This window comes from Tamandua tetradactyla, chromosome 12 (genome assembly GCF_023851605.1).
Source record: "Tamandua tetradactyla isolate mTamTet1 chromosome 12, mTamTet1.pri, whole genome shotgun sequence".
In the NCBI taxonomy this organism is placed as follows: domain Eukaryota; kingdom Metazoa; phylum Chordata; class Mammalia; order Pilosa; family Myrmecophagidae; genus Tamandua; species Tamandua tetradactyla.
The window spans coordinates 69428582-69572760 of NC_135338.1; the positions used below are offsets into that span (position 1 = coordinate 69428582).

Genomic DNA, 144179 nt, shown 5'->3' on the forward strand with positions numbered 1-144179 from the left:
TCTCTAGTTATTGTTCTTTCTTCCATTTCCCTTTCCATGTGTGGTTCTAGTTCTTCTTTCACTTCAGTTTTTTCTTCAGTATCACTTTCTTCACTTCTTATTCCCGCATCTGCTTCTTCACTACTGTCAGCAGAGGAACTGCCTATTGAATTTTCAGCATTTTCATCTTTTTCTTCAACACAGAGACTTTTAAAGACACAGTCAACCCCAGGCAACCTGCAGTGCTTCGTCTTTCTTCCTTTTCTTCTCAGGTGAGCTACAACTTTTCTTGCCAATTTATGCGGTTTTCACCTGTGTCAGGAAGTGCATGATTTTCAACTGCCCACCTGTCTGTTGCAACCATTAAAATGGATCCGATATTCTGGGATCTTTCTTCCTTTTTCATCTTTCCCAACAATAACATCTACAACCTGAAACCAGGAAAAAATTGCCCACAAATGATAGAGTGTATAGAATATCAGAAGCGAGATCAGGAAAACTAGCTCATAGTGCTTTTGTCCAAAAACAGGAAAGCATTCTCTCCTTTTTTAGACTGAGAGCTCGGTTGAAACATTTTCCCTTTTAATTCCATCTTCATGACTTTTTAATTTTGCATCTTTTTTGGAAATTAACTTTTAAAATATAACCTTGATTAAAGATATATAAACTTTTTGTATGAAAAATAAAATCTATTTGTTAGAATATTTCCACAGTGGTATACAATTTAATTTTTATTTAAAAAGTGATTCTTTATTGTTCTACACATTAAATAGTGCCAAAAAGTAAGAAAACATGTACTAAAGTTTCAACATCGGGACTGACTTTCTTAAAGAAATCTGTTTGTAATAAATTTTAACAAACTAATTCCCCTTAAAAGGAAGATTTATAAATAAATTATTAGAATTATTAATTTATTTTTTTAAATAAGCATCAGTGGGGACATAGGAAAAATGAATGGTCTGCTTCTTCTGGGAGCTGTGGAAAAAATACTTCCACTGGGACCTATAGGCCCTCCCACGCTGCTGAGAGCCAGTGACACCAGTGGCCAACCACATGAGGCATTAGCTGCCCCTGGCCTGGGCACTCTGGTTTGGGGCTGCAGTCTAAAGAAGAGGAGGCAAATGCCACCAGCTTCAGTCTGTTCTACTTCCTGCCTTAGAATTTGAAAACAAGAGAATGTGGGGAATCAGAGATTCAAATCATAGCCCCCTATGTCTCCACCACTAACACCACAAACTGTGTGATTTCCCCACACAGTTTTTCAGATATAAAATGGGGGAGAACATACCCATGTTATGTGGTTTCTGTAGGATTCATTATTTTATTATTCAACAATTATTTATAGAATGCCAGCCTTTATTCTAGGCACTGGCTCGTTCCGACCTTGGATTAGGCAATGGTTTCTTAAGCATGATGCAAAAACACCCAAACAACAGAAGAAAACAGATAAATTAGACCTCATCAAAATTAAGAACTTTTGTGCTGCAAAGGACACCATCAAGAAAATAAAAAGGCAGCCCATAGGATAGGAGAAAATATTTACAAATCATGTATCTGACAAGAGACTTGTACCCAAGATAGATAAAGAACTCTTTTACAGATAGACGACAAAGATTGAGATGGTATAATCTAGGAATGCCTAGAGTGTATAATGACAGTGACTAAATGTACAAATTTAAAAAATGTTTTTGCATGAGGAAGAACAAAAGAATGTCATTACTCCAGTGTGCTGAAAATAGATGATAATATTTTAAAATTTCAACTTATGTGTGAGACTAAAGCAAAAAATGTTTATTTGGTACAAATTTATATTTTGACTAGTTTGCATCTCCTAATATAACTTATGTAGATAGTTGGTTGAACACCTTAAGTACATGGAACTTTGTATAGGACATGATGAGATTTTGTTGTGTTTGTCCAGGTGATGCCCTGATGAATCCCAGAGTGATTTGATCAGTGAGTGGGAAAGTATTTGCAAAGTCCCCTTCAGGGAATGGTGAGAGTGGGGAAAACTCAACCTCCCCAAGTTGAATTCTTGATATTCTCACAAGCAGTGTGGGCAACCAAGGCTATGGGCTGAGCCCCAGTCTTGGGGTTTGATCATATGAAACTTAACCCCACAGGGGATAGGTCAAGCCTAAGAGTCACCCCCAAGAGAACCTCTTTTGTTGCTCAGCTGTGGCCTCTCTCTCCAGCCAACACAGCAAGCAAACTCACCACCCTCCCCCTGTCTACGTGGGACATGACTCTCAGGGGTGTAGATCTTCCTGGCAGCGTGGGACAGAAATTCCGGAATGAGCTGAGATTCAGCATCAAGGGATTGAGAAAAACTCTAGAATGAGCTGAGACCCAACATCAAGGGATTGAGAAAACCGTCTCGACCAAAAGGGGTAAGAGTGAAATGAGACAAAGTGTCAGTGGCTGAGAGATTCCAAACAGAGTCGAGAGGTTATCCGGGAGGTTATTCTTACGCATTAAGTAGATATCACCTTGTTATCCAAGATGTAGTGGAGAGGCTGGAGGGAACTGCCTGAAAATGTAGAGCTGTGTTCCAGTAGCCATGTTTCTTGATGATGATTGTATAATGACATAGCTTTCACAATGTGACTGTGTGATTGTGAAAACCTTGTGTCTGATGCTCCTTTTATCTACCTTGTCAACAGATGAGTAGAACATATGGAATAAAAATAAATAATAAGGGGAAGAAATGTTAAAATAAATTTAGTTTGAAATGCTAGTGATCAACGAAGGGGGGGGTAAGGTGTATGGTATGTAAAAATTTTTTTTCTGTTTTATTTTTCTGTTGTCTTTTTATTTCTTTTTCTGAATTGATGCAAATGTTCTGGGAAATGGTCATGATGATGAATATGCAACTATGTGATGATATTGAGAATTGCTGAGTGTATGTGTTGGGAATGTTTATGTTTTGTTCTTGTAATTTTTTTTTAACTAATAAAAAATTAAAAAAAGAACTCTTACAACTCAATAATTAAAAGACAACTGAATTTTTTAATGGACAAAATATTTCACATATATTCACAACCTTGTGAATATGCTAAAATCCATTTGAATTTATACTTAAATGAATTGTATGGTATGGGAATTATATCTTAATAAAACTGTTTTTCTTTGAAAAGTAACAAATAGATTGATAGTAAAAGGTGGGGAAAATATATACCATACTAATACTTAACCAAATAAAAGCTGAAGCTGCTATATTAATATCAGATTTCAGGATAAAGAATATGACCAGGAATAAAAAAAGGTCATTTCATAAAAATAAAGAGGTTACTTTATCAAAAGGACATAGCAATCCTAAAGATTATGCATCAAATAACAGAACTTTATAAAGTAAAAACTGATAGAACTGTGAGCAGAAATAGACAAGTCCACAAAAATAGTCTAAGATTTCAGTATATCTCAACAACTGAAAGAACAAGCAGAAAGAAAGTTGCTAAGAATATAGAATATTTGATAAACACTATCAACCAAATTGACCTAACTGATATATAGCATCCTTCACCCAGCAACAGCAGGAAATACATCCTGTTGAAATGCAAACAGAACATTTACCAAAATAAACCATACACTGAGCCATAAAATACTTCCAAAGAAATTTAAAGGATTCATGTAAAATATGTTCTCTGGCCACAGTGAAATTAAAGTAAAAGTCAATAAGAGAAAGATCTCTGGAAAATCCCCAAATATTTGAAAACTAAGTGAAACACTTCTGAATTACCAATAAATCAAAAAAGAAATAAAAAGGAAATTATACAGCATTTTTAACCATATGAAAATGAGAACACAACATATTGAATTTGTGGGATACCACTAAAACAGTACAAATTTATAGCACTAAAATGGCAATATTAGAAAGGCAAAAATGTCTCCAGTCTCAGCTTCCTCCTAAGAAGTTAGAAAAAGAAAAACAAATTAAACCCCAGGAAAGTATAAGATAATAATAAAGATCAAAGCTGGAAAATATAGAGAAAATCAATTAAATGAAATATGGTTCTATGACAAGATCAATAAAATTTATTAAAAAGCCAGAATTATCAGGGAAAAAAGAAGACTCAAATTGCCAATATCAGGAATTAGAGAAGTAACATCACTACAAATTCTGTAGATATTCAAATTATAATAAAGAAATATTATATTATAAACTGTGTACAAAAATTCAAAACTTAGATGAAATGGACAAATTACTCTAAAGACACAAACTATGAAAGCTCATTTGAGAAGAAATAGTTAGCCTGGTCAACATATATTAAAGAAATTGAATTTGTGGTTAAAAACTTAAGACCCAAAAGGTTTTACTGGTAAATTCCACCAACCATTTAAAGAGGAAAAAACAAAAATTCTATACAAGCTTGTCCATAAAACTGAACATGGTGGAACATTTCCCAACTCATTCTATGAGGCCAGCATTATCCTGCTGAATACAGATGAAGTTGTTATAAGAAGAAAATACAGATGAAACATAAATGAAGTACTTTTTTTTGGGGGGGGGGGTGCATGGTCCAGGAATTGAACCTGGGTCTCCTGCATAGAAGGCAGGCATTCTAACCACTGAACTACCTGTGCACCCTAATGACATACTTTTAAACAAAACTTTATCAAGTTGAACCCAACAATGTACAAAAAGGACAATATATCATAAACAAGTGGAGTTTATCTCAGGAATGTAGGATTGGTTTAACATTTGAAAATCATCACTGTAATTCACCATATTAACAAATTGAAAAAAACAAACAAATATGTCATTATATCAATAGATCAGTAGAACAAAAAAGAAATAAAGGCATCCAGACTGGAAAGGCAGAATTAAAACTGTCTTTATCACTGACAACAATATCATCAATGTAGAAAATCCCATTTAATCTATGAAATAGCTACTAGAACCAACAAGTGAGTTTAGTAAGTTTGCAGGATATGAGATAAATGTACTAAAATTAATTGTACTTTTGTATATTACATTGAACAATCAAAAATAAAATTTAAAAATATATCATTTACAATAGCATAAAAATAGAAAATTCTTAGGGATAAATCTGACAAGAGGTGTGAATGGCCAGTAGACTGAAATTTGCAAACCATTCCTGCAAGAAGATAGGGAAAACTTAAATATTTGAAGAGAAATACCCTATTGAAGAGAAAGGCAAAATATTGTTAAAATATCAACTCTCACCCCAACTGGTCCATAGATTCAATGCAATTCCAATCAACGCCAGTAGGCCTTATTGTAGAAAAATAATGAACTGATTCAGAAATCTCACAGATATGCCAAGGACTGAGAATATTCAAAACAACTTTGAAAAAGAAGAACAAAGCTGGATGACTAAAACTACGTGTTTTGAAGATATATGATAGGTAACAATAATCAAGACAGTATAATATTGGCATAAAGATAGACAAATAGATCCATGGAACCCAACAAAGATCATCACATACACGGACAACTGCTTTTCAACAAAGAAACAAGAGCAATTCAATAAAGAATGGACGGTTTTTAAAACAATGACGGTGGAAGTATTGGCTATCCATATGTGAAATAAACTTTGATCTATGCTTTCCAATATATGTACAAATAACTCAAAGTAGATCATATTTGTAATGTAAAACCTAAAACTATAAAAATTCTAGAAGAAACATAAGGGGAAAAACTTTGTGACCCTGAACTGACCAAAAGATGATCCATTAAAAACAATTGAAGGTGCTCTGGAGCAGTAGAAGGAAAAATCTGAGATAATGGTATAGTAGCCCACGACAAACTCTGGGATCTGTTCTGTCACTACTTGTTGAAGAGTGCTTTGAAAATTATTGTGTTTTTTTTTTTTGCTTTATATATATGTTATATTATACAATAAAAAAAGTTCAAGCAAACAAACAACTGAAGGGTGCACAGGTGGCTCAGTGGTAGGATGCTTGTCTGCCATGCAGAAGATCCAGGTTCAATTCCTGGCCCATGCACAACAACCAACCCCCCCAAAAAAAATACACACACACAATTGAAAAATAAATTTTTGGTGTTGTTATTCAATGGGATATTATATAGATGATGAGCAACAAAAAAACAAACAAACAAACAAAAAACCCAGAAGGCCACAACACGATGAACTATGCAGAGATGCCTGTCCTCTTTATAATGAGAGACTAGCAGGACTGAGAAGAGAAATATGGCTTCAGGAACCAACTGTAGCAGTGGTAGGCAGTTTTTTGAATTTCAAAATGTGCCAGGCACTGTACTAGACTTTACATGTATAGCTGTATCTCCCACAAGCATTCTGCAAAGTAGGAATTACTGTTCCCATTTTGTAGGTAAAGTAACAAAGGTACAGAAAAGTAAATAACTCACTTGTGGCCACTGAGATAGTAGGTGGCAGAAGTGGCTACTGGAAGCTGGGCATCAAATCCCACATTCTTGGATTTAGGCCCATGCCCCAATCAAGATAGTGACGTGAGATGCTTCAGGGCTCTATTCTCCTACAGAAGCTTTGAATAACCAGAAAAACTGGCAGAGACATCTCAAAGCTTCAGAAAATAGGTAAAGGACTGCAGTTACAAGACAGCACTGAATAAAAGTAAAGGCTACTTAAAACTGGTAGGATTTCATAGCTTTTTGGCCCTTCCCTCATCCCACCCCCAACCCCCACCCCACCCCCTCCCCCACCCATGGAGGCAGCCAGGCTCCCAGTGCAGATCCCTGGTCCAGGTTCTGGAGAGAGCAGAGTAACCCTCATGCACATACTCAGAACATGCATGACTGGCCCAGTCTGGTGGTAGCCTGAGGGACGCACCATCCCAGAATTTGACCTGCATGTACAAGGCAGGTCATGCATGGAACTCTCCTATAGCATGCTTTGGATAGCCAGTCAAGTTATGTTGCCTGGGACAAGGGATTGCTATCTGTAGGACATAGAGTGCAGTACCCATGGCCATGAGAAAGCTGTTTCCTAGGGAAGGGAGGACATTTGGAACCCTGTAAATGAGGAAACTCCTAGGGCCACATACACATGCCCAAGACAAAATGCGTGTGCAAAAAGGATGAGGGGATGCACAGCAAAATGCATAGCAAAAAAAGATGCTACGGCCTGGGGCTATTCTTTAAACTAATAATGTGGATAAGCCCTGAAGGAGAGTAAAGGAGAGCACTTGCCCAAGTCAATCTGCAAAGACTGGGAAAGATGTTTTCCTTCTTCTTCATCTTTTGCTTTTGTTGTTGTTGTTAGCGCCTGGCATTCAAGGAAATCTCTGTCATAACACTAGCTGGGTTCAAGCTTACGGAATAATGCCTCAGAGTCTAAATTCCAGCAATAAAATATTAAAATACCAAACATGCAAAGACACTGGAAGCTATGACTCAGGCAAAGGAGAAAATTAAAGCATTAGAGGGTGTGCAAGGAGAACCTGCCATGCGGGAGACCTGGGTTTGATTGCCAGTCCATGTACTTCCCAAATAAACAAGCAAAACAAACCAACAAAACAAACAAAAATTCAACAAATAGTGCTGCAGTTACGGGATACTCACAGGAAAAATAATGATATGTGACCCTGCCATACTGCATATAAAAAAAAAAAATTAAACCATTACAAACCATCAATCAGGAGGACCAGACGTGAGATATATCAGACAAAGACTTTTTAAAAATGGTCCTAACCTCCCAGGGGTGTAAATCTCCTTGGCAACCTGAGACAGAGCTCCCGGGATGTGCCAGCACCCAGCATCATGAGATTGAGAAATCTTTCTTGACCAAAAGAGGGAAGAGAGAAATGAGACAAAATAAAGTTTCAGTGGCTGAGAGATTTCAAACAGAGTTGAGAGGTTATCCTGGAGGTTATTCTTATGCATTATGTAGATAGCCTTTTTTAGTTCATGGTGTATTAGAGTGGCTGGAGGGAAGTTACCTGAAACTGTTGAGATATGTTCTAGTAGCCTTGACTCTCAAAGATGAATGATAATGATATAACTTTTACAATGTGACTGTATGTGCTGGTTTGAAAAGATTATGTACCCTAGAAAAGCCATGTTTTAATCCTGATCCATCTTGTAGAGGATGGATTTTATTTTAATCCCTATTTAGTACTGTAGGTTGGAAACTTGATTAGATTATCTAACATGGTGATGTGGCACACCCAACTGTGGGTATTAACCGTTGACTAGAGGGAGTTGTGACCCCACCCATTCCCAGTAGGTCTTGATTAATTTACTGGAATCCTTTAAAAGAGGAAATATTTTGGAGAGAGAGCCAAGGGAGAGCCACAAGAACCACGAGAGCCCATGCAGCGAGAGACCTTTGGAGGTAAAGAAGGAAAACGCTCCTGGGGGAGTTTCATGAAACAGAAAGTCTGGAGAGAAAGCTATCTGAGGTTACCATGGCCTTAGATTGGACATTTCTATATCCTTGCTTTAATTTGGACATTTTCGCAGCTTTAGAACTATAAACTTGAAACTTAATAAATTCCCCCTTTTAAAAGCCATTCTGTTTCTGGTATGTCGCATTCTGGCAGCTAGCAAACTAGAACATTGTGTGATCGTGAAAACCTGTGCCTGATGCTCCTTTTATCCAGGGTATGGACAGATGAGTTTAAAAATATGGATAAAAAAATTTTAAAATAATAGGGAGAATAAGGGGTAAAATAAATTGGCTAGATTGAAATACTGGTGGTCATTGAGAGGAAGGGGTATGGGATGTATGAGCTTTGGCGGGGGGGCGGGAGTGCATGGTCTGGGACTCCAACCTGGATCTCCCACATGGAAGGAGCATTCTACTACTGACCCACCTGTGCACCCTGAGTTTTTTCTTTTTATTTCTTTTTCTGGGGTGATGCAAATGTTCTAAAAATTATCACGGTGATGAATACACGATCACGTGATGATGTTGTGAGCCATTGATTGTATACCATGTATGGACTGTGTGTGTCTGAAGATTTGTCAGTAAAAATGTTTTTTTTAAAAATGGTCCTAACTATCCTCAAAGAGCTAAAGAAAACATGGACAAAGAGCTAAAAGAAATCAAGAAAACAACAGATGAACACAAAGAAAATATCAATAGAGAGATGGAAATTATGAAAAGGATCAAACAGAACTGAAGATCACAGTAATGGAAATTAAAAACTCTCTAGAGTCGTTCATCAGCAAATTGCAGCTGACAAAAGAAAGAACCAGAGCACTTGAAGATAAGACAATTAAAATCATCCAGGCTGAGGAGAAGAAAGAAAGGAAAGAAGAGTATCAGAGCCTGGGGGATACCATCAAGCATAACAATATATGCATTGTGGGAGTGCCAGGAGAAGAAAGAGAGAAAAAGGCAGAGGGAATATTCCAATAAATTCAAAGAAATAATGTTTAAAAACTTCCCAAATTTGACATAAGACATAAATACACACATCAAGTTGCTCAACAGACTCCAAACAGGATAAATGCAAACAGACCCATGCTTTGCATATTATCAGACCGCTGAATGCCAATGATAAAGAGAGAATTCTGAAATCCACAGGGAGAAGCAACATGTCACATACAAGGGAGCCTCAATAAGATTTAAGTGCCAATTTCTCATCAGAAACCATGGAGGGAAACAGGCAATGGGGTGACATATTTAAAGTGCTAAAAGCAAAAAAAAATTGCCAATCAATAATTCTATATCCATCAAAACTGTCTTTCAGAGGGTGAGGTTAAGGCATTCCCAGATAAACGCTGAGGGAGCTCATCACCATTAAACCAGCCCTAAAAGAGATGCTAAAGAGTGTTCTGCAGACCTTCTGAAAAGAAAGGATGATAGACAATAGATCAAAGCCACATAAAGAAATAAAGATCTCTAGTGAGAGTAATGACATGGTAGATATTAATTCCAGTACTATTGTATTTTTGGTTTGAAATTCCACTTTTCACTTCCTACAGGATCTAAAAGACAAATGCATAAAATTCAATGATAAATCAGTGGTTTTGGTTTCATAATGTATGAACAAGTGATTTGTGACAAGAACCACATTAAGGTAGGGGGATAAAGAAGTTTAGAAACATAGTTTGTGCATATTATTAAATTTAAGTTAGCATCAAAGCAAACAAAGATTGTTCTATCAATTAAGAATGTTATATTTAAGCCCCATGGTAACTACAAAGAAAATATCAGAACATATGCATAGAGACAGAATTAGAATATAGGGTGCCAGGGGCAGGGGGAGCAGAGAGAACGCATAGTTAATGCATAATGGTTATAGGGTTTTATTTGGGTAGCTGGGAAAGTTTAAGTAGTGGACATTGATAAAGGTACCGCAATACTGTTGATGTAATTAATCCCATTGAATGCTATTCTTGGGAGGAGTTGAGATGAGAAAGTTTCTGTTGTGTATGTGTTCCCATAATTTTAAAAAATGCCACTAAAGAGACAATGATAATTAAAAGCAATGTATACATGATCCTGGGATAGGACATAGCAAGGGAGGAGAAAAGTTACAAAGGGACGTTATTGGAACAGATGAAAAAATTGGAATATTGACTATAAGTTTTATATCAATGTTCAATTTCCTGAACTTGATAACTGTACTTACAGGGATTACATGAGTAAATATCCTTGTTCCTAGGAAATGCATATGGCAACAGAATGTGTTCAAAGAGCATGATATCTATAACCTACACTCAAGTGTTAAAAAAATAAAACAATATGACAAATGTGGCAAAGTTGCTTAAATTATGGGTTCTGGATATCTGGGATGTAGGGATATGCTGGAGTTCTCTTTACGGGGATTGCATTATTTTTGTAACTGTCCTGTAAGTCTGAAAGTATTTCCAAATAAAAAGTTTTTAAAATCCCACATTCTTTCCATCAAAGTGCAAATTGTTGATTGCCTTGTAACAACCATTCACCACCTCACCTTTCTTCAGAACACTGATTTTGTTAAGATATACCCCTTTCTCTATCTTCTGCCCTCTTCTGTGCTGCTGCCCTATGGAGGCAGAGCAAAAGACAAAAGAAGCCTGGGCCCCTTAGGACTCTAGAGCAGAGCTCCATGCCATACTGGCTGAACATTTTTTTTTTTTGCTTCCTTTTTTTTATTCTCCTTACTTTGTTTTGCAACTACGAGTTGTTTGCTAAGTGTTTCTAGAACTTTGGTGTTCTTGAATCAAGAAGGAAATGCAGTTAAAAGTAAACTTTCCATTTCCTCCTTAACATATATTGTTAATATTACAGAAACACAAATCAGATGACCAGGACATATACTACCTGTTCTACAAGGAGGCTAGTTTACACAGCATACCAAGGGGAGCCCAGAAAGGGGGTCCGTGAGTGTGGGAGGGCTGCAGAAGGCAGTCTGATAGCAGTAATCCAAGAAAAGCACAGGAGAAGGGGGAGACCCATACTTTGCCCTGCCCCCTCACTCGTTTGTCCTATTAAGCTCTTTAACCCTAGCCAGATGGAAGTCCAGGCAGCAGTGTCTCTCCCACTTTTCCAGGCTGAGCATTTCCTCCTGTTCCAAGGCAGTTAATCACAAAGTAGAAACCCAGGGCCTCCACAGGCTTTCAAACACAAGCAGCTCCCAGCATTTCACACTCTTACATCCCCACCAACCAGGGTGTCCCTGCCTAGAATCTCTATAGGAAGTCCTGCACTACTTTGCTGTGGAACTTTCAGTCACTTGATTCCTGTGCCTTCAGTATCCCTGCTTCCCATTCAGCAATCCTTCCTTTGAGCTCTTCTAGTGTATTCCCCATGTCAGGATAGGGAGAAATATGTCTGATTACCCAGGGTTGCACTCAGACACAAATATTTCTCTTTTTGGGTCCTGGGGTCCTTTATTCCTTCTCTTTTGTCAAAGTGGAGCTCTTGACTCTAGCCTTTGGGTCGGGACTGTGGTGAGCTGCATCCACTGGCATCAGCAAAGGCTTAATACAATGTAGCCTTCAGAGAGAAGCTTGGATGAAACCCCAGAGGCCTGGAGCTGTGGGGGAAAGTGGATTAGTCCAGCTTTCTCAAGGACTGTTTGGTCTTGATTTAGTTTCTGCTCCAAGGTGAGAACAATCTTGCTCTTTAAAACCCTTCACATCACATAGGTGGTGTTAATTGCTGTTTACTGTCAAAGCCAAACCATTAGGCTAATTTGGGAACTGAACAGGACTCTACTAATTCCTTGTGTAAATGTGAGATTTGTTCCCTGGCCTTTCATATCACTGTCCTGCAGTCTTCATTTGCCTCTGAATTTTCTGGAACCTGAAAGCTTCTTTCTCTCATTTCAAGGTCCTGGAAGAACCGATAGGAAAGGCCATGTCTGGAAGCAATTTGGGAGGTAGAGGGAGCCTTGAGGCATGCCCAGAACTTTTCTCCTTCTTCAGCTCAGGCAGGGAGTTACAGCTGCCAGTTCAGGCCTGTTCCCTATTACTGCCTCCTAGAAATCTAACTTCTACAAAAAGAAGTGGACTCTAAGTATTCAACTTGCTAAACAGATTATCAGAATCTGAAATTACTATTTTTCAACAAGGAAATATTTCAGGAGGGAATGTAATATCAAGAGAGCTGCATGCCTGCCCCTGTGCCCCTAATGAGGAGTGAGAAGTGAAAGGTTTAGGAGGCGAAAGGGTGAGAATGAAGGAAGGTAGACCAGGAAATTTAAAGCGGGCAGGTTTATTTCTCCACTCCCGAGCACAGCCCACCAAATCCAAGATGGAAAGAGGCAAGTCTGTGCCTGGGTGATGGCATGGGCAGTCTTTAAGCAAGTGGGTCAGGTGATGTCGGGAAGGGGCGGTTCTCCGGAAGTCAGGTGTCCAGAAGGGGTGGTCCATCAGTTCCCGAAGTCAGGTGTCTGGAAGGGGTGGTTCCAGAAGTTATGTAGGGAGGGGTGACACACCCTCCGCAGCTCCAGTTGCAGTGCCCTTCCCCGTTCCCCCTACCTAACAAGAAGGAATTAAGGACACTTGTGATTATAGATGTGCCTGAAAGCCACTCCAGGCAACACCATGTTGGAGGCTGTTGCTGGTGTTCTTCATCTCTTGCAGTTCCTACTCCTTCAATTCCCAGTTAGAATCAGGGTCCGCTCATGGCACCTTGTGTAGCTCACCACCACCATCGATGCAAACCCCCAAGTGACCATCAGGAGCCCCAGAGCTGCTGCAGCCAACGATATGACAGCGCCCTGTGTGGACTTTCACATGAGAAATAAACTTCCACTTGTTTTTACTCTGTGACTAAATCAAGATTTCTGGAGGGCCTAGAAGGAAGTAGAGGACACCTGAAAGCTCTGGAAGTTGAGCTGTGTTTCCCAGAAGTGGGAACGCCTGAGGTGGGTTTTCCTCAACATTGCTATTGGCTCCTCTTGACCTGTCAACTTCACAGCTTTCCTACAGTTTAGCTTGCTCCTCTAAAATTTCACCTTGGAAACAAATTCTCTGTGACCTTCAACCCTAGGAGAACTTGGGGGTCCACAAACAAACCAAATAGCTAAGGTCTTAGGACTTTTGGTTCAAAATTCTCAATAGATCAATAGAGAGAAGTGGTCTCTGGCCAATCAATGGATTTGCTCTTTTGAGTTAGGTGGTTTGCTTTCCTCTGGATAGTAGAGAAATCTGCCCACCAACTCCCAGCAGAGGCCTTAAGAGGGAGCACTTTTTCTGAGAACTGATTGACATGCGTATTAGTTAGGGTTCTCTAGAGAAACAGAATCAACAGGTAACACTTGCAAATATAAAATTTATGAAAGTGTCTCACGTGACTGTAGGAACGCAGAGTCCAAAATCCACAGGGCAGGCTGCGAAGCCGATGACTCCGATGGATGGCCTGGATGAACTCCACAGGAGAGGCTCACCAGCCAAAGCAGGAATGGAACCTGTCTCCTCTAAGTCCTCCTTAAAAGGCTTCCCATGATTGCATTTAGCATCACTAATTGCAGAAGACACTCCCCCTTGGCTGATTACAAATGGAATCAGCTGTGGATGTAGCTGATGTGATCATGACCAAGTCCTATGAAATGTCCTCATTGCAACAGACAGGCCAGCGCTTGCCCAATCAGATGAACAGGTACCACAACTTGGCCAAGTTGACACCTGTCCCTAACCATGACAGTCCACCCCTTGTCAACTTGGCACATATATATATATATATATATATATCACCTTAGACCATATATATATATATCACATATATATCACATATATATATATATATCACCTTAGACCATACTCAATCTCCAAATGAAAACAAATAAGCACACATTTTTTCTTTTACCTGACAATACTCAACCATCCCGCATACAACTGGAAACACATTAAATCTCTCCAGAATAGGGTGAAAATCCTTGGGCAACATTCATTCTTACACTTGATATCTTACAACTTAAATAGTATAACACGAACAAAACAGCATTACAGTCCTCGTTTCTGTAACTGATCACGTGGTCGAAGTTCATATTTATCACTACCTGCTTCCACTACCCATTCCATGTTCCCTTTCCCCTCAGCAAGCACTTCAGCTGGCCATGGTTCTTTGCCTGGTGGGGTGACCCAAACCTTCATTCCTGAAGTCTCAGAGCCATTAGTGGTCCTGCCTGGATTGTGTTGTTGCAGTTTTCCATTGATTTTAATCACAGGGCATGGTAGTACTAATAGACGCCCCAGGGGATCTCTTATATTCCAAGAAAATTCTTCTTTACCTCCATTATGTAGTTGCAGTCCTACTTCCTTCTGATAGTCAGGGTCAATTACCCCAGACAATAATGTAATCCTCTTCTTGGTGTGTTGATCCAGAGGCATAAGTAGCCCAAAGTGACCAGGTGGCAATCTTAACTTCCAGTTCAGTGGTATCACTGTTGTTTCTCCTGGAGAAAGCACACCCCGTTTTAGAACTAAAACCTGTAGACCAGCAGAACTCAGGGTAGCAGGGACAGGAAGCAAAAGTTCTCCTAGTGGATCACTAGGAGTAATAGTGAGTGGCACCACACCCATTTCCACCCCTTGGTTCCTGGACCCATGGATCCTGGCTATGGGAGAAACAGCACCATACAGCGGACGCTGATTCAGAGCATACGCAGCTTCTTGGAGAACATTACCCCAGCCTTTCAAGTTTTTGCCACCGAGTTGGCACCGTAATTGAGTTTTCAAAAGGCCATTCCACCGTTCTATCAATCCAGCTGCTTCTGGATGTTGGGGAACATGGTAAAACCAGAGAATTCCATGAGTATGTGCCCATTCCCGCACTTCATTTGCTGTGAAGTGTGTTCCTTGAACCGAAGCAATGCTATGTGGAATACCATGACGATGGATAAGGCATTCTGTAAGTCCACGGATAGTAGTTTTGGCAGAAGCATTGCATGCAGGGAAAGCAAACCCATATCCAGAGTATGTGTCTATTCCAGTTAGAACAAATCGCTGCCCCTTCCATGAAGGGAGTGGTCCAATGTAATCAACCTGCCACCATGTAGCTGGCTGGTCACCTCGGGGAATGGTGCCATATCGGGGGCTGAGTGTTGGTCTCTGCTGCTGGCAGATTGAGCACTCAGCAGTGGCTGTAGCCAGGTCAGCCTTGGTGAGTGGAAGTCCATGTTGCTGAGCCCATGCATAACCTCCATCCCTACCACCATGACCACTTTGTTCATGAGCCCATTGGGCAATAACAGGAGTTGCTGGGGAAAGAGGCTGACTGTATCCATAGAACAGGTCATCTTATCCACTTGATTATTAAAATCTTCCTCTGATGAAGTCACCCTCTGGTGTGCATTCACATGGGACACAAATATCTTCATGTTTTTGGCCCACTCAGAAAGGTCTATCCACATACTTCTTCCCCAGACCTCTTGGTCACCAATTTTCCAATTATGGTCTTTCCAAGTCCCTGACCATCCAGCCAAATCATTAGCAACAGCCCATGAGTCAGTATACAAATGCACCTCTGGCCAGTTTTCCTTCCAAGCAAAATGAACAACCAGGTGCACTGCTCGAAGTTCTGCCCACTTGGAGGATTTCTCCTCACCACTGTCCTTCAAGGACACCCCAGAAAGGGGTTGTAGTGCTGTAGCTGTCCACTTTTGGGTGGTACCTGCATATTGTGCTGAACCATCTGTAAACCAGGCCCGAGTTTTCTCTTCCTCAGTCAATTCACAATAAACAATTATTGTGAATTTCCCCAAGAGGCCATAGCTCTGGTCTGGGAAAGAGAAGGTAATGTGGCAGCAGGAGTGGAAACCATGGGCATTTGTGCCACTTCTTCATGTAACTTACTTGTGCCTTCAGGACCTGCTCTGGCTCTATCTCGTATACACCATTTCCACTTTACAATAGAGTGCTGCTGTGCACGCCCAACTTTATGGCTTGGTGGGTCAGACAACACCCAACTCATGATAGGCAACTCAGGTCTCATGGTAACTTGGTGGCCCATGTTTAAGCGTTCAGTCTCTACTAAGGCCCAGTAGCAGGCCAAAAGCTGTTTCTCAAAAGGAGAGTAGTTACCTGCAGCAGATGGTAAGGCTTTGCTCCAAAATCCTAAGGGTCTGCGTTGTGATTCTCCTTTAGGGGCCTGCCAAAGGCTCCAGACAGCATCTCTATTTGCCACTGACACTCCCAGCACCATTGGATCTGCTGGATCATACGGCCCAAGTGGCAGAGCAGCTTGCACAGCAGCCTGGACCTGTCGCAGAGCCTCCTCTTGTTCAGGTCCCCACTCAAAATTAGCAGCTTTTCTGCTCACTCGATAAATGGGCTGGAGTAGCACACCCAAATGAGGAATATGTTGTCGCCAAAATCTAAAAAGACCAACTAGGCGTTGTGCCTCTTTTTTGGTTGTGGGAGGGGCCAGATGCAGCAGTTTATCCTTCACCTTAGAAGGGATATCTCGACATGTCCCACACCACTGGACACCTAGAAATTTCACTGAGGTGGAAGGCCCCTGTATTTTTGTTGGATTTATCTCCCATCCTCTGACACGCAAATGCCTTACCTGCAAATCTAGAGTAGTTGCTACTTCTTGCTCACTAGGTCCAATAACATGATATCATCAATATAATGGACCAGTGTGATGTCTTGTGGGAGGGAGAAACGATCAAGGTCTCTGCGAACAAGATTATGACATAGGGCTGGAGAGTTGATATACCCCTGAGGTAGGACAGTGAAAGTATATTGCTGACCTTGCCAGCTGAAAGCAAACTGTTTCTGGTGGTCCTTACTAATAGCTATTGAGAAAAAAGCATTTGCCAGATCAATAGCTGCATACCAGGTACCAGGGGATGTATTGATTTGCTCAAGCAATGATACTACATCTGGAACAGCAGCTGCAATTGGAGTTACCACCTGGTTGAGTTTACGATAATCCACTGTCATTCTCCAAGACCTATCTGTTTTCTGCACAGGCCAAATAGGAGAGTTGAATGGGAATGTGGTGGGAATCACCACCCCTGCATCTTTCAAGTCCTTAAGAGTGGCAGTAATCTCTGCAATCCCTCCAGGAATACGGTATTGCTTTTGATTTACTATTTTGCTTGGTAGGGGCAGTTCTAGTGGCTTCCACTTGGCCTTTCCCACCATAATAGCCCTCACTGCAGGAGTTAGAGAACCAACGTGGGGATTCTGCCAGTTGCTCAGTATGTCTATGCCAATTATACATTTTGGAACTGGGGAAATAACTAAAGGATGGGTCCGGGGGCCCACTGGATCCACTGTGAGATGGACCTGAGCTAAAACTCCATTGATCACCTGGCCTCCATAAGCCCCCACTCTGACTGGTGGTCCAGAGTGACGTTTTGGGTCCCCTGGAATTAATGTCACTTCTGAACCAGTGTCTAATAATCCCCGAAATATCTGATCATTTCCTTTTCCCCAATGCACAGTTACCCTGGTAAAAGGCCCTCGGTCTCCTTGGGGAAGACTTAGAGGAAGGTTAACGGTATAAATTTGTGGCAGTGTAACAGGTTTCTCCCCCATAGGGACCTGGCCTCCCCTTCATTCAAGGGGCTCAGGGTCTGTAAACTGTTTCAAGTCTGGAAATTGATTAAGGGGCCGTGACTCTGTGTTTTTGTAATTCAGGTTAGACTTCTGTTCCCTTGACCTAGAACTCTTTTGTTTATACAGCTCCAACAAGAATTTAGTAGACTGCCCTTCTATTGTATTTCTAGGCACCTCATGATTTACTAGCCAATGCCACAAATCTCTGCGTGTCATATAATTTTGATGCCTCCTTTGAGTTTGTTGTCTATTATAATACCCGCGTCTACCCTGTCTTTGGTGATTAAGTGCTGCCACCTGGTTTCTGCCAACTCAGGATCCTGTCATCCCCATTGTGTTTAAGGATTCCAGCTCAGTGACAGCAGTTCCTACAGTAATATCTGACCTACAGAGAAGTGCAACCACAGAGCTCTTGAGGGATGATGGTGCTAGTCTCACAAATTTATTTCTCACTGTTCTGGTAAAAGGTGCATCCTCTGGACATTCCTGGGGTGTAAGAGCAGGCTTTGCATGATAAATCCACTCTAACATCCCAATCTCTCTAAGCCTCTGGATCCCCTCATCTACATTATACCAGGGCAGTTCTGGCATTTCAACCTCAGGTAATGTTGGCCACCTTTTGATCCATGTTTCAACCAACCACCCAAACAAGCTGTTAACACCTTTTCTAACTGCTCGAGCTATAACACTGAATGCAGAATCTCTGCTTAGTGGGCCCATATCAATAAATTCAGCCTGATCCAGCCTTATATTCCTCCCACCATTATCCCACACTCTTAAAATCCATTGCCACACATATTCCCCTGATTTCTGTCTATATAAATTGGAAAACTCACACAGTTCTTTTGGAGTATAACGTACCTCCTCATGTGTGATACTTTGTACCTCACCTTTAGGGGCCTGTTGGGACTTTAGTCTAGTTATAGGTCTGGATGAAATGAGGGGTGGTGGGGGTGGGTCATGAAAAGAATTAGAAATATCTTCCAAGCCATTTGCTTCAGGGCTTTCATTTGCAGTTTCATCTGGTGAAACAGGATTAATAACTCTAGGGCTAATCCCTTCAGGAGGAGGTTGGGTGGCCAATTCCTCAAGGCAGGCTGGAGGTGGGGCGGCTATGTTCTCAGGGCAGACTATTACAAGGTTATCTAAAGAAGACTCAGCATGGTCTAGGGTTTCAACCTCACCCCCCCAGCATCATTATCAATCCATATGTCACCATCCCATTTTTCAGGGTCCCACTCCTTTCCAATCAATGCCCTCACTTTAACAGCAGACACCATGCAAGACTGAGATTTCAGATTACGTTGTAAAGTTGCTACTCTAACAATAAGATTCTGAGTCTGATTTTCAGAGATCTCAAGTCTACGGCTACAGGAAATAAGATTTTCCTTCAGGATACTCATAGAAACCTCTACATCTTTCAGACGGCGCTTAAGCTTCTCGTTTGAAGCCTTAAGCCCATCCCTTTCACCCTTTAATGTAGACAGTGTATCTAACAACAACCAACCAACATCTCTATAACTCTTATTTCTACAAAACTCTGTAAAGGTGTCAAAAACATTATCCCCCAGAGTCTGGCTTCGTACAAGCGAAGCATTAGGAGAATCGAATGATGATATTTTGACTATCTCCTTTGCCAACTCAGTCCATGGATTGGGAGTGTCATTCTGATTATGGGAATCAGAGTCCTTAGTGTCTCTGAGTCCAGTCAGAGTAGAAAACCATTCATAAAAACCCATTTTTAAGATTCTGTTCCTTAAGAACCACTCCTGGTACCAAGATGTATTAGTTAGGGTTCTCTAGAGAAACAGAATCAACAGGGAACACCTGCAAATATAAAATTTATGAAAGTGTCTCACGTGACCATAGGAACGCAGAGTCCAAAATCCACAGGGCAGGCTGCGAAGCCGATGACTCCGATGGATGGCCTGGATGAACTCCACAGGAGAGGCTCACCAGCCAAAGCAGGAATGGAACCTGTCTCCTCTGAGTCCTCCTTGAAAGGCTTCCCATGATTACAAATGGAATCAGCTGTGGATGTAGCTGATGTGATCATGACCTAGTCCTATGAAATGTCCTCATTGCAACAGACAGGCCAGCGCTTGCCCAATCAGATGAACAGGTACCACAACTTGGCCAAGTTGACACCTGTCCCTAACCATGACAACATGTATTGCCAGGAGAGAGAAGGAACTGGCAATTCCAGGGAACAGGGTTTTATGACTCTGCATAGATCTCACTGACATCTTGGCTTCTCCATTTTTGTGGTAGCCCAAATCTCTTCCTGTGTGAATATCTTTGAAAGACAGGAAGTTAAGGGGCCCAGCTGTGATATAGTCAGGTGGGCTAGGGAGGGGCTTGCTAGGGAAGGGTAGGTCACCAGTGTGGGAAATGAGCCTAATGCTCAGGATCAAAGCTAGGGAAATAAAGTTTCACTGCCAAGTTCAAAAGACAGGAGCAGAATGGAAAACTCTACTCAGAGCAAGGTCAGGAATCAGCAGACCTGGAAAAATGGAATCAGGCCAGGGACAAGACCAGGCTGTGTGTGGGGACTGTTAAGATTGAGCAGCTTCACTGGCCCTCAACCCACAAGCTCACACACAGAGGGGTTACAAGGAAGCCAGCACTTGGGCTTAAATAATCACTAAGGGAGAATGGGAGAAACCAGGGTTTCTTTTCTTTTTTTAACTTAATTTAAATTTTTTATTTTATTTTATTTAAGAAAACAAACAATACACTTAAACCACCAAAAAATAAATGGATATCTTAGTTAGCTTAACCATAGGCACATTTAAATAAAGTATCCAAATAATCACTGTAAAGCCTGTTTTTGTGCAGTACATTTCATAAACCAATTTAAAATTAAGGCAACAAGGACAAAAATCTACAAGTTCAGATAGCAAAGTTCTTAAATTCTAAGTATTAAATACTAATTTAGGTACCATTTGATCAGCTGTCAAAACTGTGAATGTTCTCAAAACATCAAGTAGAAAGTTCTTACAAATATCTGCACTGCTATAGTAATAGCTGTGTTACTAAATATTTTCCTGATTTCAGTAAAATATGAAGATGCAAATATTTTTACAATTAATGTAAGGAAGTCTTAACCACCTAAAATGGATATCTTAGCTTATCCATACACATATTAAACAAAAATCTAAGTAATCGTTGTATAGCCGAAACCAGGGTTTCTTAATCCAGATCCATAATCTCCCTATATTATACATGAGATTGTAAGCATTTGTTCATTTTTCTGAGTTTGGTGAGGGGAAACGGTGTCCAAAAAAAGATTTTTTTTTTTAAGGTACTGAATGTAGAATATGGTCATCCGGTGGGGATGATCGCTGTGGGCTCTTCTCAGTTTGGGCCTAGGCCCTGAATGACTGAGGCATCTCCTCCACCCTTCAAAGGGGAAGAATGCCTCTGCCTCACTGTACGGTTGCTGCCTTTAGAGTCATTTCTTCCCGTGGTTGAGGAATGTCCAGCATCGGGCCTGAAAGAGGACAAGTTTAATAAACGATGGAAAATGGAAGACGGGCAGAGAGACATATCAAAACAGGCAAGTGTGAGTTGTACCCCTCGAGGACCTGCGGGTGCCGCTCAAATGGGGTCACCGACCAGCTCATATTAAGATTTGTCGGCGTCTTCATTTTCCCTCCGTTTCTTTTTACTGGAAAAACAAACGTATCCCTGCTCCTCTATCTGGGGGTGCAGTTGCAGTTCCGGGAAAGCGTGCAGCAGTCGGACAGACACTACCGCCTTTCACCAACCTCCTTCAAAGCCGCACAACCCCGCCTCCAAGTAAGAGGATTTAAATTGAGAAAGACAAGTCCCATTCCCGTCGCCCCGCCTCTCGCCCCGCCCCCGGGGGAGCCGTGGCGCGCCGGCGTGACGTCGCGTGCGTACCGACGCAGGCAAACGTCAAGCCCGGAAGAGGCGCGTGCCGGGAAAGGAGCGGGATAGTGTGCTCCCGTGTCCGGGTCTTCATGGCTCTGTGGCGGGGCTCAGTGTATGCGGGCTTCCTGGCGCTAGCTGTTGGCTGCGTCTTTCTGCTGGAACCAGAGCTTCCGGGCTCGGCGCTGCGCTCGCTCTGGAGCTCTCTACGGTTGGGGCCAGCACCCGCGCCCCTGGGGCCGGGCTCTCCTGAAGGCCGGCTAGCGGCCGCCTGGGACGCGCTCATCGTGCGGCCAGCGAGGCGCTGGCGCCGCGTGGCCGTGGGGTGAGTGCCTACGGGGCGTGACTGTGTGGGCTTCCCCAGGCTGGTGCGAGAGGTCGGGGCATCTAAGGTCTGCCTTGGAGAAGGTCGGGCGGCTTGGGAGCTGGGAGGTAGAGCCGTGCGGGAACAGGAGTGCCCAGAGGTCCCGGTGAGGCCCTTCCATACACAGCGGTCCGCTCTGCGTCCGTGGCAAGAAGCGTCGGACGTCCGGGACGATCCCAGTTCGTCACAGCTTTAGGGACTCACCAGATGTTTTTCACTCGGCTGGACCCTGCGCCGTTCTCGGTAGGACCAATACTACGGTCCTGACACCTTGTTCGAGCCTTCTTTATCGTTCCGGCTTTCAGCCCGTCCTCTGCTGGCGACTGCCCTTTTGCGGTCGCAGATGTTTGGTCTTACCCACTTTTCGGTACTCTTCGTCTTGGCTTCTGAACTGCTTGATAACAAGTGATGTCTGCTTTAAGCTGCCGACTTTTAAATGCCTTGTTTTCCCTTCCTTAACGCCGTTCCGTCTGGAGACCACCACTCTACTGAAACCTCTCTCAATGCTCGCGGTGACTTATTTTCAAGTTCAACTGCCTGGGTTTTTTGTTTTTTGTTTTTTTAAGCCTTCATTTTCAGTTTCTGCAGCCTGCTATGCGTTGGACACGCCCTTCTTAAAACTGGGTGACGTTGCACATTTAATGTTCTTCCAAGTAACAGTGCCGCCTCCTTTCTTCTGTACTCCTCTCCAGGAATATGATTATTCCCTTCACACTAACTCCGTAGCCCGACTTGAATATCTTGCCATTACCTCAAAGGCGCTGTATTCAAAACCAGGTTTTTCTACCACATGCCCTACTCAGTGAGGGGATGGGGACGTCGAGGGAAGGAGGGGCGGTAAAGATGTGCAAAGTTTTCCTGAAGATTAAAGGAAATAATCCATGTAGTCTACCCTGCGTGGTGTCTGCTTTGTAAAAAGCGCTCAAATGTTAGCTGGTCTTTCTAATATTAGCACATTTATTGTTTTTTCAAATGTATCTCCCTTTACCTCTTCTTTCAAGTTCAGACCCTTTTCGTCCAGTTCTATGTCCACTTCATAACTGGCCTCCCTTTATTATGCTCATTCACTCAATAAATATTCATAGGTTCTGAGGTTAGGGAAGTGGGTATTGGAATCAAATATATGAAAATATGAAATATTTTCACTGTGGAAAGTACTTTGCTGAACTGGTGGTAAGAACAGGGCACCCTAGTGTCCCACAGAAGGATGGCTGATTCATCCTAGGATGTATCAGAAAAAGCTACATCTAAGTAAGTGATTTCCATGGCCTGTTGGTATATAACTAATCACTTCAAAACTTGGTCATTGGGTGCATGGGTGATTCTGTGGTAGAATGCTCACGTTCCATGTGGGAGACTGGGGTTTGGTTCCCGAACCATGCACCCTCCCTGAAAACAAAAAATAAAACTTGACCGCTAAAACAGCAGTCATTTATTATCTCCATAGACGTAGGGTTTGATTGGGCTCAAATAGGAAGTTCTTATGGTGTCAGGCAGTTGCAGGTGGCTGATGGCTGGGACAGGACTCATCTTGAAAGTTGATTTTAACTATCAGCTGGGACCTCAACTGGGATTTTCAGTTGGAGCACCTACCTGTACCTTCTCCATTTGTCTGCTTTAGCTTTCTCACAGGAAGGTGGCTGGGTTAGGAAAGGGAATGTCCTAAGAGAACTGAGGAGAAGCTTTAATAGCTTTTATGATCAAGCCCCCAAAGCACATAATGTCACATCTACCATAGTCAGAGATCCACATATTTTTAAGGGTATAGGACATCGAAAACATCTTGATGGGAGGAGTGTCAGTGTCACATTGTAAAATGAGCATATGGAATGGTAGATCTTAGTTGTGGCCGCCTTGGAAAATATATTCTCCTATAATGACTTGCCAAGGACAGGCCCTGGAAAAGAAAAAGGGTTTCTCCAGGCTAAGGGCCACCAAAAGGTGATAGAAGTTCACCTTGGCAGAGGGAACCAAATGTGAAAAAGTACATGGTTTATTTCAGGAATGATAAGTTGGCCCTGTGTTTAGGGCAAGGATCTTATAATAGAGAATGTCAAGACATGATTCTAAGAGGGAGGGTTGGTCCAGATTGTGAAGTGCCTTTTATATCAGGGTAAGTCAGGGAGAAGCTCTTCCATTACTTGTCCATAAACCTAAAGGTTTATAAGCAACTAAATGGTGCTAAGCTCTTTGCTGAGAATAACTGGTGGGAGTGTAAAGGGTGGGTATTTGAGCAATGGTTCTAACCCGTTTTACTGTTTCACATCATTTTTGTGGGTAACATACTTTCTTTAATAACATTTGTCATTACCCAAAGAGATTTTAAGCTTAAAAGATAGGAATGTGTGAGAAATAGGTACAGTGCATGTACCAATAGTTTCAGTTTGGGGGTGTGGGTTGTAGTTGGACTTCTCAGTAAACTATACACACATCAGTATTCTCTCTCTCTCTCTCTCTCTCACACACACATACATATGCAGAATTGAGTGTGATTCATAAGGAGGATAGTCTTGAGACCCTTGCAGTGGTGCGGACGAGGTCATTGTAGGATCTGGGTGAAGGGAGAAAAGAGACTGAACCATTTGTTGGCCATCGTGATAAAGTGAGATTTGAGAGGTATTTGGGTGACAGGTTGGATGTGGTAGAGTAAGGAAAGGCAGTCAGAAGTGACAGAGGTGTTTAGCATTGAATGATCTTGTAAAGGCTTCATGAGGTTGCAGACAAATGCTGTCATCCAGTTTTCACAGATGAGTAAACCAAGGCTTGGAAACATGAAGTGACTTGCCCAAGATCACACAGTTGTCAGGTGCCAGAGAAGCAATTTGAATTAGGTCCTTCTCATTCCTAGTACCATATTTGTGCTATATAATTATCATTTAGAAGTTAAGAAAGAGAGACAAGATTGTGAAGGAAAGTAACCAGTTTGATTTTAGGGGAGGAGAAGATAAATTCTTGTGTGATTTCAAATGAAGTTTGTCAATATGCTGCTAAAAATGAAAGGCTGGAATTTAGGAATGTGTTCAGGAGCAGCGTTGTAAATTTTAGAGACATTGGCACTTAGGTTGAAGCCAGAGATGGGATAGGATTGCCCAGGAAGAGAGCAAGAAGAGAAGATAAAAATGGCAAAGGTGGAACCCTAGTAGGCACCAGTATTTAAGGGGTTGGTAGAAAGGAATAAGAGAACTAAGTAAAGGATGAGAGGAATTTCAAGAAGATGGTCAGTGGTGAACCCATTATGTAGCCTTCTAAAACATTTTTGTGACATCTTCCCCTTCTTCAAAATCTGACCATAGTACCTACTGGATAAAAAGATAAATCTCCCATCCTAGCATTCATTCCCCTATCGCTGGCTTCACCCTCACCTTTGAAACCTAATCTCACTCTTCTCTGCTGTTCAGTTTCTCTCTTCTAGCTCAATCAGCATTCCTATTGTGTCCCAATACAAGGTTAATCCCTCCGTCCACATCTCTGCTCTGCGATGCTCCCCGTGTAGGCTTCAGGATCAGACAAATCTGGGTTTCAAGTTAGGCTCCTGCATTCGCTCATTCTTTGTCCTTTGGAGTGTTAAATCTCCAACTTTATTTTTCTCCATGAGAATCAGTGATGGATTCTTACCTGTCTCACAACTTTTTGCATATTTGTGTAGTCTGTCTGAAAATGTCCTCCTAGCATGTGGGGCTTCATAAATACCCACCTTTTATCTTGCTGTCCACATGCACCATCCAGGTCCTGCCCAAATTCCACTGCCCCTGTCTTTCCTGATTTTTCTTCTCTACAGTTTTGTATCACTTAGCACTTGTAGAATCTGAGGCTTATAATAGTAAGCTAGAAAAGACTTTAGAAAGCATTTTACAGATTATAAAACTGAAGAGAGGTCACAAGAAATCTCATTCTTTCCATTAAGAAGTTTATATAGTCTAGAATGGAGAGCTTCTGTCGCCACACCCACTCAACCCCACACCCACTTCCCACTCCCCCAGCAACTGATAGTAGGGCTGGAAGCCAGGGCCAGTGCTCTCTTTTTTTGGCCTCTATGGCATTGTGTTCTGGCACTCAGCACCTATTGCTTTGCTTTATTTCCCAGTTTAGGATTTTTATATATTTTACATTACATTGCATTATTTTATGTGTTTACATTGCAAAAGTAAGTATAAACAGGACTGACATTAGTTCAGCCAGTTTCAGTAATTTGAGGTATTAACTTTTTTAATGTAATTTTATTGAGATATATTCACACACCATAAAACCATCCAAAGTATACAACCACTGGTTCACAGTATCATCACATAGTTGTGCATACAACCCCATGATCAATTTTAGAAAATTTTCATTACTCCAGAAAAGAAATCAAAATGGAAAGAGAGGCCCATATCTTTCCATACCCCTTCTTCCCACCTGTTATTATTTTTTTGTTCATAATGCATATTTTATTTATTGATTATCTTTGACAATTTTTTTAGTGTTTTTATTGTACACAACAAATAAACATACAACATTCTTGACATACAAAATATTCTATACATGATAGACAATCAGTGGCTTACAATATCATCATACAGTTGTATATTCATCACCATATCATTTTTTTTAACAATTCCATCTCTCCAGCAAATGAAATAAAAAAGAAAAAATTCATACATGCCATATCCCTTACTCCTCCCTCTCATTGACCACTATTATTTCAATCTACTCAATTTATTTTAACCTTTGTTCCCCCATTATTTGTTTATTTTTTACTCATCTGTCTATACTGTAGATAAAATGAGCATCAGACACAGGGTTTTTAGAATGATGCAGTCACATTGCAAAAGCTGTATCATTATACAATCATCTTCAAGAAACATGGCTACTGGAACATAACCCTACAGTTTCAGGTACTTCCCTCTAGCCACTCTAATACACTACAAACTAAAAAGAGGATATCTGTATAACGTGTAAGACTCTCCACCTGTTATTGACCCATAGTATTGGTGTGATACATTTGTTACTATTGGTGAGAGAGTATTAAAATATTGCTGTTGATTATGGTCCATAGTTTTTAATAAGTACATTTTCCCTATATTTTCCTCTATTGTAATAGTGTCATACATTTACTTTAGTTCATGAAAGAACTTTTTAATATGTGTACAGTTAATCATAGGCATTGTCCACTCAGGTATTAACTTTTGGCTATTCCACAATATACTAGAATTTTAAAAATCTATATTTTAAAAAAGTTATCAAACAAATTTTCCTCATTAAGACTTTTTTTCCCTAATATTCATGACATGGTTAGGTAATGATTAGGATGGAAGATATCCCTGGTAAAGTTGCATTTTTTAAAAACTCAAAATTGGTGCTAGGTTCTGTCTTGTGATACAAAATGTGCTGAACACTTCCTTTTGCTTTTTTTTGCATGTGATAACTTTTACAAATTTAACCGCCACCATCCCCCATTTCTAACTTTTTAAACTTCAACAAAATGTTTGTTTGAACTCAAAGAATCAAAGTGTTTGAGAGCTCAGCAGAACTAGATATGGAGAAGTAGACAGGGTGCTTAGATTTTTTTGTTGTAGTTATTTCTAAATATGGGTATCCCTCAGTATTGAAACTTTTGCTATCCAAATCTAGGAACCAAATTGATTCGGATACAAGGGCTATTTGGAGGAAATAGTGTACCTTGCTATCCAAACTCTCACTTTCTGAAATTCATGAAGCTATCAGAGTCAAAGTAGTCAGGGATTCTGTTGAGATTCTACCCGTCAAACACTTAATGTAGTAGTAAAAATAAAGAGCACTCTGTATGAAGCATGGTTGAGACCAGTTTACAAGTTATGTGTGGTTTATTATGTAAGGCTGTGAAAGGAATGCATTTTAAAAACATCTTTAAGCACTTGCCACATAAGGTTTGATGTATTTTATGTACTGAAAGGCACAGTAGCTATGAGATTATGCCTTTCCTTTTGACCAGAGTAAAGAGGCAAAGTCTGTGGAATCAATGATAAAATGAAGATTCCTCGCATCCTTAAAGGGGACGATGGGGTTTACAGGGTGGTTTTTCACATTTCCTAAAAAGCCTATTGGAAATTATACCTTTTTCTACAGCAAGACCACAGAGGCTAACCAAAACATGACATTCTCTGCTTTTGGATGGAACTATATTTAATTCACATTCTGAATTTCATGCTGATTAGGTCTGATTTCTCAATTATATGTCTTTGATTTTAAAAGAATATGAAAATTAAAAACGAAAAAAAGAATATGAAAATTTGAATATTTAACTGCTGTTGGAAGACAGAAATCTTTCAAAACATGGGACCCATAGAGGGAAAATTAAGGGAGTTTGTGTCTCTTCTTTGCCCTTGTAAACCTTGCTTGAATGATGTAAACAATGTCAACCCTACATACCAACCTTTTTTTTATTATATTATTTTTTTAATTATGAAAGTAATACATCTTGTAAAAACTGAAAATATATCTGACAGAGGGCTGCGCATGTGCGGCTGGCTGGGTATTGCGTTGCAATGGTTCATGCAGAATAATTCCAGAAGACAGTTGTGGAACAGCGCTCAGGACTGATTCTTTCCTGGGCAGGGCTGGGTATGACCCCAGGGAGACCTTGAAAAGTGCTGGTGGCCCACTTTAAGAATTTGACTATCCATTACCAAGAAGAAATCTATTAGTTTTAGATTGGGCAATTCCTTTACATAAAAAATTAAAATGAAAGAAACTTTGGATGGTAAATGTGACAAAGCAATGTCACCACAGCCAAGAGCTTCTGGACAAAATTAAAGAACATCCTGACAGTGCTCAAGAGTATGGATGTGCCCAACAGCCAAAATCTCAAGAAAGTAAACTGAAAATTAGTGCTGTGTTTTCAGTCAGTGGCAATCCTCTTGCCCAACAATTGACCCTAGGCTTTCAGTTTTCTTTTGCATCCTCTGGCCCAAATATATTGCTTCCTTCAGTTCTAGCCATAGTTGTTCAGGTGTTTTGTTCTGAGACATTTTAAATCCAAAGGATGTGATCATAACCCAATTTGAAAATTCCTCTCCTAGCAAAGATTTCTGTATCCAGTCCTGCCTGTCTTATGAACTAAAGAAATTGTTACCATATATACTAGCAACATTTTGACTAAGTGCAGTATATGTCAGAAGAATGCTGATATTCGATTTGAAGTTAAATATCAAAATGTGTTACATGGTCTAGGTAGTGATGCCTGCTTTTCAAGACTTCAGTCTGCCAATAACCTTACCATGAACTGTTGTGGAAGCTATTGCTCTAGTAGCTCTGGTCCTTGCCAGTCTCATAAGGTTTTTAGTTCAACAAGCCTCATGGCATACAAGCAGAATTCAGCCCAAACTCCTTCATATGCACTAGGGAAATCATTGAAGCCCTTGGCTGAAATGATTGAGACTACAAATGACTCAAGAAGAACAGAGCTTTTTGCTCCATTAATTGCTTATCTGCTTACAGAATTCAGACAGTTACTTCTTCAGGTGCCCAAGTTTCCTGCCATAGTTGTAAAACTTCAGCGATCTCTCAGTATCACCTAGCTATGTCATATGAAACTGTATACAGCTTCTGCAGCTCCAGTTGTGTGGTAGCTATCCAGAATGTATTTAACAAGCCAAAAGGAACAGATTCTTCAGTGGTGCCCCTGTCTCAGAGCCTAGTCATTGTAAGCCCTCCCGGATTCCACCTCAGCATGGTCAGCAGGAGGAGGTAATACCTCTGCCACTTCCCCCAGCTCCATCAGTAGCCCTGCTGCCTCCAGTCTCCAGCCTCTTATTGAACAGTCCCAGCAAGTTGCTTTAACCCATAAAATTGCTAAACTCACGTGTCAGCAGTGTAACCATCTGTCTATCACAAAACCAGAACTTTTCTTCTACAAGGGTAAAATGTTTCTGTTTTGTGACAAGTCTTGCTCTGATGAATATAAAAAGAGAAATAAAGTGGCAATGTGTGAATACTGTAAACTTTAGAAAATTATAAAGGAGATGGCCATTCTCACGGGCTGACAAGCCATTTATAAAGAAGTTTGCAAAACCCTCTCTGCATGTGACTTTGGAGAATGGTGGGGAAACTACTGCAAAATGTAATTATTGTTCACAAGACATTCCCTAATTTGGTAGAAAATCTATTGGAGGGCAAGTTAGAAGAGTTTTGTTGTGAAGATTGCTTGACCAAATCTACAGTTCTGTTTTATCAGATGGCCAAGTGTGATGGTTGTAAACAACAAGGTAAGCAAAGTGAATCCATAAAATGGCAAGGCAGTATCAAACATTTCTGTAACATATTTTGTGTCTTGGAGTTTTGCAGTCAGCAAATTATGAATGAGTCTCTTTCACAAAATAAAGTACATATATCCAAGGCCCAAACTGCTTCAATGGAGCCCTCTTCTCCAAAGATAGATACAACACCAACCCCAAAGATAGTTATAACCAGTGCAGTGTCATTGGCAAAAGTACCAAGCTGCCAAGCCCACGTGAAACCCTACCAGTGTTTTAAAAGGTGTAGTTACTAAAGGGGCAGTGAACATCATTGAAGATGGAAGTACACAGACAGATGCCATGAAACTTCTATCTTACCAATCTTACCAACCTCCCAAGCTTTTAAAAAACAAAGCACGGGTTGGGGCCAAGATGGCAGCTTAGTAAGGTGCGCGTGTTTTAGTTCGTCCTCAGAGCAACTACTAAATAACCAGAAACAGTACAGAACAGCTCCTGGAGCCATGACAGAGACCAAACACACAGCGTACCCCAGTCTGGACCAGCTGGACCGGCTGCGAGTCTCCGGAACAGTGAGTTCCCCGAGCCGCACGCACTTCCCCAAGCCGTGGCGGCCAGCGCCCCTCCCTCACAGGCGACTTCCTGGACTGGCTGCAAGTCTCCGGAACAGTGAGTTCCTCAAGCCGCGGCGGCCAGCGCCCCTCCCCCACAGGCGGCTTCCCGGACCGGCAGCGAGTCTCCAGAACAGTGAGTTCCCCAAGCTGCAGTGGCCGGCAACTGGTGCCCCTCCCCAACAGGCGGCTTCCTGGAGGGAAAGGAAAGAGTCTCCAACAGTAGCAGGGACTGAGTCCAACCAAACACCAATAGTGGCATTAATTAATTCTGACTACTAAAAATAGGCCCCCAGCTCAGGCGAAACTGGTCAAGGCGGAAGTCACCTATTGGGCTAATTAAAAAAGAGGAAAGGGGACAAAACGGAGCCTTCTGCGGCTGTTTCTACGGAGGCTTGGTTGCCTCTGGACTCAGTGCCAGGATTACACAGGCTGCAACTGCACCAAATGCAGAAACAGACTGCTTTCAGGGCTGTCTCCCACCTGAACCTTCCCCATGGGAGGGGTGAAATGCAACTCAGGTGGAATCCCTCTCTCAAGGAATTCAGATCCCAGGGCTTCGCAATTTAAAGCCATTAAAACCAGCCTAAAACCTTTCCTCTGTCTCCACCACACCCCCAGCAGGGAAAGCCTTCCAAAGTTAAAGGAGCCACAACATATTTTACTGGTGGGACCCGCATACAGACAAGCGCCACATACTGGGCAGGATAAGAAAAACAGCCCAGAGACTTCACAGGAAAGTCTTTCAACCTGCTGGGTCTCACACTCAGGGAAAACTGACGCAGGTGATTCCTTCCCCCTGAAAGGAGGCCAGCTTAGTCCAGGAAAACCCGGCTGGAGTCTGTAATACCTATGTAGACCCTCCTAAGGGTAGGGAGGGAGAAGGCACCTTACAAGCAGGACAAGAAACAAGAAAATAAGAACTGAAAATTTACCCTCTGTTAAGCAAAACTTAAGCTAGAGGCCCAGAAAAAGCTGAACTGAAGGTCAGTGAACAGATAGACAACAAACTCATCTAGCAAGAAAACCGTAGGTAAGAAAAGTGAAAGCAATTGCCAGAATAAACTAATTAAGGTAATTAAATGTCCAGATGCCAGCAAAAAATAACAAATCACACCAGGAAAATTGAAGATATGGCCCAGTCAAAGGAACAAACCAATAGTTCAAATGATATACAGGAGCTGAGACAACTAATTCTGAATATACGAACAGAAATGGAAAACCTCTTCAAAAACCAAATCAATCAATTGAGGGAGGACATGAAGAAGGCAAGGAATGAACAAAAAGAAGAAATGGAAAGTCTGAAAAAACAAATCACAGAACTAATGGGAATGAAAGATACAGTAGAAGAGATGAAAAAAACAATGGAAACCTACAATGGTAGATTTCAAGAGACAGAGGTTAGAATTAGTGAACTGGAGGATGGAACATCTGAAATCCAAAAAGAAAGAGAAACTATAGGGAAAAGAATGGAAAAATTTGAGCAGGGGCTCAGGGAATTGAATGATAATGTGAAGCGCACAAATATACGTGTTGTAGGTGTCCCAGAAGGAGAAGATAAGGGAAAAGGAGGAGAAAAACTAATGGAAGAAATTATCACTGAAAATTTCCCAACTCTTATAAAAGACCTAAAATTACAGATCCAAGAAATGCAGCACACCCCAAAGAGAATAGATCCAAATAGGCGTTCTCCAAGACATTTACTAGTTAGAATGTCAGAGGTCAAAGAGAAAGAGAAGATCTTGAAAGCAACAAGAGAAAAGCAATCCATCACATACAAGGGAAACCCAATAAGACTATGTGTAGATTTCTCAGCAGAAACCATGGAGACAAGAAGAGAGTGGGATGATATATTTAAATTACTAAAAGAGAAAAACTGCCAACCAAGAATTCTATATCCAGCAAAATTGTCCTTCAAAAATGAGGGAGAAATTAAAACATTTTCAGACAAAAAGTCACTGAGAGGATTTGTGACCAAGAGACCAGCTCTGCAAGAAATACTAAAGAGAGCACTAGAGACAGATACGAAAAGACAGAAGAGAGAGGTGTGGAGAAGAGTGTAGAAAGAAGGAAAATCAGATATGATATATATAATACAAAAGGCAAAATGGTAGAGGAAAGTATTACCCAAACAGTAATAACACTAAATGTTAATGGACTGAATTCCCCAATCAAAAGACATAGACTGGCAGAATGGATTAAAAAACAGGATCCTTCTATATGCTATCTACAGGAAACACATCTTAGACCCAAAGATAAACATAGGTTGAAAGTGAAAGGTTGGGAAAAGATATTTCATGCAAATAACAACCAGAAAAGAGGAGGAGTAGCTATACTAATATCCAACAAATTAGACTTCAAATGTAAAACAGTTAAAAGAGACAAAGAAGGATATTATCTACTAATAAAAGGAACAATTCGACAGGAACACATAACAATCATAAATATTTATGCACCGAACCAGAATGTCCCAAAATATGTGAGGAATACACTGCAAATACTGAAAAGGGAAATAGACACATCTACCGTAATAGTTGGAGACTTCAATTCCCCACTCTCATCAATGGACAGAACATCTAGACAGAGGATCAATAAAGAAACAGAGAATTTAAATATTATAATAAATGAGCTAGACTTAACAGACATTTATAGGACATTACACCCCACAACAGCAGGATATACCTTTTTCTCAAGTGCTCATGGATCATTCTCAAAGATAGACCCTATACTGGGTCACAAAGCAAGTCTCAACAAATTTAAAAAGATTGAAATCATACACAACACTTTCTCAGATCATAAAGGAATGAATTTGGAAATCAATAATAGGCAGAGTGCCAGAAAATTCACAAATACGTGGAGGCTCAACAACACACTCTTAAATAACCAGTGGGTCAAGGAAGAAATTACAAGAGAAATTAAATACCTCAAGGCGAATGAAAATGAAAACACAACATATCAAAACCTATGGGACACAGCAAAGGCAGTGCTAAGAGGGAAATTTATTGCCCTAAATGCCTATATCAAAAAAGAAGAAAGGGCAAAGATTCGGGAATTAACTGTCCACTTGGAAGAACTGGAGAAAGAACAGCAAACTAACCTCAAAGCAAGCAAAAGGAAAGAAATAACAAAGATTAGAGCAGAAATAAATGAAATTGAGAACATGAAAACAGTAGAGAAAATCAATAAGACCAGAAGTTGGTTCTATGAGAAAATCAACAAGATTGATGGGCCCTTAGCAAGATTGACAAAAAGAAGAAGAGAGAGGACGCAAATAAATAAGATCAGAAATGGAAGAGGAGACATAATCACTGACCTCACAGAAATAAAGGAGGTAATAACAGGATACTATGAACAACTTTACGCTAATAAATACAACAATGTAGATGAAATGGACAAGTTCCTAGAAAGGCATGAACAACCAACTTTGACTCAAGAAGAAATAGACGACCTCAACAAACCAATCACGAGTAAAGAAATTGAATCAGTCATTCAAAAGCTTCTCAAAAAGAAAAGTCCAGGACCAGATGGCTTCACATGTGAATTCTGCTAAACATTCCAGAGAGAATTAGTACCAACACTGCTCAAACTCTTCAAAAAAATTAAAGTGGAAGAAGCTGCCTAATTCATTCTATGAAGCCAACATCACCCTCATATCAAAACCAGGCAAAGATATTACAAAAAAAGAAAATTACAGACCAATCCCTCTAATGAATATAGATGTAAAAATCCTCAACAAAATTATAGCAAATCGAATCCAGCAACACATGAAAAGAATTATACATCATGACCAAGTAGGATTCATCCCAGGCATGCAAGGATGGTTCAACATAAGAAAATCAATTAATGTGATACACCATATCAACAAATCAAAGCAGAAAAACCACATGATCATCTCAGTTGATGCAGAGAAAGCATTTGACAAGATTCAACATCCTTTCCTGTTGAAAACACTTCAAAGGATAGGAATACAAGGGAACTTCCTTAAAATGATAGAGGGAATATATGAAAAACCCACAGCTAATATCATCCTCAATGGGGAAAAACTGAAAACTTTCCCCCTAACATCAGGAACAAGACAAGGATGTCCACTATCACCACTGTTATTCAACATCGTGTTGGAAGTTCTAGCCAGGGCAATTAGACAAGAAAAAGAAATACAGGACATCAAAATTGGAAAGGAAGAAGTAAAACTATCACTGTTTGCAGATGATATGATACTATATGTCGAAAACCCCAAAAAATCCACAACAAAACTACTAGAGCTAATAAACGAGTACAGCAAAGTAGCAGGTTACAAGATCAACATTCAGAAATCTGTAGTGCTTCTATACACTAGCAATGAACAAGCTGAGGGGGAAATCAAGAAACGAATTCCATTTACAATTGCAACTAAAAGAATAAAATACTTAGGAATAAATTTAACTAAAGAGACAAAAGACCTATACAAAGAAAACTACCAGAAACTGTTAAAAGAAATCACAGAAGACCTAAATAGATGGAAGGGCATGCCATGTTCATGGATTGGAAGACTAAATATAGTTAAGATGTCAATTCTACCTAAATTGATTTACAGATTCAACGCAATACCAATCAAAATCCCAACAACTTATTTTTCAGAAATAGAAAAACAATAAGCAAATCTATCTGGAAGGGCAGGGTGCCCCGAATTGCTAAAAGTATCTTGAGGAAAAAAAACGAAACTGGAGGTCTCATGCTGCCTGACTTTAAGGCATATTATGAAGCCACAGTGGTCAAAACAGCATGGTGCTGGCATAAAGATAGATATATTGACCAATGGAATCGAATAGAGTGCTCAGATATAGAGCCTCTCATCTATATCAAATGTGTTATAGATCTTTGGTAAGGCAGTCAAGCCAACTCTCCTGGGACAGAAAAGTCTCTTCAATAAATGGTGCCTAGAGAACTGGATATCCATATGCAAAAGAATGAAAGAGGACCCGTATCTCACACCCTATACAAAAGTTATCTCAAAATGGATCAAAGATCTAAACATTAGGTCTAAGACCATAAAACAGAGGAAAATGCAGGGAGATATCTTATAAATCTTATAATTGGAGGCGGTTTTATAGACCTTACACCTAAAGCAAGAGCACTGAAGAAAGAAATAAATAATGGGAGCTCCTCATAATTAAACACTTTTTGTGCATCAAAGAACTTCATCAAGAAAGTAAAAAGACAGTCTACACAATGGGAGACAATATTTGGAAACGACATATCAGATAAAGTTCTAGTATACAGAATTTATAAAGAGATTGTTGAACTCAACAACAAAAAGACAGCCAATCCAATTACAAAATGGGAAAAAGACTTGAACAGACACTTCTCAGAAGAGGAAATACAAATGGCCAAAAGGCACATGAAGAGATGCTCAACGTCCCTGGCCATTAGAGAAATGCAACTCAAAACCACAATGAGATATCATCTCACACCCACCAGAATGGCCATTATCAACAAAACAGAAAATGACAAGTGCTGGAGAGGATGTCGAGAAAGAGGCACACTTATCCACTGTTGGTGGGAATGTCAAAGGGTGCAACCACTGTGGAAGGCAGTTTGGCGGTTCCTCAAAAAGCTGAATATAGAATTGCCATATGACCCAGCAATACCATTGCTAGGTATCTACTCAGAGGACTTAAGAGCAAAGACACAAATGGACATTTGCACACCAATGTTTATAGCAGCATTATTTACAATTGCAAGGAGATGGAAACAGCTAAAATGTCCATCAACAGACGAGTGGCTAAACAAACTGTAGTATATACATATGATGGAATATTATGCAGCTCTAAGACAGAATAAACTTATGAAGTATGTAATAACATGGATGGACCTAGAGAACATTATGCTGAGTGAGACTAGCCAAAAACTAAAGGACAAATACTGTATGGTCTCACTGATATGAACCGACATTAGTGAATAAACTTGGAATATTTTGTTCGTAACAGAGACCATCAGAAGATAGAAACAGGGTAGGATAATGGGTAATTGGAGCTGAAGGGATACGGACTGTGCAACAGGACTGGATACAAAAACTCAGAAATGGACAGCAGAGTACTACCTAATTGTAATATAATTATGTTAAAACAGTGAATGAAGCTGCATGTGAGAATGATAGAGGGAGGAGGGCTGGGGACATAAATGTAATCAGAAAGAAAGATAGATGTTAAAGATCGAGATGGTATAATCTAGGAATGCCTAGAGTGTATAATAATAGTGAAATGTACAATGTACAAATTTTTAAAATGTTTTTGCATGAGGAAGAACAAAATATTGTCATTATTGCAGGGTGCTGAAAATAGATGATATCTAATACTTTAAAATGTCACATTATGTGTGAGACTAAAGCAAAAAATGTTTATTTGTTACAAAATTTAGATTTTGACTAGAGCATTTCCTAATATAACTAATGTAGATAGTTTGATTGAATGTCATAAGTACTTGGGAATCTCAGGTAGCACATGAGTTTTTGTTGGTTTGTCCAGAGTGATCCCCCGATGAATCCCAGAATGATTTGATCAGTGACTGGAAAAGTATTTGCAAGCCCCCTTCAGGGAATGGTGAGAGTGGGGAGAAGTTCAACTTCCCCAAGTTGAATTCTTGATATTCTCACAAGCAGTGTGGACAACCAAAGCTATAGGCTGAGCCCCCAGTCTTGGGGTTTGTTCACATGAAACTTAAACCCACAAAAGCTAGGTCAAATCTATTTAAAATTTAGGCCTAAGAGTCACCCCCAAGAGAGCCTCTTTTGTTGCTCAGATATGGCCTCTCTCTCTAGCCAATATGATGAGCATTCTCACCACCCTCCCCCTCTCTGCGTGGGACATGACTCCCATGGGTATGGACCTTCCTGGCAACGTGGGACAAAGATCCTGGAATGAGCTGAGACTCAGCATCAAAGGACTGAGAAAAACCCTAGAATGAGCTGAGGATTAACATCAAGAGACTGAGAGAACCTTCTCGACCAAAAGGGGGAAGAGTAAAATGAGGCAAAGTGTCAATGGCTGAGAGATTCCAAACAGAGCCGAGAGGCTATCCTGGAGGTTATTCTTACGCATTAAGTAGATATCACCTTGTTGTTCAAGATGTAGTGTAGAGGCTGGAGGGAATTGCCTGAAAATGTAGTGCTGTGTTCCAGTAGCCATGTTTCCTGATGATGATTGAACAATGATATAGCTTTCACAATGAGACTCTGTGAATGTGAAAACCTTATGTCTGATGCTCCTTTTAGCTACTATATCAACAGAAGAGTAGAACATATGGAATAAAAATAAATAACAGGGGAAACAGATGTTAAAATAAATTCAGTTTGAAATAGTGGTAGGTGAAGGCGACGGGTAAGGGGTATGGTATGTATAGTTTTTTTCTTTCTATTATCGTTTTATTTCTTTTTCTAAATCGATGCAAATGTATTAAGAAATGATGAATATGCAACTATGTGATGATATTAAGAATTACTGATTGTATATGTAGAATGGAATGATTTCTAAATGTTTTGTTAGTTAATTTTTTTAAATTAATAATAATAAAATAAAACAAAGCATTATTGTGCAAGCCCATCACACAGACCAAAGCCACCTCTTGCAAACCACATACACAACCCAAAGAATGTCAGACAGATTTACCTATGCCTAATGAAAATGATAAAGAATTTGGCTCTCCAACTCAAAGAAAGAAAGAATAGGCCTTTTCCAGACTTATAATGCAGAATATTTAAAAGTTGATTTTATTAGTTGTCCTGGATCAAAAGAAAGTTCACCAAGGCCACGGTGTGTCATTTGTGGAAAAATCTTATCCAGTGAAAACATGAAGCCAACACATCTCCCTCAGCATTTGAAGACAAAACACTCAGAATTAGGAAATAAACCAGTAGATTTTTTTGAACAAAAATCTTTTGAAATGATTTTAAAAACCCTTTAAAAAACCCTTTAAAAAAGTTTACTAGTTGAAAAGTCACTTGTGAAGCCTTCTTATTTGATTGCTTTCCAAATCACTGCCAGCAAGAAGTCATTTTAGTTTGCAGAAGTATTAAGTAAACCATATTTAGTAGAAGTGTATTCGGAAGTTTTGGGTTCAAGTGCTGGAGATGAAATGAAAGCCATCTCTCTTTCTAATAATACAGTTGGACACAGGACTGATGAATTATCTGAAGTCATTGAAAATCAGCTGATTCAGAAAGTCAGAGAGTCAAAATGGTTTGCCCTTCAGATAGATGAATCATCAGAAATCTCAGATACCACTCTTCTTTTGTGCTATGTTTGATTGATTATAATTGTAGTGATATAGAAGAATTATTATGTTGCATTGAAATTTCTTCCCAAATAACTTGTTTTAAATATTTGAACTAATAAATAAATATATTGATAGTAAAATATATCAGACAAAAAATAAAGTCCTCTGACTTCCCCTCATTTCATTCCTTTTCTCAGAACTTGCCAACGCTATTGATTTGGTGTGTGGATTTCTAGACCAAGAACTTTTTGAAGGGAACTAAAAGGGAAACAACACAGCTGTATATTTACACCAAATCCATTAGGACTTCTTTACTGCTTAGTTAACTGTCTGATTTCAGCTCCTCTAAGAAATAGGCCAGTAAGCCCAGCAATCCTTAACACTAGCAGCTGACTCAGCCTGCTATGAACTCTGCTCTTTTCCAAGGCTGGGCGCTGCCTATGTGGTTATCTAGCCCCACTGGTGAAAATGACATCCCAGTAGAAGCAGAAATGAAGGTGACTGTGGCAGGGGCAGTATATTAGCTAGGGTTCTCCAGAGAAATAGACTCAGGAGGAGATATCTGTAAATATGAAATGTTTAAAAGGCTCTTATGCAACTGTGGGGATGTAAGTCCAAGAGTTGCAGGGTAGGCCGTGAGTTGGCAGTGCCAGTGAAGGTCCTTGATGAATTCTCAGGGAGAGGCTGGCTGGGCAACCGTGGGAGTGTAAGAGTCTCTGTAGGACAGGCTGCGAGCTGGCAGTTCCAATGAAGGTCCTCAGTGAACTCTTGGGAGAGGCTGGCTGGCACAATCAGGCAACCAACCAGGCACCGCCACCTGGCTAAGCTGACACATGAACCTGACCATGACAGGCAGGAAGACTTCATCTAGCTTCCTTAATTATTTAGTCCTTCTCTTTTAAGGGATGGCTTTTAGCAAAGAACATTGAAAATATAAACCAGAACTTTTCTGTGTGCACAGAGGAGAGGCCATACCGCACAACCTTAGTACTTTATAACTTCCTTAACATCGACCTGATGGTTAGCATCTCACCAGCTTTTCTAAGTTCATTTATCAACACAGTCAACACTTGTCAAGTGGTGAATTGTTACCAGGCCACAGGTTTGCCTCAGCCTTTAACACTAAGGCACCACTCAAATCTAAAATAAAGGGTTTCAATTCGGAATATTTAGGCCTTTAGTCATTTAGTGTATCTTACAACCATCCTAATTTGTCTTTGGAGGGAAGGTATGTGATATTTGGTTTTTAACCAAAATTATATTTTGTTTACTCTGCACCAAGCACTGTTCTAAGCTTATATTAGCTTATTTAATCTTCATATCAGCTCTGTGAGTTAAACACTCATCACCAATTTATAATTAGGATATTAAGACACAGAGAAATTAAAATGACTTGCCCAAATCACATAACCATTGTGAATCCAGGAATCCAGGTTGGCTCCATCAACATTTTCTTAGAAATGTTACATTTGTGTTATTGTTGATAGACTTGTTCTGAAATGCCAGCACCTGTCTTCTCTCTTTGTTCCTGATGTAAAAAGTTTGCCAAAGTATGGAAAAGACCCCTGTGTTCTCATCCTAAAACATACATCCAGATAAAGTAATTAATCTTCCTCTGCCATACAATAATCTTCCTCGTGCCATATGACATTTACCTCCAGTGCAGGCTTCACACCCATTTCATCTGTTTTTCTATTTAAATACAGTTCTCTGAAACCATTTTCCTGTGGTTGAATGCAAATTAGCTTCTGCTTCTTTCTTTCACACTATCTCTTTCCTTCTCCTTCCCAGGGTCAATGCATGTGTGGATGTGGTGCTCTCAGGGGTGAAGCTCTTGCAGGCGCTTGGTCTGAGTCCTGGGAATGGGAAAGATCACACCATTCTGCATTCAAGAAATGATCTAGAAGAAGCTTTTATTCACTTCATGGGGAAAGGAGCAGCTGCTGAGCGCTTCTTCAGCCATAAGGAAACTTTTCATGACATTGCACAGGTTGCATCTGAGTTCCCAGGAGCCCAGGTCTGTTCCATTCATAGATAGTAAATTAAGACAGAGTAGGAACAATTCAGTGGGCCAAGCCCTGAATCTTGAGGCTCACCCTTATGAAACTTAATCCTGCAAAGGAGAAGCTAAGCCTACTTGTAATTATGCATAAGAGTCACCCCCAGAGAACCTCTTTCGTTACTCAGATATGGCCTCTCTCTTGAAGCCAACTGCAGATGAATTCACTGCTCACCCCACCCTAGGTGGGACAGGATGCTGAGGGGTGTAAATCTCCCTGGCAATGTGACACAGAATTCCTGAGATGCGCTGGGACCCAGCATCATGAGATTGAGAAAGGCTTCTTGACCAAAAGGGGGAAGAGAGAAATGAGACAAAGTTTCAGTGGCTGAGAGATTTCAAACAGAGTCAAGAGGTTATCCTGGAGGTTATTCTTATGCACTATATAGGTATCCATTTTTAGTTTGTGATGTATTGGAGTGGCTAGAGGGAAGTATCTGAAATTGTTGGAACTATGTTCCAGTAACCTTGATTCTTGAAGACGATAGTGTAACTATATAGCTTTTACAATGTGACTGTGTGATTGTGAAAACCTTGTGTCTGATGCTCCTTTTATCCAGGGTGTGGTCAGATGAGTTAAAGAGAAAAAGAGATAAAAAAAATAAGTAATAGCAGGTGATAAGTAAAAAAAAAAATTGGATAGATTGAAATACTAGCAATCATTGAGAGGAAGGGCTAAGGGTATGGGATGGGGTTTTTCTTTATTTTTCTGGAGTGATGCAAATGTTTTAAAAATGATCATGGTGATGGATACACAACTCTGAGATGATAATTGTGAGCCACTGATTGTATACTTTGGATGGACTGCATGTGTGTGAAGATATCTCAATAAAAATATTTTTAAAAATTTTAAAACAAAAGCCAAAAAAAGATGAGATACCAATAAGCCATGTCAGTCTGCATTGTAGAATACCTGACCTTGAAAAGTGTGACGGAAAAGCGTGATTCAGTTTTTGTAATGGAAAATTAGAAGGGGCTGTGTCTGGGTGGATCCATTTTATGATTTTGACTTTTTGCCCCCTTGGCTTTTCTGTATTTTTCAGCTTTTCGCATTAGACCTGTGACCCCTTTGTAATTATCAAAGTAAAAATTATTATTTATTATCTCACCAATTGTAATAAAGGTACTATGCTAATGAAAATTAAAGATGGAGTAGGAAAATACGCCTTTTTCATATGGTTTTTAGAAGTAACCAAGTGATTCTGCAGTTTTTTTTTCCTTTTTATAACACTATACATGTGATATGTATCTCTGCTGTTTCTAGTCAATTCGATTCAACCAACCATTATGAAGCATATTTACAAAAATTGATTCTGGCTTTTCCATTAACTTATCCTTTTCAGGTAGCCAAACTTAAGGTAGGAAGCATATCTGCTTCTAATTGTTTGGGTTGTATTGCCTGTGGCTAAAAAATTGTAGTACTCGTAGTATGGCTGAGTCCTTCCTGGGCTAGAGAACAAGTCCAAACACACAGAAAACTAGTTCTACCCTTTGCATGGAAAAGGAGAAGCTGGATTCTTACCTCTGCTATATTGGTTCAGAGCAGGGTTTGTGTGGGTAATTCTGTTGCATAGGAGAATATCCTGTGTGTTACAGGATGTTGAGCAGCATTCCTGGCCTCTTCCCATTAGATACCAGTAGAAAACCTCTCCTCCCCTAGTTGTGACAACCAAAAATATCTTGACAATATTATTAGATGTTTCCAGGGGCAGGGGAGCGCAATCAAAATCATCCCTGCTTGAGAACCACCAATCTAGAAAAACTAAAATACAGATTGCTGGGCCCCACTTCTAGAGTTTCTGATTCAGCTGACGTGGGATAGTACCAAAGAATTTACCTTTTTAACAAGTTTCCTGACAGTGTTAATCTTAATGTTCTGAGAACCTTGTTTTGAGGACCACAGGTCCATGAGATAGAACATGTCAAAATGGGGAGAACCTTAGGGGTCCCCAAGCCCACCAGAGATTATAAACAAAGTACTGAAGCCTGCACGGTCCAGGCATTTCCTTGAGGTCCCACATAGTAAGAAGCAGCACTAGGCTGGGGATCATACTGGGGCGCTTCCCACCCTCCACCAGCACACCTGCTGCTGCACCTGCCCTCACATCTCTTGAGACTGTGCTTTGGTTGCTTGTGGAGGCATTTTCCCTGCCATTTGTCCTCTTCACTTAAAACCTTGTTTTGTCCAGTTACCCTAGTCTGAGTCTGTCGTAGTGCCATTTTTAATTGGTACCGATCACAGTAAAACCCTTGTGACTACTTTTATTTTGTTGACTTACAATATTTAAAATTTTCTTTTCCTTTGAGGCTGCCAATTTGAACATTAGAAATGGGCACACATTTGAACATTAGAAGTGCATTACCCAGCTGAACTTCTGAAGGAGAAAGTAAGCTGTTAAAACTTTAATTACCATTAATTTGACAATTGATCTCAGTAGTTCCTAGGGCAGGTAAGCCCTGAAACTTATCAATCTCTCCAAGAGCATCAACCAGTTGTATCCTCCTGCTCCATAATGTCGACACCCCTTTTCAACATGAACAAGTCAGAATGGCCATTACCCAAATATCCCTAAAGATTAGGAGAAGGATCAAAGGAGAAGGAGGAGTTAAAACAGAGAAGATAGAATTCACCAAATGGATATGACTCCTGAATCATTAGATAGATATTTCTTTTTAGTCGCCAGTGTTTTAGAGCAGCTAGAATGAAATACCTGAAATTGTGAAACTGTGACCCATATCATACTTTGAAATTTGCTCTGTAACTGCTTGTTAAGGTATACTTTGGAATTTATCACTTTTTTGTAAATGTTTATTTCACACTAAGATGTTAAAAAGAATAAATTTATTAAAAGTTCAATTTCAGCCTAAATTTCATGGAAAGTTTCTAATTTACTAAAAGGAAGCTATTACTATCCCACTGAAATCTAGAGTTTGAGCCACACAGTTAGGGATGAAAGTGATGTTTAGTCTCTAGAATTGTTTGATTGTGGACTAGAAAGGTGGGAAAGCATTTCCCCCAGGTAGAACTATTGATAAGACTTCTCAGCTTTTATATCTTACCTGTGGGGTTTCCAAAGTACAAGAAGGAGCCAGGCTTAGTCAGCAAGTGGAATAACAACCTTGAATTATCTGCTCTCCAGCTCCTAGCATGTCCTTACTTGAGATTTGCAGTGTTTAGGGGTAATAGAGACTATTCACACTGTAATTTTTGTCTTTGAGTTAATCTAAATCTCTGAAAAGTCTCATACATTTACTGTATTAGCTAAGCCCCTCAAAGAAACATCAAGTTCCAGATTAACATTATGAAATTAGCTAGTGTTTGCTGTAAACATATTGCGAACCTTGTCCTGTATCAAGGCCATTTTCTTCTAGGAAAGCCTTCCGAAAGAATCAGTGTATTTCTCCCTTCCTCAGAATTCAACAACATTTACTGAACACTGATTCTAAGAAAAATAAGACAGTCCCTATACTAAAGGAACTAGTTTTGTGCCCGGATAATAACTGACATGGACTGCATTCAAATATAGGGGTAGCAAGGGATGTGTAATCCTGTCTGGGGGAGGAGAGGTGTGGAGACAGAAATGGCAACGGGGAGAAGGGGAACAGAAGGCATTACATTAGAGGTGACACTGGAGTTGATTCTTGAAAAGTGAGTATGAGTTCATCAAGTGTATGAAAGGGGAAGAGGTTCCTTATCAAAGGAAACAGCGTGTGTTGAAGGCACATAGAAAAAGAGAGGAATACAGACTTAGAGAGCTGCAAGTAGGATGTAGAAGGGAAGGACAGGAGATGAAATTGGAAAGGTAAGCAGAGGTCAGAGATAACTCTTGCTTGCCTCACTTAAGAGTTGGATTTTAGTTCATTATAGTATCTGTTGAATGATTTTTTCAGAAGACTGAGAAAATCATGTATTCATTTGAGAAGCATTACTATGTAGAAAATAAATTTTAAAATTATTGAACTTTGATAGGTAACAACATTGTTCTAAAATACAATCTAATGACTTTGAACTATCTTACAGCACTATGTAGGAGGAAATGCGGCTTTAATTGGACAGAAGTTTGCATCCAACTCAGATTTGAAGGTAGGTCTAATTCCCAGATTTATACTAGCATTTTGCTAGTATTTCAGTAATCTAATGGGTAAGAATGCAGATTTTGTTTTCTTTGATTCAACATGTAGACCACTGCTATGTTTCAGGCACTGAGCCTCTTGTTAGGAGGTAGCATAATCATAGTAGGAGAGTAGCAGTAGTTCATACTTTCTGAGTGCTTATATGTGCTGAGGTTGTCTTTGGTGATTTGTGTAGATTATCTAATTTAATCCTTGCAATAACCCTATAAGACTACTAGATACCGTGGATGGTACTGTTACTTTCCTTGATTTCCACTCAAGGAAACTTGAGGCACAGAGAGGTTAAATAAATTGCCCAGGGTTCATAACTAATAAGAAATAGAACTAGAATTCTAACCTAGAAAGTCTGACCCTAGAGCCCATGTTCTTAAATACTTTATCATGTAATGGGTGAGAGCATGTGGGCTCTGGATACTGAGGATTATATAAGTGTTGAGAAAAAACATGGTTGTATTGGTGACCTTGGATCCAGAGTGTTGAAAATGTATGGCCATTAGATGATAGTCAGTAGTCAGGTGTCTTCAAGTCCGTTCAGGTAAGTAGAATAAAAATTATTGCTGCGTTCAAAATAATGTCTGAATAAAGTGTTTTGTTTGTATTTTTTTGCTGTGGGTGGATTAAGAAATGGGAAGACCAGCAAGGAGACTATTGCTGTTGTCCTGTTATAACTGTTTAAGGTTTGGATTAGAGTGGCCAGAAGAAGAGATACACATATATATACACATATATACATGGGGAACAAAGAGACATTTAATAAAGATGATTCCAAGATAAATAAATTTGAGAAGTGATGGATGGAAGTGACTGTTGGCAACAAAGGAGACCATGAGCAGTCTTCTGGTTTTGAGGGACCAGTCTGAAATTAGAAATATTAGTCAGACGGATGAACTCAAAAGTCCAAAAATTGACTGAGTAATACATAGAGGTGATTAGCAATTTGAGGGGAAAAAATTTGTACAGAGCCATACTGTACCCGTGGAGATGGATGTAGTTTTATTAAACCATATTATTTTTATTAGACCATATTAAAGTGTGAATATTTATTTACATTTTTTAAAAAACTAAAGTTCAGAGTGGTTCAGTAGTAGAATGCTTGCCTTCTATGCGGGAGACTCGGGTTCGATTTCCAGACCATGCACCATCACCACTACCACCCCCCCCAAAAAGGAAACAAACTAAATGTGGATTTTTGCAGTCATCGTCCTTATAGATAATAATTAACTCCCAAAAGGAGAAGATAGGAAATTCCATGGCTGACCTTTATAAGCTCTTGGTTCTGCTATATTATCCTTTTTATATATAGATGGATTCAATTGGCTAAATTTTTGTTTCAGATTTGTGTCAGTGTTCATGGGGGGTACTGCTCTTAATTCTTTTTTTGTAGTGTCTTTGGTTTTGGCATCAGATAATACTGGCTTCACAGAATGAATTGGGAAGTCTTTCCTTCTCTTTGATCTTTTTTTTTTAAAAGATTTTGTGTAGAATTGGTCTTATGCTTCTTTAACTGTTTTTAGAATTCACTGGTGAAACTATCTGGGCCTGAAGTGGTAAGTAAGGTTTTTAAAAACAATTTTGATTTTCTTTAATTGATATAAGAAAATTCAGATTTTCTATTTCATGAGTGAGCTTTAGTAGTTGTGTCTTCCAAGGAATTTGTCCATTTCATCTAAATTGTTAAATTTATCAGCATAAAGTTGATCATAATATTCCCTTATCCCTTGAAGAGCTGTAAAATCTGTAGGACTGTTTTCTCTCTCATTCTTATTTGTGTCTTTTCTTATTTTTTCTGGCAACAGAGAAAGAATATTTCTTTCTTCAAATAAGAAGAAAGAAGAAGAAATAATTCTTCAAAGAATTTATTTCACTGTGGCTAGAGGACTCTCAATTTTATTAATATTTTCAATAAATATTGAGCTTTTTGTTTCATATTGTTCTCAATTGTTTTGTATTTTCAGTTTCATTGATTTCTTATTTTGCGTTTCACTTGCTCTTCTTTCTCCAGTTTCTTAAGGTAGAGAAGCTGAAGATACTTATGTGAGACCTTTCATGTTTTCTGTTCTAACTTTATCCCGCAGATTTTGATATGTTAGGTACTTATTTTCATTCAGTTCAAAATATTTCTAGTTTCCCTTTGATTCCCTTCTCTAGCCCATGGGCTATTTAGACATGTGTTATTTAGTTTACAAATTTTTGAGCATTTTTTAGGTACACTTCTGTTATTGATTTCTGTTTTAATTCCATTGTGGTCAGAGAACATACATTGCATGACTTCATTCCTCTTAAATTTGTTGAGACTTGTTTTATGGCCTAGAGTATGGTCTGTTCTGATGAAGTTCCATGTGTACGTGAAAGATTTTGTGCTCTACTGTTGTTGGATGGAATGTTCTACAAATGTTAATTACATCAAGCTGGTTGATAGGTTTACTCATGTCTTCTGTATTCTTACTGATTTCCTATCTACTTATTCAATCAATTATTGAGAGAGGGATATTGACAGAGGCAACTATAGTTGTGGACTTTTATCTATAGCCCTTGGAGTTCTTTTACTTTTTTTCTTCCTAACAGTTTTATTCACACACCAAACATTCCATCCAAAGCTTGCGGTCAGTGCCTCATGGTATAATCACATAGGTATACGTTCACCACCACAATCAATTGGTGAACATTCTCATTGCTGGAAAAAAAAAGCCCATGTCCCTGAAACCTCCCTATTATTGAGGTTTAGCTTTGGTAAAATACTTTTGTTACTTTTGATGAGAGACTATTACAGTGTTACTGTTAACTGTATTCCCTAATTTGCATTAATTGTATTTTTTCAAATACACCACTCTATTGTTAACAACTTGTATTAGTGAGGTACATTTGCTTAGTTCGTGTAAGAACTTTCTTATATTTGTACAAATAACAACAGTCATCATCCACAGTAAGTTTTGCTGTTATATAGTCCTATGTTTTATCCTCTAGTGATACACATGGCTTTAGACTTCCCTTTCAACCATGTTCACTCTCAGCATTGTTAATTACATTTATAGCATTCTATTACCATCACTTCTATATATTTCTAAACATTTACAATCAACCTTATTAAATAGTCTGTACGGATTAAGCATCGTCTGTCCATTCTCTACCCTCTTTCTATCTCCTGATAACCTATACCCTAGATTTAACTCCCAGAGTTTGTCCTTCTGTATCTGTCTTATTCCTCTCAACATAGTGTCTTCAAGGTTCAACCATGTTGTCGCATCTTTCAGGACTTCATTCCTTCTTACAGCTGCATAATATTCTATTGTGTGTATATACCACATTTTGTTTATCCACCATCAGTCGAACACTTGGATTGGTTTCATCTTTTGTCAATCATGAATAATGCCTCTATAAACATTGGTGTGAAAATGTCTGTTTACATCTCTGCTTTCAGTTCTGCTGAGTATATTTCTAATAATGGGATTGTCTATTCTTATGGCAGTTCTATATTTAGCTTCCTGAGGAACCCCCAAACTGCCTTCCAAAATGGCTGCATTATTCTATATTCCCACCAGCAGTGAATGAATGTTCCTATTTCTCTGCATCCTATATAGCACTTGTAGATTCCTGGGTTTTTTTGTTTTTTGTTTTTTTTTTCATAATGACCATTTGTATTACTCAAAGTTCTTTAGAGAACAGAACCAACAGGAGATATTTGTAAGTGGTAGAATTTATAAAGGTATTTCACACAGCCGTGGTAATGGAAGAGTCCAAAATCCATAGGGCAGCTGTGAATGAAGCTGACAGCTCCAGTGAAGGGTCTGGATGAACTCCTCAGGAGAGGCTGAAGAAGCAGTGAAAAAAGTCTCTCTTCTCCCTTAAGAGTCTTCATCTGATTGGTTTATCTCATTGGTGGGAGGCACGCTTTAGTTTATTGCAAACGTAATCAGCCACAGATGCAATTAGCTGACCTATGATTTAATACACCAGCCTTCTGGTTTATCAACCAGCCATAAAATATCCTTGCAGCAATGATCAGGCCGGTACTTGCCTGACCAAACAACTGGGTATCATCATTGGCCAAGTTGACACCAGAACCTAGCTATCACATCGTTCTAGTAGATGTGAAATATCTCATTGTAGTTTTAGTTTACTTTTCCCTATAACTGGTGATGTTGAGCATCTTTTCATGTGCTTTAGAGCCATTTGCATTTCCTCTTTGGAAAAATGTCTATTCATATCTTTTCCTCATTTTTAAATGTCTTTTTGTCTTTTTATCATTGAATAGTAAAATTTCTTTATATATTCTGAATATTAGACCCTTATCAGATATGTGGTTTCCAAATATTTTTTCCCATTTCATAGGCTACCTTATCACTTTCTTGAGAAAGTCCTTTGAAGCACAAAGGTATTCAGTTTTGAGGAGCTCCCATTTATCTACTTTTTTGTTGCTTATGCTTTTGATGTAAGGTCTGAGAAACTACCTCCTACCACAAGATCTTTAAAATGCTTCCCTACACTTAGAGATACATAGAAGCTAGAGATGGGTGGACAGTTAGCTAACGAGGTTGAATTGCAATATAAGGAAATAGATAGAAGTGAGGGTGGTTCTCTAGTGGGTCTATAAGTAATATTACCATATTGGAGATGAGCAAGATTGAATGGGGTTGTATAGACCTACATGACCCACTGGATAACAATAGAAATATGAATTAGTTCTTGCAAGACATTCTTCCAAGATATGATTCATGTACAGAGAGTGTTTAAATCCAGAGGGAAAACTGCTATTGCATTCTTTGGGCTATGTTCAAAATGGGGGGAGGGCCAAGAGTTAAGAGAAGGTTTAGAGATAAGAATAAAGCCAGTCAGGTTGGGTTTAAAGTAATTGAAAACACAGGGGTAAGGAAGGCAGTCTCTATATTTTAGAACCACATATACTCTTTGAGACCAAAGGAAGAAAGGTTTATTTGGTCTGGAAGTGAAATTTTCTGTAGCACATAATCTAACTCAATCTACCTGTATAACTCATTTGAACATTTGAAACACAGGGAGTCCAGAATAAGAAAAAGGTCCTTTAATCCAGTATAGATTATTATAATGCCTGGATACATCCTAGGGTATATTAAGCAGGTAATCAAAAAGTATTGGCAAAGTCCCTTGAAGGATGGGAGAAAGAATATGAAACTATTAAACCTTACCATCAGGGAATTCCCTGATACTGTGTCAAACTTTAGGGACACCCAAATCAATAGGCCATGCCTTCGATCATAAGGCTTACTGTTGTTATGCTTATGTAGGTAGTAGAGAAGCTTAGACTACCTATAGGCATGCCTAAGAGTTATTTTTGGAGGACCTCTTTTGTTGAGCAGATGTGGCCTGTCTCTCTGAGTCTAATTCTGCAAGTGAAATCATTGCCCTCCCCCCTACGTGGGACATGGCATCCAGGGGTGTAAGTCGCCCTGGCAGTGTGGGAGATGACTTCCAGAAATGAATCCAGCCCTTGCACTGTGGTATCAACAATTCCATCCTGACCAAAAGGGGGGAAAGAAGTGGCAGAGTTCAAATAGAGTTGAGAGAGAATCTTCAGTTAGACCTTGCTGTCTATCATAACCTGCCAACCCCCAACCAGGACTATTCCAGCCAATCATAAAGAACACTTAGGGCAACATGTAAAGTTCCAGAAGGATTCCATGCATTAGACCAACTTTCCAGAACCCTACAACCTCCAGATAAGTCCTGAAACCTAGAGGACCCAGTCTGTCTAGAACATCAGATAGTTCCATCTCCCTACCCCATACCAGAGACAGACCCTTCCAATATGAAAAGTTTAGAATGGCCATAACCCAAACACCCCTAGAGGGAGGAATGGAAAGATCAAAGATGATGATGGAGTTATACAGTGAAGATAGGATTCAACAAATGAATATGGATGCTAAAGCATTAAATTGGTACTTCTTTTAGTCCCCAGTATCTTAGAGTAGCTAGAAGTAAAAACTTAAAATTGTGGAATTATAACCCATGTCAAACTTTGAAATATATTCTACAAACTAAACGTGCTGCTGTGCTTTGAAATTTATTGCTTTTTTTTTTTGTATATATGTTATTTTTCACACACAAAAAAAAGAAAATGGTTGATTGTGATGATAAAAAAATATTTAAACCTTCTAGCCTCCTATATTCTGGGGCAGCTAGAAGGAAAAATCTGAGAGGATCGTATAGTAGCCTGTGACAAACTCTGGGATCTGTCCTGTAATTACTTGTTGAAGAATGCTTTGAAAAAGGTTGCTTTTTTATTTCTTTGCTTTGTATATATGTTATACTATACAATAAAAAAGTTTTTAAAATGCTTCCCTTCATTTTCTTCTAGTTTTATGGTGCTGTCTGTTGTATTTAGGTTTTTGATCCATTTTGAGTTAATTTTTGTATAGGAAGTGAGATAGGGGTCCTCTTTCATTTTGAATATGGATATCCAGTTCTCCCAACACCATTTGTTGAAGAGACTGTTCTGTCCCAATTGAGTGGACGTGGCTACCTTGTCAAAGACTATACAATAGGCCGAGCCCTCAATCTTGGGGTTTGTTCATCTGCTTCTTATCCCCACAAAGGATATGGTAAGCCTACTTAAAATTAGGCCTAAGAGTCACCCCCAGAAAACTTCCTTTGTTACTCAGATGTGGCCTCTCTCAGCCAGCACGGCAAGCAAACTCACCGTCTTCCCCCTCTCTATGTGGGACATCACTCCCAGGGGTGTAAACATCCTGGCATTGTGGGACAGAAATCCTAGAATAAGCTGGGACTCAGCATCAGGGCATTGAGAAAACCTCCTCGAGCAAAAGGGGGAAGAGAGAAATGAGACAAAGTAAAGTGTCAATGACTGAGAGATTTCAAACAGAGTCGAGAAATTATCCTGGAAGTTATTCTTATGCCTTTTTAGTTAAGGTATATTGGAGAGGCTGGAGGGAAGTGCCTGAAAATGTAGAGCTGTGTTCCAGTAGCCATGTTTCTTTCTTTCTTTCTTTTTTTCTGCATGGATAGGCACCGGGAATCGAACCCAGGTCTCCAGCATAGCAGGCAAGAACTCTGCCTGCTCAGCCACTGTGGCGTGCCCACCATGTTTCTTGAAGATGATTGTATAATGATACAGCTTTCGCAATGTGACTGTATGGTTGTGAAAACCTTGTGTCTGATTTTCCTTTTATCTATGGTATGGACAGATGAGTAAAACATATGGATTAAAAATAAGTAATAGGGGGAACAAATGTTAAAATAAATTTAGTAAATTGAAATGCTAGTGATCAATGAAAGGGAGTGGTAAGGGGTATAGAAAAAAATAGGGGAAACAAAGGCTAAAATATATTGGGTAGATGAAAATATTAGCAGTCGCTCGGAGGGGTCAGGGGTATGGTATGTATGAGTTTTTTTCTTTTTATTTCTCTTTCTGAATTGATGCATATGTTCTAAGAAATGATCATGGTGATGATATTGTGAGTTTTTGATTATATACCCAGAATGAAATGATCATTATGTTTAAAAAAATTTTTTTTTAATTTTTTAACCTGCTGACTAAATGGTGGGGGGGGTCTATTTATGAACTCTCAATTCAATTCCATTGGTCAGTATATCTGTCCTTATGTTATGACCATGCTGTTTTGACCACTGTAGCTTTGTAATATGCTTTAAAGTTAGGAAGTGTAAGTCTTCCAACTTCGTTTTTCTTTCCCAAGACAATTTTGGCTATTCAGGGCACCTTGTCTTTCCAAATTAATTTTATAATTGCTTTTTCTATTTCTGCAAAGTAAGCTGCTGGAATTTTTATTGAGATTCATTGAATCTGTAATCATTTTGGGTAGAATGACATTTTGGGGGGAGCATGAATGGAATTTAAGTTTCTTAAATTTTATTGCTATAGCAGCTATTTCTTATTAGCTTTAGCATGGGATCCTTTTCCATCAAAATTCACTTCAAATGTTCTGTATTCTTAAATATTTATCTCTTATAAGCAGCAGGGAATTCTTTTTAAGCAGTGTGAGAATCATTACTTTTCATTAGATCATTTGTCTATTTACATTAAAAATTTTGAGGTGATATTTACATTTCTTACAGTTAATCATTTTAAAGTGTACAGTTCAGTGGCATTTAGTGCATTCACAATGTGGATGCAACCACCACTTCTGTCTAGTTTCAAAACTTTCTACTCATCCCAGAATACCCCATACTCATTAAGTAATCACTTTCCATTCCTCCCTACCCCCATGCCCTAGCAACCACTATTTTGCTTTCTGTCTCTATGAATTTGCCTATTCTGAATATTTTCTTATAAAAGAACTCATACAACATGTGACCTTTTACATCTGGCTTCTTTACATAGTGTTTTTCAGGTTCATCCACATAGCATATATCGCTACTTTATTCTTTCTGTGTCTGAATAATAGAATTGGCATTTTAACTGTATTTAGTCTTCTAATCCATGAATACTGACTGTCCTTCTATCTACTTAGATCTTCCTTGATTTCTTTTAGCTATGTTTTATAGTTTTCTGTGTCCAGGTCTTTATATTTATATACTTGGTTAAATTTATTCCTAGATGTTTGATTCTTTTAGTTGCTATTATAAATGGAAAAAGTTTTTTATTTTCTCCTCAGATTGCTCATTATATTGAATAGAAACACTACCGATTTTTTTGCTGGTTGATCTTGTATGCCACCACTTTGCTTAAGTCTGTAGTAGCTCTAGGATCTTTGTTGTAGTTTTTAAGAACTTTCTAAATATAGGATCATGTCATCTGCAACAGTGAAAGCTTTACCTCTTCCTTTCCAATTTGGATACCTTTTATTTCTTTTTCTTGCTAAATTGCTCTAGCTGGAACTTTCAGCACAATGTAAAATAACAATGGTGAGGCTGAGCATTCTTGTCTTCTTCCAGATCTGAGAGGGAAAGCTTTCAGTCTTTCACCATTGACTTTGTTAACCATGGATTTTTTTTATATATGCCCTTTAACATGTTGTGGAAATTTTCCTTCTATTCTTGTCTTTCAAAGTGTTTTTAATCAGGAAAGGATTCTGGATTTTGTCAAATGTCTTTTCCATGTCAGTAAAGATGATCATGTGGTTTTTCCCCTTCAATTTGTTAATGTGGCCTGTTACATTAGTTGATTTTCATGTGTTAAGCCACCCTTGCATACCTGGATAAACCCACTTGATCATGGTGTATAATTCTTTTTAATGTGCTGCTGGATTCGATTTACAAGTGTTTGAGGATCTTTACATCTATATTCATTTGAGAAATTGATCTGTAATTTTCTTTTCATGTAGTATCTTTATCTGGCTTTGGTATTAAGGTAATGCTAGCTCCATAGAATGAGCTAGGTAGTCTGAGTTTTGTTTTGAAAGAGTTTGAGCAGGATTGGTGTTAATTCTTCTTGGAAGGATTGGTAGAAGACATCTGGTCCTAGGCCTTTCTTTGTTGGGAGGTTTTTGATGACTGATTCAATCTCTTTATTTGTAATTGGTTTATAGAAAGTTTCTATTTCTTCTCAAGTCATTGTAGGTTGTTGCTTTGTTTTATGAAGTTGTCCATTTCATCTAAATTGTCTAATTTGTTCACATACAAGTTGCTCAAGGTATCCTCTTAGGATTTTTTTTTTTTTTTTTTAATTTCTGTGTGGTCAGTAGTAATGTCCCTCTCTCATATCTGATCTTAATTATTTGCATCTGTCTCTCCTTCCTCAGTCTAGCTAAGAGTTTGTCAATTTTGCTGATTTTCTTAAAGAACCAAGTTCTGTAGTTCAGTCTGTTGTTTTTTAATTTTCAATTGCATTTATTTCTGCTCTACTCTCTATTATTTCTTTCTTTCTGTTTGCTTTTGGGGTTAGTTTACTGTTCTTTTTCTAGCTCCTCCAGATATGAAGATTTTAGCTCTTCTTTTTCAATTTAGGGCTTTAGGGCAATAAATTTCCCTCTCAGCACTGCCCTCACTGCATTCCATAAGTTTTGATATATTGTGCTCTCCTTTTTTCTCTAGATACTTACTGATGTCTCTTATAATTTCATCTTTGACTGGTGGTTATTTAAGAGTGTGCGGTTTACTATGTGATGATATTATGAGTCATTGATTATATACCAAGAAAGGAATGTTCATATGTTAAGAATGTTTGTGTTTGTATGCTGTTATGTTTTGTCAATTAAAAAAAAAAGTGTGTTGTTCAATCTCCATGAATTTGTGAATTTTCCAGTCTCCATCTGTTACTGATTTCCTGCATCATTTCATTATTATCAGAGGAAGTGCTTTGTATATTTTAAAATATACAAATATTGACACCTGTTTTGTGACCCAACATGTGGTCTATCCTGGAGAATGATTCACGAGCATTTGAGAAGGATGTATATCCTGCTGTTATGGGGCGCAGTGTTCGGTAAATATATATCTGTTGGGTCTAGTTCATTTATCATGTTCAAATTCTGTTTTCTTTTTTTTTTTTTTTTTTTTTTAAGGAAAGACAGAGAGAAGGAAGGAAGGAAGGAAGGAAGAAAGGGAAACATCTTTTAAACATTTTCTTGTTTTATTGTATTCTGTTTCTCCGTTTTTGTTACATGGGCTGGGGCCGGGAATCGAACCGAGGTCCTCCGGCATAGCAGGCAAGCACTTTGCCCGCTGAGCCACCGCGGCCCGCCCCAAATTCTGTTTTCTTATTGAACTTCTGTTTAGATATTCTGTCTGTTGATGAGAGTGGTGTTTTAAAGTCTCCAGCTGTTACTGTAGATATGTTTCTTTCCCCCTTCAGTGTTGCCAGTATTTGCCTAGTATATTTTGGAGCACATTGGTTAGGTACATAAATGTTTATGGTTGTCATTTCGTCTTGGTGGATTGCCCCTTTGATCAATGTATTGTGTCTTTATTTGTGTCTTTAACAGTTTTGCATTTAAGGTCTGCTTTGTTTGATATTAATATAGCTATGCTCTCTTTTGGCTACTGTTTGTATGGAATATCTTTTTCCAGACTTTCATTTCAAGTGAGTCTACTGTAGACAGCATATGGGCGGATCATACTTTTTTATCCGTTCTGCCAATCCCTGTCATTTGATTAGGGAGTTTAATCCCATGACATTTGTGCTGGTTTGAAGCTATTATGTACCCCAGAAAAGGCCATGTTCTTTTAATCTGTTTCCTGCGTGCAAACACGTTGTGGGTGGGACCTTTTGAATAGGTTATTTCAATTGAGATCTGACCCAGCCCACTCAAAATGGTTCTTAGTCCTTTTACTGGAGTTATTTATGAGAGGATAAAGAACAGAAAAAGCAGAGAAAACTTAGAGAGAAATTCTCCTGAGGTACCAATAGAAGATCCACTAGAATGTCAGAGAGGAGGCCAGTGGAACTGGTAGCTGAAAGCAGCAAAACCTGGGTGCAAGGGATCAGTAGCTGCTGGCCATGTGTCTTGATGTCTGACAGAAGAGACCTGGATGCCAGCAGCCTTTCTTCAGAGGAAGTATTACCCTGGTGATGCCTTAATTGGAACATTTTCATCACTTTAGAGCTGTAAATTTGTAAATCCCTATTGTAAAAGCCAGCCCATTTCTGGTATATTGCATTCTAAAGCTGCCAGAATATTGGAGCACTCACCCCAGTGTTTGGAGAGAACAGGGCTACTATATAAGCCCTTGGAAAGGGTAGGACTGCTGCTCTGAAGCCCTGAGGATAAAACGTTATTCCTTAGGTGCCTTTCAGACTTGGAAATCTAGTGGCGTATGCCCTGCAGGTTTTTGGAGCTGTTTGGGACCTTCGACCCCTGTTTTCCTTCCAATTTCTCCTTATGGAAATGGGAATGTTCACTCTATGAGTGACCTTCCTTTGTATATGGGAAGCAGATAACTTGTTCTAAGTTTCGTAGGTTCACAGCCAGAGGAGAATTTTGTCTTAGCATAGACCCCACATGTAACTGATTTTGGTGAGGTTTTATACATAATATTCTTACTGACATGATTTAAGGCTTTTGTGATATTGTGATGGAATTAATATATTTTGCATGTAGAAAAAAAAGTGTCTTTTTAGGGTCCAGGGGGTGGATTGTGCTAGTTTGGAGCTGTTTAGACCCCAGAAAAGCCCATGGTTTTTAAATCCATTCCTGTGGGTGTAGACCTACTGTGTGTGGACCTTATGGTTAGGTTGTTTCAAGGTGGCCTTCATCCTTTTACTGAAGTCCTTTATGAGAGAATAAAGGACAGAAAAAGCAGAAAGAGTCTAGAAAAAAAATGCCCCAGAGATGCTAAGAGAAGACCCACAGAAAGTCAAAGAGGAGGCCACTGGAACTGGGAGCTGAAAGCAGCAAACCCAGGAATGAAGGACTGTACACAAGTGCCATGCCCTTCGCTATATCTGACAGAGGAGCCCCAGCAGATGGCAGCAGCCTTTCTTTAGAGAAAGGTATGTCCTGTTGATTCTAAAAGTTGGGACATTTTCATCACCTTAGAACTGTAAATTTGTAAAGTAATATATCCCCATTATAAATACCAACCTATTTCTGGCATATTGCATTCCAGCAGCTTTGGAAAACCAAAACAACATTCAGTGTTATTACTATAAAGGCAGTACTTTCTCCAGCCATTTATTCTTTGGCTTTTATATGCCGTATCTTATTTATTTCTCTGTTTATCCTTTTAGTTACCCTTACTGATATTCTTCATTTTTGCATTTTCCTCCAAAGCTTTCTCTCTTGTCTTTTCCTGTCAACCTGTAGCACCCCTTTAGTATTTCTTTTAGGGGAGATCTCTTGTTAACAAACTCAGTTTCTGTTTATCTGAATATTTTAAACTGTCCCTTATTTTTAAAGGACTGTTTTCCTGGATAAAGAATTTTTGGCTGGCAGTTTTTCTTTCATTATCTTAAATGTATGATACCACTGCCTTCTTACCTTCATAGTTTGTGATGAGAAATCAGCACTGAGTCTTATAGAGCTTTCCTCTTGCTGCTTTCAGAATTCTTTCTTTGTCTCCGACATTTGGCAGTCTGATTAGTACATGTCTTGGAATGGGTCTTTTTGGACTTAATCTCTTTGGAGTACGTTCACTTCTTGGACTGTATATTGATGTCTTTCATAAGAGTTGGGAAATTTTCAACCATTGCTTCCTCAAATATTTTTTCTGCCCCTTTTCCCTTCTCCTTTTGAGATAACCGCCATGCATATATTTGTGCACTTGATGCTGTCATTCAGTTCCCTGAAACCCTGCTCAAATTTTTCTGTTCTTTTCCCTATCCGTTCTGTAATGTGTAAGATTTTGGATGTCCTTTCTTACAGTTTGTTGATCATTTCTTTTGCCTCTTCAACTCTGCTGTTGTATATCTCCATTGTATTGTTTATCTCTTCTGTTGTGCCTTTCATCCCCAAAGGTACTATTACTTTTTTTGCATGCTTTTGAATTCTTCTTTATGGTCACCCAGTGTTGTCTTTATATCCTTTATCTCTTTTGCCACATATTCTTTCATCTCCTTGAATTGACTTAGGAGATTTATTTGGCCATCATTAATTAGTTGTTTCAACCCCTGTTGCTCATCTGAAGTTTTAGTTTGTACCTTGACTGGGCCGTATCTTCGTGTTTCTTGAGAATTTTTGCTATTTGTGTTCATTAGGGAGATTGGCCTGTAGTTTTCCTTTCTTATACCATCTTTACCCACTTTTTGTATTAAAATGCTATTAGCTTCATAAAATGAGTTAGGTAGAGTTCCTTTTTCTTCATTGTTTTTGGGCAAGTTTGGGCAGGATTGCTGTTAGTTCTTTTTGGAATGTTTGAAAAAATTCCCCTGTGAAGCCATCTGGCCGTGAGCTTTTCTTTGTAGGAAGATTTTTGATGACTGATTGGATCTCTTTATCTCTTTACTTGTCATTGGTTTGTTGAGATCTTCTATTTCTTCCTGAATCAGTGTAGCTTGTTTGTGTGTCTCCAAGAATTTGCCCATTTCATCTAAGTTGTCTTGTTTGTTGGCATGTATTTGTTCATAGTATACTGTTATGATTTCTTTTGTTTCTACAGGGTCTGTGGTAACACATCCCTTCTCATTTCTGATTTCATTTATTTACATCCTCTTTTTTTCTTTGTCAGTCTTGCTAGTGGCCCATGAGTTTTATTGATTTTCTCAAAGAATCAAATTTTGGTTTTATTGATTTTTTCTGTTGTTCTTTTGTTCTCCCATTCATTTATCTTCTTTAATCTTTGTTATTTCTCTTCGTTAGTTTGCTGTTCTTTCTCAAGTTCCTCCAGGTTTGCTGTTAAGTCCTTGATTTTTGCTCTTTCTTTTTTTTTTAATATAGGCCTTTAGGGCAATGAATTTCCCTTTCAGCACAGCCTTTGCTGCATCCCATAAGTTCTGATAAGTTGTACGCTCATCTTCATTCATCTCCAGATAGCTACTGGTTTCTCTAGCAATTTCTTCTGTGACCCACTGGTTGTTTAGAGTGTGTTATTTAATCTCCATATATTTGTGAATGTTCTTGTTCTTTGGTTGTTATTGAGATCCAACTTCATCCCATTGTCATCAGAGAAAGTGCTTTGAATAATTTCAATGTTTTTAAATTTGAAAAGACCTATTTTGTGCCCCAGCATATGATCTATCCTGGAGAATGTTCCATTAGCCCTAGAAAAGAATGTATATCCTTGTGTTTTAGGGTACAATGACCTATATATGTCTGTTAGGTCTAATATATTTATCAAGTTATTTTATTTCTCTATATCCTTGTTGATCTTCTGTCTGGTTGTTCTATCTATAGAGGAGAGTGGTGTATTGAAGTCTCCTACAATTATTGTTGAAACATCTATTGCTCCCTTTAGTTTTGTCAGTGTCTGTCTCATGTACTTTGGAGCTCCTTGATTGGGAGCATAAACATTTATGATTGTTATGTCTTCTTGGTGAATTGACCCTTTAGTTAGTATATAGTGTCCTTCTTTGTCTCTTATGATGTCTTTACATTTAAAGTCTATTTTGTCTGATATTAGTATAGCTACTCCTGCTTTCTTTTGGTTACAACTTGTGTGGGAAATCTTTTTCCATCCTTCCACTTTCAATTTATTTGTATCCTGTGTCTAAGATGAGTCTCTTTGAAGCAGCATATAGTTGGATTATGCTTCTTAATCCCATTCTGCCAACCTGTATCTTTTAACTGATAAAAGTTTAGTCCATTAACATTCAAAGTTATTACTGAAAAGGCATTCCTTGAATCCACCATCTTTTTAAATTTTATTTGTCAGATCTATATATTCTTTTCCCTCTTTCTCTTTAAATTACCCTTTGTGGTACTCTTCGTTCCTGAGTCCTCCTCCAGACCTCCCTGTCCTGTTTTTGTTTTTTGTTTTTTTTCAGTCAGCAGAATTCCTTCTAATATTTCTTGTAAGGCCATTCTCTTGTTGACAAATTCTTTCAGGACTGTTTGTCTATGAAAACTTAAATCTCTTCCTCAGTTTTGAAGGACAGTTTGGCTGGGTACAGAATTCTTGGGTAGAAGTCTTTCTCTTTCAGGATCTTGAATATATCATACCACACTGTCTTCTTGCCTCCAGGGTGCTAGTTGAGTAGTCTGAACTCAGTCTTATTTTGTTTCCCTTGTATGTAGTAGGTTGTTTTTCTCTTGCCACTTTCAGGATTTTCTGCTTCTCTTTAACATTTGACAGACTGATAGTATGTGCCTTGGGGAAGGTCTGTTTGGATTTATTCTGTTTGGAGTTCATTGGGCTTCTTTGACTTGTATATTTATGTCCTTTATGAGGGTTGGGAAGTTTTCTCCCATTATATCCTCAACTACTTTTCCTAGCCCTTTACTCCTCTCTTCTCCTTCTAGGACACCAGTGATTCTTATATTTGTGCACTTTGTTTTGTCTGTCATTTCCCTGAGATCCAATTCAATTTTTTCCATCTTTTTTGCCATTTGCTATTTTGAGTCTTCAAAGTCAGTTATCCTGTCCTCTGTATCACTTATTCTTTCTTCTGTCTCTTCAAATCCAGTGTTGTGTGCCTCTAGTATGTTTTTTATTTGGTCAACAGAGTCTCTAATCTCTGTGATTTCCACTATTTTTCTGTTTATTCTTTCAAATTCCTCTTTGTGCTCTTCTGCTATCTTCTTGATCTCCTTTATGTCATTTGCTATCCCACTTATTTTATTAAGTTGAGTTGTATGAACATCTTTGATTAGTTGTTCCAACATCTTTGTCTCCTCTAGTGTTTTAATTTGGTCGTTAGGCTGGGCTATATCTGTCTGAACCTTGATGTGCTTAGTGATCTTCTGTCGCCTTCAAGGCATGTAAATATCTTGATATGGTTACTTTGGAAGTTGATTTCCTTCAGTAGTCTTTATAAAGCTTTGTATTTGTGGGATGGCTGTGGAGAAGGACTTCCTTTAACATTTCATGTAGTACATGTCTGATGGTGATGAATTCTTTCAGCTTTTGTATTTATGAAAATTCTTTTAAGGCAATACACTGAGGCATTTGTAGGGCTTCCCTTGCTTTTTCCTGTTTCTTACAGCTCACTGTCCTTTGTTACCCATTGTCCAAACATTTTAAAAGCCTTTATTTCATAGATCTTGTCTGTTTTTGGTGTTGTTTCAGGCAGGAGGGTAAATCTGTTCGTTGTTAATTTTGGAAACTGAGATTCTAGCCAAGAATTAGAGAAAGAAAATAAAGTGGTAGGGGCAAGACTTTTCAGAATTGGAAAGTAATGAGCATGTATTAAGGGGACAGGGGTATATTTTTACCCAGAAGCTGGGATTCCTTAGTAAAATACGTGAAAATGCCTCTGTACAAAGCAGTGTACAAAAAAGCAGTTAACTAGGAAGTAAAAATGCCTTTTGAGTCTTCTGGATGGGGAACATTAAATCTAAAATAGTGTTGATCTTCTCTGGGGACTTTCCTTTAAATACTGGTTCACGCCCTCATTATTAGTGATTTGAGTCTGTTACCCTGGCCTTGAGTGGGGTCCAGAGCTGGCGTGGCAGAAACAGCATCTTATAGGAGTTGAGGGACAGCAGCAGATGGAAGGGAATAACCAGAAGAAGGCAGAGGTTGGAGTTGAAGTAAAAGGTTTTAGAAAAGTTGCAAAACATCTCCCCACAGACTTTCTGGAATGAGATGATCTTTAATTCCTGTATTTGGAAGGCTGTGTGTTCATGTGGCAGTTAAGTATAGAGGAAGGAGCCTGATCCCATAAATTAAGTTAAGTGGTTATTGAGGGAATTGTGTCCCTGAAGCACTTTCTCTAAAGTGTATAAAATTGAAACAGAATTATTTTCATCTGGCAATTTTGGGCAGAACAACATCCTGCATCTGCTTGGCTCTGCAGTGTGTGAATGGTTAAAGAAAAAGTGAAAGTTGAGGGTAGGTTGTCTGGGATACAGCTGCTGCATGGGTACCTAACATCTACGGCTCTCGATCTTTTGTCAACCTCATTTTTAAGTATATTATGGCTGTACCCTCCAGAGACCTAAGCCCTGGTAATAGCTCTTCTACTGTATACCTCCGAGCCAAGTACAGTTAAAATTAGATTTGGATTCCATTATTTTGTGGAAATGAATAGAATTGACCTGAATGTACCTTACCAGTTACTGTTTAGATTCCAGGGGAAAATGAACATGTCTCCTGATAGACTTCATTTTGCTTCCTCTAGGTTCTTCTTTGTGGTCCAGTTGGTCCAAAGCTGCATGAACTGCTTGATGACAACGTATTTGTTCCACCAGAATCACTGCAGGAAGTGGATGAGTTCCACCTCATTTTGGAATATCAGGCAGGTAAGGGAAATGAGTAAGTAATGGCTGTAAGACTGGGCAAGGAGCTGGCTGTTCATTGACATAGATTGAGTGTGACTGTGTTAGAAATTGTCTTTGTAAATTAGCAGGATCCTGTCCTTGCTATACCAAAACCTTTCTGGCCCATTGGCTCTGCTGAGCATTGTCTCAAAGGAGACTGATAAGTATTACAATATTAAAGAAAGTTCATAGGTCTACAAACAAAATTGATCTGATCCCTGGATAAACCAGTCTGTCAGAAAGCAGTTATTTTGAATAAAAATGGAAAATGCATTTATAAATAAAATAAATTTAAAAATATATAAAGTTTTTATTTATTACTAAGAAAAGAGAAGGGTGGTTAGTATCTGTTCCACTCTGTGCAGGATTCTACCCTTTCTGGCCAGCTTTCCTTGCAAACTTCTTTTGAAGCATTTTGTTTTTCCTTGGGTGGGTGATATAAATGTTTTGTATTAACATCACTTATGTTACATATTTCCCATTATAAATTGTTCCAATATTTATGAATCCAAATCCACCCCAGCCCACCCCAGTTCCAGTAGATCTTATCTGCTACACAGACTAGAGACCTGATTTCTGAGAAAATCTTTAATGCTTGGAAATATTTTGATTCTGTATAATTGATTCTGTAAATTTGCTGCTATGTCTTTCTCTCTGTTCAGATCCTGACTCATGAGTTTCTGATTTAACACATTATTAATTCAAGTTAAAGATTTAACCATCTGAACAGACTAATTGGTACCTTAAAGTAGTACTTAATAAATTTTACTGAACTGCCTCCAAATCATACAATTAAGAGAACCTCACCTACTAGGGTAATTATATTTAATGTAAGATTATGAAATACATTATTTCTTTAAAATTAAACCTTTTTCTAAATACAAAAAGGAATTGCTTCTTATTTATGGTTCTCTTTTGCGTGCTTACTGGTTTCACTTAGGAATTTAGGAAGGGTGAGTTCTGAAAATTAGGGACAGAATGTGATAGTTCACATTTAACGATAGACCCGTTTGAATTCCTCTCAGTTTTAGTTTCCCTAGATAGGAAGCCAGAATGATAGTTCTTTCTGCCTGAAGATTGTGGTAAAGAGTAAAAGATTAGTATGTTTAAGCATTTTTGAGCCCTTAAATAAAAAGTATAAACATGGCTATTGCCTGGATGAATCTAACTAAAGATGTACCTTTGAGGTGCTGCTGCTACCAGTTCTAGATTTGTCTCACTTCAAGCGGTGCCCATGGCATGAGCTGGCAACCTTTCCTGATTTCTGCCATTTTCTGTGGTGACAACAGAGTGGAGAGACTAGTTTGTTCAATAAGGCTTTACTGTATTTGACAACTGTGTCTCATATGTGGTTAAGGAGAGGTCACAGTTCTTCTTGAAAGAAGAGTGTCTCCTTCCTTGAGTTTATAAACTTCACTCTTCAATTATTCTTCCCTATGCTTTGTTTACTTAGTATAAAGCAGTGGACTCCCATTAAACTTTACATGAAGTTACATTTTCATAGACCCTTGGAGAGAACCTAGCCTGCTCTCAGTAACACTTGAGTCAGTACTTTTAACAGAAATCCACTCAGCTTCTCTCTGATCTAGACAGATAAATTCCCAGAGGGGATTAGTCAACCTTTTTTCTCTTGCTTTCCATCAGACCTCCCAGGAAAGCTTGTTTTCAGGCTTTGGGCTGCGAATCCAGTAAATGATTACAGAGAGGTTCTGCTGACTTACTGGTGGAAGAGCAGGATGATAGGAGAATGAATTGCTTGTAGAAATTAATAAAAAGCTTTGTGAAAAGAGTGAAGCATTACTTGCTGTTTAGAGACTCACCTGTCTGAATTAGGCTCACCCTGCCTTTTAGTCCTTTTGCCTTTAGGGCCACTCCTAGGAAACAGCCAGTGAGTGCTCTCTACATTCCTTGTTGTCCTTGCCTTACTTAAACCTAGTTATTTTTGCTTCTGTCATTTTTTCCTTGTTGAAATTAGCTTATTTTGAATGTTGTGTAGATCTTTTTTCTTAGGTTACATTAGGCAGTGTTTTTTTAGTAGCTTCACCATTTAAAGGTTGGTTCCAGGTTTTGCTCTGTGGAGAATATTAATTAATATAAATTAATATCATGTATTTTTCCTGGTGTGTAGATTCTTCTTAATTTAGAAACTGTTGGGTTTGAAATTCAGAACCATATTTTTTGTTGTCCTGGGCATTTAGGTCATCAGTCTGTTCCTTTATTTAAGGGATCTTATGCTAATTCATTCACATGGTATGTGCCAGCTGTGATGTGAAGCAGTAGGAACATAATGATAGAAGGTGTGGTCCTGGAGAATCATGTGCCAAATTCTATAATAGGGTACAGTGTTGGCCCTGGGAAAGAAGTAATCTGGTTTGCTTAGGGGTGTCAGAGCTAGGGAGAGCTTCATGGGAGACGCCATCCCTGTATTGGGTCTTTAAAGATGAAGCCAAGTTGTACAGAAAGGAACAATGTCATGAGGCATGCAACGACAAAAGGAGCAAAGGACATTATATTGAGTAAAATAAGCCAGAAGCAAAAAGACAAACATTGTACGGTCTCTTTTAGGAAATACTTATAAGAAAATTGGGATCTAATTGTAAACTCTTAAAACAGTCACATTTATTCTTGAGCTTTAAGTGTTATTTCTGAATTTTGAAATGCTAAGCTGTATGTATATAACATGATATTTCTTGAAACTTTGGGTACCGGTGTGACACCTAAAACTCAGATATAGAGTTCTGCAGATCTGAAAGTCATCATTACTCTATACAGCAACTGTTAAAGAAGCCGGAAAAGATATCAGATTTCAGTTAGCGATAAGAATGAAGCTGATCTGGTTGGGGCTAAGCTAAATCAGAATACAGGGTAAAGGATGATATTTCCTATATTTTAGAATTTTACCTTCTGTGTGAGACTAAAGGAAGAGAAGTTTATTTTGTCCAAAACTTATATTTTCTGTAGCACAGAAATCTAATTTAACCTGTCTGGCTAGTTCATTTAAACAACCTAAACACATGGAGTCTAGAATAGGGAATGAGATCTTGTAATTCTGTATAGCTTAATATGCCCTGATACATTGTATGTTGGGCAGATAATTGAAAGTATTGGCAAATCCCTTGAGGGGCTGGAGAAAAAATATTGGACTTTTAAACTTCCCTACCTGGGAAATTCTTGATACTCTGTCAAACACTAGGGATTCCCAAGTTAATAGGTCAAGCCCTCGATCTTGAGGCTTGCTCTTATGAAACTTATTTGTATAATGGTGAAGCTAAGCCTACTTATTTATAAACACACCTAAAAGTCACCCTCAGAGAACCTCTTTTGTTGCTCAGATGTGGCCTTTCTCTAAGCCCAACTCTTTAAGTAAAATAATTACCACTCCCGCTACGTGGGGCATGGCATCCAGGGGTATAAGTCTCCCTGGCAATGTGGGACATGACTCCCAGGGATGAGCCTAGCTTTGGTGTTGTGGGATCAATAATGCCTCCCTGACCAGAAGGTGAAAAAGAAATGTAACAAGATAAGGTATCAGTGGCAAAGAGATTTCAGATAGAGTTGAGAGGCTTTTCTGGAGGTTACTCTTTTGCAAGCTTCAACTAGATATGGCTGATTGCCACGATATGCCAAGCCCCAACCAACAGTATTTCTGAAAACGCTAAAGAATACCCAGGGCCCTGTCTGAGGCTGTACCAGAGTTTCATTTATTGAGTTTATTTTTCAGAAACTTAAAACCTCCAGATTGTTTCTATGCCGGATAAGCCCTGAAACCCAGAGGCACCAGTCTTTCCGAGAAATCAGCTTAGTTGCATCCCCTTTTTCCCTAATGTCAACACCCTTTTCAACATTAAGAAAGTTAGAATGGTCATTGCCCAAATATCCCTAAAGATTGGGAGAAGGATCAAATGAGAAGGAGGAGTTGAAACAGAGAAGATAGGATCTAGCAAATGATTGTGAATATTGAATATTACATTGATATTTCTTTTCTAGCGTATTAGAATAGCTAGAAGGAAATACCTGAAATTGTGGGACTGTAACCTATACCATACTTTGAAATTTACTCTGTAGCTACTTGTTAAATTGTACTTTGAAATTTATCACTTTTTTGTATATATGTTATATTTCACAATAAAAGATGTTAAGGAAGAAGAGACAGAGTCATTCAGCCAAGTGAAGTGCTGTATCAACTCTCTGAAACACCATCAGATATTTGTTTTAGACAGGCAATAAGACATGAACCAAGAATTAAGAAAGAAATGTAGTATTTTAACAAATATATCTACCATATTGTAGTTTCATAAATAACATCTTTTTTTTTCCTGAGTTCATAGATTTTAATCCCAGTGACCACATATAAAATGTTTTTCAGAGGAGTAAATTCAGTGAAGCTGGTCTCAATCCCAAGGAAAGGTGGATTCTCCCAGCTAGAGAAAGGTCTACACACTCACACTCAAACTCACACACAGACTCTACAAGGAAAGGCAGGACCTCTGTTTGGAGAAGCCCATTGTAGAAAGGAGAAACCAGGCTGTTGACTGAGCAGTAAAAGGAAAACCACTGCTCTGGTTTGTCCACCTTGGAAGAAGGCTTTCTGAAGAAAAGTCCAGTATATATCAGAGAAGCCAATGAAAAATTAGTACCCAGTGTATAGAATTTAATTTTGTAAATGGGATGAATCTTTTACAAGGAAGCTCTAGAAAACCCTGATCATAAATCCTCACACCTGGTTCACTTAGCTCTCTCCTCTGTGCCTCCCTGTGATGATGGAGAGTTCCTCTATTGCTCAGGGCAGAGGGCTCTATGGACTTCCCTAAGCATTAGCAGGTGGTAGGCAGCCCAGATTTCCTGCCAGGTCTATTGGGAAAACAATGTGAGCTCTGCATGGTAAAGCCTCTGATCATCCGGGCCTCAGGAGTAAGCTCAGAGTGGACCATTCTGCCTGTGATACCACCTTTCCTGCTTTAGGATTCATGGCCGTAGCCTGTTCTCTCTGGCTGCTATAAGGTCTCATTCAGTAGTTCCCTAAGGGTGGGGCCTCACCATCTGAACATTAAAAATTAGGTTTTTCAGATGACTCTGATGCATGACCAATGTCAGAGCTACTGGAACAGATGCACAGATTCCAAATTCCTTCCCCTACCAGATGACCCAACCAAGGATGGGTTTGGCTTCCCTCTCCTTGGATCAGATTAGCAGATTCTGAGTGGGCACTCTATTCAGGGGACCGTGACAAGAGTTATGAGAATCAAAGATATATATTGTTTCCTTTAAAGAGTTGTCCATCTGTTCAGGAGCTGTGACAAAAGTGTAAAAACTTAAGTAATGATAGAAGGTTTAAATACTAGTTCGAGGAAGAAGAGATATTTCAGAGCAAAATGATTCATCATCAAGCCATACAAAAGAAAATCTCTGAGATGCTGACAGTGGTGAAAATGTACCTTAGACTGAAGAAGCCAGCAACAATTTTAGGGAGAAGGTAGCAGTTAGTCTTGTATTATCATTACTCATGTGGATGAGGCTAGAGCAGCCAGATAATCTTACTTTCTGGATCAGCTGGCAACAGGGAAGAGGAGGTACACTCAACTTAATTCTTACAATTTCAGCCTGCTTAGATTCCAACTAAATAAAAGATGCCCAGAGCAATACTGGAGAACATGGCAAGTACTCTGAAAAAGGCAACAAAAGTCTATATGCAGAGACTTGCAGGATATGCATGACGCGCTGATATCTTAAGTCATACTGCCTGGTTAACTGTGGAAAGACACAGGTATCCAGCATTCAATGGCTAGAAAGGACAGTTGAGCTTTCCTGGGAGTTGGGAGGAGCTGGTTCCCAGCTTTTGAAAAGGTTATGGCACCCATTCTGTGTTTCTGTTTTCTGGTGTAGTTTTGGTTTATTTCCTTATTGGCCACTGTTGTCCTGAATGCAATGCCATGCTTATCTTAGATAGTTGTAGCCAGGATCCACTCAGTCAGAAGTTGGCCTGCTCAGAGCTCAGTCTCCAGTAAAGCATGTGCAAGTCTCCACACAGCTATATTTAAAGTTTCTTCCTTTTCTTCCCATTGTGTTGACTGGGCTTTTCTAGGGGAGGAATGGGGCCAGTTAAAAGCTCCCCATGCCAACCGATTCATCTTCTCTCACGACCTCTCCAACGGAGCCATGAATATGCTGGAGGTGTTTGTGTCTAGCCTGGAGGAGTTTCAGCCAGACCTCGTAGTCCTCTCTGGATTGCACATGATGGAGGGACAAAGCAAGGAGCTCCAGAGGAAGAGACTCATGGAGGTAATGGCTCTGAGAACCCACATTTGTTAAGGAATTTCAGATCTTAGTTGTTGTCTGTCTTTGGGTTTCTGCTTCTCTTGGCCTCTGTTGCTTGTGCTGCTTTGCCTTAAGCCCTGGCATTTCAAGGACCGATCTTGGCAGATGACTAAAAAGCCTGCCTCCACCTACTCCAGTGAGACACCTTTTAGACGTGGGCAGCAGCTGGAGTAGAATGGGTCAGGGCATCTTCTTGCCTGAGCTCTGCATCCTGCGTTAAACTGAATGTGGCTGCAAACCACAGTGTTTCAAGGTTTATCTCCTTTGTGTTATCTGAAGTATTTCACTTCACATCTGGCTAGGCTGAGGTTTCTGCATATTTGTAGGGGAGTTGGAGCCTCGACTACTCAATTTAGGTCCCTAGGAATAGGCTGGCAACATGAACATACAGTGGAAGTTTTTTGTCCTCTTCTTATTCTTTAGCCCGGATGCCTCCTTGCTGAGCCTAGTCTTCCCTTTTGTGTAAAGTATTCTTTGTCCACAGAGGATGGTGGTGACCATTGCCTGGAGCTCTTGTGAGAATGCAAAGAAGGCAGTAATAGGAGGTATTTCTTTTCAGGACCTGATTGCATTCCTCTTGCCTGACTTCCTTCTGTGTCTAATGGCAATGCTGTCCTCTTCTCTTTGCAGGTTGTAACCTCCATTTCTGACATCCCCACTGGTATTCCAGTTCACCTAGAGCTGGCCAGTATGACCAATAGGGAGCTCATGAGCAGCATTGTGCATCAGGTAACCACATGGGCAGCACATGGGGCCTCCTTCCACCCTGACCCATTGGGCCTTGCACGGAAGCTCCTTTGTCCACTGGGGCCAGATGTTTGTGCTTGGGAACCACTTCTTGAGATGTGGGTGTCATGTCACTGAAACCTAGGTTCATGGGAATCCAAATAAGAAGCCAGGAACAGGATCTCATGCTATGTTAAAGGTGATATTATCTTTTCTGGGCTAGGGACGTTAGAAGTTGATGGGTTTTGCAGTACAATTCAAAGGAAAAAACTGAAAGCCCAGCTCAGCTTCTTTTAGTTGAACTTCAGAAATCTAAAAGAAAGGAAACTTTAGGGGAGCTTTGCTACCTCTCCACTAAGCATCTGTGTGTTTAACTACTGTATTTGGACAGCCACACTGATTATGATAAATCTGAGTTGTGACAGCTAAGAACACAACTTTGGAGATCTGGGCTGCAATGTCCCTTTACCATTTGCTAGCTCTGAGTACTTAGGAAAGTTACTTAAGCTTTCATTATATTGTTATTTAACTTTTTAAATTGGTAATATATTCTTATAGTTCAAAAACTGAAAAATATAAAAAGATACACAATGAAGTCTCTTTCTATCCAGTTCTTCCTCTCCCCCTACCTGTCCTGTTTAGAAATCTCCTTGCCGATTTCATCTGTATCCCACCACAGTTGTTTATGTCTATAAGCAAATATGAATCTATCCTTATTTTTTTTTCATTACTTTTTATCCACAAATAGAGCATTGCTTACTTGAATACCCTGTTCAGCACTTTGCTTTTTTCATTGAATGCGTTTGGAGATCTTTTCTTTATCAGTTAGTACCTGGAGAGCTTCCTCAGATTTTTTTACAACTATGTAGTTAAAATGTATTTGTGTGAGTGTTCCTTAATTTATTTGACCCGAACCTCATTGATAACCATTTTGGTTGTTTGCTGACTCTTGTTATTATATATAATGCTGCAATTAATAACTTTGTACTTAAATTTATTTTGCCTGTGGGCAAATTTATATATGATGAATTCTCAGAAGCAGAAATTCTGGAATAGAATGTTAAAAATATTTGTAAATCTGATATTGCCAAATTTTCTTCCATGAGAATTGTACCAGTTTACTTCCCACTAGCTATATTTTAAAGCATTTATTTCCTCAAAGTCTTGCCATCATAATATGAATAAGAACTTGGCATTTTTTACCAGTCCGACAGATAAAAGATGGCATTTAAGTAAAGATTTTATTTGTATTGTTTGTATTGAGGTTGAACACATTTTCCTTTTTTTAAAAAAAGAGCCATTTTTACTTCCTTTTCTGTGTAACTCGCTACTTCTTTCTGACCATCAGTCCCTTGTCTGTGAAATGGAGGCAATCTCTCTTTCCCTCAGTGGATTTCAGTAAGAATTGAATGAAACTGAGCCTTTAGCTTAGTGTCTAGCACAGATCATGCAATAAATGGAAGAAATTATTACATTAGCAAAGATATTGGCTGTTGATTTAAAAATATATTTACAGAGGCTCATCTCTCCTGCAGAATCGTTCACCGTATGTGTGGCTCTCAGATTCTAAGGAAGAAAGTACAAAGTAAGAAGTATAATGAGGTGGGCAGAGTAGTTCCCCATAAGATAGAAAACCAGCTCAATGGGCTTCTATTGCGGTATCCTTTTTTCACACAGTGTTGTTATGAATTGCAGACAATCTTCCTAACCCACACCAGCTTAAAAACTTAGCTCCCTTATGAAACTGTTCTCCATGCTTCTTAGTGTTTTATATATGGAAAATTGTGACCCTGACCATATGTTGCTAGCGTCATCTCCGTTTTACTAGTAGAATGCCTTCTGACATTCAGTGAGAGTCTTAGACCCTCAAAGTTAAGAGTATCTGCTTGGGTGCAAAGGCAAAGGGCAGGTACCATAGGAAAAAATACAAGACATGTGCACCCCTGCCCTCAAGACATTCACTGTCTTAGTTGTTTTAAAATGTCATATTACAAAATAAATCTAACCAAAGTGATACACAGAGTCATAGATATACAGAATCAGAATTCCAACAGCCTTCTTCACTGAAAAGGAAAAACTAACATGAAATTCGTTTGGAAGGACGAGGACCCTGAATAGTCACAAACAACTTGAAAAAGAACAAAATTGGAAGACTCATACTTCCTGATTTCAAGACCTACTACAAAGCTATGGTAATCAGAATAGTGTGATAACTGGCACAAGAACAGATATATAGTCCAATGGGGTAGAATTCAAAATGCAGAAATAAACTCATAGATCTAGGGCCAATCAATTATTTATTTTTTTAGGCATAAATAGTACAGTTTATTAAAAAGAGAAGTACATATTAGAGAGGTTAACCGGGTATGCCCAAGGGAGGGATATCACTGAGTGGAGTGGTGCTCTTGTTTTATAAAGTTTTACCAGTGACAGGTTTCCAAAGTAACTTTGAATACTAGCTATCTTCTTTGTTCTAGGAGATAGCTAGCAGAATTCATGGTTTATTGTCATATACCTGAAATTTGTCTTTGAGCAAATGGTTAACAATCTTTGTGACCCTGTGCTTCTTATTATTAACTAAGAGTTTGCTTTGGGCCTAGAATTTTACAAGCTGTTCTGGTTTGGGGAGGTTTGGGGGCTTTAGGGAAATTTTTTCCCAGAAAGTTTTACAGCACTGTTTTAGTTCCTTTGGAGCTAGATAAGAAACAAGGGACTTGAAGTTGTCTGTTAACTCTTTCAGAGCTGAATAGGAAACCAGAGACTTAGACTTATCCTATTTTATCCTGCTTCAACTCTGCCTCCCCAAGAGAATCCAATCCCTTTAATCTTAAAGGGAGTTAAGGGATAAATTTTTGATATTTTTAGAGTTGAGAGAGTACATACGAATATATAATTGCTGACAATGTTGGAAGGGCTGGGGGATATTGGAAAATGCAAAAACATTATTATGTTATAATCACCCCATCCCACTACTCTTACAATCTTTCTGCCACCTCTTCTGCATGAATCCCTGAGTGTGGGAACAGGAGGAGGTTACAGGTTTACAGCTTGCAATGTTGAGAAATAAGAAAACAATAGCATTTGGGGGAAGGCAGATATGCTCTGGTTCATTTAGAGCTGCTTTGTCCCCCTGTTCATTTATTTTGTCATATAATGATGTCGCAGTCAAACTTGAATGTGGACAGCCATCCTGTGTGCTAGTGTGAAGTTAAATCAGGAATTTTGATGCCCAGGATGCTACCTTTATTAATTATTCAGATTGAGCTGTTCCAAACAGATGGGCAGGTTCCTGTTTAGATATACTCTTGTTTCTTTTAAAAGTCTGTTTTTGTTGAAGACAAATTTCTGATTTATTGTTTACTGCAAACAGAAATGCAGGTCTCGAGGTCCGGTGTCCTACATGGAAGGTCCTGCTATCCTGGGATCTCTTGAAACCACTACTGGTGGGTTAGCTAGAATTTGTAACTGGTGCCATGCTGGCAGAGATGCCACCTGAGCCTCGATCTAGGTTTAATTGTGTCTAAACTAAAAGAATTTAGAGACTAGAGGGCCAGTAGGCATAAGTAGTAAAGTTTATTAAATGAGAAGTTTATTAAAAAGAGAAGGTACATCTTAGGGAGGTTAACATGGTTGTGCCCAAGGGAGGGACATACTGGGCCAATCGATTTTTGACAAGGCTGCCAAGTCCATTCAGTGGGGAAAGAATAGTCTCTTCAAGAAATGGTATTAAGAAAACCGGATATCCAAATGTAAAAGAATGAAGGAAAAACCCTACCTCACACCATATACACAAATTAACTCAAAATGGATCAACAACCTAAATTCAAGAGCTAAAACTATAAAACTTTTAAAAGGACACATAGGGATATATCTTCAGGACCTCCCATTAGGTAAATGATTCTTAGGCTTAAATCAAAAGCATGAGCAACAACAAGAAAAATTAGATAAATTGGACTTCATCAACATTAAAATCTTTTGCACATCGGGTGGGCAATGGTGGCTCAGTGACAGAATTTTTGCCTGCCATTCCGGAGACCCAGGTTCGATTCCCAATGCCTGCCCATGTAAAAAAAAAAATCTCTTGCACATAAAAGTGTATTATCAAAGTGAGAAGAAAACCAACCAAATGGGAGAAAATATTTGGAAACCATATATCTGGTAAGGGTTTAGTATCCAGAATATATAAAGAACTCCTACCATGCAACAACAAAAAGAAGACCCAATTTAAAAATGAACAAAGAATTTAAACAGACATTTCTCAAAAAAAAAGATATCCAAGTGGTCAATAATCACATGAAAAGATGCTCACCATCATTAGCTACTAATACATGATGTGTACACCTCTACCCTCAAGACATTCACTTGTAATTCAGAAATGCAAGACAAAGCCATGAGATACCATCTCACTCCAACTAGAATGGCTATTATTAAAAAATAATAATAAAAAATAAGTACTGGACTTCCGGAGAAGATGGCGGCTTAGTAAGACGCGCGGGTCTTAGTTCCTCCTCCAGAAAAGCAACTAAAGAAACAGAAACAATACGAAACAGCTCCCGGAGCCACGACAGAAACCAAAAAGACAGCGTACCCCATCCTGAAACGGCTGAATGGGCAGGGAGAATCCGCTGCGGTGAGATACCCGAGGGGCGCGCGTTTTCCCGGCCAGGGCGGCTGGCGACTGGGGTCCCCTCCACACACGTGGCTCCCCGGTCTGACTGGGAACATTGGATAGCGGGGCCCTCCCGCCACGCTTGGCGTCTCAGGCCAGCTGGGCAATTTGGACCGGAACTCCCCCAAGCCGCAGCAGCCAGCGACCCCCCCTCCACGCGGTTTCCCGAGCCGAATGCGAGATTCGGATTGGCAAGTTAAAGGAGCCACAGCATCTTTTACTGGTGGGCCCTGCAGACAGACGAGCGCCACGAGCACCACCTACTGGGCAGGAAAAGAAAAACAGAGCCCAGAGATTTCACAGAAAAACCTTTCAACCAGCGGGTCCCACACCCAGGAAAATCTGATCAAATGCCCAGACACCAGCAGAAAATAATGGATGACGCTCGGAAAATTGAAGATATGGCCCAGTCAAAGGAACAAACCAATAGTTCAAATGAGATACAGGAGCTGAGACAACTAATGCTGAATATACGAACAGAAATGGAAAAACTCTTCAAAAACCAAATCAATAAATTGAGGGAGGACATGAAGAAGACATGGGCTGAACAAAAAGAAGAAATAGAAAATCTGAAAAAACAAATCACAGAACTTATGGGAGTGAAGGACAAAGAAGAAAAAATGGAAAAAACAATGGATACCTACAATGGTAGATCTAAAGAGACAGAAGCTACAATTAGTGAACTGGAGGATGGAACATCTGAATTCCAAAAAGAAACAGAAACTATAGGGAAAAGAATGGAAAAACTTGAGCAGGGGATCAGGGAACTGAATGACAATATGAAGTGCACAAATATACGTGTTGTGGGTGTCCCAGAAGGAGAAGAGAAGGGAAAAGGAGGAGAAAAACTAATGGAAGAAATTATCACTGAAAATTTCCCAACTCTTATGAAAGACCTAAATTTACAGATCCAGGAAGTGCAGCGCACCCCAAAGAGAATAGACCCAAATAGGCGTTCTCCAAGACACTTACTAGTTAGAACGTCAGAGGTCAAAGAGAAAGAGAGGATCTTGAAAGCAGCAAGAGAAAAACAATCTGTCACATACAAGGGAAACCCAATAAGACTATGTGTAGATTTTTCAGCAGAAACCATGGAAGCTAGAAGACAGTGGGATGATATATTTAAATTACTAAAAGAGAAAAACTGCCAACCAAGACTTCTATATCCAGCAAAATTGTCCTTCAAAAATGAAGGCGAAATTAAAACATTTATAGACAAAAAGTCACTGAGAGAATTTGTGACCAAGAGACCAGCTCTGCAAGAAATACTAAAGGGAGCACTAGAGTCAGATATGAAAAGACAGAAGATAGACGTATGGAGTAAAGTGTAGAAAGAAGGAAAATCAGTTATGATATATATAATACAAAAGGCAAAATGGTAGAGGAAAATATTATCCAAACAGTAATAACACTAAAAGTTAATGGACTGAATTTCCCAATCAAAAGACATAGAATGGCAGAACGGATTACGACCCAGCAATACCACTGCTAGGTATCTACTCAAAGGACTTAAGGGCAAAGACGCAGACGGACATTTGCACACCAGTGTTTATAGCACCATTATCTACAATTGCAAAGAGATGGAAACAGCCAAAATGTCCATCAACAGACGAGTGGCTAAACAAACTGTGGCGTATACTTACGATGGAATATTATGCAGCTTTAAGACAGACTAAACTTATGAAGCATGTAATAACATGAATGGACCTAGAGAACATTATGCTGAGTGAGTCTAGCCAAAAACTAAAGGACAAATACTGTATGGTCCCACTGATGTGAACCGACATTCGAGAATCAGCTTGGAATATATCATTGGTAACAGAGACCAGCAGGAGTTAGAAACAGGGTAAGATAATGGGTAATTGGAGCTGAAGGGATACAGACTGTGCAACAGGACTAGATACAAAAACTCAAAAATGGACAGCACAATAATACCTAAGTGTAATGTAACTATGTTGGAACACTGAATGAAGCTGCACCTGAAATATAGTTTTTTGTTTGTTTGTTTGTTTGTATCTTTTGTTTTTGTTTTTTTCTTTTTCCTATATATATATATATATATATATATATATTAGTATTATTATTTTAATTCTCTTCTCTATATTAACATTCTGTATCTTTTTCTGCTGTTTTGCTAGTTCTTTTCCTAAATCGATGCAAATGTACTAAGAAATGATGATCATACATCTATGTGATGATACTAAGAATTACTGAGTGCATGTGTAGAATGGAATGATTTCTAAATGTTGTGTTAATTTCTTTTCTTTTTTTTGATTAATAAAAAAAATTAAAAAAAAAATAAGTACTGAAGAAGATGTTGAGAAATAGGAACCCTCATACATTGTTGATGGGAATGTAAAACAGTACATCCTTTGTGGAAAACAATTTAGCAGTTCCTCAGAAAGTTAAGTATAGAATTACCATATGACCCAGCAATCTCATTTCTAGGTATATACCTAAATAATTGAAAGCAGGAATTTAGACAGTTATTTATACACCACTGTTCATTCTCCATTATTTTGGCTGTTTGTACTAGCCAAATGCATGGCAATGGAATATTCTCCATAAAATGGAATGAAGTTCTAATATGTTCTACAGCATGAATGAACCTTGAAGCCATCATGTTGAGTGAAGTTAGACAAAAGGACAGATACTATAATTCTGCTTTTATAAAATGGCTAGAGTTACAAAGTAGAATATCGGTTACCAGAGGTCAGAATAAGGGAGAATGATTAATTAACGCGTAATGGGTATAGGATTTCTGTTCCGGGTGATGGGAACATTCTGGAAAAGGATGGTCTGAGGGTAGCACAGCATTGTGAATGTAATTAACTCCACTGAATTGTATGCTTGGGAGAGGTTGATACAGGGCATTTTATGTTGTATATGTTTCACAATTTTCAAAAAAGGGGTAAGGGCACAGTGACATTTAAATGCAGTACATGATCCTTGACTGGATCTAATAATGAAGAAAAAAATTCCCAAAAGAACAGTATTGGTACAATCAAAAATCTTTAAATATAGAATTTATGCTTTGTATCAACGTTAGATTTCTTGAATTTGATAACTGTACTTAAGATGGTTATATGGGTCTTTTAGTTTCTTGGCTGCCAAAACAAATAACCATGCAATGGATTGGTTTAAATGATGGGGATTTATTGGCTCATGGTTTTGAGGCTAGCAGAAGTCCAAAACCAAGACGTCTTAATTCTTGAAGACAATGTATAATATGTAAAAAACAATAGGTTTTACAGTGTGACCCTGTGATTGTGAAATCTTTGTGGCTTTTTCTAGGGTATGGGCAGATGAGTAAAAAAAAAATGACATACGTACATACATATTAAATAAATAATAGGGCAGAGATAAGGGAAAAAATGGGTAGATTAAATGAGAGGGAGGGGTAAGGGGTATAGGATGTATGGGGTTTCTTTTTTTTTATTTCTTTTTCTGGAGTGATGCAAGTATTCTAAATATGATCATGGTGATAAATACACCTATGTGATGATATGGTAAGCCATTGATTATATACTTTGGATGGACGTATGGAGCATGAAGATTTCTCAATAAAAATACTTTTTTAAAAATCAAGGTGTCATCAAGGCAATGTTCTCTCCCACAGTGGCTGACTGCCAGTGATCCTTGTCCTTGGCTTTTCCATCACATAACAGTGCATTTGTCGGCATGTTCTGGCTTCTCACTTCTCTTCCAGATTCCATTGACTTCCAGCTTCTTACTACTCGCTCTTGCTTTCTCTCTGTATTAAGAACTTCCCTATAAAGCCTTCAGTAACAGGGTTAAGACCCATCCTGATTGAGCCACAGCACACCTTAACTGAAGTAACCTCATCAAAAGGTTCTATTTACAGTGAATTCACATTCACACAAAGGGATTAAGATAAAGAACATGTTTTTCTGGAGTACATATCTCCAAACCACCACCATAGGTGAATATCACTGTTCTTGGGAAATATACACTGAAATATTAGGTGTTCAAGGAGCAGAATCTATGCAGCCTATTCTCAGATGTTTAGAAGGTAGATAGGCAGAAAGAAAGGAAAAGAAAGGGGTAAATATTCAAAGTTGGTAAATCTGGGTAGGGATTATACTGGAGTTCTCTGTATAGATTTTGTATTTTTGCAGCTATCCATAAATTTCACATTATTTCAAAATAAAAAGTTATAAACAAAACAAAAAGACTGGGTCTAAAACCATTACTGTAACTTTTCCAGTTTATCAGAAGTGTGTTTAAGGTGGAGATAGTTAAATATATCTGTGACCTAGGATCTGTCACTTCCCCACCAGTCTTAGGGTAGAGAGTCTGTGGAAAGAAAAAAAGAGACCTTCCTGCCTTCTTCCTTGTCACTTAGTCATTGGCAATGTTCTAAGATACCTTACGTGCTAGATTATGTCCATCAAAAAGACCTATTTGTTTCTGTTAGCAGGTCTTTCCTGTGGTGACTTCTCTTGGGCTAAATGAACAGGAACTGTTATTTCTCAGCCAGTCGGCATCTGGTCCTCATTCTTCTCTCTCTTCCTGGAATGGTGTTCCTGATGTGGGCATGGTCAGTGACATCCTCTTTTGGATCTTGAAAGAACATGGGAGGAGTGAAAGCAGACTCTCAGACCTCACCAGGATCCATTTCCACACTCTGGTCTACCACATCCTGGCAACTGTGGATGGACACTGGGCCAACCAACTTGCAGCCGTGGCTGCTGGCGCTCGCGTGGCTGGGACACAGGCCTGTGCAACAGAAACCATAGATGCCAGCCGTGTGTCTCTGAAGGCTCCCCACGAGTTCGTGACTTCCCACTCGGAGACAGGTTCCAGGATCGTACTAAACCCAAATGAGCCAGTGGTGGAATGGCACAGGGAGGGGATATCCTTCCACTTCACACCAGTCTTGGTGTGTAAAGATCCTATTCGAACTGTGGGCCTTGGAGACGCCATTTCAGCTGAAGGACTATTCTATTCAGAGGTACACTCTCACTAATTAATTAGGAAGGTGGTTGTGGATAATTTTTCTGAGGAAGGAGAACTAGCCAACTTTAGAATTACAGGAAGAAAGTGGTTTGGAAAATAAGGTTGAGAATGTCAAAGGAGTTTCTAGATCTAATTGGAAGGCAGCCAAAGAAACAGCAGCTGATTAAACTACCAGATACATTCCAGCCTGTTGGCGATTACACAAAAATATTTCAGGTTTTAATCAAAATTCAGCTATGTACTAATGAAACTGTATTTTTGTTTGTTTTGTTATGTGTTTCTGGGGTAAAAACTTGATTCCCAAATCCCCAATTTATGCAAATTGTCAAGTATTTTAAGCCAGTGTCAACACTCGAGAACATGTCAGCAGGAGAAAGCATTTCCCTCCTTAACCACTTCAGAAGTGCATGCCCATTCACTCATCTCTAGTAAAGTCTACTGTGAGGTTCCCTTAGCCCAGTGTTCATGGGCAGGATTGTGGTTTCTAATCAGTGTTATAGTGAACAAATTTAATGAGTATACCTTCTCAGTCTCTCGCTCTCAAATGTAGGAGAGAGCCACAAAGAAAGAACAGCTCAGTCCCTCCTGTGCTTCAGAGTCACAGCACAGCCTGGGGAGCCTTTGAAGGAGCCATTCTTTCTGCATTTGTTTGGCAGCCCAGGTGTACTGTGGCATGGCATTGTGAGTTGAAGGTTGTGCCTTCCTGCCCTGGCGCCTTACACTGTAAGCTGGGTGGTCAAGGCTACTGGAGGCTGGGCTCAGCCTCATCACCCAGCTCTAGACCTTCTGCGGTAGAAGACTGTTCGTTCTGATCCTTAAAGGGATTTGCTTTTACAACTGGAATATGCTTCTCTGTGTGTAACAGATCATGTGTGTGTTACATTTTCATTGACACATCCCTTCCATTAAAGATTTTCACGTCATTAGAGCCCCAGGATCAAAAATGAATTTGTCATGTTATGTATTTATTTTTTTATAAATCAAAGAAATTTCTGTGCTCTTTTAAAAATATTAAAAGCAATTTACATTTCAGGAATCCTAAGTCTATTTGTAATTGATTTTGTTTCTGCCACCACTCTGGAGCCATAAGAGAGAAATCATCATGATCTTGGTTTGTGAATATATATGATACTCACTTATGAAGTTTCTCATTGCCTTTTCTTCCCCGTCCTTGGGTTAAGCAGTCCCTCACCCTGAGCTTGAGCTGCAGACCTGGCTTCTATGGTGTGTTTAAAGTGAGAGAAAACGCTAATATGAAATAACCAAGTTGATGTTTAATTGGAGCACAGGAACTTAAAAGAATGTAGTGAGCCTTTTCAATTTTTTTTTCTAAGGGGTTGTTTAGACATGACACGTGGTGGCAGGCCCACTTATTTCAGTGGTAATCATGTCACACAGGCCCCACAGCAGCTTCTCCTAGAATCTCAAAGCTATCTCAAGTTCTTCATTTTATAACTTCCCCCTCACAGATTTGGCTTAGAAGGAAAGGCTTAATTACCCATTCTTCAAAGAAAATTTAAGCTTAGAGAATTAATGCAGTTTGAAATTCAAAGCAAACAGTTTATTAAGATAATTACTGCCTATTACTACCTCATCCTTCTATGCGACTGAGCCCAAAATTAAGAATAAACACCATCCTTCTAGCCTGTTGTTAATAAAAATGCTTTAGAGAAAAGAGATACCAATTTTCCCAAGAAGAACTGGAATAACATCATTTATGCTGTAAATCTGGGAAGGCTTTAAGATAATTGACATGTTCTCCAGTGACCTTTTTCTTATGGTCTTTCTCTAAATTGAACCTATCTAGGCATATTATTATCCTCAACAAGTTCTCCAATTACTCAATGGTGATTTCAGTAAAGACTAGCTCAGGAAATACAGTCAGCACATACCCTAGAGTAGTGTTTTTCAAGCAACGGATTGTGAACAGTCACTAAATCAATTTGGTGGTTTCCACAGAATGTTTCAGAATGCATCATACATTGTAAGGGTAAGTATTGTTTTATATAATTTTAATTTATGTATATATGAATACATGTATATAGGTATGAATGTACCTATATGCCTCTGCAGAATATGTCCTGCCTTTTTTTAATTAGGAAAGTTTCAGATTAACAGAAAAATCAAACATAAAATGAAGTTCTTATATACCTACCCGTATTAACATCTTACATTAGTGTGCTGCATTTGTTATAATTGATAAAAGAAAATTTTTATACTTGTACTTTCAACTACATAGTCCAGATCACTGTGTTAAATAGTCCTGTGTTGTTTTTAATTTTTAAAATTTTTTTTTGGCATGGGCAGGCACTGGAAATCAAACCTGGGTCTTCAGCGTGGCAGGTGAGAACTCTGCCTGCTAAGCCACTGTGGCCTGCCCCGTTTTTAAATTTTTATTCTAGTAAATATATATAATCTCAACTTTGCCCTTTTAGCCACATTCAGATGTATAATCATTGCTGTTATTTACATTCATCATCTACCACCTTCACACCATCTATTACCAAAAATTTTCCATCACCCCAAATAGAAACTACAATTTAAGCATTAGCTCCCCATTCCCTACTCCCAACCCGGCCCCTAGTAACCTGTATTCTAGTTTCTGACTGGATTTGCTTATTCTGATTTCTTAGTGAGATAATACAATATTTGTCCTTTGTGTCTGGCTTATTTCATTCGACAGGATGTCTTCAAAATACATGTTGTCACATGTATTAAAACTTCATTAGTTTTTATGGCTGAATATTTTTCTATCGTGTGTTTATTCCACATTTTGTTTATCCATTCAACAGTTGATGGATACTTGGGTTATGTTCATGTTTTGACCATTGTGAATAATGCTGCTGTGAACATGGGTGTGCAAATATTTGTTTGAGTTCCTGCTTTAAATTATTTTGGTAAAATACCTAGAAGTGGAATTGCTGAATCATTTAGTAATTCTTAACTTTCTGAGGAACTGCCAAATTGATTCCACAGTGGCAGTATCATTTTACATTCCTATCAATGAATAGTGTTCCTATTTCTCCACATCCTCTCCAACACTTGTAATTTTCTTTCTTTTTTTTAAATAGTACTCATTCTAGGGGGTATGAAATGGTATCTCGTGGTTTTGGTTTACATTTCTTTAATGGTTGATGATGTTGAGGATCTTTTATATGCTTTTTGACCATTTGTGCACCTTTGGAGAAATATCTATTTCAGTCTTTTGCCCATTTTCTTGATTTTTTTTGTCTTTTGTTTTGAAGTTGTCAGATTTCTTTATATATTCTGGATATTATACCCTTATCAGATATGTGGTTTCCAAATATTTCTCCCATTCCATGGGTTGTCATTACTTTCATGATGAAATCCTTTGATGCACAAAAGTTTTTAACTTTAATGAGGTCCCATTTATCTATTTTTTTCTTTTGTTACTTGTCCTTTGGGTGTAGTCTAAGAACTATTGCTTAGCCCAAGATCCTGAAGAGGTTTCTGTTTTAGTTTGCTAAAGCTGCTGGAATGCAGTATACCAGAAATGGTTTTACTTTTACAATGGGAATTTATTATTTTACAAATCTACGATTCTAAGGCCATGAAAATGTCCAAATTAAGGCATCAAGAGGAAGATACCTTCACTGAGAAAAGGCTGCTGGCATGCAGGGTTCTTCTATCACGTGAAAGTTCAGCATCTGCTGCTCCTTTGCCTCCAAGTTTCGCTGCCTTTAGCTCTCATTTCCAGTGGCTTCCTCTTTGAGCTTTTGTGGTCCTCTGTTAGCATCTCTGGGGCATTTCTCTCTAAGCTCTCTCTCTCCATGTTTCTCTCTCAGCTCTCATAAAGGCCTCCAGTAAAGGATTATGACCCACCTTGAGTTGGGTGGGTCACATCTCAGTTGAAACAGCCTAATCAAAAAGTTCCGCTCATAATAGATCTGCACCCACAAAAATGGATTAAAAGAATGTAGCCATTTCTGGGGTACATAATAGCTTCAAACCAGTTTCAAACCTTTTCTTCTAGAAGTTTTATACTCCTGGTTCTTATATTTAGGCTTTTGATCCATTTTGAGTTAATTTTTGTATATAGTGTGAGGAAGGGGTCCTTTTTCAATCTTTCAGATATGGCTATCCAGTTCTCCCAACACCATTTATTAAAGAGACTATACTTTCTTAATTGAGTGGACTTGACTATCTTGTCAAAAATCAATTGGTCGAGACTACAGGCCAAGAAGGCACCTTAGTGAGGTGTGGGATTTAACTTGTCCTCCAGAGCATCTAGTAAATAGCCAGCAACAGTACAGAACAACTGCTGAGGCCACATCACTGACTGGACACAGAGCATACACCAGTCTGGAAAAGCTGGACCAGCTGCGAGCCCACCCAGAACCATGAGTCCCAAGCCACAGTGGCTGGCGCCCTCCCCCATAGGCTGCTTCACTGAGGGGGAAGGAAAGAGACTACTAGCAGCAAGGAGCTGAGCTCAACCAACTAAAAAGAGGCCCCCAGATTACCTGAACCTCTAGTAAAACCTGAGGTTATTGGGTTGTGCCCTAGCGCAGCGGGGCAGGGCTGACTGGAAAAAAGAAAACTGAAGGAAAAAAAAAAAAAAAACCCAGAGGTTTTCTTGGATCAGACCACAAAATACCTGAAAGGGTCTGTTCTAGTTTGCTAGCTGCCTGAATGCAATATACCAGAAATGGAATGGCGTTTAAAAAGGGGGAATTTAATAAGTTGCTAGTTTACAGTTCTAAGGCCAAGATAATGTCCCAATTAAAGCAAGTCTATAGAAATGTCCAATCAAAGGTATCCAGGGAAAGATACCTTAGTTCAAGAAGGCCGATGAAGTTCATGGTCTCTCTCTCATCAGAGAAGGCACATGGTGAATGGAGTCATGGTTTTTCCCTCAGCTGGAAGGGCACATGATGGGCACATGGTGAGCACAGCGTCATCTGCTAGCTTTCTCTCCTAGCTTCCTGTTTCATGAAGCTCCCTGGGAGGTGTCTCCCTTCTTCATCTCCAAAGCACTGGCTGATGGACTCTGCTTCATGGTGCTGCAGCATTCTCTGCTCTCTCTGAATCGCCATTCTCCAAAATGTTTCCTCTTTTATAGGATTCCAGAAACTTATCAAGACCCACCCAAATGGGTCAAGACATGTCATCACCTAATCCAGCTTAACAACCACTTTTGATTAAATCACATCTCTAGGGAGATGATGTGATTACAGTTTCAAACATACAGTATTGAATAGGGATTATTCTACCTTTATGAAATGGGGTTTTGATTAAAGCATGGCTTTTCTAGGGTACGTACATCCTTTCAAACCACAATAGGATCTGGGCACACAGGACCTGGAGATACACAGAGCAACATACCAACTTAACTCTTGATTGGCAAACACAAAGAATGGGGGTCCTGCTCTGAAAATGACTTTTTTTTTTCTTTTCTTTTTTTGTGGCTGTATTTCTATGTCTTGACTGCTCTTTGGATACACCTGCAATCCTTCTCATACTCCAACTTTCCCAGGCATGGACAGAATTAAGCTTGTCAAAGAGCTTGTCTGGAGGTTGTGCCTTCCCCAAGACAGGGATGGGGCCCATATCAGGTGGAATCCCTCCTCAAGGAATTCAGACTATAGGGTCTAGAAAACTGAAGCAATTAAAGACAGCCTACAACCTCTCCTCTGTCTTGACCACACCGCAAACAGGGAGAGTCTGCTGAAGTTAAAGTTACCATGTCACCTTATGCTCTTGGGACCTGCAGACAGACAAGCACCATATCCTGGGCAGGACAGGAAAAACACAGAATCCAGAGGCTTCATAGGAAATTCTTTCAACCGGCTGGATCTCACCCTCAGGGAAACTGACACAGTTGACTCTTTCCTCCTGAGACAAGGCCAGTTTGACTGGGGTCTGTAATACCTAAGTAGACCCTGCTAAGTGGGGGAGCGGGGAAGGCACCATGCAGGCAGGACAAGAAACAAGAAAAGAAGAACTGAAAAATTCTGATCTGTTAAAACAAAACCTAAGCTAGAGGTCTAGAATAAGCTGAACTGAATGTCAAGGAACAGATAGACAACAAAGTCTTCCAGCAAGACAGCAAAGTCTTCCAGCAGGAAAATCCCAGGTAAAAAAAAAAAGTGAAAACAATCTTCAGAATAAACTAATTGAGGAATTTAAATGCCTAGACGCCAGCAAGAAATAACAAATTGTACTAGGAAAATTGAAGACATGACTCAGTCAAAGGAACAAACCAACTATTCAAATGAGATAAAGGAGTTGAAATGATTCAGAATGTTTGAACAGACATGGCAAACCTCATCAAAAATCAAATCAATGAATTGAGGGAGGACATAAAGAAGGCAAGGGACAAACAAAAAGAAATCAAAGGTCTGAAAACAAATCACAGAACTTATGGGAATGAAAGGCACAGTAGAAGTGATGAAAAATCAATGGAAACCTACAATGTTAGATTTCAAGAAGCAGAAGATAGATTAGTGAACTGGAGGATGGGACCTCTGAAATCCGACAAGCAAAAGAAGCTGTAGGGAAAAAAATGGAAAAATATGAGCAGGAACTCAGGGAATTGAATGACAACATGAAGCGCACAAATATGCATGTTCTGGGTGTCCCAGGAGGAGAACAGAAGGGAAAAGGAGGAGAAGAACTAATGGAGGAAATTATCACTGAAAATTTCCCAACTCTTATGAAAGACTTAAAATTACAGATCCAAGAAGTGCAGCATACCCCAAACAGAATAGATACAAATAGATGTACTTCAAGACACTTACTAATCAGAATATCAGATGTCAGAGAAAGAGAGAATCTTGAAAGCAACAAGACAAAATCAATCCATCACATACAAGGGAAGCCCAATAAGACTGTATAGATTTCTCAGCAGAAACTATGGAGGCAAGAAGACAGTGGTATGATATATTTAAGATGCTAAAAGAGAAAAACTGCCACCCAAGAATTCTATATCCAGCAAAATTGTCCTTCAAAAATGAGGGGGAAATTAAAACATTTTCAGGCAAAAAATCACAGAAAGAATTTGTGACCAAGAGACTGGCTGTAAGAAATACTAAACAGAGCACTAGAGACAGATAGGAAAAAGCAAGAGAGAGGTGTGGAGGTGAGTGTAGAAATGAAGACTATCAGTAATAGTAAAAAGAAGAAAAATTAAATTTGACATATAAAATCCAAAAGGTAAAATGGTAGAAGAAAGTACTGCCCTTACAGTAATAACACTAAATGTTAATGGATTACATTTAAATATATAGACAGGCAGAATGGATTAAAATCAAATCAAATATATAGAATGGCAGAATAAATTACAAAACAGGACCCATCTATATGCTGTCTACAGGAGACTTGTTTTAGACCCAAGGATAAACATAGGTTGAAAGTGAAAGGTTGGGAAAAGATATTTCATGCAAACAACAATCAGGAAAGAGCAGAGGTAGCTAAACTAGTATCCAATAAATTAGACTTCAAATGTAAAACAATTAAAAGAGACGAAGAAGGACACTATGTATTAATAAAAGGAACAATTCAACAAGAATACATAACAATCATAAATATTTATGCACCAAGCCAGAGTGCTCCAAAATACATGAGGTAAGCAGTGAAAAGAGAAATAGACACATCTACCATAATAGTTGAAGACTTCAATTCCCCATTCTCATCAATGGACAGAACAGCAAGACAGAGGATCAATACAGAAACAGGGAATTTGAAAACTACAATAAATGAACTAACTAGACTTAACAGACATTTATGGAATATTGCACCCCACAACAGCAGGATGCACGTTTTTCTCAAGGGCTTGTGGATCAAATATGCTGGGTCACAGAGCAAGTCTCAATAAATTTAAAAAGATTGAAATCATACAAAACCCCTTTGCAGATCATAAAGGAGTGAAGTTGGAAATCAATAATAGGCAGAGGGCCAGAAAATTCACAAATATGTGGAGGCTCAACAACACACTCCTAAACAACTAAGTGGGTAAAGGAAGAAATTACAAGAGAATTCAGTAAACATCTCAAGATGAATGAAAATGAAAACACAACATATTAAAATTTATGAGATGCAGCAAATGCAGTGCTAAGAGGGAAATTTGTTGCCCTAGATGTCTACATCAAAAAAGAAGAAAGAGCAGAAATAGAGAAATTAACTGTTCACTTGGAAGAACTAGAAAAAGAGTAGCAAACTAACACCAAAGCAAGTAAAATGAAAGAAATAAGAAAGATTAGAGCAGAAATAAGTGAAATTGAGAACATGAAAACAATCGAGAAGATCAACAAAACCAGAAAGTGGTTCTATGAGAAAATCAATAAGATTGATGGACCCTTAGTGAGGTAGACAGAAAGAAGAGAGAGGATGCAAATAAATAAAATCAGAAATGGAAAAGGAGACATAACCACTGACCCCACAGAAATAAAGGAAGTAATGAGAGGATACTGTGAACAACTTTATGCTAATAAACTCGAAAATGTAGATGAAATGCATAACTTCCTAGAAAGGCATGAACAACCAGCGTTGACTCAAGCAGAAATAGACGACCTCAACAAACCAATCACAAGTAAAGAAATTGAATCAGTCATTAAGAAGCTCCCGAAAAAGAAAAGTCCAGGACCAGCTGGTTTCATGTGAATTCTACCAAACATTCTAGAAAGAATTAGTACTGATCCTACTCAAACTCTTCAAAAAAATTGAAGAGGAGGGAAGGCTACCTAACTCATTCTATGAAGCCAACATCACCCTCATACCAAAGCCAGACAAAGATACTACAAGAAAAAATTACAGACCACTCTCTAATGAATTTAGATGCAAAAATTCTGAATAAAATTCTTGCAAATCGAATCCAGCAGCATATTAAAAGAATTATACATCATGACCAAGTAGGATTCATCCCAAGGATGCAAGGACATTTTGACATAAGAAAATCAATTAATGTAATACACAATATCAACAAATCAAAGCAGAAAAACTACATGATCATCTCAATTGATGCAGAGAAGGCATTTGACAAAATTCAACATCCTTTCTAGTTGAAAAAACTTCAAAGGACAGGAATAGAAGGGAACTTCTATGACATGATAAAAGGAATATATGAAAAACCCACAGCTAACATCATCCTCAATAGGAAAAAATTGAAAAATTTCACCCTAAGATCAGGAACAAGACAAGGATGTCCACTGTCACCATTGTTATTCAACATTGTGTTGGAAGTTCTAGCCAGAGCAAGTAGACAAGAAAGAGAAATGCAAGGCATCAAAATTGGAAAGAAATAAGTAAAACTCTCACTGTTTGCAGATGATATGATACAATGTGTTGAAAACCCCGAAAAATGCACAGCAAAATTACTAGAGCTAATAAATGAGTACAGCAAAGTGGCAGATTGTCAGATCAACACTCAAACAGTCTGTACTGTTTCTGTATGCTAGTAATGAACAATCTGAAGGGGAAATCAAGAAAAAAATCCATTTACAATTGCAACCAAAAGAACAAAATATTTAGGAATAAATTTAACTAAGGATACAAAAGACCTATACAAAGAAAACTACAAGAAATTGTAGACCTAAATAAATGGAAGGGCATGCTGTATTCATGGATTGGAAGACTAAATATAGTTAAGATGTCAATTCTACCTAAGTTAATTTATAGACTCAATGCAATACCAATTAAAATTTAAAAGCTAACTTTCAGAAATAGAAAAACCAATAACCAAATTTATCTGGAAGGGCACAGTGCTCCGAATAGCTAAAAATATCCTGAGAAAGAAAAATGAAGTTGGAGGTCTCACACTACCTGATTTTAAGGTGTGTTATGAAGCTACAGTGGTCAAAACAGCATGGTACTTGCATAGAGATAGATATACTGACCAATGGAATCAAATAGATTGTTCAGATGTAGACCCACTCATCTATGGACAATTTATCATTGATAAGACAGTCAAGCCAACTCACCTGGGACAGAACAGTCTCTTCAATAAATGGTGCCTAGAGAGCTGGACATCCACATGCTGGACATCCACATGCAAAAAATGAAAGAGGATCCATATCTTACACCCTATACAAAAATTAACTCAAAATGGACCAAAGATCTAAACATTAGCTCTAAGACCATAAAACTTTTAGAAGAAAATGTAGGGAAATATCTTATAAAACTTATAATAGGAGGTGGTTTCCTAGATCTTATACCCAAAGCACAAACATTGAACAAAGAAATAGATAAATGGGAACTCCTCAAAATTTAATAGATAAATGGGAACTCCTCAAAATTAAACACTTTGAAAAAGAAATACAAGGCATCAAAATTGGAAAGGAAGAAGTAAAACTATCACTGTTTGCAGACGATATGATACTATACGTCGAAAACCCGGAAAAATCCACAGCAAAACTACTAGAGCTAATAAATGAGTACAGCAAAGTAGCAGGTTACAAGATCAATATTCAAAAATCTGTAGCATTTCTATACACTAGTAATGAACAAGCTGAGGGGGAAATCAAGAAACGAATCCCATTTACAATTGCAACTAAAAGAATAAAATACCTAGGAATAAATTTAACTAAAGAGACAAAAAACCTATATAAAGAAAACTACAAAAAACTGCTAAAAGAAATCACAGAAGACCGAAATAGATGGAAGGGCATACCGTGTTCATGGATTGGAAGACTAAATATAGTTAAGATGTCAATCCTACCTAAATAGATTTACAGATTCAATGCAATACCAATCAAAATCCCAACAACTTATTTTTCAGAAATAGAAAAACCAATAAGCAAATTTATCTGGAAGGGCAGGGTGCCCCGAATTGCTAAAAACATCTTGAGGAAAAAAAACAAAGCTGGAGGTCTCGCGCTGCCTGACTTTAAGGCATATTATGAAGCCACAGTGGTCAAAACAGCATGGTATTGGCATAAAGATAGATATATCGACCAATGGAATCGAATAGAGTGCTCAGATATAGACCCTCTCATCTATGGACATTTGATCTTTGATAAGGCAGTCAAGCCAACTCACCTGGGACAGAGCAGTCTCTTCAATAAATGGTGCCTAGAGAACTGGATATCCATATGCAAAAGAATGAAAGAAGACCCATCTCTCACACCCTATACAAAAATTAACTCAAAATGGATCAAAGATCTAAACATTAGGTCTAAGACCATAAAACAGTTAGAGGAAAATGTTGGGAGATATCTTATGGATCTTACAACTGGAGGCGGTTTTATGGACCTTAAACCTAAAGCAAGAGCACTGAAGAAGGAAATAAATAAATGGGAACTCCTCAAAATTAAACACTTTTGTGCATCAAAGAACTTCATCAAGAAAGTAGAAAGACAGCCTTCACAATGGGAGACAATATTTGGAAATGATATATCAGATAAAGGTCTAGTATCCAGAATTTATAAAGAGATTGTTCATCTCAACAACAAAAAGACAGCCAACCCAATTACAAAATGGGAAAAAGACTTGAACAGACACCTCTCAGAAGAGGAAATTCGGATGGCCAAGAGGCACATGAAGAGATGCTCAATGTCCCTGGCCATTAGACAAATGCAAATCAAAACCACAATGAGATATCATCTCACACCCACCAGAATGGCCATTATCAACAAAACAGAAAATGACAAGTGCTGGAGAGGATGCGGAGAAAGAGGCACACTTATCCACTGTTGGTGGGAATGTCAAAGGGTGCAACCACTGTGGAAGGCAGTTTGGCGGTTCCTCAAAAAGCTGAATATAGAATTGCCATACGACCCAGCAATACCATTGCTAGGTATCTACTCAAAGGACTTAAGGGCAAAGACACAAACGGACATTTGCACACCAATGTTTATAGCAGCATTATTTACAATTGCAAAGAGATGGAAACAGCCAAAATCTCCATCAACAGAAGAGTGGCTAAACAAACTGTGGTATATACATACGATGGAATATTATGCAGCTTTAAGACAAGATAAACTTATGAACCATGTAATAACATGGATGGACCTAGAGAATATTATGCTGAGTGAATCCAGCCAAAAACTAAAGGACAAATACTGTATGGTCCCACTGATGTGAACAGACATTCGAGAATAAACTTGAAATATGTCATTGGTAACAGAGTTCAGCAGGAGTTAGAAACAGGGTAAGACAATGGGTAATTGAAGCTGAAGGGATACAGACTGTGCAACAGGTCTAGATACAAAAACTCAAAAATGGACAGCACAATAATACCTAATTGTAAAGTAATCATGTTAAAACACTGAATGAAGCTGCATCTGAGCTATAGGTTTTTGTTTTGTTTTGTTTTGATTTTACTATTATTACTTTTATTTTTTTCTCTATATTAACATTCTATATCTTTTTCAGTTATGTTGCTAGTTCTTCTAAACCAATGCAAATGTACTAAGAAATGATGATCATGCATCTATGTGATGATGTTAAGAATTAATGATTGCATGTGTAGAATGGTATGATCTCTAAATGTTGGGTTAATTTCTTTTTTTCCGTTAATTAAAAAAAAAAAAAAAAGAAGGGATAATTGGAGATGAAGGGATACAGACTGTACAACGGGACTGGATATAAAAACTCAGAAATGGACAGCACAATACTACCCAATTGTAATGCAATTATGTTAAAACACTGAATGAAGCTGCATGTGAGGTATAGGTTTTTTGTTTTTGTTTTTTTGTTTTTTTTCTTTCTATTATTGTTTTAATTCTTATTCTGTTGTCTTTTTATTTTTTTCTAAATCGATGCAAATGTACTAAGAAATGATGAATATGCAACTATGTGATGTTATTAAGAATTACTGATTGTACATGTAGATTGGAATGATTTCTAATTGTTTTGTTAATTCTTTTTTTAATTAATAAAAAAAAAATTAAACACTTTTGTGCATCAAAGAACTTTGTCAAGAAAGTAAAAAGACAGCCTACACAATGGGAGACAATATTTGGAAATTATATATCAGATAAGGGTCTAGTATCCAGAATGTATAAAGAGATTGTTCACCTGAACAACAAAAAAGACAAACAACCTAATTAATTACATTTTGTAATTAATTAGGTTGTAATTAATTCTGTGATTTAACCTAATTAATTACAACCTAATTAATTACAAAATGGAAAAAAGACATGAACGGACACTTTTCAGAAGAGGAAATACAAATGGCCAAAATGCACATGAAAAGATGCTCAACTTCCCTGGCTATTAGGAAAATGCAACTCAAAACCACAATGAGATACCACCTCACACTCACCAGAATGGCCATTATCTATGAAACAGAAAAGGGCAGTTGCTGGATAGGATGTGAGAAAGAGGCACACCTACCCACTGTTGGTGGGAGTGTACAATGAATGGTACAACCACTGTGGAAGTCAGCTTGGTGGTTCCTCCGGAAGCTAAGTATAGAATTGCCATATGATCCTGCAATACCATTGCTAGGTATCTACTCAAGGGACATGAGGGCGAGGACACAAACGGACATTTGCACACCAAATTTTATATCATTATTATTTACAATTGCCAAGAGATAGAAACAGTCCAAATGTCCATCAATAAATGAGTGGCTAAACAAACTGGTGGTATATACATATGATGGAATATTATGCAGCTGTAAGGCAAATGTCCATCAATAAATGAGTGGCTAAACGAACTGGTGGTATATACATATGATGGAATATTATGCAGCTGTAAGGCAGAATAAAGTTATTAGGTATGTAACAACATGGATGGACCTTGAGGACATTATGCTCAGTGAGATTAGCCAGAAACAAAGGAACAAATACTGTATCATCTCACTGATATGAGCTCACATTGATGAATGAACCTGGAGAATTTCAGTTAAGAACAGAGACCATCAGGAGATAGAAATAACATAGATATTGGGTAATTGGAGCTGAAGAGATACAGATTGTGCAACTGGACTGATTGTAACAATTCAGAAATGGATAGCACAATACTACCTAACTGTAATACAATAATTTTAGAAGACTGAATGAAGCTGAATGTCAGAATGATAGAAGGAGGAGGCCTGGGGGCACGAATGAAATCAGAAGGAAAGATAGACGATAAAGACTGAATGGTGGGTGGGCCATGGTGGCTCAGCAGGCAAGAATGCTTGCCTGCCATGCCAGAGGACCCGGGTTCAATTCCCGGTGCCTGCCCATGTAAAAATAAAATAAAAAAAATTTTTAAAAAGACTGAATGGTATAGTCTAGGAATACCTAGAGTGTACAAGGATAGTGATTAAATGTACAAATTAAAAAGTGTTTTTGTATGAGGAAGAGCAAAGGAATGTCAATATTGCGGGGTGTTGAAAATAGATGATAATTCATATTTTAAAACATTAACTTATGTGTGAGACTAAAGCAAAAAATGTTTATTTGGTACAAAATTTATATTTTGACAAGTGCATCTCCTAATATAACTTATATGGACAGTTTAATTGAACACCATAAGTATATGGAACCTTGAGTAGGGTGTGAGATTTTGCACGTTTGCCCAGAGTGATGCCCTGATAAATCCCAGAGTGATTTGAACAGTAAATTAAAAAGTATTTGCAAAGTCCCCATTTGGGGGAATGGTGACAAAAAGGGAAAATTCAACTTCCCCATATGGAGAAGGCCTGGCCTGATATTCTCACAAGCAGTGAGGTCAACAAAATCAATAGGCCGAACCCTCAATCTTGGGGTTTATTCATATGAAACATATCCCTGCAAAGGATAGGCTAAGCCTACTTAAAATTAGGCCTAAGGCTCACCCCCAGTGAACCTCTTTTGTTTCTCAGATGTGGTCTATCTCTCAGCCAAGATGGCAAGCAAACTCACTGCCCTCCCCCTAACTACATGGGACATGACTCCCAGGGGTGTAAACCTTTGTGCTGGCATGGGACAGAAATCCTAGAATGTGCTGGGCCTCAGCATCAAGGGATTGAGAAAACCTTCTCACGTGAAAGGGGGAAGAGAGAAATGAAACCAAATGAAGTGCCAGTGGCTGAGAGTTTCAAATAGAGTCAAGAGGTTATCCTGGAGGTTACTGTTACACATTATATAGATAACCCCTTTTTGGTTTAAGGTGTATTAGAGAGGCTAGAGGGAAGTGCCTGAAAATGTAGAGCTGTGTTCCAGTAGCCATATTTCTTTAAGATGATTGTGTAGTATAGCTTTTGCAAGTGACTATGTGATTGTGAAAACCTTGTTCTAATGCTCCTTTTATGTACAGTATGGAGAGAGGAGTAAAAAATATAAACTAAAAATAAATAAATAATGGGGGAACAAATGTTAAAATAAATTGGATAGAGGGAAATACTAGTGGCCAGTGAGAATGGGGGTAAGGGATATGTTATGTAAGAGTTTGTTCTTTGTTCTTTTTATTTCTTTTTCTAGAGTGATGTAAATGTTCTGAAAAATGATCATGGTAATGAATATACAACTATGTGATGATATTGTGAGTCATTGATTGCACACCAAGTGTGGAATGTTCATATGTTAAGAATATTAACAACGTGTTGTATGTTGATAGATTTTATTAATAAAAATTGAAAAAAAAATCAATTGGCCATATATGTGAGGGTCTATTTCTGAACACTCCATTTGATTCCATTGGTTGATACATCTATCCTTATACTACTATGTTGTTTTGACCACTATAATAACATGCTTTAAAGTCAGTAAATGTGAGTCCTCCAACTTCATTCTTTTTCAAGAGGTTTTTGTCTATTTAGGGCCCCTAACCCTTCCAAATAAATTTGATAATTGGCTTTTCCATTTCTGCAAAGTATGCCGTTTGTAATTTTTATTGGGATTGCAGTGAATCTAGAATTGATATCTTAAAGATATTTAGACTTCCAATCCATGAAAACTGAATCTCCTATTTATTTAGGTTTTTATTTCTTTTAGCAATGTTTTGTAGTTTCTGTTTAGAAATCCTTTACATTCTTGGTTAAATTTATTCCTAGATGTTTGATTCTTTTAGTTGCTATTGTAAATGGAAAATTTTTTTCTTGATTTCCTCCTCAGATTACTCATTATTATTGTATTGAAACACTACAAATTTTTGAGTGTTGATCTTGTATCCCACCACTTTGCTGAATTTGTTTATCAGCTAGAAGCTATGTAGATTTTTCAGGATTTCATAAATGTAGGATCATGTCATCAGCAAACAATGAAAGTTTTAATTCTGCCTTTCCAACAGGATGCCTTTTATTTCTTTTTCTTGCCTAATTGCTCTAGCTAGAACTTCCAGCACAATGACAAATAGCAACGATGAGGCTGGACATCCTTCTCTTGTTCCAGATCTTAGAGGGAAAGCTGTCAGTCCTTCACCATCAAGTATGATGTAGCTGAGGGTTTTTCATATATGCCCTTTATCATGTTGAGGAAGTTTCCTTCCATGCTTATCTTTCAAAGAGTTTTTATCATAGAATGAGTTAGGAAATATTCCCTACTGTTCAGTTTTTTGGAAGAGTTTAAACAGGGTTGATATTAATTCTTTTTGGAATGCTTGGTAAAATTCAACTGTGCAGTCATCGAGTCCTGGGCTTTTCCTCTTTGGGAGGATTTTTATGATTCATTCAATCTCTTTACTTGTGGTTGGTTTGTTGAGATCGATTCCCTCTAGAGTCAGTGTGGGGTTGTTGATGTGTTTCTAGGGTTTTGTGCATTTCATCTGGGACTGATTAATTTGTTGGCATACAGTTGTTCATATTATCTTCTTATGATCCTTTTTATTTCTGTGGAGTCGGTAGTAATGTCCTGTCTTTTATTTGTGATTTTAATATTTGCATCTTCTCTCTTTTTCTTTCTGTCTGTCAAAGGGTTTGTCAATTTTATTGATCTTTTCAAGAACCAGCTTTTGGTTTTAATTTTCTTATTGTGTTATCAATTTCATTTATTTCTACTCTAATATTTGTTATTTCTTTCCTTCTGCTTGCTTTAGGATTAGCTTGCTGTTCTTTTCCTAGTTCCTTCAGGTGTGCAGTTAGGTCTTTCTTTTAGCTTTTCTTTTTAATGTAAGTATTTAGGGCTATAAATTTCCCTGTCAGTACCGCCTTTGCTGCAACCCTTGAATTTTGATATGTTATGTTCTCATTTTCACCACTCTCAAGATATTTTCTGATTTGTCCTGTAATTTCTTCTTTGACCCACTAATTGTTTATGAATGTGTTATTTATTTTCCATATATTTGTATGTTTTCCAGTTTTCTGCCTGTAATTGATTTCCAGCTTCATTCCATTCTGGTCAGAGAAAAGATGCTTTTCATAATTTCAGTCTTTTAAAATTTATTGAGACTTCTTTTGTGATCTAGTATGTGAACTGTCCTGGAGAATGATCCCTGTGCACTTGAGAAGAATATATATCCTTCTATTTTAACATACAGTGTTCTGTATATGCTTGTCAGGTCTAATTCATTTATCATATTACTCAAATTCTCTGTTTCCTTATTGATCTGTAAAGATGTTTGATTTATTGAGAACAGTGTATTTAAGTCTCCAACTCTTATTATAGTGGTGTCTGTTTCTTACTTCAGTTTTGCCAGTGTTTGCTTAAGTATTGGGGGGCACCATGGTTGGATCCATAAGTATTTATGGTATTTCTTTTTGGTCGATTGCCCCTTTTCTTAATATATAAAGCCCTTTTTTAAAATTTTTTTATTGTGAAATATAACATATATACAAAAAAGCAATAAATCTCCAAGTACATTTTAACAAATAGTTATAGAACAGATTCCAAAGTTTGTTCATATAATGATTCAGTAGTCACATTCATCCATCAAATTATAGTGTCCTTTGTCTCTCATAACAGCTTTTGACTTAAAGTCAGTTTTGTTCATTATTAGTGTAGCCACCCTGCTTTTCTTTTTTCCATTACTATTTGCATAAAATATCTTTTTCTGTTCTTTCACTTTCAACATATTTGTGTCTTTGGGTCTAAGGTGAGTCTCTTGTAAACAACCTATAGTTTAATTATTCTGTTTTAATCCATTCTGCCAATCTGTGTCTTTTGATTGGGAAGTTAAGTCCATTAACATTCAGTGTTCTTACTGTAAAGACAGTACTTCAGCCATATTGTCCTTTGTTTTTTATATGTCATATCTTTAAATGTCTTTCTTTTCCTTCATTGCAACCTCCTTTTCTGTACAGTTGATCTTTTGTAATGTATCTGACTGATCCCTTTCTGTTTCAGTATATTTTTAAAATGCTTTCTTTGTGGTTTCTGTTTGGGTTTATATTACACAACCTACATCTATAAACTTCAAATTTGAAGAGATACCACCTAAGCTTCAATAGCATACATGTGTTTTGCTCCCATATCCTTCTGTTTCTTTTCTTTATGTTGTTATTGTCCTACTTCACCTCTTTATATTTAGCACGTCCACTATTAGGAAATATGTTTTATTCTTGTTCAATTGTATTCTGACTCTTGCAGAAATTAAAGAGTAGAGAGTTGTATATTGAGGCTACGCTTTTTTTTAGGATGCATTTTGCATTACCCTTTTGGTTACCTTTATGGAAGATCTTCATTTCTTCACACTACTTTCAGCCACTCTCTCCTGTCTTTTCATTTCAACCTACAGAACTCCCTTTGGTAATTCTTTTTTTTTTCTTTCTATTTTTTTTTTGAAGTGGGGGCAGAGTGCAGGGTCTGGGAATTGAACCCGGGTCTCCCCCCTTTAGTAATTTTTTTAGGGTAACTCTTCTGTTGATGAACTCTCGGTTTCTATTTACCTGTGGATATTTTCAACTCTTCCTCAATTTTGAAGGACACTTTTGCCAGATAACAAATTTTTGACTGGCAGGTTATCTCTCTCAGTATTTTAAATATAACACATTACTGTCTTCTTAACCTCCATGGATTCAGATGAGAAATCTGCACCTGACCTTATTGATAATCCCTTGTATGTGATTCATTGCTTTTCTCTTACTGCTTTCAGAATACTCTCTTTATCTTTAGCAATTAGTTGATGTTCTGATTAGTAAATGTTTTGGAGTAGGTCTGTTCAGATTTATTCTGTTTGGAGTATGTTTACACTTCTTGGACATGTATATTTATGTCTTTTATAAGACTTTGGGCATTTTAAATATTTAAATATTCTTTCTTCCCTGTGTTAGTTTGGAAGCTGCGGGAATGCGATATACCAGAACTGGAACTGCTTTTAAAAGGGGGAATTTAATAAGTTTCAAGTTTACAGTTCTAAGGAAGTGAAAGTGTCAAAATTAAGGCACCAACAAGAGATTATCTTCACTCAAGAAAGGCCAATATGAGGAAGAGCCAACATGGCAGCTTAGTGAGATGTGGGATTTAGTTCATCTTCCAGAGCAGCTAGTAAATAGCCAGAAACAGCACAGAACAACGCTGGGACCACGTCAGTGACCAGACACACAGTGTGCCCCAGTCTGAAAAAGCTGGACCAGCTGTGAGCCAACCCAGAACTGTGTGTTCCCCAAGCATGGTGGCTGGCACCCCTCCCCCACAGACTGCTTCCCAGAGGGGATAGAAAAGATACTTTACTAGCAGCAGGGGCTGAGTGCAACCAAGCTCCAGTTGTGGAATTAATTAACAAATTCTGACTGCTAAAAATAGGCTGAACCTTGAGTAAAAACGGAGCTTTCTGGTTTTTGCCCCAATGCAGATGGGGCAGGGCAGATGGAAAAAGAAAAAAAAAAGAGAGGATTTTTTTGATCGGACAACACAAAATAGTCTGGACCCTGAAGGAAAGGAGGGGACACATAGGACCTGGAGATACACAGAGCAACGTGCCAACTTAAGCTCTTGATTGGCAAACCCTAGGAATGGGGATCCTACTCTGAAAAGAATTTAGTTTATTTTATTTTTTGTGGCTGTGTTTCCATGGCTTGACTGCTATTTGGATACAGCTGCAGGGCTTCTCAGGTTCCAACTGCCCCAGCCGTGGGCAGAATTAAGTTTATTTGAGAGTTTGTCTGGAGATTGTGACCTACCCAGGAGAGCAGTGGAGCCCAGCTCAGGTGGAATCCCTCCCTCAAGGAATTCACACCCCAGAGTCTGGAAAACTGAAATGATTAAAGCCAGCTTACAACCTCTCCTCTGTCTGAAACATGCCCCCAGCAGGGAGTCTGCTGAAGTTTAAGTTACCACATCAACTTATGTGGTGGGATCTGCAGGCAGGCAAATGCCACATACTGGGCAGGATAGGAAAAACACAGAGTCCAGAGGCTTCATAGGAAATTCTTTCAACCTACTGGGTCTCACCCTCAGAGAAAACCAATGCAGTTGATTCTTTCCTCCTGAGACGAGACCAGTTTGGTTTGGAAAAATCTCACTGGAGTCTATAATACCTAAATAGACCCACCTAAGGGGGAAAAAGGCACCATACAGGCAGGACAAGAAACAAGAACTGAAAAATTCTGATCTGTTAAATAAAACCTACGCTAAAGGTCTAGAATAAGCTGAACTGAATGTCCAAGAACAGATAAACAAAGAAGTCATCCAGCAAGAAAATCCTAGGTAAAAAAAAGTGGAAACAATCTCCAGAATAAACTAATTAAGGAAATTAAATGCCTACACACCAGCAAAAAAAAAAAAACAAATCATACTAGGAAATTTGAAGATATGGCCCAGTCAAAGGAACAAACCAACAATTCAAATGAGATACAGGAGTTGAAACAATTAATTCAGAATGTTTGAACAAACATGGAAAACCTCATTAAAAATCAAATCAATGAATTGAGGGAGGATATAAAGAAGTCAAGGGACGAACAAAAAGAAGAAATCAAAGGTCTGAAAAAACAAATCACAGGACTTATGGGAATGAAAGGCACAGTAGAAGAGATGAAAAAACACAGAAGAAGACAGGATTAGTGAACTGGAGGACAGGACATCTGAAATCTGACAAGCAAAAGAAACTGTAGGGAAAAGAATGGAAAAATATGAGCAGGAACTCAAGGAATTGAATGACAACATGAAGCGCACAAATATGCATGCTGTGGGTGTCCCAGAAGGAGAACAGAAGGGAAAAGGAGGGGAAAAGCTAATGGAGGAAATTATCACTGAAAATTTCCCAACTCTTATGAAAGACTTAAAATTACAGATTCAAGAAGTGCAGCATACTCCAAAGTGAATTGATCCAATAAATGTACTTCAAGACACTAATCAGAATGTCAGATGTCAGAGAAGAGAGAATCTTGAAAACAGCAAGAGAAAAACAACCCATTACATACAAGGGAGGCCCAATAAGACCATGTGTAGATTTCTCAGCAGAAACCATAGAGGTGATAAGACAGTGGTATGATATGTTTAAGATACTAAAAGAGAAAAATTGCCAAACAAGAATTTTATATCCAGCAAAATTGTCCTTCAAAATTGAGGGGGATATTAAAACATTTTCAGACAAAAAATTCACTGAGGGAATTTGTGACCAAGAATCTGCCCTGCAAGAAATACTGAAGGGAGCACTAGAGACAGATAGCAAAAGACAGGAGAGAGAGGTGTGGAGAAGAGTGTAGAAGTGAAGACTATCAGGAAAGGTAAAAAGAAGAAGAATTAGATATGACATACAAAATCCAAAAGGTTTTGGATTTAGTAATAACACTAAGTGTTAATTAAACTCCCCAATCAAAAGACTTAGATTGGCAGAATGGATTTAAAAACAGGACCCATCGATATGCTGTCTACCAGAGACCGATCTTTGACCCAAGGATAAACATAGGTTGAATGTGAAAGGTTGGAAAAGATATTTCATGCAAACAACAATCAGAAAAGAGTAGGGGTAGCTATACTAATATCCAACAAATTAGACTTCAAATGTAAAACAATTAAAAGAGACAAAGAAGGACACTATGTATTAATAAAAGGAACAATTCAATAAGAAGACATAACAATCATAAATATTTATGCACCGAGCCAGAGTTCTCCAAAATACATGAGGCGCACACTGAAAAGAGAAATAGACACATCTACCATAATAATTGAAGACTTAAATTCCCCACTCTCATCAGTGGACAGAACATCTAGACAGAGAATCAATAAAGAAACAATTTGAATAATGCAATAAATGAAATAGGCTTAACAGACATTTATAGAGCATTGCACCCCACAACAGCAGGATTCACGTTTTTCTCAAGTGCCCATGGATCATTCTCAAGGATAGACCATATGCTGGGTCACAGAGCAAGTCTCATTAAATTTAAAAAGATTGAAATCATACAAAACACTTTCCAGGTCATCAAGGAATGAAGTTGGAAATCAATAATAAGCACAGAGCTAGAAAATTCACAAATATATGGAGGCTCAACAACACACTCTTAAACAACCAGTGGGTCAAGGAAGAAATTACAAGAGAAATCAGTAAATATCTCGAGGCAAATGAAAATGAAAACACAACACACCAAAATTTATGAAATGCAGCAAAGGCAATGCTAAGAAAGAACTTTATTGCCCTAAATGCCTATATCAAAAAAGAAGGAAGAGCAAAAATGGAGGAATTAACTGTTCACTTGGAAGAGCTACAGAAAGAACATCAAACTAACCCCAAAGCAAGCAAAAGGAAAGAAATAATGACGATCAGAGCACAAACAGATGAAATTGAGAACATGAAAACAATTGAGAAAATCAACAAAACCAGAAATTGGTTCTATGAGTATGAACAGATGAGTCAAACATAGGTATTAAAAATAAATAAATAATAGGGGGAAGAAATGTTAAATTTAGTAGATTGAAATGCTAGTGATCAATGAAAGAGAGTGATAAGGGGTATAGAAAAAAATAAGGATAGGGGAAACAAAGGCTAAAATATATCGAGTAGTTGGAAATATTAGCAATCAATGAAAGGGAGGGGTAACGGGTTTGGTGTGTATGAGTTTTTTTTTTTCTTTTTCTGAATTGATGCAAATGTTCTAAGAAATGATCATGGTGATGAATATACAACTATGTGATGATATTGTGAGTTATTGATTATATACCAAGAATGGAATGATCATATGGTAAGAATGTTCATTTTGTATGTTGTTATGTTTTAAAAAATAAAAATAAATTAAATTAAAGTTAAAAGGCCAGTATGTCAGAAACACCTCTGTCAGCTGGGAGTCACATGGCTAGTATCTGCTGGTCCCTTGCTCCTGGGCTCTGTTGCTTTTAGCCTTTGTTCCTGTGGGGGTTCTTCACTTTACTTTTCCAGGGATGGTTTTTATCTCTTAGCTTCCCTTGGCTCTCTCCAGGTTCTGGCTTCCTTAACATCTCATGGCAATGTCTGCTGGGCTCCAAGCATCTCCAGCTATCTGTGTCTCTGTTCTCCACCTATTTCTATCTGTGTCAGCTCTGCTGTGAAGTTTCTGTTGGCTCTGAGGCATCTGTTATTTCTGTAGGCTCTGTCTGCTCTGAGCTCTCTCCAAAATGTTGTTTCTTTTAAAGGACCTTGGTAAACTAACCAAAACCCACCCAGAATGTGTGGAGTCACATTTCCATCTAATCAAAAGATCACACCCACAATTGGGTATGTCACATCTTTGTGGCGGTAATATTAATCATAAGTTTCCAACCTACAGTGCTAAGATTAAAAGAAACATCTGCCTCCAGAAGATTGAATTGGGATTTAAATAGGCTTTTCTGGGGCACATAATACTTTCAAACCAGCACATGCCCCTTTCCCCTCTCTTTTCTTTTGGATACCTATGACCTGTATGTTTGTGTGCTTTGTGCTGTCACCCAAATCTCTGAGATGTTGCTCAATTTTTTTCTCTTCTTTTTTTCTGTTCTTCTATTTGGATTTCTATTATCCTGTCTTCTAGTTCGCTGATCATTTCCTCTGCCTGTTGTAATTCACTGTTGTATGCCCCTAGTGTGTTTTTAAACTACTGTTGTCCCTTTCATCATGGTAATTTCTTTTTCTTTTTAGACTTTCAATTTTTTATGCTCAAAAATTGCCTTTTCAATATGCAATAGCTCTTTTTGCATATTGTTCATCTTCTTGATTCAAGTTATTTCTTTGAACTTCTTTGATTAGTTCCAAATTCTGTGTCTCCTCTGAAGTTTTAATTTATTCCCTTAACTAAACCATATCTTCCTATTTCTTGCTATGGCTTGTGATTTTTTGTTGTTGTCTTGGCATCTGATTATTTTGATATGCTAACTCTGAAGATCAGTTTCTCCTTCTTGTCTAGGGTTTTATTTTTGATGGACTTTGTGTTAAGGCTCTCCTTTGACACATGGTCCAACTTTATCTAGACCTTTAGAATAGCCTGTATTTAACAGTTCAGATTTCCTCAGATTTTCTTCAACATGTTTTTTAGAAATATTTTATTGTGATATCTTCAAGTTCCATACAGTCCATCCAAAGTATACAATCAGTGGCTCACAATATCACCACATAGTTGTTCATCATCATGATCACTTTTAGAACACGTGCATGACTCCAGAAAAAGAAATAAAAAGGCAAAAGAAATACCCCATACATTGTATGCCCCTTGCCCCTCCCTCTCATTGACCACTAGCATTGCAATCTACCCAATTTTTTTTTTACCCCTTATCCCCCCATATTATTTTTTTTATCTTTCTATTTGCTCATCTCTCCATACCCTGGCTAAAGGGAGCATCAGACACAAAGTTTTCACAATCACACATCACACTGTAAAAGCTATATAGTTATACAATCGTCTTCAAGAATCAAGAATCAACTGTTTCAGGTACTTCCCTCTAACCCCTCCAATACACCATAAACTAAAAAGAGTTATCTATGTAATGCATAAGAATAACCTCCAGTTCTTTGCAGGAGAAAAGAAAATGTCTTCATATAGATTATGGTGGTGAAGGCATGTCTATTTACTTTGGTTGGATTGTATGAAGTGCAAATAAAACTGTTTAAAAATTAACAGAGAGAAGGGGGTGCAAGGGTAATTCAGTGGTAGAATTCTCACCTGCCATGCAGGAACCTGGGTTCAATTCCCAGCCCATGCACTTCCCAAAAAACAAGCAAAACAAACACATATTCGACAAATGGTGCTGCAATAACAGGATACTCACATGGAAAAAATGAAATGTGACCCCGCCATACAGCATACAAAAAAAAAAAATGAACAGAAACAAGTGCTAGAGAAAATGTGGAGAAAGAGATGTTCCTATTCACTGTTGGTGGGGAAACTAAGAGGTGCAGCCCCTCTGCAAGGCAGTACATTGGTTCTACAAGAGGCTAGAAATGGGGTTGGCATATGATCCTACAACTCCATTGTTAGGTATATACCTGGAGGAATGAGTGTGAGGACTCTAGTGGATATTTGCACACTGGCATTTATGGCAGCAGTGTTCATGATTCACAATGGATGGAGGTGGCCTAAGGGTATGACTGAGGGAAGGAAGAGGTAACTGTGATGTATGCATACAACAGACTACTGAGCAGCTGCAAGAAGGAATGAAGTTATGAGGCATGCAACTAGGTGAATGAACATTAAGACTGTGTTAACTGAAATGTCAGAAACAAAAAAGATAAATATGTTTCATTCATGTGGACTAACTATAATATACAAACTTGATGAATTGAAGTAGAGAGCATGGGTTATCAGGTTGGGGTCTATTGTAAAGGGTCCTAGATTGTGAGCTCTAACAGCAGTCACAAATATTCAGAAATTGCAATTGTTATTTTTAAATTCTGAGATACTGAGCTGTTTGTATATAACCAGATCATTCCCATAAACTTTGGATATTTACATGACACCTGAGACTCAGAGTTAGAACTTTGAAGCTATGAATGTCAGCATTACTCCATACAGGAACTATTTAAAAAGTTGAAAAAGGGATCAGGTGCTCTTGATAGGACTAAGTTAAATCAGAATACAGGATAAAGGATGATATTATCCATATTTTTAAAATTCAACTTCTGTGTGAGACCAAAGGGATAAATGTTTATATGGTGCAAAATTTATATTTTGGGTAGTGCATTTCCTAATTTAACTTGTATTGTCAGTTTAGTTGAATACCATAAGTACATGGGACTTGAATAGGGCGTGAGATTTTGTTGGTTTGTCCAGGTTAATGTGATACCCCAATAAATCCCAGAGTGATTTGGATAGTGAATAGAGTATTTGCAAAGTCCCCTTGGGGGGTTGGGCAGAAAGAAGGAAATATTCAACCTTCCCATTTGGGGAATTCCTGATATTCTTGCAAGCAGCATGGACAACCAAATCAATAGGCTGAACCTTCATTCTTGGGGTTCACCCCTATGAATCTTATTCCTGCAAAGGCGAAGCTAAGCCTACTTAGAAGTATGCTTAAGAGTAACCCCAAGCATAATGGGATTGAGAAAGTCTTCTTGACTGAAAGGGGAAAGAGATAAATAAGACAAAGTTTCAGTGGCTGAGAGATTTCAAACAGAGTTGAGAGGTTATCCTGGAGGTTATTCTTATTCATTGAATAGATATTCCTTTTTAGTTTATGGTGTAATGGAGTGAGCTGGAGGAAGTACCTGAAACTACTGAACTGTGTTTCAGTAGCCTTGATTCTTGTATAATGATATAGCTTTTACAGTGTGACTGTGTGATTGTGGAAACCTTACGTCTGATGCTCTTTTTACCAGATTGTGAACAAATGAGTAAAAAGCTATGGAAAATAAATAAATAATAGGGGGGATAAAGGGTAAAATAAATTGGGTAGATTGAAATACTACTACAATGAGAGGGAGGGGGTAAGGGTTATGGGATGTGTGAGTTTTTTCTTTTTACTTATTTTTCTGGAGTTATGCAAATGTTCTAAAAATGATCACAGTGATAAATACACAACTATATGATGATATTGTGAGCCACTGAGTGTACATTATGTGCGTGAAGATTTCTCAATAAATATATATATATATATATATAAAGAATAACCTCCAGGTTAACCTCTTGACTCTGAAATCTCTCAGCCACTGCAACTTTATTTTGTCTCTTTTCTCTCTCTTCCCTTTTTTGGTCAAAAAACTTTCTCAGTTCTTTCTTCTGATTCTTAGCCTGAATATGCAGTACAATTTTTAAGATTGCAACTTTTGTACAATTGTTTCACCTCCAAGAGAAAGTTTCCTTTCCTCTGTTCCTTAGGAATCTTAACCTGTTTTGTTTGTTTCTGTGCAGAACTTTTTCCCCAGCTCCTATGATTTGTGTAAATTCTATCCTTCCATCAGTGTCCCCTTATTCTTACACTTTTCATGTCTGTGACCTGTCCTGTCTTACAACAATTCAGTTTAACACCCTCTCACCCTATTTTATTTTCTGTGAGGTTTTTCTGCCTTTGGTTTCTTCCCCATTAGGGTATGTTGCCCAGGGAGCCATCTGGAGTCCATGAAGAAAGACTGATCACTCCAGAAATGTCCATTTGAATGTAGGTGATCTAACCAACAGAAACTGGATTGAATGAGTGCACCTCTTGCCAGTAGCTCTGCTGTGCTCTTTCCTCATGTTTTACCCACTGGAGGCCCTTTTGTATTTACCATGACTTAGAAGCTTGTGTTAAGCCCTGAGTTTTTGCCCCCTTGGGCCCCTGTGCTTGAATATGTGTGGGGTTCTAACTCACTGCTGTGAGTGATTCTATAGTCTATGTATGGTATGGGAGGGACCCAGGGCACTGCCTCTGTGGGACTCCCTAGCTGCAGGGGTCTGAATGAGGGGGAGGTAAATGGACTGGTGGGTCTGAGATGGAAATTTTCTGGTATTTTTCTTTTCTTTCAGTCAGCATTTGTGGAATTCTTCTCTAGTCTGTAACATATTCCAAATTTCTAGGCAAGTGGAATTTGTCATTTTATTCGCTGATTCTCTGGGGGTGATTCACTGATTTATAGGTGATATCTCATGTCACCATGTTGATGATGACATCACTCTTCTATGATAAGTTTTGACAGACACACATATCTGTTATGTCAGTTTGAAACTGTTATGTTCCCCAGAAAAGCCATGTTCTTTGATCCTGATTTAATACTATGTGGTGGGATTTTTTTTTTAATTAAACTGTGTCCATGGAGATGTGACCCGCCCAATTGTGGGTGGGGACTTCTGGTTAGGTGGCTTCCATGGAGATGTGTCTCCACCTATTCAAGGTGGGTCACTTACTGGAGTCCTTTAAGAGAAAACCAATTTGGAAAAATTTCCAGAGCCAACATAAGACCCAGACATTTGAAAATGCAGAAATAAATCCCCTGGGGAAGCTGTTTGAAACAAGGAGCCAAAAGCTAGCATATGTTGCCATGTGCCTTTACAGCTGTCAGAGAAACCCTGAATGTCATCGGCCCTTTCTTGAGCAAAGTATCTTTATCTGGATGCCTTAGTTTGTACATTTTTATGGCCTTAGAACTGTAAACTTGTGACTTAAACTCTATTTACAAAAGCCAACCCATTTTTTGTACATTTCTGGCAGCACTAACAAACAAAAAAACCTGCCTAAACCAATGCCTGTCAAGATACAGAATGTTTCCAACACCGCAGATAGTTCCCTCATGCCACCTTCAAGTCATTCCCAACCTTATCTCTGCTCCCAAGGCAACCACTGTTACAATTTTTTTCACTATATATTAGTGTTGCTTGTTCTGAATCTTCATATAAATAGAAGTTCATACATATGATATATTGTTCCTTGTATAGAGCTTCTTTTATTCAGCATAATGATTTTGAGAGTCATTCATATTGTTGCTTGTAATTTGTTTTTTTATGACCAAGTAGCATTCCACTATGAAAATGAGGTGTTTGCTCTTTGCAGCTTTTATAAATGGAGCTCTTCCCAACAAGTTTTGTGATAATATCTTCATTTCCCTTAGGTAGAAATTTGTAGTAGTGGAATTGCTGGATGACAGGTAACAGACCTATTCCAAAGTAGTTGATGCATTTTCCACACCCACCAACGATGTAGGAGAGTCCTGGTTGCTTGTCATTCTTGTTAACATTTGGAGTTGTCAGCATTTAATTTTAGCCATTACTATAAGTATGTAATGGTTTTACATTGTAATTTTAATTTGCATTTCCCTGATGACTGATTAATGATGAGCACTTTTCATGTCCTTATTATGTATTCAGACATAATCTGTGAATATTTTCTCATAGTTTGTGGCTTGCTGTAATGGTTATCTCTGTGTCCTAAGGAACAATGGATTGCTCCTGTCACGAATGCAGTCTCATATTTCCTTCTAGGAGTTTTTTAATTTAAGTTTTTACATTTAGGTCTATAGTCTGTTTTGCATTACTTTCTATGTATATGGTATTGGTTGGCATCAAGATTCATTGTTTTTTCAATACAGCTATCCAATTGTTCCATCACCATTGTTGAACAAGGCTCCTTTTCCCATTTGTTTTCTCTGGCACCTTTATCCAAAATCAAATGACAAATAAGTGTAGGTCTACTTATAGACTCTGTTCTTATCTATCAATCTACTTGTCTATCCTTGTACCTACACCGCAGTCATGATTACTATTGTAGTAAGTCTTGTAGTCAGGTAGTGTAGGTCTTCCCATTTTTGTGTTTTCAAGATTCCTTTAGGTATTCTAGGTCCTTTGCATTTCCATAAAATTTTAAAATCAGCTTCTAAACTTCTTCCCAAAAACCTGGTGAAATTGATAAGAATATATAGATCAAGATTTGGGAAAAATTTTTATTTTAACAGTAGTAAGTCTTCCAGTCAACAAATATGATATATCTTTTAATTTTGCTCTTTGTTTCTACAGTACTGCTTTGCACTTTTCAGAGTAGAGTTCTTTGATGCATTTTGTTAAATTATATTCTTAATAATTTCATGTCTTCTTTGCTTGTTTGAAAGGATGTATGTCCCCTAGAAAAGCCATGTTTTAATCAAAATCTCATTTCATAAAGGCAGAATAATCCCTGTTCAACACTGTATGTTTGAAACTGTAATCAGAGCATCTTCCTGGAAATGTGATTTAATCAAGAGTAGCTGTTAAGCTGGATTAGGTGACCACATGTCTCCACCCATTTGGATGGTCTTGATTAGTTTCTGAAGTCCTATAAAGTGGAAACAGTTTGGAGAATGAGAGTGATTCAGAGAGAGCAGAGAAAAATGACACAGCCATGAGATACAGAGCACACCAACCAGCAACCTTTGGAGATGGCGAAGGAAAATGCCTCCTGGGGAGCTTCATGAAACAGGAAGCCAGGAGAAGAAGCTAGCAGATGATTCTGTGTCTGCCATGCACCCTTCCAGATGAACCTGGCTGTGTTCACCATGTGCCCTTCCACTTGAGAGAGAAACTGCGACTTCCATCAGCCTTCTTGAACAAAGGTATTTCTCCCTGGATGCCTTTTTTTTTTTTTTTTTTTTTTTTTTTTATTAATTAACGGAAAAAAAGAAATTAACCCAACATTTAGAAATCATACCATTCTACATATGCAATCAGTAATTCTTAACATCATCACATAGATGCATGATCATCGTTTCTTAGTACATTTAACATCGGTTTAGAAGAACTAGCAACACAACCAAAAAAGATATAGAATGTTAATATAGAGAAAAAAAATAAAAGTAATAATAGTAAGAACAAAACAAAACAAAACAAAAACCTATAGCTCGGATGCAGCTTCATTCAGTGTTTTAACATGATTACTTTACAATTAGGTATTATTGTGCTGTCCATTTTTGAATTTTTGTATCTAGTCCTGTTGCACAGTCTGTATCCCATCAGCTCCAATTACCCATTATCTTACACTGTTTCTAACTCCTGCTGAACTCTGTTACCAATGACATATTTCAAGTTTATTCTCGAATATCCGTTCACATCAGTGGGACCATACAGTATTTGTCCTTTAGTTTTTGGCTGGATTCACTCAGCATAATATTCTCTAGGTCCATCCATGTTATTACATGCTTCATAATTTTATCCTGTCTTAAAGCTACATAATATTCCATCGTATGTATATACCACAGTTTGGTTAGCCACTCGTCTGTTGATGGACATTTTGGCTGTTTCCATCTCTTTGCAATTGTAAATAACGCTGCTATAAACATTGGTGTGCAAATGTCCGTTTGAGTTTTTGCCCTTAATTCTTTTGAGTAGATTCCCAGCAATGGTATTGCTGGGTCGTATGGCAATTCTTTATTCAGCTTTTTGAGGAACCACCAAACTGCCTTCCACAGTGGTTGCACCATTTGACATTCCCACCAACAGTGGATAAGTGTGCCTCTTTCTCCGCATCCTCTCCAGCACTTGTCATTTTCTGTTTTGTTGATAATGGCCATTCTGGTGGGTGTGAGATGATATCTCATTGTGGTTTTGATTTGCATTTCTCTAATGGCCAGGGACATTGAGCATCTCTTCATGTGCCTTTTGGCCATTTGTATTTCCTCCTCTGAGAGGTGTCTATTCAAGTCTTTTTCCCATTTTGTAATTGGGTTGGCTGTCTTTTTGTTGTTGAGTTGAACAATCTCTTTATAAATTCTGGATACTAGACCTTTATCTGATATGTTGTTTCCAAATATTGTTTCCCATTGTGTAGGCTGTCTTTCTACTTTCTTGATGAAGTTCTTTGATACACAAAAGTGTTTAATTTTGAGGAGTTCCCATTTATTTATTTCCTTCTTCAGTGCTCTTGCTTTAGGTCCATAAAACTGCCTCCAATTATAAGATTCATAAGATATCTCCCTACATTTTCCTCTAACTGTTTTATGGTCTTAGATCTAATGTTTAGATCTTTGATCCATTTTGAGTTAACTTTTGTGTAGGGTGTGAGATATGGGTCTTCTTTCATTCTTTTGCATATGGATATCCAGTTCTCTAGGCACCATTTATTGAAGAGACTGTTCTGTCCCAGGTGAGTTGGCTTGACTGCCTTATCAAAGATCAAATGTCCATAGATGAGAGGGTCTATATCTGAGCACTCTATTCGATTCCATTGGTCAATATATCTATCTTTATGCCAATACCATGCTGTTTTGACCACTGTGGCTTCATAATATGCCTTAAAGTCAGGCAGCGTGAGACCTCCAGCTTCGTTTTTTTTCCTCAAGATGTTTTTAGCAATTCGGGGCACCCTGCCCTTCCAGATAAATTTGCTTATTGGTTTTTCTATTTCTGAAAAATAAGTTGTTGGGATTTTGATTGGTATTGCATTGAATCTGTAAATCTATTTAGGTAGGATTGACATCTTAACTATATTTAGTCTTCCAATCCATGAACACGGTATGCCCTTCCATCTATTTAGGTCTTATGTGATTTCTTTTAGCAGTTTTTTGTAGTTTTCTTTATATAGGTTTTTTGTCTCTTTAGTTAAATTTATTCCTAGGTATTTTATTCTTTTAGTTGCAATTGTAAATGGGATTCGTTTCTTGATTTCCCCCTCTGCTTGTTCATTGCTAGTGTATAGAAATGCTACAGATTTTTGAATGTTGATCTTGTAACCTGCTACTTTGCTATACTCATTTATTAGCTCTAGTAGTTTTGTTGTGGATTTTTCCGGGTTTTCGACGTATAGTATCATATCGTCTGCAAACAGTGATAGTTTTACTTCTTCCTTTCCAATTTTGATGCCTTGTATTTCTTTTTCTTGTCTAATTGCTCTGGCTAGAACCTCCAACACAATGTTGAATAATAGTGGTGATAGTGGACATCCTTGTCTTGTTCCTGATCTTAGGGGGAAAGTTTTCAATTTTTCCCCATTGAGGATGATATTAGCTGTGGGTTTTTCATATATTCCCTCTATCATTATAAGGAAGTTCCCTTGTATTCCTATTCTTTGAAGTGTTTTCAACAGGAAAGGATGTTGAATCTTGTCAAATACCTTCTCTGCATCAATTGAGATGATCATGTGATTTTTCTGCTTTGATTTGTTGAGATGGTGTATTACATTAATTGATTTTCTTATGTTGAACCATCCTTGCATACCTGGGATGAATCCTACTTGGTCATGATGTATAATTCTTTTAATGTGTTGTTGGATACAATTTGCTAGAATTTTATTGAGGATTTTTGCATCTATATTCATTAGAGAGATTGGCCTGTAGTTTTCTTTTTTTGTAATATCTTTGCCTGGTTTTGGTATGAGGGTGATGTTGGCTTCATAGAATGAATTAGGTAGTTTTCCCTCTGCTTCGATTTTTTTGAAGAGTTTGAGGAGAGTTGGTACTAATTCTTTCTGGAATGTTTGATAGAATTCAGATGTGAAGCCGTCTGGTCCTGGACTTTTCTTTTTAGGAAGCTTTTGAATGACTAATTCAATTTCTTTACTTGTGATTGGTTTGTTGAGGTTATCTATGTCTTCTTGAGTCAAAGTTGGTTGTTCATGTCTTTCCAGGAACCCGTCCATTTCCTCTAAATTTTTGTATTTATTAGCATAAAGTTGTTCATAGTATCCTGTTATTACCTCCTTTATTTCTGTGAGGTCAGTAGTTATGTCTCCTCTTCCATTTCTGATCTTATTTATTTGCATCCTCTCTCTTCTTCTTTTTGTCAATCTTGCTAAGGGGCCATCAATCTTATTGATTTTCTCATAGAACCAACTTCTGGCCTTATTGATTTTCTCTATTGTTTTCATGTTTTCAATTTCATTTATTTCTGCTCTAATCTTTGTTATTTCTTTCCTTTTGCTAGCTTTGGGATTAGTTTGCTGTTCTTTCTCCAGTTCTTCCAAGTGGACAGTTAATTCCTGCATTTTTGCCTTTTCTTCTTTTCTGATATAGGCATTTAGGGCAATAAATTTCCCCCTTAGCACTGCCTTTGCTGCATCCCGTAAGTTTTGATATGTTGTGTTTTCATTTTCATTCGCCTCTAGGTATTTACTAATTTCTCTTGCAATTTCTTCTTTAACCCACTTGTTGTTTAAGAGTGTGTTGTTGAGCCTCCACGTATTTGTGAATTTTCTGGCACTCCGCCTATTATTGATTTCCAGCTTCATTCCTTTATGATCCGAGAAAGTGTTGTGTATGATTTCAATCTTTTTAAATTTGTTAAGACTTGCTTTGTGACCCAGCATATGGTCTATCTTTGAGAATGATCCATGAGCACTTGAGAAAAAGGTGTCTCCTGCTGTTGTGAGATGTAATGTCCTATAAATGTCTGTTAAGTCTAGCTCATTTATAGTAATATTCAGATTCTCTATTTCTTTATTGATCCTCTGTCTAGATGTTCTGTCCATTGATGAGAATGGTGAGTTGAAGTCTCCAACTATTATGGTATATGAGTCTATTTCCCTTTTCAGTGTTTGCAGTGTATTCTTCACGTATTTTGGGGCATTCTGGTTCGGTGCGTAAATATTTATGATTGTTATGTGTTCTTGTTTAATTGTTCCTTTTATTAGTATATAGTGTCCTTCTTTGTCTCTTTTAACTGTTTTACATTTGAAGTCTAATTTGTTGGATATTAGTATAGCCACTCCTGCTCTTTCTGGTTGTTATTTGCATGAAATATCTTTTCCCAACCTTTCACTTTCAACCTATGTTTATCTTTGGGTCTAAGATATGTTTCCTGTAGACAGCATATAGAAGGATCCTGTTTTTTTAATCCATTCTGCCAATCTATGTCTTTTGATTGGGGAATTCAGTCCATTAACATTTAGTGTTATTACTGTTTGGATAATACTTTCCTCTAACATTTTGCCTTTTGTATTATATATATCATATCTGATTTTCCTTCTTTCTACACTCTTCTCCATACCTCTCTCTTCTGTCTTTTTGTATCTGACTCTAGTGCTCCCTTTAGTATTTCTTGCAGAGCTGGTCTCTTGGTCACAAATTCTCTCAGTGACTTTTTGTCTGAGAATGTTTTAATTTCTCCCTCATTTTTGAAGGATATTTTTGCTGGATATAGGAGTCTTGGTTGGCAGTTTTTCTCTTTTAGTAATTTAAATATATCATCCCACTGTCTTCTAGCTTCCATGGTTTCTGCTGAGAAATCTACACATAGTCTTATTGGATTTCCCTTGTATGTGATGGATTGTTTTTCTCTTGCTGCTTTCAAGATCCTCTCTTTCTCTTTGACCTCTCACATTCTAACTAGTAAGTGTCTTGGAGAACGCCTATTTGGGTCTAATCTCTTTGGGGTGCGCTGCACTTCTTGGATCTGTAATTTTAGGTCTTTCATAAGAGTTGGGAAATTTTCAGTGATAATTTCTTCCATTAGTTTTTCTCCTCCTTTTCCCTTCTCTTCTCCTTCTGGGACACCCACAACACGTATATTTGTGCGGTTCATATTGTCCTTGAGTTCCCTGATCCCCTGTTCAAATTTTTCCATTCTTTTCCCAAAAGTTTCTGTTTCTTTTTGGAATTCAGATGTTCCATCCTCCAAATCACTAATTCTATCTTCTGTCTCTTTAAATCTATCATCGTAGGTATCCATTGTTTTTTCCATCTTTTCTACTTTATCCTTCACTTCCATAAGTTCTGTGATTTGTTTTTTCAGTTTTTCTATTTCTTCTTTATGTTCAGCCCATGTCTTCTTCATGTCCTCCCTCAATTTATCGATTTCATTTTTGAAGAGGTTTTCCGTTTCTGTTCGTATATTCAGCATTAGTTGTCTCAGCTCTTGTATCTCATTTGAACTATTGGTTTGTTCCTTTGACTGGGCCATATTCTCAATCTTCTGAGCGTGGACCGTTATCTTCTGCTGCTGGCATCTGGGCATTTAGTCAGATTGCCCTGGGTGTCGGACCCAACAAGGTTGTAAGATTTTTCTGTGAAATCTCTGGGTTCTGTTTTTCTTATCCTGCCCAGTAGGTGGTGCTCGTGGCACACGTTTGTCTCACGTGTTTGGAAGGGATCCCCCCAGTCATCGATCTCCGCGGCCTGGGTATTTCCGATCCAATTCTCTCCGTTGGTTCGGAGGGCCGCGCGTGGTGGGGGTGTCAGCCGCCGTGGCTTGAGGGGACCCTGTGGCTGGTCGCCGGCCGCAGCGGGCCCGGGGAATTCGCCACCGGACCAGGAAGTCACCCGTGGGGGAGGGGCGTCGGTCACCGGCCGCCGCGGCCTGGGGAATTCCCCACCGGGCCAGAAAGCCGCCCGCGGGGAAGGGCCACCGCGGCTTGGGTAGCCCTCTGATCTGAGACTCGTAGCCGGACCAGGAAGCCACCCGCAAAAGAGGGGCGCCGGTCGCCTTGGCTTGGGAAACTTGCCTCTCCGAGACTCTCAGCTGGCCCAGGAAGGAGAGAGGGAGGAGCTCCGGCCACCACAGCTGCCGCTGCTCGGGAAATCACGCGCCACTCGGGGATCTCACCGCAGCCGAGTCTCGCAGTCAGACTAGCCAGTCCAGACTGGGGTACGCTGTGTGTCCATTCCCTGCCGTAGCCCCGGGAGCTGTTCTGCACTGTTTCAGTTCACCTAGTAGTTGCTTTGGAGGAGGAACTAAGACGCCTGTACCTTACTAAGCCACCATCTTGGCCTCCCTGGATGCCTTTGATTGGGCATTTCTATAGATTTGTTTTAATTGGGACATTTTCTCAGCCTTAGAACTGTAAACTAGCAACTTATTAAATCCCCCTTTTTAAAAGTCATTCCGTTTCTGGTATAGTCCATTCCAGCAGCTAGCAAACTAGAACATCTTCTGGCACTATTGTAGATGAATGTTTTTTAAGTTTCATTTTCAAATTGCTCCTTGTTTGTATATAAAAATATAATTGGTTTTTGTACACTGACCTTGTATCCTGTGACCTTGTTAAATTTAATTATCAGTTATAGATTTCTCATCTGTAGAATTCTTTGTATCTTCTACATAAACAGCCAGGCCACCTGTGAATAGTTCTGCTTTTTCTTTCTAACCTCTAAGCCTGTTCATTTCCTGCCTATTGTACTAATTCAAATCCCCTTTATCAGGTTGAAGGTGTTCTCTTAATTTGCTGAGTGTTTTTATGAAGAATTTATTTTTCTGTTATACTTTTTCTGCATCTACTGAAGTCACGACATTTTTACCTTATTAATACATGTGAATGCTTTGATTTTCAAATATTAAGCCAATCTTGGATTCTTGGGATAAGCCCAACTTGGTATGATATATGTATTAACCTTGTTATGTATTGCTGACTTTAATTTGCAAGTATTTGTGAAGAATTTTTGTACCTTTGTTCCTGCATGATAATAATCTGTAGTTTTCTTGTTTTGTAATGTCTTTTACCAATTTTGATATCAAGGCTATGCTAACCTTATACACAACAAGTTGAGAAGTTCTCAATTGCTCTATTTTCTGAAACTTTGGTAAGGTTGAATTTATTTTGCTACATTAAATGTTTGATAGAATTCTCCAGTGAAACCATTCAGGCCAGGAGTTTGCTTTGGGGGTGTTTTTTTATTTACAAATTCAATTTATTTTATATATCTAGGGCTTATTAAGATTTTATATTTCATCTTGTTTCAGTTTGGTATGTTGAGTTTTGCAAAGATTTTATCCATTTCATCTAAGTTGTCAAATTTATTTAATTAATTTTGTTCAACATTTCCTTATTTGATGTTGGTGGGATCTGTAATTTTTTTACTACAGATATTGGTAATTTGTCTTTTTTTCTTTATCAATTTTAGCTAGGATTTATCAGTTTTGTGCATTATTTTTCAGAGGACTAACGAATGGCTTTGTTAATTTTCTTTACTATTTGTTTACTACTTCATTGATTTCTGCTCTTTGTTTCTTTCCTTCTATTTGCTTTTGGGTTTATTTTGCTCTTTTACTCACTTGCTAAGTTAGAGACTAATATCACTGAATTTTTATCTTTCTTCTGTTCTACTATAAGCATATACTAGCCATAAGTTTCCATCTAAGCACTTTCAGCTGAATCCCAGGAATTTTGATTCATCATGTTTCATTATCATTGCATTCAAAATATTTCCTTATTTCCCTTTTGATTTCTTCCTTGATTTAGGGTTAATACAAATGTGTGTTTAACTTCCAAATGTCTAGGGTTTTTCTCCATATCTTGTTACTGATTTCTAATATAATTTTTTTATCATGGTCAGAGAACATATTCTATAAATTTTAAGCTTTTGAGTTTTAGAACTTACTTTATGGCCCAGCATGTGATCTGACTTGCTGAACATACAATGTGCACTTGCAAAAATGTGTATTCTGTAGTTATTTGTTGTAATGTTCTGTAAGTTTTAATTAAGTCAAGATGGTTGATAGAGTTGTTCAGGTCTTCTATATTCCTTTTCACTTTTTGTGTAGTCCTGTCAATTGCTGAAAGAGGAAGTGCTAATATTCAAATATGGTTGTGGATTTAATGCTATCAATTTTTACTTAATATATTTCAACAGCTTTTACTTAATATATTTTGCAGCAATGTTGTTACATGCATCCACATTTATAATTGTTATGTCTTTATAATGATTTTATCTTTTTATCCTTGTAAAATGTCCTTCATCTCTGGTGATACTCCTTGAAGTGTACTCTATGAAATTAATATAGTCACTGCACACTGCTTATGCCATAGTTTGCATGGTCTATCTTTTCCCTTTCATTTTCTGTTAATAGCACATTTGTTTTTTTTTTTTAACCTTTCTCAGCTTTTTAATTAGAATGCTTGGTGTTAATGTAATTATCAGTTTGATTGGATTTACATTTGCCATTTTGCTGCTTGTTTCCTCTTGTTCTGTTTCTTGAATGTCTGTTCCTCCTGCCCTTACTTTTTTTTAGTTAGTTATATTTTTTGGAAATAGATATAGATAGATAGATAGATGATAGATAGATGATAGATAGATAGATAGATAGATAGATAGATAGATAGATAGATAGATAGATAGATAGATAGATATTTAGGATGCTTTTAGCTTTTGGGGTCTCTTTCCCTTCCAGATGAATTTTGTAACTAACTTTTGAAGTCTCCAAAGTAGGTTGTTGGAATTTGATTGGTACTGCAGTGAATCTGTAGATCAATTTGGGTAGAATTGACATTTTAATTATATTTAACCTTCCTATCCATGAATAGTGAATGTCTTTCCACCTATTTAGATCTTCTTTGATTCCTTTTAGCAATGTTATATAGTTCTCTATGTACAAATCCTTTACATTCCTAGTTAAGTTCCTTCCTAGATACTTGATTGCTTTTGTTGCTATTTTTGTTGTTGTTGTTGTTGCTATTTTGCATGGAATTTTTTTCATTAATTGACTCCTCTGTTAGGTCATTGCTTGTGTTTGGAAACATTACTGACTTTTGCACATTAATTTTATATCCTGCCACCTTGCTGAATTTATTAGCTCAAGTAACTTTGTTGTAGACTTCTCAGGATTTTTCAAGCATAGTATCATGTCATCTGCAAATAATGAAAGTTTTACTTCTTCCTTTCCAATTTGGATGCCTTTTATTTATTTTTCCTGATTGATTGCTATAATTAGAGCTTCTAGTAAGATGTTGAGCAATAGTTGTGACCAAGGGCATCCTTGTCTCATTGCCAATCTTAGTAGGGAAAGCTTTCAGCCGTTCTCCATTGAGCATGATAATGGCTATCAGTTTGTCATATATGCCCTTTATCACACTGAAGAAGTTACCTTTGATTCCTACATTTTTTAGTGTTTTTATCAGAAAAGGATGTTGAATTTTGTCAAATGCTTTTTCAGCATCAATCGAGATCATGTGACTTTTCCCTTTCGATTTGTTAGTGTGCTGTATTACATTAATTTATTTTCTTGCGTTGAGCCATCCTTGCATTCCTGGTATAAACCCAACATGGTCTTGCTGTATAATTCTTTTAACATGTTGTTGGATTTGATTTGCTAGTATTTTGTTGAGAATTTTTGCATCTATGTTCATGAAGGAGAGTGGCCTGCTCCTTCCTTTCTTGTAGCATCTTTATCTGGTTTTTATAATAGAGTGATGTTAGCTTCATTAAATAAGTTAGGTAGTGTTCCTTTTCCCTCAATTTTTTTGGGAAAGTTTGAGCTGGGTTGGTATTAGTTCTTTTTGGAATATTTGATAAAATTCCCCTATGAAACCATCTGACCATGGGCTTTTCTTTGTAGGAAAATTTTTGATGACTGGTTGAATCTCTTTACTTGTGATTGGTTTGTTGAGATCTATTCCTTCTTGAGTCAGTTTAGCTTGTGTATTTCCAGGAACTTGTCCATTTCATCTAAGTTATCTAGTTTGTTGGCATATAGCGTTCACAGTATCCTCTTATGATTTATTTCTTCAGGGTCTGTGGTAACGACCCCCCTTTTATTTCTGATTTTGTTTATTTGCATCTTCTCTCTTGTTTTCTTTCTCAGCCTTGCTAGTGACCTGTCAATTTTATTGATTTTCTCAAAGAACCAACTTTTGGTATTATTGATTCTTTCTATTGCTTTTGGTTCTCCCATTCATTTAACTCTGCCTTAATCTTTGTTAGTTCTCTTCTTCTGTTTGCTTTGGGGTTAGTCTGCTATTCTTTCTCAAGTTCCTCCAGGTAGCAGTTAAGCCTGTGATTTTTCCCCTTTCTTCTTTTTTAATATAAGCATTTAGAACAATAAATTTCCCACTCAGCACAGCCTTTGCTACATCCCATAAGTTCTGATATGTTGTATTCTTGTTTTCATTTGCTCCAAATAGCTACTGATTTCTCTAGCAATTTCTTCTATGATCCACTTATTGCTTTAGAGTATGTTATTTAATCTCCATATATTTGTGGAAATTCTTGTTCTTTGGTGATTATTGATTTCCAGCTCCATTCCATTGTGATCAGAGAAAGTGTTTTGAATAATTTCAATGTTTTAAATTTATGAAGACCTGTTTTGTGCCCCACGATATGATCTATCCTGGAGAATGTTCCAGGAGCACTAGAGAAGAATGTATATCCTGGTGTTTTGGGGTGTAATGACCTATATATGTCTGTTAGGTCTAATTCATTTATCAAATTGTTTAACTTCTCTATTTTCTTATTGATCCTCTGTCTGGTTGTACTGTCTATAAAGGAGAGTGGTGTGTTGAAGTCTCCTACTATTATTATTAAAACATCTATTGTTGACATGAGGAGTCCAAGATGGTGGCTTAGCAAGGTTTGGGATTTAGTTTGTCCTCCAGAGCAGCTAGTAAATAGCCAGGAACAGTACAGAACAACTGCTGGGGTCACGTCAGTGACCAGACACACAGTGTACCCCAGTCTGGACCAGGTGGACCGGCTGTGAGCCCACCCAGAACTGTGAGTTCCCCAAGCCGTGGCAGCTGGCACCTCTCCCTCACAGGCTGCTTCCCAGAGGGGAAAGGAAAGGGGCTTTACTAGCAGCAGGGACTGAGCACAACCAAATGCCAATTGTGGAATTAATGAACAAATTCTGAGTACTAAAAATAGGCCCCCAGCTCAGCTGAACATTGAGTAAAATCAGAGGTTGCTGAATTTTGCCCTGGTGCAGAGGGGGCAGGGCTGATGGAAAAAGAAAAAAAAACAGGTTTTTTGGGGGATCTGAAAAGGTCTGGGCCCTGCAGGAAAGGAGGGGGCATATAGGACCTGGAGATACACAGAGCAATGTACCAACTTAAACTCTTGATTGACAAACCCAAGAAATGTGTCCTGCTCTGAAAAGGATTTTTCTTTTTCTCTTTTGTGACTGTGTTTCTATGGATTGTTTACTCTTTGCATACAGCTGCAAGGCTTCTCAGTCTCCACTGCCCCAGGCATAGGCAGAAACAGGCTTGTTTGAGAGCTTCTTTGGAGTAAACCCCAGCAGAGGGGTGGGGCCAAGCTCAGATGGAATCACTCCCTCAAGGAATTCAGACCCCAGGGTCTGAAAAAGGGTAGCGATTAAAGCCAGCCTACAACTTCTCCTCTGTCTCCACCATGCCCCCAGCAGGGAGAGTTTACTAAAGTTAAAGATACCGCATCACCTTATGCTGGTGGGACCTGCAGGCAGAAAAGCACCACATACTAGGCAAGATAGGAAAAATGCAGAGTCCAGAGATTTCATAGGAAAGCCTTTTAATCTACTGGGACTTACCCTGAGGAAAAACTGACACAGATGACTCTTTCCTCTTGAGAGATGACCAGTTTGGTCTGGGAAAATCTGACTGTGGTCTACAATACCTAAATAGACCCTCCTAAGGGATGGGGAAAGGCACCATAAAGGCAGGGCAAGAAACAAAAAAACAAGAACTGAAAAATTCTGATCTATTAAACAAAACCTAAGCTAAAGAACTAGAATAAGCTGAACTGAATGTCAAAGAACAGATAGACAAAAAAGTCACCCACCCAGCAAGAAATTCCTAGGAGAAAAAGTGGAAACAATCTCCAGAACAAACTAATTAAGGTAATTAAATGCCTAGACTCTATCAAAAAATAATGAATCATACTCAGAAAATCGAAGATGGCCCAGTCAAAGGAACAAACCAACAATTCAAATGAGATACAGGAGTTGAAATAATTAATTCAAAATATTCGAACAGACATGGAAAACCTCATCAAAAATCAAATCAATGAATTGAAGTAGGATATAAAGAAGGTAAGGAATGAACAAAAAGGAGACATCAAAAGTCTGAAAAAACAAATCACAGAACTTATGGGAATGAAAAGCACAGTAGAAGAGATGAAAAAAACAATGGAAATCTACAATGTTAGGTTTCAAGAGACAGAAGACAGGATTAGTGAACTGGAGGGAGGGACATCTGAAATCTGACAAGAAAAAGAAAATGTGGGGAAAAGAATGGAAAAATATGAGCAGGGACTCAGGGCATGAATGTAAGTGTTGTGGGTGTCCCACAAGGAGAAGAGAAGGGAAAAGGAGGAGAAAAACTAATGGAGGAAATTATCACTGGAAATTTCCCAACTCTTATGAGACTTAAAATTACAGATCCAAGAAGTGCAGCATACTCCAAAGTGAATTGATCCAATAGATGTACTCCAAGACACTTACTAATCAGAATGTCAGTGTCAAAGAGAAAGAGAGAATTTTGAAAGGAGCAAGAGAAAAACAATCCATCACATACAAGGGAAGCCCAATAAGACTATGTGTGATTTCTCAGCAGAAATCATGGTAGTGGGATGATATATTTAAGATACTGTTCTAGTTTGTTAGCTGCCAGAATGCAACACACAAGAAATGGATTGGCTTTTAATAAAAGGGGATTAATTTTGTTAGTTCTTCAGAGGAAAGGCAGCTAACTTTCATCTGAGGTCTTTCTTACGTGGGAAGCTTCAGGGTAATCTCTGCTGGCCTTCTCTCCAGGCCTCTGGTTTCCAACAGCTTTCCCTGGGATGATTCCTTTCTGCATCTCCAAAGGTGTGGACTGAGCTGCGAGTGCTGAAATGAGGTATGCTGAGCTGCTTGGACTGTCCTACATTGTGCTCTCTTATTTAAGCACCAGCCAATTAAATCAAACATCATTCATTGCAGCAGGCATGCCTCATAGCCGACTACAGATGTAATCAGCAACTGATAAGGTTCACATACCATTGGCTCATGTTCACAGCAACAGAACTAGGTGCCTTCACCTGGCCAAGTTGACAACGGAATCTATCTGCCACATATACTAAAAGAGAAAAACTGCCAACCAAGAATTTTATATCCAGCAAAATTGTCCTTCAAAAAAGAGGGGGAAATTAAAACATTTCAGACAAAAAATCACTGAGAGAATTTGTGACTAAGAGACCAGCTCTGCAAGAAATACTAAAGGGAACACTAGAAAAAGACAGGAGAGAGAGGTGTGGAGAAGAGTATAGAAATGAAGACTATCAGTAAAGACAAAAAGAAGAAAAATTAGATATAACATATAAAATCCAAAAGGCAAAATGGTAGAAGAAAGTACTGCCTGTGCAGTAATAACACTAAATGTTAATGGATTGAACTCCCAAATCAAAAGACATAGACTGGCAGAATGGATTTAAAAACAGGACCCATCTATATGTTGTGTGCAAGATACGCCTCTTAGACCCAAGGATAAACATAGGTTGAAAGTAAAAGATTGGGAAAAGATATTCCATGCAGTTAACAATCAGAAAAGAGCAGGAGTAGCTATACTAATATCCAACAAATTATACTTCAAATGCAAAACAGTTAAAAGAGACAAAGAAAGACACTATGTATTAATAAAAGGAACAATTCAACAAGAAGACATACAATCATAAATACTTATGCACCAAGCCAGAATGCTCCAAAATACATCAGGCAAACACTGACAACACTGAAAAGAGAAATAGACACATCTACCATAATAGTTGGAGACTTCAATTCCCCACTCTCACCAATGGACAGAACATCTAGACAGGGGATCAATAAGGAAACAGAATTTGAATAATACAATAAATGAGCTAGACTTAACAGGCATATATAGAACATTACACCCCACAACAGGAGGATACACCTTGTTCTCAAGTGCTCATGGATCATTCTCAAGGATAGACCATATGCTGGGCCACAAAGCAAGTCTCAATAAATTTAAAAATATTCGAATCATACAAAACACTTTCTCAGATCATAAAGGAATGAAGTTGGAAATCAATAATAGGCAGAGGGCCAGAAATTTCACAAATATATGGAGGCTCAACAACACACTCTTTTTTTTTATTAATTAAAAAAATTAACTAACACAACATTTAGAAATCATTCCATTCTACATATGCAATCAGTAATTCTTAATATCATCACATAGATGTACGATCATCATTTCTTGGTACATTTGCATCGATTTAGAAAAAGAAATAGCAAGACAACAGAAAAAGAAATAAAATGATAATATAGAGAAAAAATAAAAATAAAAAATATATATATATAAAACCAACAAACAAAAAAACTATAGCTCAGATGCAGCTTCATTCAGTGTTTTAACATAATTGCATTACAATTAGGTAGTATTGTGCTGTCCATTTTTGAGTTTTTGTATCTAGTCCTGTTGCACAGTCTGTATCCCTTCAGCTCCAATTACCCATTATCTTACAACAACACACTCTTAAACAACCAGTGGGTCAAGGAAGAAATTACTAGAGAAATCAGTAAATATCTCGGGGCAAATGAAAATGAAAACACAGCATATCAAAATTTATGGGATGCAGCAAAAGCAGTGCTAAGAAGGAACTTTATTGCTCTAAATGCCTATATTTAAAAAGAAGAAAGAGCAAAAATTGAGGAATTAACTGTCCACTTGGAAGAACTAGAGAAAGAACAGCAAATTAACCCCAAAGTAACCAAAAGGAAAGAAATAATGAATATTAGAGCAGAAATAAATGAAATTGAGAACATGAAAACAATCGAGAAAATCAACAAAACCAGAAGTTGGTTCTATGAGAAAATCAATAAAATTGATGGACCCTTAGCAAGGTTGACGAAAAGGAGAGAATGCAAATAAATAAAATCAGAAATGGAAGAGGAGACATAACCACTGAACCCATAGACATAAAGGAAGTAATGAGCAGATACTATGAACAACTTTATGCTAATAAACTTGACAATGTAGATGAAATGGACAACTTCTTAGAAAGACATGAACAACCAGCATTGCCTCAAGAAGAAATAGACAACCTCAACAAACCCATCACAAGTAAAGAAATTGAATCGGTCATTAAGAGGTTCCCAAAAGAGAAAAGTCCAGGACCAGATGGTTTCACATGTGAATTCTATCAAATGTTCAAGAAAGAATTAGTACCAATCCTGTTCATACTCTTCAAAAAAATTGAAGAGGAGGGAAAGCTACCTAACTCATTCTACGAAGACAACATCACCCTCATACCAAAGCCAGACAAAGATATTACAGGAAAAGAAAACTACAGACCAATCTTTCTAATGAATATAAATGCAAAAATCCTCAACAAAATTCCTACAAATCGAATCCAGCAGTACATTAAAATAATTATACACCATGACCAAGTAGGATTCATCCCAGGGATGCAAGGATGGTTCAACATAAGAAAATCAATTAATGTAATACACAATATCAACAAATCAAAGCAGAAAAACCACATGATCATCTCAATTTATGCAGAAAAGGCATTTGAAAAAATTCAACATCCTTTCTTGTTGAAAACACTTCAAAGGATAGGAATGGAAGGGAACTTCCTCAACATAATAAAGGGAATATACGAAAAACCCACAGCTAACGTCATCCTCAATGGGGAAGAACTGAAAACTTTCCCCCTAAGATCAGGAACAAGACAAGGATGTCCACTGTCACCATTGTTATTCAACATTGTGTTGGAAGTTCTAGCCAGAACAAGTAGACAAGAAAGAGAAATACAAGGCATCAAAATTGGAAAGGAAGAAGTAAAACTTTCACTGTTTGCAGATAATATGATACTATATGTCAAAAACCCTGAAAAATCCACAGCAAAACTACTAGTGCTAATAAATTGAGTACAGCAAAGTGGCAGGTTATAAGATCAATACTCAAAATCCTGTACTGTTTCTGTATGCTAGTAATGAACAATCTGAGGGGGAAATCAAGAAAAAAAATTCCATTTACAATTGCAACCAAAAGAATGAAATATTTAGGAATAAATTTAATGAAAGAGACAAAAGACCTATACAAAGAAAACTACAAGAAATTGTCAAAAGAAATCACAGAAGACTAAATAAATGGAAGGGCATACTGTGTTCATGGATTGGAAGACTAAATATAATTAAGATGCCAATTCTACCTAAATTGATTTACAGAGTCAATGCAATACCAATTAAAATCCCAAAAACTTACTTTTCAGAAAAGAAAAACCAATAACCAAATTTACATGGAGGGGCAGGGTGCCCCAAATAGCTAAAAAATATCCTGAGAAAGGAAAATCAAGTTGAAGGCCTCACGCTACCTCACTTTAAGGCATATTATGAAGCTACAGTGGTCAAAACAGCATGGTACTGGCATAAAGATAGAAATACTGACCAATGGAATCAAATAGAGTGTTCAGATATAGACCCTCTCATCTGTGGACAGTTGATCTTTGATAAGGCAGTCAAGCCAACTCACCTGGGACAGAACAGTCTCTTCAATAAATGGTGCCTAGAGAACTGGATATCCACATGCAAAAGAATGAAAGAGGATCCATATCTCACATCCTATACAAAAATTAACTCAAAATGGATCAAAGATCTAAACATTAGATCTAAGACCCTAAAACTTTTAGAAGAAAATGCAGGGAAATATCTTATCAATCTTGTAATAGGAGGCAGTTTCCTAGACCTTACACCCAAAGCACGAGCATTGAAGAAAGAAGTAAATAAATGGGAGGTCTTCAAAATTAAACACCTTTGTGCATCAAAGATCTCAGTCAAGAAAGTAAAAAGACAGCCTACACAATGGGAGACAATATTTGGAAACGACATATCAGATAAAGTTTTAGTATCCAGAATGTATAAAGAGATTGTTTAACTCAACAACAAAAAGACAGACAACCCAATTACAAAATGGGCAAAAGACATGAACAGACACTTCTCAGAAGAGGAAATACAAATGACCAAAAGGCACATGAAAAGATGCTCAACTTCCCTGGCTATTGGGGAAATACAACTCAAAACCACAATGAGATACCACCTCACACTCACTAGAATGGCCATTATCAATAAAACAGAAAATGACAAGGGCTGGAGAGGATGTGGAGAAAGAGACACACTTATTCACTGTTGGTGGGAATGTCAAATGGTACAACCACTGTGGAAGACAGTGTGGCAGTTTCTCAGGAAGCTAAGTATAGAATTGCCATATGATCCAGCAATACCATTGCTAGGTATCTACTCAGAGGACATGAGGGCAAGAACACAAACGGACATTTGCACACCAATGTTTAAAGCAGCATTATTTACAATTGTCAAGAGATGGAAACTGTCCATCAACAGACGAGTGGCTAAGCAAGCTGTGGTATGTACATACGATGGAATATTATGTAGCTGTAAGACAGAATAAAGTCATGAAGCAGTAACAACATGTATGGACCTTAAGGACATTATGCTCAGTGAGATTAGCCAGAAACAAAAGGACAAAGACTGTGTAGTCTCACTGATATGAACTGACATTAGTGAATAAACTTGGAGAATTTCAGTTGTAACAGAGACCATCAGGAGATAGAAATATGGTAGATATTGGGGAATTGGAGCTGAAGGGATACAGATTGTGCAATAGGACTGATTGTAACAATTCAGAAATGGATAGCAAAATACTACCTAACTGTAATACGATAACGTTAGAACACTGACATTCTCACATTTCAGTGAGAATGATAGAGGGAGGAGGCCTGTGGGCACAAATGAAATCAGAAGGAAAGATAGATGATAAAGACTGAGATGGTATAATCTAGGAATGCCTAGAGTGTATAATGATAGTGACTAAATGTGCAAATTTAAAAATGTTTCTGCATGAGGAAGAACAAAGGAATGTCAATACTGCAGGGTGTTGAAAATAGATGGTAATTAATATTTTTAAACTTTAACGTATGTGTGAGACAAGCAAAAAATGTTTATTTGGTACAAAATTTATATTTTGACTAGTGCATTTCCTAATATAACTTATGTGGACAGCTTAATCGAACACCATAGCACTTGGAACCTTACATAGGGCATGAGATTTTTTAGGTTTGTCCAGAGTGATGCCCAGATAAATCCCAGAGTGATTTGAACAGTGAATAGGGAAGTATTTGCAGATTCCCCTGGGGGGGGGGGATCATGAGAAAGGGGGAAAATTCAACTTCCCCAAGTGGAGAATTCTTGATGTTCTCATAGGTAGTGGGACAGCCAAAGCAATAGGCTGAGCCTTCAATCTTGGGATTTGTTAATGTGAAACTTAATCCTGCAAATAATAGGCTAAGCCTACTTAAAATTAGGCATAAGACTCACCCTCAAGAGACCTCTTTTGTTGCTCAGATGTGGCCTCTCTCTCTCGGCCTACACAGCAAGCAAACTCACTGCCCTTCCCCTCTCTACGTGGGGCATGACTCCCAGGGGTGTGGACCTTCCTGGCAATATGGGACAGAAATCCTAGAATGAACTGAGACTCAGCATCAAGGGATTGAGAAAACCTTCTTAATCAAAAGAGTGAAATGTGACAAAATAAAGTGTCAATGGCTGAGAGATTCCAGAATCGAAAGGTTATCCTAGAGGTTATTCTTACACATTAAATAGATATCACCTTGCTAGTCAAGGTGTAATGGAGAGGCTGGGAGCAACTGCCTGAAAATGTAGAACTGTGTTCCAGTAGCCATGTTTCTTGAAGATGATTGTTTAATGATATAGCTGTCACAACGTAACTGTATGATTGTGAAAACCTTGTGTCTGATGCTCCTTTTATCTTCCTTATCAACAGATGAGTAAAACATATGGAATAAAAATAAGTAATAGGGGCAATCTAAATAAATTTAGATTGAAATGCTAGTGATCAATAAAAGGGAGGGGTAAGGGGTGTGGTATGTATGAATTTTTTCTGTTGTCTTTTTATTTCTTTTTCTGAATTGATGCAAATGTTCTAAGATATGATCATGATGGTGAATATACAACTATGTGATGATATTGTGAATTACTGTTTATATATGTAGAATGGAATGATCATAAGTTAAGAATGTTTGTGTTTGTTTGTTGTTATATTTTTTAAAAAAACAAAAAGCATCTATTGTTCCCTTCAGTTTTGCAAATGTCTGTCTCATGTACTTTGAAGCTCCTTGATTGGGAGTATAGACATTTATGATTGTTATTTCTTCTTGGTTAATTGTCCCTTTTACTAACATATAGCGTCCTTCTTTGTCTCTTTTGATGTCTTTACATTTAAAGTTCATTTTGTCTGATTTACTATAGCTACTCCTGCTTTCTTTTGGTTTCAGCTTTCATGAAACAACTTTTTCCATCCTTTCACTTTCAACCTATCTGTATCCTTGTGTCTAAGATGAGTCTCTTGTAAGCAGTATATAGCTGGATTGTATTTCTTAATGCATTCTGCTAGTCTGTGTCTTTTAATTGGTATATTTAGTCTGTTAACATTCAGTGTTAATGTTGTAAGGGCATTTCTTAAATCCACCATCTTATCCTTTGAATTTATGTCAGATCTATTTATCCTTTTCCCTTTTTCTCTTTTTATCCTTTAAGTTACCTTTACCGGCACTCTAATTCTGTGCCTTCTTCCAGACCTGTTTCCTGTCCTTTTTTTTTTTTTCTTTCAGCCATTAAAATTCCATTTGGTATTTCTTGTATGACCAGTCTCTTGTTGACAAATTCTTTCAGCATTTTTTTGTCTATGAAAATTTGAATCTCCCCCTCTGCTTTGAAGGGCAATTTGGTTGGGTACAGAATTCTTGGCTGGAAGTCTTTCTCTTTAAGGATCTTAAATATATCATACCACTACCTTCTCACCTCCATACTGACAGTTGAGTAATCCAAACTCAATTTTATGTGGTTTCCCTTGTATGTAGTAGATTGTTTCTCCCTTGCAACTTTCAGATTTTCTGCTTTCTTCAACAGTTGACAGACTGATTAGTATATGTCTTGGGGTAGGCCTATTTAGATTTATTCTATTTGGATTGTTGGGCTTCTTTGATTTATGCTCTGGAAGTAACTCTTAGGCATAATTATAGGTAGGCTTAGCTTCTCCATTACAGAAATAAGTTTCATAAGAGCAAGCCTCAAGATCAAAGTCTTGACCTATTAACTTGGGATTCCCTAATGTTTGAGAGAGTATGGTTTAATACTCTTTTAAAATTGTCATCTATACTCTGCTTTTTTCCACCCAATGTTTTTTCTCTGTTCTTCAGACTGGATAATTTCTATTGATTTATATTCAAGTTCACTCACTCCTTTGTGATCTCCAATTTAAGTGTATTCAATGAATTTATTTAATATGTAATTATATTCAGTTCTAGAATTTCCCTTTGATTCTTTTTTATTTGCTGTTTATTTTGAAATAATTATAGATTACCAGGCATAACAAAGATATTGCAGAAAAGTCCCATCTACTCTTCAGTGTTTTCCCCCAATGTTTACACCTTACATAAATATAATACAGCATTAAAGTCAGTAAATTGTCAATGTTGCATTGTGTCTGTAGAGTTCCTGTGCCATTTATCACATATGTTGATTCATGTAATCACCACAATCAAGATGCAGAACTATTCTATCACAGAGATCTTTGTGATATCCCTTTATACCCCCTTCCCCTCATGATCCCTAATTCCTGATAACTGCTAATTTGTTCTTCATCTCTGTAATTTTGTCATTTCTAGAATATTATATAAATGTATTCACACAGCATGTGACCTTTTGAAACTTGCTTTTTCACTCAGTCTAATTCCCTTGAGATCTATCCATGTCATTATATGTGTCAGTAGTTTGATCCTTTTTATTACTAAGTAGTATTCTGCATTTAATTCTTTTTTAATAGTTTATATTTTGCTCATGAGATTTCCAATTTGGATATTCAATATCAGCATATTCCCCTTTACATTCTTGAACATATATGTACTAATTTCTTTAAAATCTTAGTCTCTTTTAGAATCTTTGCTAATCATAACATCTGTATCATGTTGCAGTCTGTCCTTATTGTGTGCCATTTTTCTTCAGTGTGGGTCATATTTTCCTGTTTTGTCATTAGTCTACTAATTTTGCAATATGTTCTGGACATCCTGTAGTTTGAATGATACTTTATAGAGAATATGGATATTCTCAGGAGCTCTGTTTTTTGTTTTGTTGTTGTTGTTGTTCTTGTGTTTTAGGCAAGCAGTTAACTTGGTGAATGGTAGGAGCAACTGAAATCACTTTTCAGTTCTTTATCCTTACCAGGGCTGCTTGGAGTGTGCTCCAAATTTGTGGAATTCCAGGGTAGGGCAAAATATGTATGTAGAATTTGGGGTTCTCTTTCTGTGGCTCTCTCCTTCCCAGATCTAGCCCCACCCAAACCATTTCTAGCTGCTGTGGTAACCCTGTACTCTGTCTTCTGTTACCAGAAGACTAAATTTCTACTAGTTTTATTCACCCTGCATTGTAAACTTATGATTGCCCTTAGGCAACAAGCCATAAAATGTAATAAAATCTCCCAATATCATTTCCTTCTTCCTTGAAAGGATCAGGTATTCCTCCTGACTTCCATTTCAGACTACTTTTAATTATGTTTCAGTGCTTTTAGAAGGTTTTTAAAACCATTTTATCCAGAGTTTATATTTGTTATCTGTGGGAGGATTGGTCCAACCTGAGGTACCCTGCCATTATGAGATGATAATGACTTGTTCTTGAGGACAAAATAATCATTGTGATCGTCACTCAAATATTTTACTGTCCTTGGAAGGCATACTTTATACTAATATTATTCAGTAACAAGGACACTTTTCTCATTGCTAGTTCCTACTTCCATTTTCCTGCCTTTACTTCAAGCCATCTAAAACCATGTCTCCATCTATGATTGTGTGTTTGACCTGATTTTCCTAATTCTGTTAAAAATTGAGATGACATGAGAACTTCCATACTAGAAAAATTAGAATAGCCCCTTTCTCACTAGATTAAATTTGAAGCTAATTCACATGCTCAAAAGCCCGAGCAGTTACACCCTATAGAGTTTTGAGGTATATATTTAATGAATATCTGAGCCCAAAGAATAATAGAAAGTATTGGTTCTTGACTGGTATTATTCTTGCATTGTAGGGTACTACTATGTTCTTATGTGGAAAAACTGGAGGGTCCTGCTTTTCCACTGTTTCTACCATGCTTCACTTAAAGGGAAAAGAGAAGAGCTTTCTCTCCTTCTCTCCCAAAATGCTAAAATTTCCCAAGACCAGAGTGATGAATCTGACTGAATTCCACCTTCAGAACAATCACTCTTCCCTTTACTTTGAAGCTTTTTGAAGTAAGAATAGCCGTCTTACTATCTCAACTTCTTCAGACATCAAGCCCTTGGGGTTCTGTTGCTCCCACTACTTCTGTACCACTAAAGCCAAACCATTGCTTGGTGGCTAATGGATAGGTAAAAGCAGGAACTTTACATCCAAACTTGTGTTCAAATCCCGATTCTGCCACTGACCTTGGAAAACTCACTTTTACTTCTCCAAAACTCGGCTTCTTCCTTTATGAAATGGGCACATAATGATACCTCTCTTTTGGAAGGGTTCAGTGAAACTGACCATCCTTCATTGAACCTTTTCATTTGGCTTCTATAACCTGACTTTCTTGTTTTTCCTCTTGTATCACTTGTTTCACCTGTCTCCTTTGTGGGCTTTTCTACTTCTCCCTTTTAATATTGACTTTCTTTCTTTGGTCCCTATCTTCTTACCCTCACCCCTTTTAAAAAATATTGTGGTAAAATATATATTTAAAACATTTTAACCAATTTTAATAACACTGTTGGTGACATTAAGTACATATATAATGTGTAACATTCACAACTATTTCCAGAATGTTTTCATCCTCCCAAGCAGAAATGTGAACCCATTAAACAATAATTCCTCATTCCCCTTCCTGCCACCAGCCCCTGGTAACCAGTATTCTGCTTTCTGTCTCCAAGTTTGCTTATCCTAGGTACTTCCTGTAAGTGAGATCATATAATATTTGTTCTTTGTGTGGGTTTGAAAGGATTTGTGCACCCTAGAAAAGCCATGCCTTAATCCTAATCCAGTTTTCTGGGAGCAGTCACTTCTTTTAATCCACATTCAGCACTATATGTTGGAAACTTGATTAGTTTATCCCACAGAGATGTGACTCACCCAATTGTGGGTATTAACTTTTGAATAGAGAGAGATGTGACTCCACCCATTCCACGTGGGTATTGATTAGCTTACTGGAATCCTTTAAAAGAGGAAACATTTTTGAGAGAGTCCCTTTTTAAAGAAATCTACGAGAGAGCCACAAAACACTGAGCCCACTTGGCCACAGACCTTTGGAGGTGAGGAAAGAACATGTTCCCAGGGGAGCTTTATGAAAAAAGAAGCCTGGAGAGAAAGCTAGCAGACATCACCATGTTTGCCATGTGCCTTTCCAGTTGAGAGAGAAACCCTGAACTCCATCGGCCTTTCTTGAGTAAAGGTAACCTCTTGTTGGTGCTTTAGTTTGGACATTTCTATAGCTTGCTTTAATTCGGACATTTTGACTTTAGAACTGTAAACTTGTAACTCCTAAAATTTCCCCTTTTTAAAAGTCATTTCATTTATGGTATATTGCATTCCAGCAGCTAGCAAACTAGAAAAGATTTTGGTACCAGAGAAGTGGGGTGCTCCTGCAGTTTGCAAACACCAGACATATTGGAGCAGCTTTTTAAATGAATGAGAGGAAGATTTTGGAGGAGTTTCAAGGGACTTGATTGAGAAGTCCTAGAATGCTTTGAAGAGAATGTTGTGGAAATGTGGACTCTAAAGATACCTCTGATGAGACTCCAGACAGAAATGAGGCATGTGTTATTGCAAACTGGAAGTGAGGCCATCCTTGTTTTAAAATGCCAGCTAATCTGGCAAAATTAGCTAGTGGCTTTGGCTGAAAGACAAATTTTAAAAGCCATGAACTTGGATATTTAGCATAAGAGATTTCCAAGTTAAATGTGGAAGGTGCAGCCTGGTTTCTCCTTGTAGCTTACAGTGAAATGTAACAGGAAAGATGAGCAGAAAACTGAACTCTCGGGTGTAAAGAAACCAGAAATTGGTGTTCTGGAAAATTCTGGGCTTCCAGGAAGGGAGAACCTAGAGAATCGTGCCCCACATGAGGATTTAACTAAATGTGGAACTAGTCAGCCATTTCAGAAAAAGCCAGGATGGAAATGGAGTTACCCAGGAAGGATTTGTGGAAATGCCTTCTGTCTGATGGGCACAATCTTTGCTTACTACATAAAAAGCCAACAAGAGGGTGGGCCAAGTAGCTCAGCAGGCAGAATTCTCACCTGCCATGCTGGAGACCCCAGGTTCAATTCCCGGTGCCTGCCCATGTTAAGAAAAAGAAAAAAAGCCAACAGGAGGGCTGTGGGACCTGCGTAAACACAGCCACTACAAGTCTGGACTGGCGGGCTCAGAAAAGGGACAATGTGAAGATAAAATAACTTCAGAGGCAGAACTATGGAAGCTAAAGAAGAGTCAAGAAACCTCAGGACAGGAGAGTGGGCTTACCCAAGTACGTGGAGAGGGTGAGTTTGCCCCAAAGGCAGAGGATGGGCCTTCCACCTCATTGCAGTTGAAGAGTGGCGCTCCCTCAGACCTTGGAAAGAGTGGGGATTGGGGAGAGCCTGGTTGCCACCACATGAAGGGGCTGAGTATGTGCCCTGAAAATGGTAGAGAGCCCAGGTGCAGCCCCAATGCTTAGAGAGAGTGGAGCCGAGCAAAAGCTGATCTCTCCAATGTCCCCCAAGGTTGCATTTTGAGAGAGTCCCACTGCATAGCATCTCCAAAGGTCTCTGGCTTGCATGGGCTCTCTGCTTTGTGGTTCTCTGGTGGCTTTCTCTAAAAAGGGACTCTCTCAAAAATGTTTCCTCATCTGAAGGATTCCAGTAAACTAATCAACACCCACGTGGTGTAGTAGTGGGACTGCTGCTTTCTAAAGCCCTGAAGATAAATGACTCTCAGATTTTGAAATCTAATGGAATTTGCCCTGCATGTTTTTGAAACTGCTTGGGTCCAGTGACTCCTGTGTTCCTTCCAATTTCTGCCTGTGGAAATGGATATGTGTATCCTATGACTGTTCCTCCTTTGTATGTTGGCAGCAAATAACTTGTTCTGAGTTTTGTAGGTCCAGAACCAGAGAAGAATTTTACCTTAGGACAGACCATGCCTGTAACTGGCTTTGATGAGACTTTGTACTGGTTTTATCTTTGTTCTGAATTTGTATTGTTACTGAAATGGTTTAAGGATTTCTGATATTGTGATGGAGTGAATGCATTTTGAATATGGTTAAGACATGTCTTTTTTTAGGGTCCAGAGGGTGCAATGTGCAGGTTTGAAAGGATTTATGTACCCTAGAAAAGCCATACTCTAACCCTAACCCAATACTGTGGAAGTAACCATTTCTTTTAATCCCTATTCAGTACTGTATGTTGGAAACTTGATTAGATGATCTCCACAGAGATATGACTCTCCCAGTTGTGGGTATTAACTTTTGAATAGACATAGATGTTACTCCACCCATTCCACGTGGGTGTTGATTAGTTTACTGGAATCCTTTAGATGGGGAAACATTTTGGAGAGAGTCCGTTTTTAGAGAAAGCCACAAGAGAACCACAAAGCAGAGAGCCCATGCAGCCAGTCTTTGGAGATGAAGGAGGAATTCATCTCCGGGGGCACTTCATGAAAGAAGAAACCTGGAGAAAAAGCTAGCAGATGTTACCATGTTTGCCATGTGCCTTTCCAGTTGAGAGAGCAACCCTGAACTTTACCGGCCTTTCTTGAGTAAAGGTAACCTATTGTTGGTGCTTTAGTTTGGATATTTCCATAGATTTGCTTTAATTGGGACATTTTTGGCCTTAGAACTGTAGACTTGTAACTTATAAAATTCCCCCTTTTGAAAAGCCATTCCATTTATGATATATTGCATTCCATCAGCTAGCAAATGAGAACATCCTTCTGTATCTGATTATTTTACTCAAATGATGTCTTCAAAGTTCATCCACTTGTGACATGTACCAGCACTTCACTTCTTTTTACAGGTGAATAGTGTTCCATTATATGGATAATACCACATTTTGTTTATCTGTTCATCTGTTGATGAATGTTTGAGTTGTTTCCATCTTTTGGTTATTGTGCATAATGCTGCTGTGAGCATTGGTATATAAATAACTGTTTAGGTTCCTGTTTTCAATTCTTTTGGATGTATACCTAGAAATGGGCCTGCTGGGTCATATGATAGCAATTCTATAGTTAACTGTCTATGGAAACCGCCAAACTTTTCCATTGCAACAACACCATTTTACATTTCCACCAACAATTTACAAGGGTTTCTACTCGGCATCTTTGCAATGCTTATTTTCTACTTTTTAAATAGTAGTCATTCTATTTTGAATGGTATGAAATAGTGTCTCAATGTGGATTTGATTTGCATTTCCCTAATCACTAATAATTTGAGCATCTTTTCACGTGCTTTTTGGCATCTTGTGATTTCTTTGAAGAAGTATCTATTCAAGTCTTTTGCCCATTTTTTAATTAGGTTATTAGTCTTTTTGTTGGGTTGTAGGATTTATATATATATTCTGGATATTAAACCACTATCACGTATGTGGTTTCCAAATATTTTCTCCCATTGTGTGGGTTGTCATTTTACTTTCATGATAAAGTCCTTTGAAGCACAAAACTGTAATATTGATGAGGTCCCATTCATATATTTCTTCTTTTGTCAGTTGTGCTTTGGGTGTAAAATCTAAGAAGCCCTTGCCTAACACAAGCATCTGAAGATGCTTCCATTTTCTTCTAGGAATTTAATAGTTCTGGCTCTTTTATTTAGGATTTTAATCCATTTTGAGTTCTTTTTATATATGCTATAAGGTAGGGGTCCACCGTCAGTTTTTGCACATGTAGATCTAGTTTTCCCTGCAGGGTTTGTTGAAGAGACTATTCTTCCCCAGTTGAATGGTCTTTGTGCCCTTGTTAAAAATCAGTTGGCCATAAATGTGAAGATTGATTTCTGAATTCTCAATTCAATTCCATTGGTCTATATGTCTATCCATGTGCCAGTACCTTATACTAAGTTTTAAGACCCACAAGTGTGAGTCCTCCAATTTCATTCTTCTTATTTGAGATAGGCTTTTGGGGGCCCCTTACTCTTCCATGTAAATTTGATTATTGGCTTTTCCATTTCTGCAAAGAATTTTTTTGGAATTTTGATTGAGATTTTGTCAAATATGTAAATCACTTTGGGAAGACTTGACATCTTAAAAGTGTCCACAGTCTGGATTTTTATCCTCTGCCTTTGGATGGGCCATCATTTCCTGTTTCTTTTTTTGACTTAAAAATCTTTTGGTGGATATAATCTTTTTTTTTTTCTGTTTTCATTTTATTTCTTTTTCTATTGTCTTTTTATTTCTTTTTCTGAATGGATGCAAATGTTCTAAGAAATGATGAATATGCAACTAAGTGATGATATTGTGAATTACTGATTATCTATGTTAATGTTTTATTTTGTTTGTTAAATTTTTTAAATTAATAAATAAATTTAAAAAAATCTTTTTGTGCATACTGTACATTTTAATAACTTAGAATGTTAGTTCTCAATTTAGTTCCTGAGCTGTTTCTTGAATTCGTATCCAGTTAGTGATAGGATAGAGATTTTCTTGAGTGCAGGAGTGAACAAAATCACACAAACCAGTGCAAAAACACCTTTCACAGTCTTTGCAGATTGGCTTTGCTTTGGCTGGTGTGCTCCTTCAGAATTCAGCCCTCCTATCAAGAAGGTCGACCCAAGATGAATGCAAAATACAGGATCCTGCCTGTATTTTCTGGTCCTGTGTCTTGTCCTGGGCTTACACTTGCTAGTGGTCTTAGGAGTTTCATCACAGGAATTTAAATGCCCCATCTACTGTCTAGGAAATAGATAGTATCTCTCTCTCTCTCTCTCTCTCTCTCCTTCTCCTGTTTTCCTTTGTTTTGAGAAAGAATACTGTCTTTAAGTCTCTTCTGCCACTTTTATTTTGATGTTTTTTTATTGCAAAACATAATATATATACAAAAAAATGAAAAAGGAGTAATTTTCAAAGTATACTCCAACAAGCAGCTACAGAACAGATTTCATAGTTTGGTATGTGTCCCCATTCAACAGTTTTGGGTTTTTCCTTTCAGCTGCTGCAAAACACTGGAGGCTAAAAGAAATATCAATATAGTGATTCAGCACTCATACTCATTTGTTAAATCCTATCTTCTCTGTTAAAACTCCTCCTTCTCCTTTAATCCTTCTTCCACTCTATAAAGATATTTGAGCCATGCCCTTTCTATTTTTAATGCTAAAAAGGGGTGTTGATAATGTAGGATAGTGGGATGGAATGATTTGCTGTTCTTAGAAAGTCTGGCCCCTCTGGGTTCCAGAGCTTATCTAACCTAGGAACCCTCTGTAGGTAATGGGTTTCAGGGAAGTAAATTTAGTGTGTAATATTGTATAGATTATCAGTTAGAGCCCTAGGTATTCTTTGGGGTTAATAGGCATGATGTGGGTTGGAGTTTGGCAAACTTTGGCAATAGCAATATCTAGCTGAAGCTTGCTTAAGAGTAGCCTCCAGAATAGCCTCTCATCTCTTTGAACTCTCTTAGCCCCTGATAGCTTGTTTTATTACCTTTCTTTTCCCCCTTTTGGTCTGGAAGACTTTATTGATCCCACAGTGCCAGGGCCAGGCTCATCCCTAGGAGTCATGTTCCACGTTGTCAGAGAAACTTTCACCCCTGAATGTGCTGTCCAATATAGGGGAAGGGTAATGAATTTCCTTGCAAAGTTGAGTGTAGAGAGAAAGAAGCATATCTGAGCAACTAAAGAAGTTTCCTGGAAGCAACTCTTAGACATAATTGTAGGTAGCTTCATTTATAGAAATAATTTTCCACTATGGAAATAAGTTTCATAAGGGCAAGCCAGAAAAATCAAGGTCTTCACCTATTAACTTGGGAGTCCCTACTGTTTGAGAGAGCACTATGGATTTCCCAAATGGGAAAGTTTAATAGTTCATATTTTTGCCTCAGTCCCTCAAGGGACTCTACCAATACTTATTAATCATCAGCCCACCATAGTCTGGGACATCTCTAGGTATTACATTAAGCTCTAAAGAATTACAAGTCATCATTCCCATTCTGGACTCCGTGAGTTTGGGTTGTTTAAATGAACTATACAGACTGGTTGATTTAAATTGTGTGTTAAAGAAAATTTCAGTTCTAGATGTAATAAGCCTCTCTGCCTTTGGTCTCATACAGTAGGTGAAGCTCTAGAATGCATACAGTATTATATTTTACCCTGTATTCTGATTTACCTTAGTCCCAACCAGATTGGCTTCATTTTTGTCTCCAATTGAAGCCTGATCTTTTTTGTGTTTATAAAGTTTTTTGTTTTTTGTTTTTTTGTTTTTGTTTTTGTTTTTGTTTTTTGCATGGGAAGGCACCGGGAATCAAAACCAGGTCTCCGGGGCGGGCCGCGGTGGCTCAGCGGGCAAGAGTGCTTGCCTGCCATGCCGGAGGACCCCGGTTCGATTCCCGGCCCCAGCCCATGTAACTAACAAACAAACAAACAAACAATAATAAAATAAAATAAAATGTTTAAAAAAAAAAAAAAAAAAACCAGGTCTCTGGCATGGCAGGTGAGAATTCTGCCACTGGGCCACTGTTGCTACACCCTGATCTCTTTTAGCTGTTATTGTATGTAGCAATGCTGACTTTCAGAGCTGCAGAACTCCAGTTCTGAGTTTTAGGTGTCACAGAGGTTCTCAAAGTTTCAGGGAAATATCAGTTTATGCACATATAGCTCAGTGTCTTAGAACCAGAAACACATTTAAAAATTTGGATTAGGTAAGGCTGCAATAAGAGCTTAGAATCTAGGCTCCAATTTTCTTTTAAACATTTTTCTTTTAAAATATTTAATACAATTAATAAAATATTAAATATTAATATTTAATAAGAAACCATAGCATATTTGTTCTTTTGTTTCTGACTTATTTTGGACAACACATTGTCCCTAAGATTCATTCAGTTCATTGTGTGCCTCATGACATCATTCCTTTTTGTAGCTGTATTCCATTATATACATATAATGATTGAAAAGCGATGTATAGTGCCATGTAAACTGAAATATATATATTCAGTTTGCCTTTAAGCTTCTCAGTCATTGTACCCTTCAGCCCCCTGCATCCATTGGGCATGATGGATAATGTCCAAAATAAACAAACCATGTTTTACAGTGTCCTCACTTGGTTGTACAATTAGCAGCACTCTCAATTTTAAACAGTCTTCATTAGTCCAAAGAGACAAAGAACCAATAAACACAGCCTCACCAAATATCAAATCAAAACTTCCCCTAATTTATTGCCCATCCCTTCCTGCCCCCAATTATTTATCCCTAGTATTGCTGTACTACTGTTGCTGTCTTCCTGTCAATTATCTGCCATAGCATGCAATATTAGTTTCCCTCATATACCCCTCTATTATTGACTCTTTATACAAGATTATACCTTTGAAGGAGTTCATGAAAGAACTTATTTATAATTGTAAGGTTAATTGATGGGATACATGGCACTATACATCCCCTTTCAATCATATTCACCTTCAATATAAAAATGTTACTTATAACCCCAATTAACTACCATCATTTCTATCCATTCCCTTACTTTTACAGTCAATCTTATTGGATAATATTTCCCCTGATTCTAGATTCTGTGTACCTCTAGGTCCCCTGTAGTTCACAGTATAACCTTTGAGATTATCTTCACCAGAGTCAAATAACAAAATCACATAGTATTTATCCTTTTGTGTCTGACTTAATTTCATTCAGAATTGTTCTCACAGTTCACATGAAGTCATATGCTTTGGGACTTCATTTCATCTTACTGCTGCATAATATTCCATCATATGTATATACCATGCTTTATTTATCCACTCATCTGTTGATGAGCACTTGGATTGTTTCCATCTTTTGGAAATTGTAAAAAAAAAAAAAAAAAAAAAAAGCCACTATGAATATCAGTCGCAAATGTCTGTTCATATCATTGCTTTCAGCTCTTCTTGGTAAATACCAAGCTTTGGTATTGCCAGGTTGTAGGGCACCTTGATATTTAGCTTTCTGAGTATTCTAGTTTGCTAGATGCTGGAATTCAACACACCAGAGACAGATTGGCTTTTAATAAAAGGGGATTTATTTTGTTGGTTCTTCAGAGGAAAGGCAGCTAACTTTCCACTGAGGTTCTTTCTTACGTGGAAGGCACAAGATTGTTTCTGCTGGTCTTCTCTCCAGGCCCCTGGGTTCCAACAACTTTCCCCAGGGTGACTTCTTTCTGCATCTCCAAAGGCCTGGGCTGAGCTGCTAGTGCTGAGATGAGGAATGCCAAGCTGCTTAGGCTGTGCTACATTGCGTTCTCTCATTTAAGCACCAGCCAGTTAAGTCAAACGTCACTCATTGCAGCAGACACACCTCCTAGCCAACTGCAGATGTAATTAGCAACAGATGAGGTTCACGTACCATTGGCTTGTGTCCGCAGCAACAGAACTAGGTATGCTCACCTGGCCAAGTTGACAACTGAATCTAACTAACACACTGAGGAACAGCCAAGCTGTCTTCCACAAGCAGTGAATGTGTTCCGATTTCTCCACATCCTCTCCAACATTTGAAGTTTTCTGTTTAATAGCAGCCATTCTTATAGGTGTGAGGTGATATCTCATTGTAGTCTTGATTAGCATTTCCCTTATAGCTAATGAAGATGAACAGCCCCTTCATGTGTTTTTTGGTCATTTGTATTTGCTCTTGGGAAAAATTCTATTCATATCCTTTGCCCATGTTATAATTGGGTTATTTGTTCTTTGTTGTTGAGTTGTATAATAATTGTATAATACACAGGATATCAAATCTTTATCTGTATGTGGTCTCCAAATATTTATCATCTTTTTCTTTATTGCTTGTGCTTTGGGTATAATGTTTAAGAAGCTACCTCCTATTACTAGGTATTTGTGATGGTTAGGTTCACATGTCAGCTTGACCAGGTAATGGTGTCTTGCTGTCAGATCAAGCAAGCATTGGACTATTTGTTGTTTCAAGGACATTTCATGGACTTAAATCATGAGCACTTTGGTTGCATCCATGACTGATTACATCAGCAGTTGGCTAAGGGGAGTGTCTTCTGCAATGAGTGATGCTTAATCTAATCACTCAAAGGTGTTTTTAAGGATAATTCAGAAGAGAAAATCTCCCTCTCTGCTTCAGCCAGCCAGGCTCTCTTGGGGTGTTCATTGAGGGCCTTCATTGGAGCTGCCAGTTCGTGGCCTGCCCTACAGATTTTGGACATTTGTGGCTTTGCAGTTGTCCAAATATAAATTTATATGATTTATAAATCTCATATTTACAGAGATCTCCTGTTGGTTCTGTTTCTCTAGAGAACCCTGACTAATACACCTTGATACTGAGTGTGGGTAAAAAGTGAACTTTTACAATAAAAAACATGGGATTGAAAAAGCCTTCTTGACCAAAAGGGGGAAGAGAGAAATGAGATGAAATAAAGTTTCAGTGGCTGAGAGATTTCAGAAAGAGTTGAGAAGTTATCCTGGAGGTTATTCTTATGCATTATATAGATATCCCTTTCTAGTTTATGGTGTGTTGTAGTGACTGGAGAGAAGTACCTGAAACTCTTGAGCTGTATTCCAGTAGCCTTGATTCTTGAAGACGATTGTATAATGCTGTAGCTTTTATAATGTGACTGTATGATTGTGAAAACCTTGTGTCTGGTGCTTCTTTTATTGAGGGTGTAGACAGATGAGTAAAAAAATGAATAAATAAAAAATAGGGGGGATGTGGGGTAAAATAGATTAGGGAGATTGAAATACTAGTGGTCAACGAGAGGGAGGGGTAAGGGGTATGGGATGTATGAGTTTTTCTTTTTATTTATTTTTCTGGAATGATGTAAATGTTAAAAAAATTATCATGGTGATGAAAATGCAACTATTTGATGATATTGTGAGCCACTGATTGTACACCATGTATGAATATATGTGTGTGAAGATTTGTCAATAAAAATATGAAAAAAGTACAAAAATTAAATTTAAAGATGGGCTTTTACAATTGGTTTTCTACTCGAATTGGATTCAAAAGCAGTGATGACTCCATTTACAGTAATCAGGATGACATTGACATCCATGGCATGAACTGGCAATAGAGGTACACAAGATATCACCATTGATTCTGCTAATTGCATGCTTATATGAGGCAAGGCTATGGGTGACAGTGTTTTGACACTTTAATAGAGTTTTGTGGAGTTAAAAGGTATAATGATGTTAGCTGTTTTTTTCCTAGATATGCTGGATAGAGTTATAATAAAGGGATGAGTTGAAAGTTTCAGATTTGTAGCTTAAGTACTGTATAATAGATGCAAAAATTTCTGTGTGCTCTGAAGGAAAACAGCAGTTCCACCTCTAGCCTGCCCTGAGGAAGCAGCCACCCAATTTCCAGCCTACCCTGAAGAGACAGCTACCAGACACTTCCCAGCTTGCCCCGAGGAAGCAGCTTGTCATGGTCACCATAATGGATAGCAGACTCAAAACAGCAGTCAAAATATTTTGACTCACAGAGACCTATGGCATTGCCTAGTAGATCATGAGGTACCTAGAAGTACAACAAATAGATGGACAGTCTACTAAAATCTTATTTGAGCTGTATAAGCAGAAGAGTTATAGGTCAAATGAACAAAAGTCTAAGTTGAATTACAAAAACAGAGTCATGGCTCCTTAATCAATTCCCAGAGTTGAGACAGTTTATGGACCCAGAGCCCCTTGAATGAGAGAAAGGCCAGGTCCCTTTGGGGAAGGACCTTGTTACACTGCCACAAATTCATACTGATAATCTTTCTCCCAGCCTTCCCCAAGGAGACCTATGGCCTTTGACCAGGAAAACTGTGCATTGGGGAAAAGGAAATGATCAGATATTTCAGGGATTATTAGACACTGGTTCAGAAATGACATTATTTCCAGGAGATACAGTCAGAGTGGG

General features: G+C 38.2%; 1 protein-coding gene, 1 non-coding gene and 3 pseudogenes across 3 annotated transcripts; 3 read left to right on the top strand and 2 right to left on the bottom strand.

Moving 5' to 3' along the window:
• The window catches only part of LOC143651586 (MSL complex subunit 3 pseudogene), a 1140-nt pseudogene extending 1030 nt beyond the window's left edge, over positions 1-110 (bottom strand).
• Positions 111-4491: 4381 nt separating this feature from the next.
• TRNAR-UCU (transfer RNA arginine (anticodon UCU)) lies at positions 4492-4563 on the bottom strand. The gene has a single exon. It is a non-coding gene; the product is annotated as a tRNA-Arg (tRNA).
• A 17254-nt stretch (positions 4564-21817) lies between these two features.
• ADPGK (ADP dependent glucokinase) lies at positions 21818-80888 on the top strand. 2 transcript variants are annotated; one of them, XM_077123856.1, is made up of 7 exons: positions 21818-22115; positions 41017-41242; positions 45306-45368; positions 63024-63144; positions 69245-69441; positions 70108-70206; positions 79311-80888. In XM_077123856.1, the coding sequence occupies exons 1-7, from the start codon at positions 21883-21885 to the stop codon at positions 79860-79862; spliced, it is 1491 nt and encodes a 496-aa protein (XP_076979971.1). In that variant the 5' UTR covers positions 21818-21882; the 3' UTR covers positions 79863-80888. The 2 variants fall into 2 exon arrangements, with proteins under 2 accessions (XP_076979971.1, XP_076979972.1); XM_077123857.1 differs by having other exon boundaries at positions 79314-80888.
• Positions 28854-30790, top strand: LOC143652326 (zinc finger MYM-type protein 6 pseudogene; annotated as a pseudogene).
• Positions 38528-41010, top strand: LOC143652328 (zinc finger MYM-type protein 6 pseudogene; annotated as a pseudogene).
• Positions 80889-144179: the final 63291 nt, after the last annotated feature.

Bases quoted from the DNA above. Each gene is read 5' to 3' on its own strand.
- ADPGK (XM_077123856.1), top strand. From the start codon at position 21,883: ATGGCTCTGTGGCGGGGCTCAGTGTATGCGGGCTTCCTGGCGCTAGCT. The intron at 41,243-45,305 runs GTCTGTTCCATT...ACTATCTTACAG, and splicing joins CTGAGTTCCCAGGAGCCCAG to CACTATGTAGGAGGAAATGC. The intron at 63,145-69,244 runs GTAAGGGAAATG...GGGCTTTTCTAG, and splicing joins CATTTTGGAATATCAGGCAG to GGGAGGAATGGGGCCAGTTA.